The 110,343-nt window shown below is 42.9% G+C and overlaps 1 protein-coding gene across 1 annotated transcript; it reads left to right on the forward strand.

Annotated features, from left to right (window-relative positions):
* The first annotated feature begins 41,250 nt into the window (after window positions 1–41,250).
* Window positions 41,251–109,462, forward strand: PRMT8 (protein arginine methyltransferase 8). Its single transcript, XM_030214610.1, has 10 exons — window positions 41,251–41,319; window positions 75,297–75,491; window positions 76,213–76,368; window positions 81,282–81,345; window positions 84,397–84,539; window positions 85,366–85,453; window positions 93,944–94,059; window positions 98,752–98,902; window positions 106,291–106,412; window positions 108,197–109,462. Exons 1-10 carry the CDS (start codon window positions 41,251–41,253, stop codon window positions 108,278–108,280), a joined length of 1,188 nt encoding a protein of 395 aa, XP_030070470.1. The 3' UTR covers window positions 108,281–109,462.
* Window positions 109,463–110,343: the final 881 nt, after the last annotated feature.

Genomic DNA, 110,343 nt, shown 5'->3' on the forward strand with positions numbered 1-110,343 from the left:
CAAATGGAATCTTGGCAAGGAAACTGAAGCGTCTGTTCAGTGTTGGTTCTAAAAATAGGTTCTGTCTCTGGACAGATAATAGCCTCATCTTCGATACAGAAGCAACCCAAATGTATCAGAAAGACGTCGGTAGCTCCTTCTATGACAAGAAAAATGTACTGCGATGCTTTTTCACAGAACTTGTCCAGGGCAGCAGAGCTGGTGGTGCTTTGCTTGCAGTGATTGGGAGTAGAGCAGCTGCATGATCTGCACAATTCAGAATGACTCTGCGAGGCCAGAGAGCTGACACTGCATGCACCAACACATCAAAATCTCAGCAGCGCATCAGAAACTCAGCAACACACCAGAATCTCACCAGCACGTCAGAATCTCACCAGGAGAGATTGACACACGTCCCTGAAATATGCCTAGCTGCAAACTCTGCCCCAACACATCTCACAGGAACCTACAATCACTCACGTGGGAAAACATTCGGCATAAGGGATCCTTTATGTGTTCATCCTCAAATGTGGTATATATCATTCAGTGCAAAAAGTGTGAAGAAGGCTGCTGTATTGGAGAAAGAAGCCAGATGCTAAAGACGAGGCTCAATTTACATAGAAACAATATTAAACATTCTAATGGCAAACAGGTTGCCACCTCGGTGGGACAGCACTTCACAAAACCAGAGCACTGCATCAGTGATCTTATGGTAAGAATACTAAAAGGAAATTTTAAGACAATCCAGGAACATCAGACCTTTGAAGTCAAAAGATGAAATATTGTAACACCCACCAGACAGGACTCAACAATGATCTGGGCTTTCTATTCCATTATAAACCATCAAATTCTACTGGTTTGTCACCCTTGTACCACCCACCCAGCTCTCCCTGTTTCTCACCTAACCTACCCCTCCCTCCCTCTTCCTGTGAGACTGTCATTGCAATGCTTTTGTGTTTCACTTATATATACTGATATTTCCCAACATTTGCTTTATTTTGATCTGAAGAAGAAGAGTTACCTTGGAAAGCTAATCAAAAGATGTATTAAGTTAGCTGAATAAAAAATATATCATCTTATTTTCTTTTCTCTGTTTTGATTTATTTCTATTTTTATTACCTTTAAAAGTGGACTAACACGGTGACCACACTACTTTAACCAACACATCAGAATTTCACCAACACACCAAAAACTCACCAGCACCTCAGAACTCAAATATGGAACTGCAGATCTGCTGTTAAAATCATCCATTGTACCTGAAGATTGGAGGGTGGCCAATGTAACGCTGACTTTTGATCCAAGGGTGATCTGGGAAATAACAGACCAGTAAGCCTGACTTCAGTGCCATGGAAAATAGTGGAAACTGTTATAAAGAATAAAATTACAGAACCCTACTACTTATCATTTCTATAGCGCTACTAGACGTACGCAGTGCTGTACTCTTGAACATGAAGAGACAGTCCCTGCTCGACAGAGCTTACAATCTAATTAGGACAGACAAACAGGACAAATAAGGGATAAGGACAAAGAGTAGCAAGATTCCGGAATCCCAAAGAGTAGCAAGATTCTAGAATCCCAAAGAGTAGCAAAGATTCCGGAATCCCAAAGAGTAGCAAGATTCCGGAATCCCAAAGAGTAGCAAGATTCTAGAATCCCAAAGAGTAGCAAAGATTCCGGAATCCCAAAGAGTAGCAAAGATTCCAGAATCCCAAAGACTACTACTACTACTTATCATTTCTATAGCGCTACTAGACGTACGCGGCGCTGTACACTTGAACATGAAGAGACAGTCCCTGCTCGACAGAGCTTACAATCTAATTAGGACAGACAAACAGGACAAATAAGGGATAAGGACAAAGAGTAGCAAGATTCCGGAATCCCAAAGAGTAGCAAGATTCTAGAATCCCAAAGAGTAGCAAAGATTCCGGAATCCCAAAGAGTAGCAAGATTCCGGAATCCCAAAGAGTAGCAAGATTCTAGAATCCCAAAGAGTAGCAAAGATTCCAGAATCCCAAAGACTACTACTACTACTTATCATTTCTATAGCGCTACTAGACGTACGCGGCGCTGTACACTTGAACATGAAGAGACAGTCCCTGCTCGACAGAGCTTACAATCTAATTAGGATAGACAAACAGGACAAATAAGGGATAAGGACAAAGAGTAGCAAGATTCGGGAATCCCAAAGAGTAGCAAGATTCTAGAATCCCAAAGAGTAGCAAAGATTCCGGAATCCCAAAGAGTAGCAAAGATTCCGGAATCCCAAAGACTACTACTACTACTTATCATTTCTATAGCGCTACTAGACGTACGTGGCGCTGTACACTTGAACATGAAGAGACAGTCCCTGCTCGACAGAGCTTACAATCTAATTAGGACAGACAAACAGGACAAACAAGAGATAAGGGAATATTAAAGTGAGGATGATAAAATAAGGGTTCTGAACAAGTGAATAAGGGTTAGGAGTTAAAAGCAGCATCAAAAAGGTGGGCTTTTAGCTTAGATTTGAAGACGGCCAGAGATGGAGCTTGACGTACCGGCTCAGGAAGTCTATTCCAGGCATATGGTGCAGCAAGATAAAAGCACATAGACAAACATGGTTTAATGGGACAGAGTGAGCATAGGTTCAGCCAAGGGAAGTTTTGCCTCACCCATTTGCTTCATTTCTTTGAAGGCGTGAATAAACATGTGGATAAAGGTGAGCCGCTTGATGTAATGTATCTAGATTTTCAGAAAGCTTTTGACAAAGTTCCTCATGAGAGACTCTTGAGAAAATTAAAGAGTCATGGGATAGGAGGCCGTTATAGAATACAAGTGTAAGTCTGCACTTATGTGCCGAACTGTAGACACAAGCGTCTACACTAGCTGAAAGGTAGATGTTAATGATCGTGCCTGAGTGCTGTCAGGTATTCTATAAGATGTGCTCATAAGTGCTAGGAATACCCCTGACCCACCCACGCCCCTCCCAGATCCACACCCCTTACCCACACTTGCCCATCCTAGATCCATGTCCCTGACCTGCTCCTACCCCTCCCAGGTCAACACCCCTGACCCACCCCTGCCACCCCTAATTCCATGCCCCTGACCTGCCCCTACCCCTCCCAGATCCACGCCCCTGACCTGCCCCTACCACTCCTAGATCCATGCCCCTGACCTGCTCCTACCCCTCCCAGATCCATGCCCCTGACCTGCTCCTATCCCTCCCAGGTCAACACCCCTGACCCACTCATGTCCCTCTGAGATCCACACCCCTGACCCTCCCATGCCACTCCCAGATCCACACTCCCGACCTGCCCCTACCCCTCCCAGATCTACACCCCTGACCTGCCCCTGCCACTCCATGTTCCTGACCTGCCCCTCCCCCTCCCAGATCCAGACTCCTGACCTGCCCCTCCCCCTGCCAGATCCACACCCCTGACCTGCTCCTCCCCCTCCCAGATCCACGACACCTTACAGTTGTGCACTACGGATTTTGTGTGTTCAATTTGTAGAATAGGACTAAAGACAGTTACACGTACAATTAGTATCAATTAATACCAATTGTAGCCAATTACTGTTAATGCCAATCAGCAGCTAATTTAACAATTAAAAGCTATATGTTTCACTGACAGTATTTTATAACCTTGCACGGTAAGCGTTAAATTGTGCAATGGAAGTTTGAAGAATTAGGGGCCATGTGTCAAATGGGATTTCATAGGTACATTTCCTGAACTCAGTTCATGATATCGCTGTCTCGCTCTGGACACCCCTCGGATAGTCCTACCAATATGACAAGAATGAGGCAGCCCTTCCGATCCATTGTCCAGCTCTTCCGGTGTCCTCATATTTTGTATTACTGGTGCCGCAAGGGGAGCTGAAGATTTTATAGGTCTGCCTGACTAGGAGACACCACATTACATGACTCTACGCTTGCATAATTATGGGGGAAGAACCCTGTGGCAACCACTTTCTGGGATTCTCACACTATCCCTGCTTCTGTCCCAGGCCCTAGTAATATCTCTTCTACTGAAAATTCATCCTCAGAGCGTTCCTTCAAGGCCACAGAAAGTTTATACCCACTTGATGTCTAGGAGCTGAGATTTGCTTTCATCAGTTAGGCAGCTGCCAGAATTGCAGCTCATCGAAATGTGAAACACCAGGGAGAGCTCAAGCGAGGTCTCTGATCACTCTGTAGTGCCGCCTCATTATCATAATGAAAATAAACTGTGGAGGTGTTTCTGAAAACTTCCGCAGAGGAAAGCGATGGCTCAGATTTGCTACATGCCAGAAATGTCTGTGCAACAAGCAGTGAAGAGCCACAGCGATCATTCAATCCCAGAAGCCTTCCTCCTGTCTAAGGGGAGGAATGGGAAGGGGTCCCTCACTCTACTGCTGGAATTATGGGATAGCTTGTCAAAGGAGACGGTCACTTGTGCAACAGGACACAATTTCAACACCATCGACCATCATCCAGTTCTTAGGCCGCTGACAAACGTGGGCAGAATTAAGTTCATAAGTACATAAGTAATGCCACACTGGGAAAAGACCAAGGGTCCATCGAGCCCAGCTTCCTGTCCACGACAGCGGCCAATCCAGGCCAAGGGCACCTGGCGAGCTTCCCAAACGCAGAAACATTCTATACATGTTATTCCTGGAATTGTGGATTTTTCCCAAGTCCATTTAGTAGCGGTCTATGGACTTGTCCTTTAGGAAACCATCTAACCCCTTTTTAAACTCTGCCAAGCTAACCGCCTTCACCACGTTCTCCAGCAACGAATTCCAGAGTTTAATAACGCGATGGGTGAAGAAACATTTTCTCCGATTTGTTTTAAATTTACTACACTGTAGTTTCTTCGCATGCCCCCTAGTCCTAGTATTTTTGGAAAGCGTGAACAGACGCTTCACATCCACCCGATCCACTCCACTCATTATTTTATATACCTCTATCATGTCTCCCCTCAGCCGTCTCTTCTCCAAGCTGAATAGCCCTAGCCTCCTTAGTCTTTCTTCATAGGGAAGTCGTCCCATCCCAGCTATCATTTTAGTCGCCCTTCGCTGCACCTTTTCCAATTCCATTATATCTTTCTTGAGATGCGGCGACCAGAATTGAACACAATACTCAAGGTGCGGTGGCACCATGGAGATACATGTCCAGGCTCCAGCACTGAAATTCCAGGTCAGATATTGATCTGGAAGTTATGCGGCTACCGGCCCACATTCAGTGCTGGCATCCACATAGTTAAGTGGTTAAAGATAGGCCTGCCTGTGGTGTGTTCTTATCGGCCCGCTTAGCTAAGCGAGCACCAGTACTGAAATACAGCATAACTGCTCCAAACAGTGCCTTGGTGGTCAGAGCGAAATTCAGCAATAATGCCCAGTTAAATGACAGCGGTCAGCTCACTGATCATGGTTTAAGCAGGTAGGAACCTTTTCTGCCTGCTTAAACTATGTTCCTGAGCTCCTAAGTTATGTTCTAAATTTTCAGCAAAACTTGAAAGCCTAAGTTTTCAGTCTAAAATTCATCGTAATTGAGGAGCTCAAAAGTTCTGTCATTCATTTGTATAGATTTATCAGCCCTAGTGCTTAACTTTTTTCCCCACCCTAAATCCACCCCTGTTGAGACCTACTTTTTATGCTCCTAAATTTAAGAAGTTTAATGACATTTGGAGTATAAACACTCTCAGCTTAATACATTTTCAAAGAGGCCAATTTATGAGCCTAACTCTCAAAGTTAGGAGCATAAATTGCTTTGGTAGTTGAAGGTCTTTTCTTTCTCTGCTCAATGCACAGAATAATCTCAGGAGGGAGCAGCGATGGCTAAGAAAGCAAATAGAATGTTAGGAATTATTAGGAAAGGAATGGAAAACAAAAATGAGGATGTTATAATGCCTTGGTATCGCTCCATGGTGTGACCGCACCTCGAATACGGTGTGCAATTCTGGTCATCGCCTTTCCAAAAAGATAAAGTGGAATTAGGAAAGGTACAGAAAAGGGCAGAAAAAATGATAAAGGGAATGGGACAACTTCCTCATGAGGAAAGGCTAAATTGACTAGGGCTCTTCGGCTTGGAGATATGATAGAGGTCTATAAACTGCTGAGTAGAGTGGAATGGGTAGATGTGAATCACTTGTTTATTCTTTCCAAAAATATTAGGACTAGGGGGCATGCAATGACGCTACTAACTGGTAAATTTAAATCAAACCGGAGAAAGTATTTCTTCACTCAATGTGTAATTAAGCTCTGGAATTCGTTGCCAGAGAATGTGGTAAAAGCAGTTAGCTTAGCGGGGTTTTAAAACGGTTTGATAATTTCCTAAAAGAAAAGTCCATAAGCCATTATTATTATTTATTTATTTATAATCCGCATTATCTACAAATTCTATGTGGAGAACCATTCACATACACAGTAAAATAAACAAATCTTTCAAGACAGACTCAGGACAATCCACTGCTTATTTCTAGGATAAGCAACGTAAAATCTGTTTTACTGTTCTGGGATCTTGACAGATACTTATAACCTGGATTGGCCACTGTTGGAAACAGGATGCTGGACTTGATGGACATTTGGTCTGTCCCAGTATGGCGACTGGAGAAGCCTTATGGTCTTTATCTGCACCATTTGGCATGTTTCTCTGATAGGTGGCGGGTTTCAAGCCAACTCCTTTGAATATGTCAAACTGGTTGTATGCATTCTCTTAATTCATTGGTAAACCAAAGAGAAGATTTCCCTCCAATTTCTGAAGCTGTCATAGACAAGTGATCCGGATAGCAGGATATCAACGTCTACTGAATGAAAGGGGATGAGGTCAAGGTCACTCGGGAATGAAGGGCAGTGAGTGAAGTCCGCAGTTTGTCAGTGCTTAAAAGTGTGTACCTACAGCTGTATACAGAAAGCTAGTGGTGGTGTCAGTCATCCTAAAAAGGCTTCAGCATTAGCACTGCATTAATTCATTTAATTTAAGAATGAATGACAGGCTACCCCCTAGGAGGTCTTTAGTTTAAAGGAAAGTTTAATCCCCCAAGGGAGATAATGAGTTTGCTGAATGCTTCAGCCTGTCAGAACGCCAAACTTCATTTTACTTGTCTGTAGCAGATGAAACTACATTTCTCTGGCTGAAGTTTCTTGTATTATGGGTTCTTTTATTGCAACCAGTTTTCCTGGGAGGAGATGCAGTGAGCCATTGAGATGTGTGATTTTGATTTGCAAATTATTGCTACAGCATGCTAGCAATGAGCTGTTGGACACAGGTGCAAAAATACTAGTGACTTTATTTATTTATTTATTTATTTATTTGTTTATTTATTATTACATTTGTACCCCGCGCTTTCCCACTTAAAGCAAGTTCAATGCAGCTTGCATAGTAATTGGGATTACATAGTATTGATAGGAAAAAAAGGTTAGGTATTGCAGAATAATAAGAGGGATATGTAAGAGAGAAAGGTAGGTAGAGAAGGGTAGGGGAGTAGGAGAGGTATAAGCAAGGGTAGGTGTGCATAGGAGGAGGGGTAGTGGAGGCGGGAGGGGAAGGGACACAAGATAGGCATAGGGAAATTAGGTGGGAGATGTAGTCTGAATCATTGTCGTCGTTTCCCGGATATGTGTTGGGTAGATGGGTTCAAAAGATTAATTTGGGTCATTTGAGTAGGCGTGCTTGAACAGATAGGTTTTTAGAGATTTCCGGAAGGGTAGATATTCACTGACTGAACGGATAGGTCTGGGGAGAGCATTCCAGAGTTGGCTGCCTAAGAATGAGAAGTTGGATCCATAATAGGTTTTGTAGTTGACACCTTTGCAATTGGGGTAACGCAGGTTCAGGTAAGTTCGAGAAGTTTCAGACATATTTCTGGCTGGAAGGTCAATCAGGTTGAGCATATAGCCCGGAGATTTGCCGTGACTTTAGTCAATCTGTGTCTCTTTTGGGGTCCTAACGCTTTGCACTCCCCAGTTAAGGCATTGATGTTTATTACCAAGTCAAAGGGCAAACAGATGCATTGGGGGGGTTGATGAGACATGTGGCAAATTTATTTTTATTTTTATTGCATTTGTATCCCACATTCCCCCACCTATTTGCAGGCTCAATGTGGCTTACATAGAAATGCAAGGTTTCCATGGGTTCCCTTAACATTGTTCACCCTGGGCCCAGCTTTCTGTCTTGGCAACCCTGCACCAAGCTGATCTGATTTTTAAGATATCAGAAAACAACAAGGCAGGCAATCCGCCAAATCCAAATCTTGTAAAAATCATAGTTCAGTAAAAAAAATCCTCCCTGGTTAAAGCATAAAAAAGGATAAATTAATAACAGTTGTTTTTAAGTTGCTTTAATACAGGAGCAAAGCTTTGTACAGTTGGTTTAAGATTTAGGAGGGTCTTTTACAAAAGCATCGGTAAACCCAACGCAAGCTCACCGAACGCTAAATTGGGACTACCGCCGGGCCCAACGCAGCCACCAGCGGTATTTCTGCCACAAGCATGCGCCATTTCTGGGGGAAAAAAGAAAACCCCTAGAAATGGCTTGCGTGGCGGTAACCCAGTGGTAATCGAGCATTGCCGTGTGCTGCCCGGTTACCGCAGGAGCCCTTATCGCTGCCTCAATGGGTGGCGGTATGGGCTCCCACCGCATGGCCAAGCAGTAAGAATTCTCTTATCGCACGGCCATGTTTGTCTGGGGGCTTTTTACTTGGGACAGTAAAAGTGCCCTGTCGCTTTCATAGGGCTCTTTTTTCCCCACAGCTTGATAAAAGGACCCCTGAGCCTCCTCCACATTTTATCTACCTTTTTATTTACATAGTAGGATTTTTTAAATGTTTGTTTACTTCTTCTGCCCCTGACACAGCCAATATTCCTGGCTAAACATGGCCATGTTGGGCACAGATGATTGATAACCTGGGAGCTTTTTACCGAATAAATGACTGTTTTGTTTTACAAGATCTGCCTCCTTGATTTTTAAGATATACAACAAGGACTATGCGTGAGCTACATTTGCATGCACTCTCTACTTTGTATGCAAATTTATCTCATGCATATTCATTATGGGTATCCTGAAAACCTGACTTGATGTGTCCTGGGGACTGGGGTTGCCAGATGGAAAAATTATTCCCTGCCCAAAACCAGCTCCAAACCAGCCCCCAAACCGCAGAAAGTCATTTGCATACAAATGACCTCATTATTGAGTACTGATTACAGTTACCTGCTTAGAGTAACAAATTGCTTTCCCATTTGCAATACCACATCCAAGAATACTTCTGGTAAAAGTCCTACAGTACATGAAGAGGTGAAATATCCGTCTATTGAATAACTTCATCTCTTGATGCCTATTTCAAGGAGGTTTGACCAACTCATGTCAACCACATCCTCTGTCATGCATTGTCATTTTGTGCTAGGTACTCTTTAAAAGTAATTCATTACAGTTATTGGGATAGTTGATTGCTGCAAGGAAGTAATTAACTGCAGTAACTAATTAGTAGTAACTCAATATCAGACAACACTGAGTACCTTCAAAGCAAACCATAAATGACTTTCACACTTCTAAAAAGGCTTGGGGGGGGGGGGTAACCTGAATAGACGAGCAGGTAGTAGGTACAACCCTAAAAACAAGAGAGGGAGAGAGTATCGTGCATGGAGTGGCAGGTACAATCCTAAAACCAAAGGGGGAGGGGAAACCTGCAAAGAAACAGTGAACCGCAGTCATATCCAGTTTTTGTCCTCAAATTCAGTGTCTTTACGCACCTGTCTTGATTTTGGCTTTCAGCCTGTTTGTTTTATAAATGTGCGTCTTGTGGGCTATTCATGCTCTGGTACTTGCTTTCCAAGTCGCAGCTGTTGGGAGGTCTCTGGTGAAATGAGTCTGCCAGCTTCTTCTTTTTCTGTCTTGTCCATCCCAACTGCCTTTCAATCAATTTACAGTTTCATGCGTTCTGCTCCTCCTCTCTCCCCCCCCCCCCCCCAGCAATGCCTGCAAGTGTCTGTACACTGGTAAAAGTAATGGGTTGAAAATGAAGTTCATTTATTACTTCTTTTATTTAAAATGTAATCGTCTGCTAGACCTAAAGGGGGAAATTCTATAACTGACAGTGTCGAAAAGTGTTCTAACGGATGCAAGGCGCCAATACGGGGCAGAAACAGCAGATTCATGTGAAAACACACTTACACACCCATTTACAGAATACCGCCTAAGTGTTTCCGTGTGCATCTGCAAAGGGGGCGTGGCCATGGCAGGGGCAGGTCAGGGGCGGTCCCTTAAAATGTGTGCAGTGTTATATAATTCGGGGGATCTGTGCCCAGCTTGTGTGTTGGGATTTACACCTGGACTAAGTTGCTGAGATTGAGTGGGATTCATTAGTTTAATTGGTTTCATCTGACTGTTCCCTTTAAATATAGTATATGCTGTAGCCTATCAACACGCATGCGTTAGCGTTTCTGGTACTTGCTCGATATGAACTGGCACTTGGAGATCCTATAGCTTATGTCTTGCTATAAGGGTTTGGATTTTTCATTTATTGGTGAGTTAAGATGTGATTATTTTGAAAAACTTTATGACTTATTGGATTTAATTGAACCATGTTGGGCAGGACTGGACGGACGGTGCAGGTCTTTATCTGCCGTCAGCTACTAAGTTACGATCACGATTACTGATTGTGTGAACACAGTGTTAATGAAAAGTCCAAAAACTCTCTCAAGCAATGAACTTCCTTTAATATGGGAACTGCACATTGATCAAGCCGTTTTGTTTTAGAAGCTCTGACGAGAAACCCAACATTTCCCCCCATACATGTGGGTTTTAGTCCTGCCCAAGCTGTGCTTAACCCACATTACTACTACTACTACTACTATTTAGCATTTCTATAGCGCTACAAGGCTTACGCAGCGCTGCACAAACATAGAAGAAAGACAGTCCCTGCTCAAAGAGCTATGTAATAAAAGTGAGCCAAGTATAGGACAATCAAGCCATTGTGACATCACTGATGAGATTGGCTCTTATTGGTGGCCTGAGGCATTATGACATCACAATATTAGCTCTGGTTACAAGAGACTACTACTACTATTATTTAGCATTTCTATAGTGCTACAAGGCATATGCAACGCTGCACAAACATAGAAGAAAGACAGTCCCTGCTCAAAGAGCTATGTAATAAAAGTGAGCCAAGTATAGGACAATCAAGCCATTGTGACATCACTGATGAGGTTGGCTCTTATTGGTGGACTGAGGCATTATGACATCACACTATTAGCTCTGGTTACAAGAGAATACTACTACTACTACTATTTAGCATTTCTATAGCGCTACAAGGCGTACGCAGCGCTGCACAAACATAGAAGAAAGACAGTCCCTGCTTAAAGAGCTATGTAATAAAAGTGAGCCAAGTATAGGACAATCAAGCCATTGTGACATCACTGATGAGGTTGGCTCTTATTGGTGGACTGAGGCATTATGACATCACAATATTAGCTCTGGTTACAAGAGACTACTACTACTACAATTTAGCATTTCTATAGCGCTACAAGGCGTACGCAGCGCTGCACAAACATAGAAGAAAGACAGTCCCTGCTCAAAGAGCTTACAATCTAATAGACAAAAAATAAATAAAGTAAGCAAATCAAATCGATTAATGTGAACGGGAAGGAAGAGAGGAGGGTAGGTGGAGGCGAGTGGTTACAAGTGGTTACGAGTCAAAAGCAATGTTAAAGATGTGGGCTTTCAGTCTAGATTTAAAGGTGGCCAAGGATGGGGCAAGACGTAGGGCCTCAGGAAGTCCCACCCCGTTGAAATCCCTGCATGGTGGTTTTGGACCTCAGTATTTACAAGTGTATGTGATATATTTCCACCTGGATGTGAGGGTGCTGGGTAAACCATACTGGGTAATGCGTGTATTCTTCTGATGCCAGTGTTCAAGCTGATGTGTTGGCATTTCATATGATATGGACATTACCCTTGATGGGGAAAAGCTGCTTAATTAAAATTCATTGCCTTCATCAGATATAGGGAACAGCTGAAGCACACAATGATAGCGATTCACAAGGGACCTTCTGCCTTTCATATTTACTTCCCAAAAGTGCTGTTCTTTCAGTTACTGTGGAGATAATATTCAGAAAAATGGCTTTAATGTTCCTTTAACATCTGACAATCCTTGCACACTTCTCCACCTCAACTTTAAAGGGCCATTTTCTATAGATAAAATAATGCATAAATATATAGTTGTGGGAATGGACCAGCGCCTTGGTGCCCAGAGGCTTTGCGTGACTCTGCTTCTCAGGCCTGGCGACACTGTGATACTGTGAATATGGCCTTCAGAGCCTGCAAGGAGAAATAAGCTATAGACACAGCAAAATGGTATCACCTAGAAGGTGCCCCAGCTGAGCAGTGGGAGAGGGTAAAAACCCTAAAACTACTACTACTACTTAACATTTATAAAGCGCTACCAGGGTTACGCACCGCTGTACAATTTAACAATTTAAGCTTAGCCGAAATTGGGTGGCGGAGCAGGTGGGGGAAGAGAGGTTGGTGGTTGGGAGGCGAGGATAGTGGAGGGCAGACTTATACGGTCCGTGCCAGAGCCGGTGATGGGAGGCGGGACTGGTGGTTGGGAGGCAGGAAATACTGCTGGACAGACTCATACGATCTGTGCCCTGAAAAAGGCAGGTACAAATCAAGGTAAGGTATATACATATGAGTTTATCTTGTTGGGCAGACTGGATGGACCATGCAGGTCTTTTTCTGCCGTCATCTACGTCATCTACTATGTAACACAGAGGACAGTCCCTGCTCAAAGGAGCTTACAATCTAAAGGACAAAAAGTGCAGACAATCAAATTGGGGCAGTCTAGATTTCCTGAATAGATGAATAATGGTCAGGTGCCGAAAGCGACATTGAAGAGGTGGGCTTTGAGCAAGGATTTGAAGATGGGCAGGGAGGGGGCTTGGCGTATGGGCTTAGGGAGTTTATTCCAAGCATAGGGTGAGGCGAGGCAGATTTGAAGATGGGCGGGGAGGGGGCTTGGTGTATGGGCTCAGGGAGTTTATTCCAAGCATAGGGTGAGGCGAGGCAGATTTGAAGATGAGCAGGGAGGGGGCTTGGCGTATGGGCTCAGGGAGGGAGTTTATTCCAAGCATAGGGTGAGGCGAGGCAGATTTGAAGATGGGCGGGGAGGGGGCTTGGCATATGGGCTCAGGGAGTTTATTCCAAGCATAGGGTGAGGTGAGGCAGATTTGAAGATGGGCGGGGAGGGGGCTTGGCGTATGGGCTCAGGGAGTTTATTCCAAGCATAGGGTGAGGCGAGGCAGATTTGAAGATGGGCGGGGAGGGGGCTTGGCATATGGGCTCAGGGAGTTTATTCCAAGCATAGGGTGAGGCGAGGCAGAAAGGGCGGAGCCTGGAGTTGGCGGTGGTGGAGAAGGGTACTGAGTGGAGGGATTTGTCCTGTGAGCGGAGGTAGGAGCGTAAGGGGAGATGAGGGTAGAGAGGTAATGAGGGGCTGCAGATTGAGTGCATTTGTAGGTTAATAAGAGAAGCTTGAAGGAAGACTTCTGACACCGTAGTCCAATGGACGCTGGTTTCCGTTGAGTTGAGATTCAGTCTGATATTTTATCATTTCATTGTTAATACTAGAATTTATCAGTTTACTCCATTGATTGTACTTAATGCTTACCGCAGAGAGACGGCAGATAGTGGATGGAAGGCAGAGAGTGAAGAGAAGATGAGGAAAGCAGAAACCAGTGACAACAAAGTGGAGGAGGAGTGGCCTAGTGGTTAGGGTGGTGGACTTTGGTCCTGTGGAACTCAGGAACTGAGTTCGATTCCCAGCACAGGCAGCTCCTTGTGACTCTGGGCAAGTCACTTAACCCTCCATTGCCCCATGTAAGCCGCATTGAGCCTGCCATGAGTGGGAAAGCGCAGGGTACAAATGTAACAAAAATAAAATAGATACTATTGGAGATTCTACATGGAATGTTGCTATTCCACTAGCAACATTCCATGTAGAAGCCTGCGTGGCCACATTGGTGATCTGCAAGGGCCGACTTCTACATGGAATGTTGCTAGTGGAATAGCAACATTCCATGTAGAATCCCAAATAGTAGGAAAAGTGGAGGAGTGGCCTAGTGGTTAGGGTGGTGGACTTTGGTCCTGGGGAACTGAGTTGGATTCCCACTTCAGGCACAGGCAGCTCCTTGTGACTCTGGGCAAGTCACTTAACCCTCCATTGCCCCACATAAGCCGCATTGAGCCTGCCATGAGTGGGAAAGCACGGGGTACAAATGTAATTTAAAATATATATATATATATAGTGGATTAGGGAGTATCGGTGTCTGTGAAAAAGACATGGTTTTCTGTTGGCATTGACTGTGCAGAATCGACAATCTGTACAATTCTGGCTGGTTTAGTTTTGCAATAGATGCTTGACGTTCTACTGCTCACTGCAATGTTTAAGATGCTGCCTTGTCCTAGGTACATCCTTGTGTGACTCGTAGAAGTTATTGCTTAAGATATGGTAGAATTGCTCTGTAGGTCCTGAATGATATTTGTTGTGTTTTGTATTCTCAGTATATATAAGACTGGATTTGGAGGGGGGGGGGGGGGGGTTAAAAAATGATCAGCCCCAGGTGACAAATACCCTAGGTACACCACTGCTTACATTTGGTTGTTTTATTATTGTTACAGTTAACACAATTATATGTTGTGTTTGTCAAGATTTACCTGTTGTACACTACCTTGCGTGAATTTTCATAAAGGCGGTTAATAAATCCCAATAACTAACTAAATAAAGTTTCAAAGGTAATTCACAGCTCCACTGTCCATTTATTTCTCTGCCCTAAGTAGAGGAGTGTGGTAGCCGTGTTAGTCCACTCTTAAGGTTATCAATAGAAATCAAACAAAATAAAACATGGAAAAGAAAATAAGATGATACCTTTTTTATTGGACATAACTTAATACATTTCTTGATTAGCTTTCGAAGGTTGCCCTTCTTCCTCAGATCGGAAATAAGCAAATGTGCTAGCTGACAGTGTATATAAGTGAAAACAGTCTGACAGGGTGGGAGGATGGGGGTGGGTCGGAGGTATGCATGGGGACATCAAAGCATGTCATTGTTATTCTAACAGGGTGGGTGTGGATAGGTGAGGGGTGGGGTGGGGTGATCAACAGAGACATACAGCTTTATGGTTTATAATGGGCTAGGAACCCCAGATCCTTGTTAAGTCCTTTCTGTTGGGTGTTAAAATATTCAATCATTCTGACTTCAAAGGTCTTACGTTCTTGTATGGTTTTAAAGTTACCTTTCAGGATTCTCACTGTGAAGTCACTGGTACAGTGTCCTGGTCCTGTAAAATGTTGACCAACAGGCGTGGGAACCCTGCTGGCACCAGTATTGTTCATATGATGTCTATGTAAATTGAATCTTGTCTTAAGCATCTGGCCTGTTTCTCCAATATAGCATCCTTTGTTACAGTTTTTACACTGAATGATATATACCACATTGGAAGATGAGCAAGTGAAAGATCCCTTTATGTTGAATATCTTTCCTTTGTGGATGACTGTGGGGTCCTGTGAAATATTTTGGCATAGTTGCAACTGGATAAATTACAGGGAAGTGTGCCCTTCTGTTCCTTTTCAGTCTGTGATGGAAGTTTACTTCTGATTAGCTTCTGTTTTAAGTTGGGTGGCTGTCGGAAGGCCAGTACTGGTAGGGATGGGAATATCTCTTTCTCTGCCCTGAAACTGTACACATACGTAGAAGCAGCCAAGTAAAGGAGGTGGGCTGCCCCATGGCATTAGGACTGGGGTTAAAGGACAGTTGCCCTGGGACCTCTGCTACAGGCCCCCCCCCCCCCCAAGCCTGCCTGTCTGAAGGAGATATAAGCCTGTTGGTGGGTTGTGAGGCCATCTTTCAAATTTGTTTTCTGGGACCCAGCCCACTGGTCCTGGGCTGACAGCTGACATGAAGCCATCGTGTATTTTAGCCCCAGCTATTGTCAAGGGACAGTAGTGGTTAATTTGTGTCAGTTTTGGAAAGTATCTGTCAGGTGTTTCACTGCTTTTGCTGTTCTGTGACAAGTGACCGTCCACATCTCCATTTCTGCAGCGTAACGAAATTCTGTGGGAACTGAAAGAGGAACTTTGTCAGTTTTCTGAATCGAACCCCGTGGCCTCCATTTACAGTTGGACATGTTCACCTGTTGTGTGGGTACATTTTTATTGAATGTTCTGGAATGCTCTTTTATTCCGTCTCTGCATGATTTCGGCTTTCGCTCCGTTGCTTTTCATCTCTTTCACTCTATTCCCTGCAGCTTTTCCATTTCTAATTTAACATTGGGTTCTCATTGTTCACACCTTTCAACACTCTTATGTACTTGATCCTTTTTGGCGGGGGGAAAGATGAGCTGGGTTTTAGTGTTTGATCAATTTAGCAGAAAAGGAAACCTCGCAGGTCATTATCCAGGTTCAGGCCGGCTGTGCTGAGTGGTTTCTCTCACAAATGTGTCAGAGGCAAAATCTTTTCATGAGTTTCTCCTTCATGCTCTGTGTACATAGCGACATTATTTCTACATTTCCAGGGGGTTCGCGATCATCATTTTGTCAGCAAAATAAATTGCTTTTGAGCAATTATCGTCTCTGATGATAACCGGTCAATTCTGTTCTCCATCCAGTCTTTCCTCAGTGAAATTATAACAAAGACCTTTTGGCCTCTTCTTAATGTGGGAATTACTTTATGCTGTTAACACAACCGCAGTAAGGGGGTCCTTGTGCTAAAGCTTAATTCACAATCAATGCTGTACGTCCCATGCTGACGTCCATTAGTGCGTGCTAAGCTTTAGTCAAAGGGCCACGAACCGTTAACATAGTAGATTATGACGGCAGATAAAGACCTGTACAGTCCATCCAGTCTAGCCAAAAAGATAAACTGGTATGTGCTACTTTAAATGTATGACCTTGATTTGTCCTTGCCATTTTCAGGGCACAGATTGTAGAAGTCTGCCCAGCATTAGCTTTGCTTCTCAATTATCGGTGTTGCCACCCAATCTCCGCTACGTTTCTGAGGGTCCGTTCCTTCTGAACAGGATTCCTTTGTGTTTATCCCACACATTTTTGAATTCCGTTACCGTTTGCATCTCCACCACTTACCGAGGGAGGCCATTCCAAGTATCCACCACTCTCTCCGTGAAAAAATACTTCCTGACATTCTTCTTGAGTCTGTCCCCCTTCAACCTCAATTCATGATCTCTAGTTTTACCACCTTCCCGGCACTGGAAAAGGTTTTGCGGATTAATACCTTTAAAATATTTGAACGTCTGTATCACATCATCCCTGTTTCTCCTTTCCTCCAGGGTATGTATAGGTGTTCAACATAGTGGCTTGAGACATTGCAAAACACAGTTACAGATGTCAATAAAGCCTGGGATAAGCACAAAGAATCTCAAAATGTTCAACTGTGAGGGCTAATGCTTGAGACTAGACAGAAATCCATCCTGTCAGATTGAAAAAGGTGGGAAAGAGGAGGCTGGCTGAATCACAGGGGATTGAGCAATAATGACAGAAACAGTTGCAGTGAAAGGTTCAAACACAAAGACCACAATTCCCCAAATCCTAAGGGCCTCCAGGGGGTAAGATCTCTGAAGGCAGGTGGAGATCCAGATCCTTCAAAGCAAGAGTCTGACAAGAAGGGAACATAGCTGGTGAAGCACAGGATGTGTATGGACAATGAAAGTAGGCTGCACCTCAAATATTGTGTTCAATTCTGGTCGCAGCATCTCAAAAAAGGTATAGTGGAATTAGAAAAGGTGCAGAGAAGGGCGACAAAAATGATAAAGGGGATGGGACGACTTCCCTATGAGGAAAGGCTAAAGCGGCTAGGGCTCTTCAGCTTGGAGAAAAGGCGGCTGAGGGGAGATATGATTGAGGTCTATAAAATAATGAGTGGAGTTGAACGGGTAGACGCTTTCCAAAAATACTAGGACTAAGGGGCATGTGATGAAGCTACAATGTAGTAAATTTAAAACGAATCGGAGAAAATTTTTCTTCACTCAACGTGTAATTAAACTCTGGAATTCGTTGCCAGAGAATGTGGTAAAGGCGGTTAGCTTAGCAGAGTTTAAAAAAAGGTTTGGACAGCTTCCTAAAGGAAAAGTCCATAGACCGTTATTAAATGGACTTGGGGAAAATCCACTATTTCTGAGATAAGCAGTATAAAATGTTTTGTACATTTTAGGATCTTGCCGGGTATCTGTGACCTGGATTGGCCACTGTTCATCGCATGCCCCCTAGTCCTAGTACTTTTGGAAAGCGTGAACAGACGCTTCACATCTACCCGTCCAACTCCACTCATTATTTTATAGACCTAGTTCACTACAGTCTGTTAAATCTGTTTTCTCTGGCAATAGGGACCACTGTACAGGCTGAAAAACATGGCCTTGGTGTGAGAAGAATGAGTTTTGCATCCAAGATGGTCGCAAGCTGTTAGGTTGCTGCAACTCTCGCTCCTAAAAAAAAAAAGAAATGCCTAAACGAAGAGGGAGGCTGGCGGGTAGGGCTTCCCCGCTAACTCCCTCATTACCTGGTCCGATGGATCGATATTTGAGATCGCAGGGAGTTCACCGTGACGGTGGTTCGCTTCCAGAGGTGCGCGCCGGCGAAACGGAGACTTCGGCGCTCTCTGGCTTTGAAGTAACTCTCAGCCCCGCCGAACGCACTCCCCCTCCCCAGCCGATTGGCGCCAGCTCTTTCCTCCTGGATTCGACGGGGTCCACTCCCGCAGAGGTTAGGGGCCCAGAAGATCGCCGAATCGAAGCCTCACTTACTACTGAGGTGGGACTGGAGAGCAGTTTGCCCATGGAAACGTCGCAAACCGAGGGGAGAGGAGCAGAGGGGCAGAGTGAGGACCGAGACCAGCCTGTAAGGTTTGAACTTCCTAAAGAATTTATGACTAGGCCAAAAGATGTGACATTAGAAGCTTTGTGGGACCTGGTTTCCAACCTAGGACAAGTTTTCCTCAAGCAGATAAATGATGTCCAGCCTAAAGTTAAATCTCTTGAAAGTAACCTGGTGGTACAAGAGGAACAGATTAAAGATTTGAATGGGAAATTTGTTAACTTGGATCAGAGAATTATGAAGCTTGAAACGGCACAACCTATTATGATGAAAGATTTGACGAATCTTAGAGACAAAATGGAAATCTTTGATAATTACACTAAAAATCATAACCTAAGATTTGTCAACTTTCCTAGACTTCAAAATGTTGCTCCTATGGATATGTTGAAACGCTACATGCGTGAAAATTTACTAATTCCTGAACAGAACTTACCGCCAATGACTATGGTTTACTATATCCCTGGGAAAGGAACCTTTCAACCCGAAGCTCCGATAAATGTCTCTCTCTTGCTTGAGACTTCAGATACAGAATTAGCAACTGCAGCTACATTGGTGGCTACAGTTGCACTATTACCAGACAAGAATTGGATCTTTCGTCTGTTTTTCCGAAATAAAGATAAACCCTTTTTGGGTTTAAAAGTTGTACTTTTTCCTGATGTCTCCAAAGAGACACGACGACGAAGGAAACAATTCCTGCTCCTTGGGCCTGAAGTTTTACACTTGGGGGGTACCTTCTTTCTAAGATACCCCTGCAAGTGTATAATAAAGTTTAAGGAAAAAAAAATATGTATTTACAGAGCCGTCTCATGTATCTTCACTCATAACCTCAGTGAAAATGGATAAGCGTTAATTATAAGTGTTTGCTCTACTTAACAGTATTTGTATAATTTCTTTTTCTGATTAACCTTTAGATAATTTGTCTCCAGTATTTTCCTGAAATCTTGGATCACATGAATGGACTTGAGTATAATTTTCCTGTTAATGTGAAGCTTAAGCTTCACTTTTTTTCCTGTTTGTTTTATTATTTTTACATAATTTGTAGATTATTAGATACTTTTCCTGAACAAGAGGATTGTCTTGTAAAATATTGGATAATATTAATAAATATATAAATAAAATAAAATAAAATAAAGAATTAGTTTTGCAACTTCTGGTTGTGTGTGGCGCGGCCAGGTGTGGAAGGAAGAGGCGGAGGATTTCATGACAATACCTATTACACTGAACTTAATTGCTGGCAGTAATGATTTGGAAAAGAGGGCAGAAGTTGCATCTGGAGACGGCAGAACTAACACTAATTAGGGAGATTTAATCTGTTCATAAAAACAAATCCCTTCTTCACACTTATATTTAGCTGCAGCTTCTCTAGAAGTTCATTTTCTATTCTCAGCCCAGCCACAGGACTAATATCGTTCGCCTTTTTATCATGGATCAGAATTCTAAGATTGTGTTGTGGCATGAGTGAAGCTTCAATACGAAATGAAAACTGGTAACCGCATACACACAGGCTCTTTTCTCCCCTGCCCCAGTAGTACTTTTCCTGTTTCACTGCTATGAATTGTCATGGTACTCACTTTTTTTTTTGAGCGAGTAGAATTTTTACTGAAATATAAGTGCAAATATTTGAAAATGCCGTCTACACGTGTACTTTTCCTCCCCTATCCTAAACGCTTCTCCAGGAAATCCTCCTTTCAGTGTGACTAAAGCTCCGTGTCTTGAGGATGGATAAGATTGACGACCAATAGCTAAAACATACCGTAGAAATGGCGTGAAAACCTGAATACTTACTACAGATGTGAGGAGTAGCCTAGTGGTTAGAGCAGCAGGCTGGGACCTGGAGATGGGGGAGCTCCTGTACAACATCCGAAGCACCCTCACTCCCCAGTACAGACTAAGATGCAGAATGTTTATTAACATTTGCTATATCACCTTTCACATCATGTACAACAAAGCTAATCTCAGAAACGAAAGGAAGGCCAAATCATTCTTGACAGAACAGATGGGGCAGAGGATCAGAAGACCTTAGAGATGGGGCTCAGAAAAGAGTCACAGAGGATGATACACAATTAATTGCATTCCCTATGCTCAGTGATTACCCCAAAACACTTGGCCGAATAGGTGTATCTTGAGGATAGCCTCAATTTTTTAAAATGAGGCTTTACATGAAGGAAAAGTGGCAATATATTCCAGAGAATCGGTGCCAGGGGGAAAAGGCACTAGAATCCGGCTTTCGCCCTCTACATTCAACTGAAACATCCCTTGCTAAAGTCTCCAGTGGCCTGTTTCTGGCCAGATCCAAAGGTCTCTATTCTATCCTCATCCTTCTCGATCTATCTGCTGCTATTGACACTGTTGATCACCGCCTACTCCTCGATACGCCTACTCACTTGGATTTCAGAGCTCTGTTCTTTCCTGGATTTCTTTTTATCTCTCCCATTGCACTTTTAGTGTATACTCTGGCGGAACCTCCTCCACTTCTATCCCATTATCGGTTGGTGTATCTCAGGGCTCTGTCTTGGGACTCCAGAGAACTGAAAAACAGCCAAACACAATCCAAGCCTTGGTTTCTGAGGGTATTTCCCACTTTCCTCATTTCTTTACATTCATTCCACACAACCCTTTGGATTGTGTTTGGCTGTTTTTCAGTTCTCTGGAGTATTAGATTAGATTACCTGTTTAGGATTAACAGCCCATACTGTTTTTTTCATCACTCTGTCTTGGGACCTCTTCTTTTCTCCATCTTTACTTATTCTCTTGGTGCTCTGATCTCATCCCATGGTTTTCAGTATCACCTTTATGCTGACGACTCCCAGATCTACCTCTCCACACAAGAAATGTCAGCAGGAATCCAGGGCAAAAGTACAAGCCTGCCTGTCTCAAATTGCTGCCTGAATGTCTCACTGCCATCTGAAACTAATCATGGCTAAAACTGAGCTTCTTATCTTTCCCCCTAAACCCAACTCTCTTCTTTCCCCATTCTCTAAATCTGTGGATAACATTCTCATCCTCCCTGTCTCAGCTCATAACCTTGGGGTCATCTTTGACTCCTCTCTCTCTTTCTCTGCATACTCAACAGACTGCTAAAACCTGTTGTTTCTTTCTCTATAATATCAGCAAAATTCGCCCTTTCCTTTCTGAGCAAACTACCAGAACCCTCATCCACACTCTTATCACCTCTCGCTTAGACTATTGCAACTTGCTTCTCACAGGTCTCCTACTTAGCCATCTCTCTCCCCTTCAATGTGTTCAAAATTCTGCTGCACAACTAATATTCCGCCAGGGTCGTTATGCTCATATTAGCCCTCTCCTCAAGTCACTTCACTGGCTTCCTATCCATTTCCGCATACAGTTCAAACTCTTCTTATTGACCTATAAGTGCATTCACTCTGCAGCTCCTCAGTATCTCTCCACTCATATCTCTCCCTACACTTCTCCCTGGGAACTCCATTCATCAGGTAAATCTCTCTTATCTGTACCCTTCTCTTCCACTGCCAGCTCCAGACTCCATTCCTTTTATCTTGCTGCACCTTATGCCCGGAATAGATTTCCTGAGTCAGTACGTCAAGCTCCAGCTCTGGCCTTCTTCAAAGCTCAAATAGTAAAATAATGAACAAGCAGAGTGGCCTGTGAAACGGTGGCCAGAGCTGGGGCAATTAGTATGTTGCATTAAAGCTAAGTAGTTATATTTTTGAATTGAATATGAAGTGGAATTTGCTTTTTAAAAAAAAATCTAGATATAAAATTTGAATAAAAATTATGCCAACTCTTGATTGGGAATGATGATTGATGCAGCAGGTTCATTTAACAAAACGTTGATGTAGAATGTACCGCATTTTCTGAGGCTTTTTCCTCTCCCTTTTTTTGAGTTGATTGAATGCAGTTCTGTAAATAATTGTAGTTGAACATGATACTAATGAAATGGGGTTTTTTTGCGATTTTGGAATAATGTTAATTGTGCAGCTGTGTCCAGGTAAAGAAACTATGTTGCATGACTGTGGAAATCTGGGACTCAAACGAGAGCTGGTGGTCAGTCATAATTCTCAAGTATTTGAAGAAGCCACCAAGGTAACTTGGGAGCCAAATAGCTGGGGCACAGCCAATGGGTGAAAATGCCAACTGGTGATCCAGGACACAAGTGCCTTGGTGGGGTTCAGAATAAACCGATGATCACACAGTCCATTAATGACAGTGGTGAAGCAGTGGTTGGATAAGATCAAGGGATTTATCGCCAATGTAGGAGACCAGTAAGAACCGAACTCCATTAGAAAATGCCCCTTCACCTGAATCCTGAACTGGCAGATGTTAAATAGCGGTGGGGCCAGCATTGATCCTTCTAGAACATCACAGGCAGATAACGGGTGGAAGAGGTAGAGGAAGGTAACAAAACTGTGATGGAGTGTCCTTGCAGATAGGAGATGAACCATGGCCTCCACGTCATTTTACATCTGCACCATTGAATGTGTAATCCAGTTCCCTGACTGGTTTTTATGCTCTCCCAGCTTTGAAACTCCAAACTCTGAAGGTCTGTTTCTCTGTACCGCTTGTTCCTTGCAATGTCTATCACCTGGATGGTCACCAAAGTCATCTGACTGCTAGGTAAAAGCTTTTCTCCACTGGTTGTCCCCTAACACTCACTGTCAGTACAGACAATTCAATTCTGCAGGACACTCAAGATTTACATTGATTTTCCTGTCCAGTCTACTTAGGGCTCAATTGAAAAAACAGATAATGACAGAAGTTTGTCCTGTTCCAGTGAATGTTAATAACTGGTGGAATGAAAGTGTGACTTCCAGCTAGCAGCTTTGTTGGGTTTTTCTGGGGACTGGGAAGCTTTTTCTCTGTTCTCTTGGGGGGTTTCTGGAACTGGGACAGAGATCTGGTACTGGGAACCTTCAAGCATAGCCCATCTATTTTGGAAATCCGAATAACTTACCTGCCCCAGTCAACACAGTGGCAGTCACAGGTGGGGTTTGCCCTACGTGATCAATTAATGAGGACAAAAGGACCTCATAAATTTAGCCTTCTGAACACAATAGTAGGTTAATTCTGTTTCATTCATTGGTCCACAAAACTCCTCTTATTTACACACGCTATCAAAACTTCTCAAATACATAGGCAGCCAAAAAACCTGTACTTTGTTTTATTCTTTACTCTTTTGTCAGAAACCTTCACTAATTCTTTAGAGCATTGTGAGAAAGTAGTCAGATGTTGTTGAAGATATTTTCTGTTGGACATTTATGTTGCTGCAAAACTTACAATTGGAAATAATAATTTATATCGCTTTTCCTGCCTCTTATTGGGTTATACAAATAATCATGGGCAGTGACCATCCACCAGAGCACCTTCCTCGGCCTTGTTCTGGTACAAGAAGCAAGCGAGCAGTGGAAAGATCCAGGCTGCTTCGATCTGTAATTCTCTATCTTTGTGTATTAGACAATTTTTCATAGACAGCTTAAGGCTTCCTTATTCCACAAATGTCTTAGTCAAGACTCATGATTTTTTTGTTTTATTTTAAGGATTCTAAATATTCAAAACTCTGCTGCATGGCTCATTTTCTGCCAAAGTCGATATGCTCACATTAGCCCCCTCCTTAAGTCACCTTCACTGGCTCCCTATCCGTTTCCGTATTCAGTTCAAACTTCTCTTATGGACCTATAAGTGTATTCACTCTGCCGCTCCGCAGTACCTCTCCACTCTCGTCTCTCCCTACGCCCCCCCCCCCCTTGGGTACTCCGTTCTGTAGAAAAATCTCTCTTATCCGTCCCCTTCTCTCATACTGCTAATTCTAGACTCCGTTCCTTTTTATCTTGTTGCATCTCACGCCTGGAATAGACTTCCCGAGCCTGTACGTCTAGCCCTGTCTTTGGCCGTTTTCAAGTCCAGACTTAAAGCCCACCTCTTTACCACTGCTTTTGACTCCTAACCATTACTCACTTGCCCTGTCCTTTTATCCTCACCTCTTTATTCCCTTACCCTTAATTGTTCTGTCTGTTTTCTTGTCTTATCTAGATTGTAAGCTTTTTGAGCAGGGACTGTCTCTTTTTGTGTATGGTGTACAGCGCTGCGTATGCCTTGTAGCGCTATAGAAATGATAAATAGTAGTAGTAGTAGTAATGTTTTTAAATAATTGATACATTTTTTTTCCTAGTGACAGGTTTTATTCTTTTGTGATCCATTTTGATAACTGTTGGCTTAAATTCCCAGCCACTATACTTTACTGCAATTGCTGGCAACCCTTCCCCCCCCCCTTTAGCTGTGAGTGCCACGGCTCCCTCCTTCCAGGCGCTGTGAACGCCATGATTCCGTCCACCAGGGGCTGTGAACGCCATGACTCCCTCCCTCCAGGCGCTGTGAACGCCATGACTCCATCCACCAGGGGCTCTGAGTGCCATGACTCCCTCCCTCCAGGGGCTGTGAACGCCATAATTCCATCCCTCCAGGTGCTGTGAACGCCATGACTCCCTCCCTCCAGGCGCTGTGAACGCCATGATTCCGTCCACCAGGGGCTGTGAGTGCCATGACTCCCTCCCTCCAGGCGCTGTGAACGCCATGATTCCGTCCACCAGGGGCTGTGAGTGCCATGACTCCCTCCCTCCAGGCGCTGTGAACGCCATGATTCCGTCCACCAGGGGCTGTGAACGCCATGACTCCCTCCCTCCAGGCGCTGTGAACGCCATGACTCCATCCACCAGGGGCTGTGAGTGCCATGACTCCCTCCCTCCAGGGGCTGTGAACGCCATAATTCCATCCCTCCAGGTGCTGTGAACGCCATGACTCCCTCCCTCCAGGCGCTGTGAACGCCATGATTCCGTCCACCAGGGGCTGTGAGTGCCATGACTCCCTCCCTCCAGGCGCTGTGAACGCCATGATTCCGTCCACCAGGGGCTCTGAGTGCTGCCTCTAAAGTAATCCCCATCCAGAGAAGCAAAAGAATGGCGATGGCAGTGTGCAGCAGGTGCCCCTGAACCAGCGAGCCAGACATGCTGATGTTTTAATCTAATTCTGCCATACCTTGGAAAAATAATTTCCCACTGCATTCACCCTGCTTCCTAACCTTTCTGTGTTCCAAACCAGTGGCAAAGCCAATGTGATCCCCTTCTGTTTGGGGCTTCTCACGTCAGTCCCGATGTCTCCTGGATTACCAATGGCAAAACGTCCCCCTTCCCTTAACCTCTGTGTCCCTGAACATCAGAGAAACTGCAACCATGTTATCTGATCTAAAGAATAGGCTCATTTTAGTGACATAATTGGTTCTGCCTTTGTTCAGTCCCTGTCCCCCATCCTGGGATTTGCAAGGGTAGCAACTCCGTCACTCTGGAGAGCATCCGATGAAATGACTGACTTAGAGACCTTGAAAATGCCTCAGGATTGCTAATTCAAATTTAATTAGTACTCACTCTAGCAATTAAGTACACTTAAGCAGTGGATAATAACAAATGTTTAGTAGAATAAAAAGAAAAAAAAAAAGGATTAGGTTGCTAAAGGCATTTGTATTCCATTATTTAATATTTATTTTTGAAAGAATATTTCCTAGAAATGTTTTGTATAACAGAGAGAGGGAGCAAAGCACAAAAAAACCCCCAGAAACAATACAAAAAGCACCCTGGGCCTTAAAAAAAGGGGGAATGAAGTCTTTAATCATATACGTTGATGATACAATGCTTGAATGGACCCGACACAGTCCGTGTTTCGGCGCCTGCGTCAGGGGTCGCAAGTAATAGCTGACAGCATGCGGCAGTATTGTGAGAACAATTCCATTTTGAGAAATAATATACTGCAACGCCGTGTGATCCCCTTCACTCAAAATAAAAAGATATTTTGATTGAACAAACGCAATCCTTCAGTCGCAAACTCAATCAAGTAAACGGACCGTGTCGGGTCCATTCAAGCATTGTATCATCAACGTATATGATTAAAGATCGGGAGGCAGGGCTGGTGGTTGGGAGGCGGGGATAGTGCTGGGCAGACTTATACGGTCTGTGCCAGAGCCGGTGGTGGACAGCGGGACTGGTGGTTGGGAGGTGAGGATAGTGCTGGGCAGACTTATACGGTCTGTGCCAGAGCCGGTGGTTGGGAGGCGGGGATAGTGCTGGGCAGACTTATACGGTCTGTGCCAGAGCCGGTGGTGGGCAGCGGGACTGGTGGTTGGGAGGCAGGGATAGTGCTGGACAGACTTGTACAGTCTGTGCCAGAGCCGGTGGTTGGGAGGCAGGGCTGGTGGTTAGGAGGTGAGGATAGTGCTGGGCAGACTTATACGGTCTGTGCCAGAACCGGTGGTGGGAGGCGGGGATAGTGCTGGGCAGACTTATACAGTCTGTGCCAGAGCCGGTGGTTGGGAGGCTGGGCTGATGGTTGGGAGGTGAGGATAGTGCTGGGCAGACTTATACGGTCTGTGCCCTGAAGAGCACAGGTACAAATCAAAGTAGGGTATACACAAAAAGCAGCAAATATGAGTTATCTTGTTGGGCAGACTGGATGGACCGTGCAGGTCTTTTTCTGCCGTCATCTACTATGTTACTCTGTTACTTCATCCCCCCTTTTTTTGAAGGCCCTCGGTGCTAGAAATGTTTTGACCATAATGATTATAATTTTGATCGATTCTTCTTCTATAGATTTGACACAATTTTCTTTATGACTTATTAGTGTGGCCTAAACAACGTCCTCAGAATTGCCTACATGCAGTGTGCATACAAGCGTACAAAATCTTTTCTGGGCACCCCAGATGCCCTTACAGAATAGACGCTTCCTGTGCAGCATTGGGGCACCTAAAAGGAGGTTCCCACTTACAGAACCACCACTTCAATGGGTGTTTAACAAATAAACTCTGACTGTAGCTACCTTCCCAGGACTGGGCTGTAGAGACAGGAGAGCAAAGCTCAAAAAAAGGGAAAAAGCCTGACAAGCTAGGGTTGGATATTCAAAACTGCTTAAATGTTTAGCAGGGGCAGCTGAATGTTTAAGTGCCCTATCCATGAATTTTCAGTGGCTCTGTACAAATAGTGCAGCTGAATATTCTCACAGACTCTTCCGGCATTATCCGGACAGCGCCAGGGCAGAGTGCAACCGTTCCATCCAACTATACAGAGAGCTAGTGATTTTCAGCCACTATAGATCTCAACAGTTTCATTTAGGACAACGAAAAGATAATGAATTTCACTGACTCTTCATACAGAGGGGCTGAAGTCTGCTGTAACATCTATTCAATGCTCCTTCATCTATGGCTATATGTGAAAGAAGTAAATGCTGCGACTGGCATTTTCAAAAATGCTGACCATGGGGCATAAATATTATTACTGAAGAGCTGGAGTAGTGTGGTCAACAGGACACTTCCAGAAGAAAAAGTGTGGACGATAGAGATATATCAAGGCAAGTTTATTGCATAAAAGGACTCAACACGGCACTGTGTTTCGGCAACAATGACCTGCCTCAGGAATCTAAAATGTATATAACATAAATGTTAAAAAAGTAAAATAACAGGACCATATCTTTACAATGGATATGACATGAAACATTAATATACAATGTAAATATGGTACAAATAAATTATCATACAAAAAGCATATATAATATAAAATATAATTCACTCATGGCGGTGTACAGTAAGAATAGATCAAACACGAGCAACAGTCAATTAAAGCAGTAAAAATATTAACAATACAAAGTATGGCATAGTTACTACTTACAATGTCAACACAATACGTGATAGAACATTTTAATTGACAGCATAGGGTATAAGGAAAGATGAAAAATATACAGCCCTGTTTACTAACCACCTTATAATTGAAAGAGAAAAACGCCTAGATTTCGACCCAAATCAGGAGACAGACGTTTATCTCACAAAAACGAATAAATCGGTATAATGGAAAGCCGATTTTGGACGTTTTCAACTGCACTCCATCGCGGAAGTGTACAAAGTTGACGGGGGCGTGTCGGAGGCGTGGCGAAGGTGGAACTGGGGCATGGTTATTGGCCGAGGAGAGATGGGCGCCTTTCGCCGATAATGGAAAAAAAGTATGCGTTTGTAGCTAGAATTTAGGGCACTTTTTCTGGACCCTAAATGACCAGATTACCACCAGAGGGAATCGGGGATGACCTCCCCTGACTCCCCCAGTGGTCACTAACCCCCTCCCACTACAAAAAATGATGTTTCACAACTTTTTATTTTCACCCTCAAATGTCATACCCACCTCCCTGGCAGCAGTATGCAGGTCCCTGGAGCAGTTGTTAGGGGGTGCAGTGGACTTCAGGCAGGTGGACACAGGCCCATCCCCCCCTACCTGTTACAATTGTGCTGCTTAATGCTTAGTCGTCCAACCCCCCCAAACCCACTGTACCCACATGTAGGTGCCCCCCTTCACCCCTTAGGGCTATAGTAATGGTGTAGACTTGTGGGCAGTGGGTTTTGAGGGGGATTTGGGGGGCTCAACACAGAAGGGAAGGGTGCTATGCACCTGGGAGCTCTTTTACCTTTTTTTTTGTTTTTGTAAAAGTGCCCCCTAGGGTGCCCGGTTGGTGTTCTGGCATGTGAGGGGGACCAGTGCACTACGAATCCTGGCCCCTCCCACAAACAAATGCCTTGGATTTATTCGTTTTTGAGCTGGGCGCTTTCATTTTCCATTATCACTGAAAAACAAAAACGCCCAGCTCACAAACTGTCGAATAAAACATGGATGTCTATTTTTTTCGAAAATACGGTTCGGTCCGCCCCTTCACGGACCCGTTCTCGGAGATAAACGCCCATGGAGATAGACGTTTTCGTTCAATTATGCCCCTCTGCCTAGCACATAATTGACACCTATTCTATAACTTTTATGCACAACTTTGGACACTAAACATAAAATGTTAGCTCATTAATAGAATTAGGAGGGAAATGTTTGCACCTGCTTAATAAACCCTTTGTGGCCTGATCGGTCAGTAGTTATGCGGTAGGGCCTCCAGCGCTCACGGCCCAGGGGAGAATGATCGAGAAAACAGGTGTTGTATAAGAAACAATGACCTTTTGGTTGATGAAAGCTAAACTTGTGGAATGCAAATGTCCCTTTGGAATTCTGCATATTTTAGTTTCTATTTGAATTTAGAACTTCCATCAATAATAATTTGAATTAACCAGAGGTTACAAGGAGGAAGATGATACATCTATCGAAGGATTGATTACATGATCAAGCAAGGGGAGCCGAGTTACGGCTTACAAATTCCTAGGATCCATTACTCATAGCAGACAGACTGGCTCACTTCTTTCCCACCACCATTTGAGAAAGAAACTTCAGCACCATGAAATAATCTCAACTTCTGGAGCTCCATAAAGATTGATCTATTTTGGGAATACTTAATTAAACAGTGACAAGAAGAATGTACAGAAGATTTTGTACCAAGAGACGAGACCTCCTGGTGCATATCCAAAAGCCTTTTTTTCTCTTATCTTGCATCGCTTTTGATAAATCAAGAAACACCAAAATCTTAGGAATGAAAAAACTGCACATGCTTACATCAAAAATAAAGTTTCTGTCTGGTTCTACAGCACCGTAATGAGCACCAGGAGCTCCTTCTTCAGTGGACGTCCCTTGAATCAACGTGAGACTGAAGCTTTCCAAACACAGCTGACCATCCCCAGAGAATTCTAGGGGAAATGGGGTGTATTTGTTAAGAAGCGATACGCTGTATCGATGTACCATAGTGATAAAAAGAAAAGACTAGGTGCTCAGAAATAAATAAAACAAGAATGAAACGAGCAATTTGAAGTAATAATAAGACACAAAACTGAACAGTCACTGTTTCACTTATATATTCTGGTTTTGGTCAATATTTGATCTGAAGAAAAGGGGTTACCTTTGAAAGCTAATCAAAAAATATATTAAGTTAATCCAATAAAACAGGTATCATCTTATTTTCTTTTCTCATAAGTGCATAAGTATTGCCATACTGGGAAAGACCAAAGGTCCATCGAGCCCAGCATCCTGTTTCCAACAGTGGCCAATCCAGGTCACAAATACCTGGCAGAAAAACAAAGAATAGCAACATTCCATGTAGAACCCCAAAGAGCATCAAGATTCTGGAATCCTAAAGAGTAACAAGGTTCCACGTAGAACCCCAATGAGTAGCAACATTCCATGCAGAATCCCAGCTACATAAGTATTGCCGTACTGGGAAAGACCAAAGATCCATCAAGCCCAGCATCCTGTTTCCAACAGTGGCCAATCCAGGTCACAAATACCCGGCAGAACCCCAAAGAGTAGCAAGATTCCATGTAGAACCCCAAAGAGTAGCAAGATTCTAGAATTCTAAAAAATAACAAGATCCCATGCAGAATTTCAAAGTGTAGCAACATTCCATGTAGAACCCCAAAGTGTAGTAAGATTCCATTCAGAATCCCAAGTACATAAGTGTTGCCATACTGGGACAGACCAAAGGTCCATCAAGCCCAGCATCCTGTTTCCAACAGTGGCCAATCCAGGTCACAAATACCCGGCAAGATCCCAAAAATGTACAAAACATTTTATACTGCTTATCCCAGAAATAGCGGATTTTCCCCAAATCCATTTAATAACGGTCTATGGACTTTTCCTTTAGGAAGCCGTCCAAACCTTTTTAAAACTCCGCTAAGCCAACCGCCTTTACCACATTCTCTGGCAACGAATTCCAGAGTTTAATTACACGTTGAGTGAAGAAAATGTTTCTCTGATTGGTTTTAAATTTACTACATTGTAGCTTCATCGCATGCCCCCTAGTCATAGTATTTTTGGAACGCGTGAACAGACGCTTCACATGTACCCGTTCAACTCCACTCATTATTTTATAGGCCTCTATCATATCTCCCCTCAGCCGCCTTGTCTCCAAGCTGAAGAGCCCTAGATGCTTTAGCCTTTCCTCTCTGTTTTGTCTTATTTATTACTTTTCAAAGTGGATTAAGGTGGCCACCACAACACTTTAATTAGAACTGAAAACATCTGATGCTTTGGTCCATCTTAATTTTATAGGGGTCCTTTTACTAAGTGGAGGTGAGCCCAAGGTGGGCTTACTGCTCGCTAAACAGGAAGTACTGCCAGGCTACTTCAGCAGCCCAGCAGTACTTCCCACCCCTAGCGCCGTCATATCCAGCGCTACAAAAATATATTAGAATAACAGCAGTGTTGTGTAGTACAGGAAAAAGATAGATCTGAGGTAATTGATCTGGTATTCCTCAAGGTTCTTCCCTTTCAGCGATTCTGTCTAATATCTTTCTTCTTGCACTGTGTATTCTTTTAAAATGGTTGGAAATGTATTATTGTATATATGAAGATGACATCCAATTTTGCTTCAAAATTGATAATTCTATGAAAGAGAGCATTCAGTAGTTATGTTTATAGTTGAAGACGATTAAGCAATGGATGAGAGCAAATCATCTTGTTTGAACGAGCCTAAGACGCAGGTTATTGTTGCATCTAGCACCCCGTTGGTTGATGATCACGAATCCTTTTCAATAGATGGCATTGAGATAGTTTTTAGTAAGAAAATTTGATCTCTGGGTGTCCTGTTTGATCCACCTCTTAACATGAAATCTCAGGTATCGAAAGTACTTAGTACTGTATTTTTCAAATTAAAACTTGTTAGAAGATTGACGGATTATTTATCCTTTGGAAACTTTCATCTAGTGGGTCAAAGCATACTAATACCTATTTTGATTATTGTAAGGCTTTATTCTTAGGTCTACCGAAATATACCTTATGGTCATTACAGATAGCACAGAACGCTGCAGCCCGTGTTCTTTGGGGAATGAGGCGTTTTGAACATGTTTCGCCTGCCCTTGTTTATTCACATTGGCTGCCAATTGAGTACAGAGTGCAATATAATATTCTGCTGTTAGTATTTAAAGTGATAACTACAAAATTCTCCAGTGATTGCAGCATTTACATGTACATCAGCCTCCTCGATCTTTGAGGTCTGCATCTTCTAATGTGCTTGATATTCCATCTTTCAAGACTGTTTTATTTGGAGGAATATAGGAACCTGATTTTCTATATTGCACGACCAAGGCTCTGGAACTCTTTGCCTAATGAGATTAGCGCCTTAAGAAGCATTAACGAATTTAAAAAAGCTTTGAAGACCATTATGTTTCAGCAAGCATTTAATATCTCTTCCTAATGGCATTTTTCTCTTGGACTGATTGTTATCGGTAACCGCTAGTTTTGTGATATATTAGAAGATAGTTTGTCTGTGTTGTGAGTTTTGTGATATGTGAATTTATGATTATGAGTGTAAATTGTCCCCCACTCAGAATGGTAGATATGCAGGTTACAATTTTTTTAAATAACTGCAGAAATGTCTTTGAAGGTTGCATTCTCATTGTCAAAGGTCTTCCTTCGATTACAACATTCTGTTGTGGTCTATTTATATGAATTTTATAACATTCCACATATGTATTACTCTTCACCAGTGTCTGTTGAATGCAGCACCTCAGCTTCAGCGACTCAAAAGTTCATTTGATGAAATTTGGCTGTGCTGAAACTCTCTCCCGTTGGTGTCTAGCTTGTTACTATGTCAACCAGCAAATTCGGCTCTGGATATTTTAAGCAATAAAGTGTTTGTTATTGTTATTATTATTACTATGATTGGAGTTTTACCAAATGCTTTTATCCAAAGCACTTTACAGTCAAGAAAATGGCTACAAAGTTAGCTATCTTGAATAACAAATACAATTAATTTCACAGGGGTAGTGCCTCCGATTGAGTTGCTATTGTGCTATGGGAATGAACCTCCACTCCTGTTCTGGAGAATGCGGGGTATGATGATCTCAGTCCCTCGAGTTCTCTGTTACCTGTTTGTCTTAATTCTTGCATCGTGCCAAAGAGAGCTTCCTTCTGGAGTTCATTCATGTCTAGGCAGTGTAGCAAGTTGTGTCTGAAAATTGCTTTTAATCAAACCTGTGTCACCCAATAGAATGGGAGATATTTATTTATCTTTCTACATGAGGCATTTGAAGATCTCCCTTTTCTCCACTTAATGCACAGAATAAACATTTGACACTGACACTGCCGTTCCTGCATTTTTCTCTTTTACCATGTCTGCTTTTCTTGCGTCGTGCTCTTTATTGGTTGGAATTGGAATGTCTCAAGCAATCATAATCTCTACATTTTCAATAATTCTCATTGAGTCGTGATCCCAATGCTGTTCCGGTACTGCAAAGTTGTAATGTTTACAAAATATTTAGTGGATGAGATGTTCCGCCTTATTGTTTTTCGCTATACAAACCCTCTCCCATCAGAACTTTGCAGCCAGGTGTAAGGGGTGTAACAATTTCCAGCCCTACCTTACAGACAGGGCCTCCGAGAGAGGGTATGTTATGTGTGTATGGGGGGGGGGGGGAATGATTCCCCAGGCCCAGCCTTCAAGGGGGCCCTGGCACCGGGGTTCTGTCTCTCTCCTGCTCCTGTGTGTTCGAACCCAAGTGATTGTGTTAATGCGATAACCTGGGTCCTGGCACACAGGAGCAAGAGAGTGACAGACCAAGGGAGGAGGTAAGGGTACAGGGGAGTGACTGCATCCCAAAGCCCTGTCTCTTGGTGGCCCTGTTTACAGAATCTAGATATGTCCCTTCGCCCAATTTTTTCTGTTTGCTGTAAACCATCTCATCTATAAACCACTATCCTGGGCTGCCACTATCAATCTCCCATCCTTTCAGCTCATCTTTCCATAACTATTCACGCATCCAGTTTTAATATGCACACGATTCCTGGAGTAACACTTTGTGTTTTCCACTGTATTAGTGCATTTGCCACTTGCTTTCGCACACTTGCTAATCTAACTCTTTAAAGAGTTTTTTTGTCTTGTGAGCAAATTCTGTTTCCTTCCCTGTGTGCGCTGGTGGATTCTCACTCATTCGTTCTACTCATCAAAATGCTTGCGTAAGAAATCTCTCACATCTCTACACGTTTTGTGCTTCTGTTGTTAATTTGAATTTGTTATTGGAGCTTATGAATTTAAGACCTTCCTGCATTAATGCAGCATGTTTGAGCGACCTTTGGTGATCTTGATTTTTTTTAGATACCCGTCTATCAAGGATACCTCATGATTTTAGTTTTCCTTCCATGTTTTCTTTGAAGCAGGTATTATATTTCTCTTTTTCCTCCGGGCCAGGGTCCTTGTTGGTACAATTTTCTTGATAATCATTTTTGCTGCACAATGTTGTATTTGATTAATTTCTGTAAGTTATCAGTAGAGGTCACTTTATATAGGTTACATCCTTATCATACTCTCTCGCATAGGAAATAAATTCCGCTTCCTTAATCTTTCCTTTTCCTGGAACCCAACATATTCATCTCTTTCCAAATAGCTTAGTAGCTCGACTGTTAATTCCCCCAGCTCTGGATCTTTCCTTTGTGCTTCTTCTTCCTCTTCAGTTGACTTTTTATTCTTCCTTCACTCATCTTGCATTTCTAGATCTCCCCTTCCACATCTATATCTCAGCCTTCTTTCTAGTACTCTATTCCAAACCTCCTCTTTTCCTCTCATTAGCCTTTATTCTGATGTTTCTAACTTAACAATATGAATTTGGTGTGCAGGACAGTTGGTATCATATGGAGAGTCTGATAGGCACGGACGGGGAGAGGGATCTTGGGTTGATAGTATCTGAGGACCTGAAGGCGACGAAACAGAGCGACAAGGCGGTGGCCATAGCTAGAAGATTGCTAGGCTGTATAGAGAGAGGTGTGACCAGCAGAAAAAAGGAGGTTTTAATTCCCCTGTATAAGACATTGGTGAGGCCCCACCTGGAGTATTGTGTTCAGTTTTGGAGGCCGTACCTTGCGAAGGATGTTTAAAAAATGGAAGCGGTGCAAAGAAAAGCTACGAGAATGGTATGGGATTTGCATTCCAAGATGTATGAAGAGAGACTTGCTGACCTGAACATGTATACCCTGGAGGAAAGGAGGAACAGGGGTGATATGATACAGACGTTCAAATATTTGAAAGGTATTAATCCGCAAACAAATCTTTTCTGGAGATGGGAAGGCGGTAGAACGAGAGGACATGAAATGAGATTGAAGGGGGGCAGACTCAGGAAAGATGTCAGGAAGTATTTTTTCACAGAGAGAGTGGTGGATACTTGGAATGCCCTCCCGCGGGAGGTGGTGGAGATGAAAACGGTAATGGAATTCAAACATGCGTGGGATATGCATAAAGGAATCCTGTGCAGAAGGAATGGATCCTCAGAACCTTAGCTAAAATTGGGTGGCGGAGCAGGTGGGGGGAAGAGGGGTTGGTGGTTGGGTGGTGTGGATAGTGGAGGACAGACCTATACGGTCTGTGCCAGAGCCGGTGATGGGAGACGGGACTGGTGGTTGGGAGGCGGGAAATACTGCTGGGCAGACTTATACGGTCTGTGCCCTGAAAAAGACAGGTACAAATCAAGGTGAGGTATACACATATGAGTTTATCTTGTTGGGCAGACTGGATGGACCATGCAGGTCTTTTTCTGCCGTCATCTACTATGTTACTATGTTACTATCAAGGCGGCTGGTTAGCCTTTGGGGCACTAAGAATAGCATCCTGCTTCCCAACAATCCCTTTAGCCAATCCTGGGAAGTTAGGGGTGTGGCGGAGGGGGGCATCTTGCTTTCAGTTTGTAGCTGATCTAATGGTTGGGGCTCCCAGCCTAAAGTCTTGGCCTAACTCCTTGAATCTTCCCATGTCATTTACACACTAAAACCATCTCCTTCTACTTTTGTAAGCTCATAAGATGTTACAACTTCACCCAACTCTGGCAAATTTTGCCTGAATTTTTGAAGTCCTTAGACGGTTTCCTATGTTGACACTTACTAAACACTGAATAATTCCTCCCTCCCTACCAGTGATCCCCATGGAAGTACTGCAGCAAATAATCAGCTCGGGGGGTGGGGGGGTTGGTGGAATCTATCCCCAAGTCTTTCAATCCCCTTAAACAGCAAATATTTAAGAACCTTCCAGTAAACCTCTACACCACCCTCAGACTGTAAGGCAATCATCTACTGCTATTAAGAGGAAAAATTACATAGGCACCAATTCTATAACTGGGCACATGGAAGAAGCCTTGTCTATAATGGAACCTGGCACCCAATTTCTAATACAGAATTTTAGCATAACCTGGTATTGACATTCCTAACATTTAGGGTATCACCACATGTGCCAATTCTAGAGTTAGCTAAGCGAAAGGACCTAAGTGTGACAAGTTCCCATGTACCCTACAGTGCTCTGTAAGTGGGAGCCCATATGGCCCCCTTGCAAATATGTGCTGTACAAGTTAAGCAGGTATAAAACTTCGGCAGAATTTTTCATTTACTTGCGAATGTGGACACATCCATGCATACCTCTCAGAATTATAAACATTTATGCTCATAATCTGCTGGATTCTATAATTGGAACCCAAAATTGCAGGCCCAAGATGTGTGCACAAATTAATTGAGTAATGAGCCAATTAACATTCATAACTGGGTGCTATCAACCAATTATTGATGTTAATCATACATCTGGCTGTGCACAATTTTATAAGGCATGGCATCTTCGTCTTCTAGTGCATAACTCAAAAGGGCATGGCCACGGGCGTGGTATAGAATACAGCCTCGGTGCATCTAATTGGCGACAGCATTTACGCCAGTTTTCAGCAGGTGTAAGTCTGATGCCTACCGTTTGGCGTAGGCATCGCACTTAGTGTTGATCTTATTCAGCACCAAATTTTGAACACCTTATACTGAATCCAGCCGAACGTGTGTAAATGTGGCTGCCTTTTTTTGTTTTTAATTTTATTTGCATTTCAATTTTCACACATCTCAACATGTGACAAGAGAAAAGAAAATCAATAATACCATAAGAAAGATGACAAGAGGAAAATAGATGCAACTTTCATCTACAATTTAAAGGAACGATGGAGAGACTAAACTAGGGACCTCTTTTACTAGTAACATAGTAGATGATGGCAGAGAAAGACCTGTACGGTCCATCCAGTCTGCCCAACAAGATAAGCTCATATGTGCTACTATACGTGTATACCTGACTTTGATTTGTATCTGCCATTTTCAGGGCACAGATCGTAGAAGTCTGCCCAGCACTATCCCTGCCTCCCAACCACCAGCCCCGCCTCCCACCACCGATTCTGCCACCCAATCTCCGCTAAGCTTCTGAGGATCCTTTCCTTCTGAACAGGATTCCTTTATGTTTATCCCCCACATTTTTAAATTCCGTTACCGTTTTCATCTCCACCACCTCCCGCGGGAGGGCATTCCAAGCATCCACCACTCTCTCCGTGAAAAAATACTTCCTGACATATTCCTGAGTCTGTCCCCCTTCAATCTCATTTCATGTCCTCTCGTTCTACCGCCTTCCCATCTACAGAAAAGTTCCATTTGCAGATTAATACTGCACTGCACCAGCGATTCCTGGTGTACCAAATGCAGCACAACCCATTCATTTTAAATGGGCTGCATTGCATTTGCCATGCAGGAATCACTAGCACAGTTTCGTAAAAAGGCCCTAGGTAAATAAAAAAAAAAAAGCAAAATCTAATTACTGAGATGATATCCGGAAAAGGCCTGTAGCCAGTAATACAGCTCAATTCAGTTCTGAGTCACTAAAGCCTAAATCTCTCAATACCTCCTTTACAACAAAAAAAAGTCCACAAATTGTTTAGGATCAAAGTAAATATATGTTAAACCTTCAAATACGATCATACAATTACAAGGAACTCTAAGTGAATAAGTTGCTCCCAAAACCAAGACTCTACATAAACTCTTGATAGTGCGTGATAAATCAGGGAATGTATGTATTATATATCTAAGCAGATATTTTTGCTGAGTTAAGATATGCGCATACTTGGATAATTCTGACGTGTTCCTGTGGTTTCAAAGGCCAGCCCATCGTCATGGCCAGGAAGAACTTAACTACCTTGGTGAACTGTACATGTGCAACGGCACATCACGCTTGGTTACCAGCATAAAGGGCAGTTAACTCTACAAAAGTCTATTTTACTCATGGAAATGGCTTTAAAAATTACCCCCCTCCCCATGATCTTCAGTCTACCTTATCTACAAAACATTAATTTTATCTAGGATGACATACACTAAATAATATTTATCATTGTGTTACTCGCTCAAACAGCGGTATACATCTGCAGCTAGAGATCAACTGAAACCAGGATTCTCGGTTTTGACCAAAACCAAATCCACAGCGCCATTTTTATGGATGGAACTGGAGGAGACAGGAATGACTGGGAGGAATTGCTCCTGTCCTGAAAAGGCCTCTAGACCACCAGGGCAGTTAAAGGTAGGCTCAGAGAGGGCCTTTAGGTGGTTGGGGGTAGGGCAGGGCTGGGCTGGCCTGTCAGGACCTGGTCTCTGCAGTGGCAGTGGGGAACTGGTGTGACCCGCTGTCTCCGGGGAGGGCCCCAGGGCTGGGAGGACTTGGTCTGGCAGGGAGGGGGTGGGTGGGGAGGAAGTTTTGGTGCTGAAATTCAGTTGACCTCTAACTGCAGCCACTTAGACATATATTTCAGCACATCCCTTTAGACGTCACTGCGCTGCATTCCATTGCAGAATGGGGACAAATCACATTTAAAATGTAGCTCTCATGGGTCAGCTATGGTTGTAGATGCTGTTGTGGCCGTGTTCAAAGTACCTGGGGTGGCAGATGTAAAAGTAGGGAAAATCACAAGATAGTTGTAAATGAAGGTTAGTGATTATTTGTATATATATATATATATTTCTGATCCCTGTTTGTTTACTAGAAAATTCCACATCTATTCCTTACTTGTAGGAATCCAGATGTTGATAATCTCATAATGGGGATCCTAGTTTCTGCCTGTTGATTGTCTACCGGGGAAAAAAAGCCTATAATACGGTTGTAAATAGTCTTTACGAGAACTTTTAAAAGCCTTTACTAGAGATGTAAATACCCTTTACTACAGCTATAAATACCCTTTACTATAGCTGTAAATAGTCTGTACTGGAGCTGTAAGTGGCCTTTACTGGAGGAGTAAAGCTTCTTCTGTCCTTCTTAAAGTGATGCCTGTGAGATCAGTGAGGGGTTTATTTAGATTTAGCCTTTTCCTGCAGCAGCTCAAGGTTAGTTACACTGTCCTCAGAGGGCTTACAATCTAATTTAAAAGATAGACTGTGGTTTGTAATAGGCAAAGAGCTGAATTAGGGAACAGGGATACGAAGGATATCGGAAGAAATGTAAATCTGACCTTCAGAGTTAAGCATTTTCTTTTTCATAATTCACAACATGTAGGTTTCTGTCCTTATATCATTTCCCCTTTTAAACAGTTATCAAAGATGAGCATCACCTAGCCCCACCCAAACCCACTCAGGGCTCCTTAATCCTCACCTGCCATGTGTTACCTGTCTTCCAGTCCCTGATTTAAAGTGGCCGACACCAACACTATGAAAAGAAGGAAAAGAGGATTCCATTGTATTTTAAAGCCACATTCAACACCGGGAAACTCATCCCATTTGCCCGGAGAACTGGCCATTCCCTTCTGTTTCCAATGTTCTACATCTCTCAGTGCTCCAAGGACAACCAGAACTCATGGTTCTGAATAGACCCAACTAGAAGCATGACAACAAAATCTATTCGCTGTGTTTAAGCATTAGAGTATTGTTTAAGATCCTAAGTCTAAAGAGTTAATATTTAGGGTTGTCTGTTGGAGAAATACAAGATCAGTGAGGTGGAGTGAAACAATACGAGAGATATGCACCTTCCTCCCCCATTATTTCCTGTGCAAAAGCAAGCCAGAGAGTTGGTATTACATCAAATCGAGGATAAGATCTGCTGGATGAAGTGGAAGAATTACAGAGCTGCCCAGGGCTGAGAAAAACAGCGGCTGCTGCTTAGTACCTGTGTGATTGGACTAATCTTTGCATTTGTGTGCTATGAAAAGACAATCTCTTTTGAGCCAGAGACCCCCAACTGCTTTCACCAATCAAAAAAGGGGCCGGACTGAAGGAGTTAATGGGCTGTCCCAGAAAATCAGTCTTGGAGCCTGGAATACTTGCCACTCAGGAGCCAGGGGAGTGCAGCTCAGCGCACAGAGAGGAAAAGTTGGGTCTCTTTTTCACTTTGCGACCAGGCAGGACACAGCCACACCAAGAAGCAACATTTCCTTTGGGCCACCCTCTGATACTGGAGGGCAAGTAGCCGTAAGAGGGTTAAAGACAAAACGAGCAACTTAATTTGCTTTAATTGCTCTGTTACCCGGAGCACCGGCAGAAACCTTAGTGAAGTTGAAGACAATCCCGCTGCTCAACAACCCCCCACCACACCCCCACCCAATTCACCAGGAAAAAGAAATAACTTTTTCAAACGTGCAAGTCCATTGAAGCAGTAGAATGCGAGAGGAAAGGACCTCTTCCGAGCTGTAAGGGGACGAGACGACAGATTCCCTCTTTTTTTTGGGGAGGGGTCACTTTTGGCAATCACCCACTTCCCGGCTGCCTCTTATGGGAATAAAACACTCCTCCCGCTGCCTGCTCCTTCGGAGGAAAATGGCGGAGACCGAGCCCAGCGAGGTAAGAGAAAACTCCCCTTGGCTTTTTAAACTCCTAAATAAGGATCCGACTGGGCTGCTTTTCAGAGCTGGAGCGGCTGTGGATTTTCAGAGGGAGGGATGGCTCTTCAAATACCCCCACGTTCAATGGAGGTGTTCGGATCCGCAGGAGCTCATATTGCTAGGGAAGTCTGGTAAAATGTATGTTTCGAAGGATGAGCAATTGCAAATCATAGTGCATGTTTGAAAAAAAAATAAAAATTATGCCCCTCTTATCCTGCTGAGCCCCAGGGATACATGTGAGTTATTTATTGCAGAATACTTCTCGGCAGTGAATTTGTCAATGCTTCACGCTAATTTTCTCGCCTGGCTTGCTCAGGGCTCTGAATAAAGCTGCCTCAGATTTCATTGCAGTGTAAATCCAATGCATAGGATAGGATATTATGTAACTCTTTGCTTGGAAAGATGATGAACAGCCTGTAGGTTAGACAAAAACCTCAAGGTGGGCTCTAGCACCTCCCTAGGGTCTTCTAGACCCATGCACCAAACTCATGGATTCCTGTAGTGGGTGGACGTCTCTGTGCGCGGGCGAGCGAGGAGCTGTCCGGCTGTCGGGTGCTGAAAGAAGCCAAGGCACGTGGTGCAAGAGGTGGCTAGATCTAACGCAGGACTGTAGGAATGCTGGAGGTGAGAAAGAGGAGGGATAAGAGCAGGAACCAGAGAGGGCTTTATGAACAGGGTAAAAAAAAAAAAAAAGCCAGAAAATCTCTGCCAAGGAAAAAAAAAAAGCGTTTTGTTGAAACACAGACCGGCGAGGCCCTCTTGCAATGTTTATTACTGATTTTGGTGTACAGCAATTTCACAATTATCACGAATCAACGACTGTAAACAAGTGATTAAAGGTGATTCCACCTTCATTCACTGTAAACATGTTACAGAAGTGACCTGGATAGTTTTACAACGTGTGACAGAGAAAGTTAGAAACGCTCTGGAGGATTTTAAAAACTGGAGCACCCACCATTCCAGTGGTAAAGCTCTGATTGTATATCAAATTCGAAAAACAATGTTCAGAAAGACAGATCATTTCTCCTCCCTGAGTGAATAATAATCCTTGTCAGCAAATAAACCAGCCCGTCTGTACTGAGCAAATTAAGTAAATGCATGAAGAGCTAATTCTTTTGCTGATTTAGAAATCCTTTAGCTGCTGTATATTAAAGCACAGCAGAGCTCATGGATCAGCACTTGTAACCCAGGACGGGTCGTTATCTCATAAACTGGGGGGCTCTAATGATCCCAGAGTTTCTGCTGCTCTCAATTTGCTTCCGTTTCACTTTTCTTGTGTCTTCATTGGTTTAAGAGAAGCAGAGGGAAATACGAGGGATGCGCATTTGTTGGAAATCACAGGAGGAATGTTAAGGACATTTCTCACACTGTATAATGTCCCCGTTCCCCCGAAACGACTGGAACAAAAGCTTGAAATTATTGCTTTTTTTTTTTTTTTTCTTCATCTGCCCTTTATAGTGTGCATTCTTTTCAATTTGTGCATTTTTAATCATGTCGCTCCAGTAGCGAAAAAAAATACGACCCTCCCCCAAAATGACAATTTCTGTAAATGGCACAAGAAACGAGATGAAAATGTTGAAGTTGCACATCTCTGTAAACATTTCGCTTTTCCCCCAGAACATCTAGACCCGGTATTTATTTAGCAGCGGATGAGATACAACAGCAGCAAAGTAGATGATGTGATATAAGGAGCAACTGCCTTGCTCAGTTTGCCTAGAATCATGCTCTAACTGTGGAGATTAACCAGCTGACAGCCCCACAGGCTCCACCACCTCAGGATTTCATTTATTTATTTGCTACATTTGTACCCCACATTTTCCCACCTATTTGCAGGCTCAATGTGGCTTACATTATATTGCAAAAGATATAGTTATGAACAGAGTAAGAGGTTTGTTCTAAATTAACATATTACCATGTAAGAATTAAGGAAGATATGTCTGTGGAATAATTTACATAACACATCCAAGCCCATGTTATCGGGTTACCTCTTTGATCCCTCTTCCATTGTGCCTGGAAGAATGTTAAGAACTGAAATTTCTCACAGGTCTTTCTCCAGACTGAAGACTGGTCTGAACAGTCTGCCAAAGTAAGATTTCTGGCTTGCAAAGTATATTGAATGTCAGGGGCTTTTTGTATCTATTGAATTAGGTCAGTGCCAGTGTGCCTAATACATCTTAATTCCCAGTTTTGATATGCTCATTAGACCCATTCCCACACCCCACATACACCTGTTGGTGATTTTAAAATCTGTGCAAGATCACAACTGTAAGTTCAGAGCTAATCTGTTTGCATAAGTAACACAAACATCGAATTGTAAAGGAATCACATAGCTTTCAAATGCTGTGGGTAGCATGGACTTACCCCCCCTCCCCTCCTTTTAAAATAAAACATAGTTTAGATTTTTGTGGGTTTTTTTTTTTTCTTAAAGTTAGCTGTACTAATGAACGCATTAAAAAAAAACCCAGAAATGCTGTTCCCGAAAGCTTCAATTAGAACAAAATACATTTTTCTTTTTAACCCAGCAGTTTCCTGCCACTTGTGCTGTGTAACTCAGTTACAGCAGAAAAAGCACAATGGGCTTCCAAGGTTTAATAAGAGACCCAACACAGGCTGTGATTCTGCAGAATGCCTTTATTTATTTATTGGGATTTATTAACCGCCTTTATGAAGATACAAATGATTTATAGTAGTAGTAGTAGATTCACCTTTGTCAGCGGTCATCAGTATCAATAATACGACAGTGGTGAATTCCTCTGTCCTTTGAATATAAATAAACAACGCCAACAAATCGAGCGGTAAAAGCAGAGAGTAGATTCATTTGGCGTCATTCTAAGAGGGTTTCCATTTGCTCTACTGCTAGATTAGAGTGGCTTAGAAGTACTGCTTTTAGCACTCTATGGGAGCCTTTTACAAAGCAGCAGTGGGTGTACTGCGTGGGTAGCCCATGCCAAATTGACACTGAGGGGCATAATCGAACAGCGCCGGCCATCTATATGGGTGGCCATCTCTAAGGCTGGTGCCGTAAAGAGGTCTCACGAACCGTATTATCGAAACAAGATGGCCGGCCATCTTTCATTTCGATAATACGGTTGGGACCAGCCAAATGTCAGAGGTAGCCGGGTTTGAGATGGCTGGCATCGGTTTTCGCCGATAATGGAAACCGATGCCGGCCATCTCAAACCCGGCCAAATCCAAGGCATTTGGTCGTGGGAGGAGCCAGCATTTGTAGTGCACTGGCCCCCCTCACATGCCAGGACACCAACCAGGCATCCTAGGGGGCACTGCAGTGGACTTCAAAAATTGCTCCCAGGTGCATACCTCCCTTACCTTGTGTGCTGAGCCCCCCAAAAACCCACTCAACACAACTGTGCGCCATTACCATAGCCCTTATGGGTGAAGGGGGGCACCTACATGTGGGTACAGTGGGGTTTGGAGGGCTCACATTTACCACCACAAGTGTAACAGGTAGGGGGGATGGGCCTGGGTCCACCTGCCTGAAGTGCACTGCACCCACTAAAAACTGCTCCAGGGACCTGCATACTGCTGTGATGGAGCTGGGTATGACATTTCAGGCTGGTATAGAGGCTGGAAAAAATAATTTTTAATTTTTGTTTTTGGGTGGGAGGGGTTGGTGACCACTGGGGGAGTAAGGGGAGGTGATCCCCGATTCCCTCCGGTGGTCATCTGGTCATTTGGGGCACTTTTTGGAGGCTTGGTCCTAAAAATACAGTAAATGGACCAAATGAAGCCGGCCAAGTGTTTGTCAGAGCCGGCCTTCTTTTTTCCATTATCGGCCGAAGCTGGCCATCTCTTAACCATGCCACCATCCCGCCTTCGGTACCCTGCCGACATGCCACCTTGAACTTTGACTGGCCCTGCGACGGAAAGCAGTTGAAGCCGGCCAAAATCGGCTTTCGATTATACCGATTTGGCCAGGTTTAGGAGAAGGCCGGCCATCTCCCGATTTGTGTCGGAAGATGACCGGCCTTCTCGTTCGAAAATAAGCAGGACTACCACCCAGGTGGTAATGTCAAAGTTGGGCGCAAGCAATTTCCCGCAGTAGAAATTATTTCCTACCATGGGGCATTCCAGGGTGGTAATGGTCAGCATGGCCAAATTGGTGTGCACTGCATGAGTACCACACATGTAACACATGAGCCCTTACCGCTAGGTGAATGGGTGACGGTAAGGGCTCAAGCATTAAATAGCCACACGCTACCTTTAATTCAAGCGCATGGCCACTATACCTCTATTCAGGAAATCTAGACTGCCCCAACTTGACATTTCGTCCTTTAGATTGTAAGCTCCTTTGAGCAGGGACTATCCTTTTTTTGTTAAACTGTACAGCGCTGCGTAACCCTAGTAGCGCTTTAGAAATGTTAAGTAGTAGTAGTAATTACAGCCCCCATTGAAAAAAAAAGCCTTTTCCCCAGCCACGGTGAAAAATGGCCCAGCGTGCGCCCAAAACACGCAGGCCACTTTTTTTTTTTTTTTTTTTACCATGGATTAGTAAAAGCACCACTATTTGTTGGCATTGTGTCGGGTATCTTATTAAAGTTTGGAATCCACAACCAATCTTGGAGACCTATTTTGCTTTTTCTGCTTTGCTGGGTTCCTCATTTTTTTTTTTTTGGATTCCCTCTCTCTTGCCTCCTGTAACTCACTTCCACCAGGACTGAGATCTGGAACCATGAAATTCTTCCCTGGCTGACCTTTCCACCATTCCTGGTAAAAGCCGGCTTGGTGCACCCTTATGTAGGTCTTTCCTACGCCCTAAGGTGATTTTCTAGTCGTGTGCTAATGTTGCCATTAGTGTGCAACCATTTTTAAACATTATCACAAGAGCACTTACCCCCTCCTCTTTGTAAGGGCTTCTGAATTATCTGTGTGCTAACCAGTTAGTATGAGGTAATGTAGATGTGTTAAGTAGTTCGCACAAACGTGCCCACTCTCTGCCCTTGTATAGGAGAAAGTGGGATGTTTGACCACGGAACACCAAAAACTGGATAGACTGATCTTAAAAACACTTGTTTATTGATGAAAAAAAGACTCGACACAAATGTTGTGTTTCGGCCGTTAGGCCTGCATCAGGAGTCTACAAAACTACTACTACTACTACTATTTAGCATTTCTATAGCGCTACAAGGCGTACGCAGCGCTGCACAAACATAGAAGAAAGACAGTCCCTGCTCAAAGAGCTTACAATCTAATAGACAAAAAAAAAAAGTAAGCAAATCAAATCAATTAATGTGAACGGGAAGGAAGAGAGGAGGGTAGGTGGAGGCGTATACATTAGTAAAAAAAATGTTTGTGTTGAGTCTTTTTTCATCAATAAACAAGTGTTTTTAAGATCAATCTATCCAGTTTTTGGTGTTCCATGGTCAAACATCCCACTTTCTCCTATACCTGTTTTCTCCCGTGGGGCGTTCGAGTTCTTCGCTTGGTTGCGGATTTGTTTGAACACTCTCTGCCCTTGACCTGCTCTCTGATGTGTACATTCAAAAGCTATTATGTCATCTGCAACATGACCTGTGGTAGTCCACTTTTTTCTGCATTACACATATGTTAGTGCCTAACGCAGCTTAGTACAAGGGCCCCATAGTTATTCTTATGGGACTACACCTCTGACAAATAGGAGCAAATATTTTTTTACTCAATGAATAGTTAACCTCTGGAACTCGCTGCCAGGGGATGCGGTAATAGCGGTTAGCGTATCTGGGTTTTAAAAAAACGGTTTGGACAAGTTCCTGGAGGAAAAGTCCATAGTCTGCTATTGAGGCGGACATGGGGAAGCCACTGCTCACCTTGGGACTGGTAGCATGAAAATGTGACTAGGTTGTGGCCCTCGAGGACCAAAGTTGCCTGTCCCTGATTTATACCATAAAATCTCTATTGCAAAATCATAGGACAGATTTGCAATCAGATAAGATTAGTCAACTGAGCCTTTAGCATACCTTTGAATCATTTTTTGTCGGACAAATGCAGTTTTGTTCCGTGTGCTCCTCGATCACCATAATCATAATTTTGGACTAAGGCAGGGGTTCTCAACTCATTCCTCAGTTGTTCTTGAGATGTTGTCCAAGATTAATAATTGCATGGGCCTTTTCTTTGAATACGGATAAGACAAAAGTTCTCTGGTTTAGTTACATACAGATAATATTCCTGTGTGTATTCCTTGTTTTGATGGCACTCAATTGACAATAAATAAATCCTCAAGAGTTGGGGTTATTTTGGATTCCACCTTAACGATGAATGCTCAGATTAAACATTTATCTTAGAAAGTGTTTTTTCAAGTTGAAACAACCTTGATTAGTCTGTTCTTATTTTATTTCCAGACAAAGAAAAGGTGGAAGACAGGGCCAGTCAAACACAGTAAGCGGGGTAAGCACCGCAGGGGGGCGCCTGCCTTCAAGGGCGCCGCCCTTGGGTATTTAAATCTTTAATTTACCTCCGTCCCAGCGGCCGCGTCATTTCAAAGCCCGTCTCTAGCCTTCCCTCCCTTCGTGAGTTCGTTCCCACAGAGTCCTGCCTTCTGATGTCATTTCCTCGAGGGCGGGACTCTGAGGGAATGAACTCATGAAGGGAGGGAAGGCTAGAGACGGGCAGGGCTTTGCAATAACGCGGCCGCTGGGACGGAGGTAAATTTAAAAAGATTTAAACCACGCAGGGTGGCAAGAAGAGAAAGGGAAATGTTGGGGGAGAAGAGGGCGGGCAGGTGGACATAAATGGGGGGTGGAATGGGGGCAAAGGAGAATCGCTGGACAGGGGCTGGGGGGGTGGGGCGCCAACTCATAGTCTGCAGGGGGGCACCAGAGACCCTAGGACCGGCCCTGGTGGAATATCTAAAAAAAAAAAAAAGAGTTGCAAAATGACCAAAGGTGCTTTATAGTTTTATTCTCCAATATTAAAATCAGGATGCATTGATACATATGGGCCAACGCTGCTTGTGTTTCAGCTGTAGAGCCTTCCTCAGGGGTCCTCACAAATGAACAAACAATTTAAAAAAAGACCCTACATGCTAAATTAGAGGGTATAACACTGGCCGAGCAGGAGAGAAAGCCACTATAATATGGGGTAAAGGGATTAGGTGAAAAATGGTGTTGAAGAAAATGGGGGGGGGGGTTTCAAGGAACATTATTTAATAATTTAATGCAACTTCATTAATTAATGTTTGAACGTTAAGACATTATGAAAGGGGGATGGCAATTGGTGGAAAAGAAAATGCTTTGGAAGCAGGGATTGGATAAAAGGTACATCAAGGGTGGGGTTTGTGTTAGCAGGAGAAGGACGCTGGGCGGGAAGTAAAAACATTGTGTGAGGAGAGGGAGGGTTTTTGTGGAGGTGAAATTCGCCACCTGGCCCTCCCTGGTGAGAATGCATGTTGGGCTTTTTGGAATCGGGGAGGGGGTGTGGGGGTCGCAGCTTGGTTGGGGGTATTAAGTTTATTTCTGTAAATCTGGGCAGAATTTCACATCATAGGGCCTAAGTTAGGCCTAGCAATGTTGGTCTTGTACGCATCACCGCCACGGGACGGGGCACACACGACCCTGTGATACTGTGGGTCGTGGGGTGGGTATTGGAAGAGGTTAAATGGTGAAGCTAGTATGTTACCGCCTAGATATATGGGAGGTGAAAAAGGTTTTGAAAACGTTTGTTTGTAAAGTTGTTGTTTAGCAAATAAAGCTGCGGCCAATGTCTTGCCAATTTGAGAAATATAATTGCCTCATGTGTGTCATTGGATTTTGCATTTGGCTATACAGTGGAGAATAAGTAGAGGAGTGTGGTAGCCGTGTTAGTCCACTCTTAAGGTTATCAATAGAAATCAAACAAAATAAAACATGGAAAAGAAAATAAGATGATACCTTTTTTATTGGACATAACTTAATACATTTCTTGATTAGCTTTCGAAGGTTGCCCTTCTTCGTCAGATCGGAAATAAGCAAATGTGCTAGCTGACAGTGTATATAAGTGCAAACATTCAAGCATTACTATGACAGTAAAATAGATACTATTGGAGATTCTACATAGAATGTTGCTACTATTGGACATTCTACATGGAATGTTGCTATTCCACTAGCAACATTCCTGCGCAGGCTTCTGTTTCTGTGAGTCTGACGTCCTGCACGTACGTGCAGGACGTCAGACTCACAGAAGCAGAAGCCTGCGCGGCCACATTGGTGATCTACAAGGGCCGACTTCTACATGGAATGTTGCTAGTGGAATAGCAACATTCCATGTAGAATCTATAGAAATCAAACAAAATAAAACGTGGAAAAGAAAATAAGATGATACCTTTTTAATTGGACATAACTTAATACATTTCTTGATTAGCTTTCGAAGGTTGCCCTTCTTCGTCAGATCGGAAATAAGCAAATGTGCTAGCTGACAGTGTATATAAGTGAAAACATTCAAGCATTACTATGACAGTCTGACAGGGTGGGAGGATGGGGTGGGTCTGAGGTATGCATGGGGACATCAAAGCATATCATTGATATTCTAACAGGGTGGGTGTGGATAGGTGAGGGGTGGGGTGATCAACAGAGAAATACAGCTTTATGGTTTATAATGTCCCCATGCATACCTCCAACCCACCCCCATCCTCCCACCCTGTCAGACTGTCATAGTAATGCTTGAATGTTTTCACTTATATACACTGTCAGCTAGCACATTTGCTTATTTCCGATCTGACGAAGAAGGGCAACCTTCAAAAGCTAATCAAGAAATGTATTAAGTTATGTCCAATAAAAAAGGTATCATCTTATTTTCTTTTCCATGTTTTATTTTGTTTGATTTCTATTGATAACAGTGGAGAATGAAACTTGTGAATGCCAATGTGATCAAATGTTATACATAACAAAATTTTAAATTCTAATGTGGAATAAATATACATGTGTGAGAAAGCACATCAGCCCAGTGGTGAAGGTGAGTGAAATGTGAAAAACTGTGAATAATAAGAAAGTGTTTGATAAAATACCTTATCTACAGTGTGTATCGTGAAATGATGAATACAATAATAATTGTATATTCGTAGAAAGATATGGAACCAAACTCGTGTGGCTTATCGTGATATAAAAGTGTCTAGTAAATATAGTGACAGAGTCAGTTTTGAAAAAAGTGACAAAAAAAAGCTAGAAGAAGTGAAAACAGTGACAAGAGAAACTGAAAGTATAGTGGGGAGAACAAGTGAAGCTAAGAGTATGGAAACAAAAGTATGCCGTCTTTAAGGTACCCGTGAGAACGCTAACGACACAGGGAGAGTTGCCTCACATTTCAAAACAAAGTATTAAAGAATAATAATAATCATAAATTAAAAAGCAAACCAAAGCTAAAGCTGAGACGCAACTACATTAGTGCTTTACACTGTGAGATCATTGAATACCAGAAAATGAACAGCTAACCTCGAAGATGAAAACAGAGATAGCCAAACAGTGGCTGAAAAAAAACAAAACTGGTCTAATGTTACTGACGAATGAGTTAAAGACTAAAGACAGCACAATGTCCCTGCAATTGAATGGATAGGAACAAACTGAGTGAACAAAACACAAGAACCTATATTAAAAAAACATAAGGGCACGGGAGAAATGCTCACCGTAATTATGAAAAGGCAGCGTGTATTGCTTCAGGTGAACAGAGAGATCACATTGTCATGAAAACCCAGAATGCCCTCGGAGTTCCATAAGCTCCCCGGAGTTCGGGGATCTACATTCTAATTTGTCATTGGTTAGCTCCACAGAAATTAAAAATTCCATCTGTGCCATGGTGCCCCAGAAAGCATCCATTAATGCCCGTCTTCAGAGGTTGCTTTCACAGCTCGGCATCTCTACTCTACAAAGACTGTTGTTATTAACCTTCTGATGACTTTCTATCTACAATTTTAATTAAAGCATTGTAATTTAAAAAAAAACCAGTAGGACATACTTGCATAGTGTACTAGCAGGGATGTGGAATTGCAGTTCCTGAAGCTGATGGCATTCTAATGTGAGCCGGATGCCACTGAATTCAAGGTTGACTGCCAGAACCACGCGTCTTTTCCCCTATGTCATAAGTACATAAGCACCGCCATACTGGGAAAAGACCAAGGGTCCCTGCAATTGAATGGATAATGTCAGTTGGGAAGGTTCACTTTAGAAGAGCTCAAACTAGTCACTTTCCTGTTTGTGCCTGGAGTTAATTCAGTCACAACCCCCTTACTCTCTTCCTGGGGGTTCCACAAACTTAGTACTGATTTTTAGAGAATTCAGAGTTGATAGTTCCGAAACGATGCAAGCTCTATAACAGTACATGTAAATTTTGGAACACCCATGAAATGCCCATTTCCCCACCCATAACCACTCCCCTTTTTGGCTGTGTGTGTTAGAATTTATGCACTCTGCATTACAGAATAAACTTAGCGAGGTGTGCATGTAAATTCTAATTATTGCTGATTATTGCTTGTTAACTGCTGTTAAAATGCTGATTAGCTTGTTAAGCCAATTAAGTTGCACATGTTGTTATAGAATACACTAGGCGTGATATATAGATTCCAGGGGATAGGGGAAAATTCTATAGATGGCGCTGATAAAAATCTGTGCTCATTATTATTCTATAAAGGGCAATCTGGGATTGATTCTTTGTACAGAGTACCATTGACTGCAAAATTTTGCACTCAACTTTGGGCATGAGGGACTTATTCCAGATGGAACCTGGTATAAATACTGGTATGCAAGTTGGGCCCAGATCCCCATGATTCTGTAACACTGCGTGCATCTTTTGTGAATGCTCCTGACCCACCAATGCCCCTCCAGTGGTCACGCCCCCTGTTGAGTTGCATGTGATCCAACTTAGACGCACATTGTTACAGAACAGTGTGTGTCAAAATCATAATTATTACCAATTAAGTGTTTGTTAATTCCAATAATTAAATTATTGGAGCCCCTTATCTAATTATTTTGGGTGCCAATCTGGAATTCCCCCCCATTAAAGAACCAGGGGAGAATATAAAAAATGCTTAAAAGGAACCATAAGACATAACATAATGTTCCGTGTGGGATCATGTATGATTAAGAAGGAACATCAAAGGTGATGTCATAAGTGGTTCTTATAACAATACGGTTAAATCTGATTCATTATTTAAGTCATTAGGTGTAACAGTGTTATATTTTAAAATAAACTGTTGTTCCTCTTGTAAAAGAATTTTGTCCACTCTGCCTCCTCTCCAAGGGTTCTGAACTATTTTGAAAACCAAAAATCTGAAATCTTCAAATCTGTGTTGGTTAGAAACTTGTGTGTTGTACCAATGTTTTTTTCAATAATCTTTCTTTTGAGAGCACTTGTTAAAAAGCTCTTTCAGTTTTGCAAATATACAGTAAATTACATGAACAGATTACAGCATCTATTACCTGTTGGGTTTTATAATTTGAAAAGTATTGTATTTCATAACAGTCTCCAATGACTGGGTGTGTTTAAATTATATGGCGCACAGAACAAGTGTTGGAGGAGAAGGAACCAACGATACCGTCTTTAGGTTGATGTTTCTGGGTGGCAGGGATGGTGCTAAGATGTTCTTGAGATTCATATAACTATTATATTTTTATCTGAACAGTGTGGTAATCCTTGCATCACGAGCCAGGGTTTTCTAAGTATTTAATTATGTCATAGGACAGTACATACCACTTTATTATTGTATGCTGTGGTCCTAGATTGAAGAAGAGCCTTTCTGTCTTGAGTTAGTGGTCTTCTCAAGCCATCTTTGACATCCTCTCTCTCTGAACTTTGTTTCCATGATTTTAGCCCGTTCAATGAGGTCATCTTGAGCAAAGCACATGGGTCTAACCCTTAGAAATTGGCTATAAGGTAGATTTTTCTTTAATGCCTTGCAGTGACAGCTAGTATAATGTAACATCTTATTTATATCTGTGGGTTTGCAATACAGAGCAGTGGTAAAGGCATTATTTGCATATCTAATTTTGATATCTAGAAATGTCACCTCTTTTTTATCAGATGTAAATTGAAATCTCAAATTTTTATCTCTTGAGTAAAACCAATTGAAAAAGATTAATAATTCTTCATCTTCTCCCTGCCAAATCATAAATAAATCATCAATGTACCCCTGCCAGAGTATAATCTTGTCGTTATGTGCATATTCTATGAAAAATTTATTTTCAAAGTCTGCAACATACAGATTAGTCATTGAAGGTGCTATTGTGGCCCCCATGGCTGTGCCTTTGATTTGTTTGTAAAATTGTCCCTTGAAGTAGAAGTAACATAGTAACAGAGTAGATGATGACAGATAAAGACCTTACGGTCCATCCAGTGTGCCCAACAAGATTAACTCATTGTATGAGCTATTTTATATGTATACCTGACCTTGATTTGTCCTTGCCATTTTCAGGGCACCGACTGTAGAAGTCTGCCCAGCACTAGCTTTGCTTCCCAATTACCGGTGTTGCCACCCAATCTCTGGTAAGCTTCTGTCGATCCATTCCTTCTGAACAGGATTCCTTTGTGTTTATCCCACGCATTTTTGAATTCCATTACCGTTTTCATCTCCACCACCTCCCACAAGAGGGCATTTCAAGTATCCACTACCCTCTCCATGAAAAAAATTCTTCCTGGCATTTTTCCTGAGTCAGCCCCCCTTTCAACCTCAATTCATGTCCTCTAGTTCTATCGCCTTCCTGGCTCCGGAAAAGTAATTTTCTTTTAAGGCCAGAGTGGCTAATTCAACTATGACCTCTGTTGGTATCCTGGTGTGAAAACGCCTGTCTTGTAATGATTCTCTAATTATCCCAGGTGCCTCTGGAGAATATTTGTATAGAGAGATTCAAGAGTGATATTTCCTGAGATTATTAACTCATCAAGGATGTTGATAATATGTGAAGATTCACATGTATGAGAAGGAATGGAAGGGATCAATGGTCTTAGAAATATATCAAGCAAAATTGATAGTGGGGCTAAAATAGATTCAATACCTGAGACTGGCAGTGAAACGAAGGGCTTATGAATCTTTGACAAAACATATATTACTGGAGTCCTAGGGGAAGGGTTGTTTAGGAATTCATATTCCTTGTCAGTAAGGAATCCAGCTGCCTTTCCAATGTCTAGCAAACGCATTAATGTACTTTCTTAAGGATGGTGCAGGTTCATTTACATTCTATGTAAAAAGTTTTCATCATGAACCTGTTTGTGAATTTCATTAATATAATCTGGTTTATTCATTACACGCATGATCTGACAGTCTTCCGGAGATCACTGAAAACTAAATTATTTAACGAGACTTACAACAAGAATCCTTCATAAAAGACTCACTATCACATCTGTATTAGAACTAATCAACATTGAGCTCTTAATTTGGTTACTTTAATCACACTGTTATTATTTAACACTATACTCTACTTACATTTTGCATAACCGATATAATTAATGTATTTTAGATATCAAGAAAATGAGAAATAATGGAAATAATTAATACATAACAATACTTCGTTCTTCTCATACCGTTTATGACGATTGTCATTGCGGCATAATGTAAGCCACATTGAGCCTGCAAAGAGGTGGGAAAATGTGGGATTAAAATGCAGCAGATAAATAAATAAATAAATTACGGCCTCTGCACCACCTTTATCTGCTTGTTTGATGACTATTGATGAGTCATTGTCGATAGTCTCTTTCTCATCTCTAGTCAAGTTAGAGAAAGGTCTTTTTTGATTTTGTTTTCTAATGATTCAGTGTCCTTGAGAATGAGTCCATAAATACATTTTATTAATAGCATAACAATTGTAACGTTACCAAATGTCAGCGTAATTTGAAGTTAGAACATAGAGGTGAAGTAATAGCTATATATTTTATTTTGTTACATTTGTACCCCGCGCTTTCCCACTCATGGCAGGCTCAATGCGGCAGGCAATGGAGGGTTAAGTGACTTGCCCAGAGTCACAAGGAGTGCCTGTGCCTGAAGTGGGAATCGAACTCAGTTCCTCAGTTCCCCAGGACCAAAGTCCACCACCCTAACCACTAGGCCACTCCTCCACTGTTGCTACTATTTGAGATTCTACATGGAATGTTGCTATTCCACTAGCAACATTCCATGTAGAAGTCGGCCCTTGCAGATCACCAATGTGGCCGCGCAGGCTTCTGCTTCTGTGAGTCTGACATCCTGCACGTACGTGCAGGACGTCAGACTCACAGAAACAGAAGCCTGCGCAGCCTTCTACATGGAATGTTGCTAGTGGAATAGCAACATTCCATGTAGAATCTCCAATAGTAGCAACATTCCATGTAGAATCTCCAATAGTATCTATTTTATTTTTGTTACATTTGTACCCTGCGCTTTCCCACTCGTGGCAGGCTCAATGCGGCTTACATGGGGCAATGGAGGGTTAAGTGACTTGCCCAGAGTCACAAGGAGCTGCCTGTGCCGGGAATCGAACTCAGTTCCTCAGTTCCCCAGGACCAAAGTCCACCACCCTAACCACTAGGCCACTCCTCCCAAAATAAATATGATACACTGTCAGAAACGTGCACATTAAAACAGCGTAGTCGAACATTTACACAACAGAAACGTGATGCAATGTTAGCACAATGCAATGAAACAGGCAGCAGAGGAGACAAGCGTAGCTGGGAAAAATAGACAGACAAGGTGAATAAAAGGAAACGTACTGGGATAAAATAGCTCCCTTCGGGCCTCCTTCCCTCCCTGTGTCCCGCCCTCGTCTGATGTAACTTTCGCGAGGGTGGGATATAGGGAGGCAAGGAGGCCCGAAGGGAGGTGATCTGCTTCCCTGCTGCCTGCAGTGCTTTGACACAGAGGTCAGAGGTGCTATGATTTCAATGCAGGGGGCCCAGCCCGGTGGCAGATGGTCAACGACAGAGGGCGGGTGGGACTGCGGCGCCGGGCCCCCCCTCTCAGCGGCTATGGTCGCATCACATGATTTCCTTTGAGGAAGCTTAGTTAGGAAAGCTCCTTAGTAGAACCTTTAGAAACTTTGAAGGTATGTAGAGAGTCGACACTTTAGTCCATTTCCTCTGAGGGCTGTAAAGATCAGACAGAGGGGTCCTTTTACTAAACCGCAGTAAGATTTGAGGTTACCCCGCCTTAACCCTCACAGTACCTGCAAATTTAATAGGGCACCAGGATTTTCTATTACAGGTCATGTGTTAACATTCATATTAGTGCATGGCACCAGCTCCTAGTTAACATGGAAGCAGTTCTCGCCTCCTATTTTGGAGGTGGTAAGTGATCACACGTTAACTCTGTGTTAGTCAGTTAGCACTTGCAGGCAGATGATCAAAAGCCCCGCGCTGTTCCAAACAGCACTCTAAAATAGCGCTGGAACAGCGCGGGGCGCTATTAGACCTATGATCAGAGATAATGCATGCAAATTTAAGCAGCGCAATTATCTCTGATGATGGGGTAGAACTGCGGGAGAATTGTGCCGGAGCATGCGCTCAGCACAATCCTCCCGCACTTGTTTGACAGGTCTAGACTGGAGAGCAATGAAAAGAGAAGGACGCCCATCTTTAAATCGGAAGATGGACGGCCTCAACTGCCCTGTTGCAGGGACAGCCACATTTCAAGGGGGTGTAGGAGGTATAGCGACGGGGAAGTTGAGGACGTCCAAAATTTGGATGGTTCTGTGACGGGGCAGTTGAGGACATCCAAATTTTGGACGTTTCTGCAATGGGCAGTTAAGGACATCCAAAATTGGATGTTTCTATGAGAAAGACGTCTTTCTCATAGAAACATCCAATTTTGGACGTTATAAAATACTCGGCACAGAAATGTTTGGCGTACCCCGCTCCGCCCACTCTCCATCCCATCCCCACTTCTTTTTTTGGCGTAGAAAAATAGCCACGATGAACAAGTTCCACATCCAATTTGGACCTCTATGGAATGGCACTTAGTGCATTTTCCTCTTTTTGGCGCCGAAATTGCCGATCGGTGCCTATGTTGGGCTATGATTTTTAATAGCTTTAGGGAGTAGATACGTATCCCCCACTCTACACATCAAACCCCTCACATACACACTGTTATCCCAGATACCCACTCACATACCATCTGTGCCTTCAATATGCACTCACACCCTCTCAGTTTCCATAGGTACTCCCACATCAGTTCCTACTTCTGATTGGAACTCTGATGGGGAGCCTCTCTGGCCCCTTCACTACCTTGGGCAACATGGGTTGTTTATAAGGGCTTATCTTAATTTCTTCACCGGGGCCCATTCAATGCTTACTATATACCACTGCCTTTTGACCTGGAGCCTTAATTGTCACCTCATCCCAGGTCTTGATGAAAATGTTCGTACTGTCATCTATCTACTGAAGTCTATTCTGTTTGACATAAGTGGAATTGAGCTCCCGGCCTGCCTTAGTCAAAACCAAGAAATTTGTTACACTGGATTTATTTTTTAATCTTGGCAAAGTGAAAGTATTGATTTAAGCACCGAAGCAGTCTTGTGATCCGAGGGCCAGTGCTATTACTCATTGTAGATAAATTGTGAAGATGGCTTTGTGCCAAAGAAAATGGTATTCAAAAGTGTAATAGCCATCACGGAAAGGGTGATGGAAGGAAGAATTTTCCATCTGTATATTAAATATTGTTTTACAGTTGTGTTCTTGGATTTGGACCACCATGAAGCTTCTTACAGGGAAGGGAATGTGATGGTTCAGAAGAAGCGTTTGAACCTAGTACTGTCTGACACATTTCTGCCAGGACGCATCAGTCATTGACAATAGAAGCCTACGGGAATGTGTAGATGAAAGGTAACAGAAGGAGGTTGTAGGAAGCTTCATTAGAAGAAAATGATTGATCAGAGAATCTGTCAAACACGCTATTCCAGACAGCATCTTGGGTAACCCAGCTGTGATGTTTATCTTCCTGGTGAGGATTCTTTGATAGCTGTGCAGTTCACTGTGTATTTCTGTCATGGATTTCTCTTCTTTGGCTCTCTTTTAAGACTTCTTTATTTATTGTCTCATAATGGCAGTATTTTAATGATTCTTTTTCTGGAATAGGAATCCAGAGAGCAGTTTTCAAAGTAATTTCCAAGGGTAAAGAGTGTTTTACCTCTGTACATCAGCTCTCTGGAAACTGTCCACCCTCTATGTGGGGAATGCTTGTGCAGTGCTGAACAATGACCATACATTTAACCCCCCCCCCCCCCCTTAGGTGCCTACAGTTGGGTGCAGTTTGGCCATATTCTATATCAGTGCGCTTAAAATGTGGGAACACCCCCAAATATGTATACCTGTCAGGATTTATGCTCACATTGTTATAGAATATGCATGCAAATCTTAATTATTATTGGTTGTTAGCTCCTGATGGGCTTGCTATTTAATTAAATTATGCACATGTGCGTAACTCTTAGGGAATGGGACTTGATATACCGCCTTTCTGTGGTTTTTGCAACTACATTCAAAGCGGTTTACATATAGTAACATAATAACATAGTAACATAGTGGATGACGGCAGAAAAAGACCTGCACGGTCCATCCAGTCTGCCCAACAAGATAAACTCACATGTGCCATTTTTTGTGTATACCTTACCTTCATTTGTACCCGTCTTTTTCAGGGCACAGACCGTATAAGTCTGCCCAGCGCTATCCCCACCTCCCAACCACCAGCCCTGCCTCCCACCACCGGCTAAGCTTATATATTCAGGTACTTATTTTGTACCTTGGGCAATGAAGGGTTAAGTGACTTGCCCAGAGTCACAAGGAGCTGGAGTGGGAATTGAACCCAGTTCCCCAGGATCAAAGTCCACTGCACTAACCACTAGGCTACTCCTCCACTCATTCCACCAATAAGAGCCAACCTCATCAGTGATGTCACAATGGCTTGATTGCCCGATACGTGGCTCACTTCTGATATTGTGATGTCATAAGGGAAAGGGGGAAAGGGAAATGGGACTTGATATTCCGCCTTTCTGAGGTTAATGCAACTACATTCAAAGCAGTTTACATAGTATATTCAGGTACTTATTTTGTACTAGGGGCAATGGAGGGTTAAGTGACTTGCCCAGAGTCACAAGGAGCTGCAGTGGGAATTGAACCCAGTTCCCCATGATCAGAGTCCGCTGCACTAACCACTAGGCTACTCCTCCACTAGCAACATTCCATTTTTATAATCTTAGCAGCTGTTTTCTGGATCAACCACAATCCAGCACAATCTTTCTTTGAATGATCCCTACATGCCAGATTGCTGTAGAACAGCTGCAAAACCATCACGGCTTCTACCAACTGCAGCAAAGTTTCCTCTGCTAAATATGGTCTAATGCAGAAGCTTCCCACAAAAGAAATATGTGAACATGATGTAATTAAAATAAGCTCCTCTTAATATGGTATCACTGCATTAACAAAGTTATAAAATCCGTCCAAGATACTATAATCCTGTTAATCACTGGAGTACATATCAACCTTAATCACATGTGAATAGTGAAAAATATATTTATATAAAAAAAAACCTGAATTCAAATGTAATTCTATAATCGTGAGGTTTTGGTGTTTCTAATCATTGTCATTATAGCAAGAGAGAGACAGAAAGACGAATTACTTAGGGATTAGACCAGTGTGTGACTAGCAATTTATTGTGTGTAAGGAAGTTAGAAATTGTACAGTCTTGGGTCAAATAAGGACAAGCACAGATCCGCAAATCAGCCTGAGAAGAGAAACGCTTGTGAAAGGCAGTGGAATGATGGGTGACGGACAAACAGTAGAAGCACTATACACAAGAGAAACTGCTTCTCTTCTAGATTCTTCTGAAGCATAACTCTCACAGCTCCAGAATTTTCAGGGCCTGCATTCTCTGTTTTCTGAAGTGATAAGAACATAAGAATAGCCATACTGGGTCAGACCAATGGTCCATGTAGGCCCAGTATCCTGCTTCCAACAGTGTCCAATCCAGGTCACAAGTATCTGGCAGAAGCCCAATTAGTAGCAACATTCCACGTAGAGCCGCAAATAATAGCAAGATTCTGGAATCATAAAGAGTAACAAGATTCCATGTAGAACCCCAAAATGTAGCAACATTCCATGTAGAACCCCAAAGAATAGCAAGATTCTGGAATCCTAAAGAATAACAAGATTCCATGTAGAACCCTAAAGAGTAGCAACATTCCATGTAGAACCGCAAAGAATAGCAGATTCTGGAATCCTAAAGAGTAACAAGGTTCCATGTAGAACCCCAAAGAGTAGCAACATTCCATGTAGAGCCACAAAGAATAGCAAGATTCTGGAATCCTAAAGAGTAACAAGATTCCATGTAGAACCCCAAAGAGTAGCAACATTCCATGTAGAACCGCAAACAATAGCAAGATTCTGGAATCCTAAAGAGTAACAAGGTTCCATGTAGAACCCCAAAGAGTAGCAACATTCCATGTAGAACCACAAAGAATAGCAAGATTCTGGAATCCTAAAGAGTAACAAGGTTCCATGTAGAACCCCAAAGAGTAGCAACATTCCATGTAGAACCGCAAGGAGTAGCAAGATTCTGGAATCCTAACGAGTAATAAGATTCCATGTAGAACCCTAAAGAGTAGCAACATTCCATGTAGAACCACAAAGAATAGCAAGATTCTGGAATCCTAAAGAGTAACAAGGTTCCATGTAGAACCCCAAAGAGTAGCAACATTCCATGTAGAACCGCAAAGAATAGCAAGATTCTGGAATCCTAAAGAGTAACAAGGTTCCATGTAGAACCCCAAAGAGTAGCAACATTCCATGTAGAGCCACAAAGAATAGCAAGATTCTGGAATCCTAAAGAGTAACAAGATTCCATGTAGAACCCCAAAGAGTAGCAACATTCCATGTAGAACCACAAAGAATAGCAAGATTCTGGAATCCTAAAGAGTAACAAGATTCCATGTAGAACCCCAAAGAGTAGCAACATTCCATGTAGAACCGCAAGGAGTAGCAAGATTCTGGAATCCTAACGAGTAATAATATTCCATGTAGAATCAGTGGCGTAGCCAACTTGTGGGTGTGGGGGGAATGGAGAGCAGAGTGCTGACAATGCCAGCGTGTATTTTAAACATGACAGATTGCGTGAAAAATAAGCACCATTGCCGTTGAAAGTCCGTTTGGAAGAGCAGCTGCTCCCCTGGCGACCCACCCAGGTACGCCTCTGTGTAGAACCCCATAGAGTAGCAACATTCCATGCTACTAATCCCAGGGCAAGCAGTGGCTTCCCCATGTCCATCTCAATAACAGACTAATGACTTTTCCTCCAGAAACTTGTCAAAACTTTTTTTTAAACCCAGATATGCTAACTGCTATTACCACATCCTCCAGCAGCGAGTTGCAGAGTTCACTATTCTTTGAGTGAAAAAAAATATTTCCTTTTATTTGTTTTAAAAGTATTTTCATGTAATTTCATTGAGTGTTCCTTGGTCTTTGTACTTCTTGAAAGACTGAAAAATTGATTCACTTTTAAACGTTCTACACCACTCAGGACATCTTCTGTATCTGCAGTTTGCTGGAGTTCCTGCCATTGAAATAGCCGTATTTTTGGGGTGTTTTCAGCATCTCCATTCTTGTGCAGGCACCACAAAACTCCCTGGAGCTTCTGCATCTTTTTTTGCATTAGAGTCTTGAATGTGTTCCACTCAGAATGTGAAAGACCATGTAAGTGTCCTGAAGAACATCTGTAAATCTCATGTATGGCTCTGAAAGTGCTGGTTCTTATGGGTAGTGGCATTCCTTGGTCGGCTGCCACCCGGGGCAGATCGGCGCTGTGTACCCCCCCCCCCCCCCCCCAGGGTGCAGCATCGTCCCCCCCCCCCCCCAGATGCAACAAGACACCCTCCCCCCCGGCGCAGCTTCCCCCCGGTGCATCACCTCCAAGCCCCCCCCCCCCATGCATTTTTCCTACCTGCTGGGAGCAGCCGCATGTCTGTTGGCTCCGCTGGTTCCCTGCTCCCTCTGCCACAGAACAGGAAGTAATAGCAGAGGGAGCAGGGAACCAGCGGAGCCGACAGCTGTGCGGCTACTCCCTGCTCCCCTCCTGCCGCGTGCACCCGGGGCGGACCACACCCACCGCCCCGCCCTCAGTACGCCACTGCTTATGGGTGTCAATGCAATGCTTAGGGGTCATTTTACTAAGCGGTGGTAAGCACTAATGCATGCTTACCACACGTCAAAATGTACTACTGTGGGAAGCGCTTGGGTACCCAGTGGTAGTTCAGGCATCTGCACATGATTTAAAACGAATAGGAGAAAAGTTTTCTTCACTCAACATGTAATTAAACTCTGGAATTTGTTGCCAGAGAATGTGGTAAAGGCGGTTAGCTTAGCGGAGTTTTAAAAAGTTTGGACGGCTTCCTAAAGGAAAAGTCCATAGACTGTTATTAAATGGACTTGGGGAAAATCCACTATTTCTGGAGTAAGCAGTATAAAATGCTGCCCCCGACACAGATGATTTTCCTGTAATTTTTCTCTGTGGTAATGCTGACTTGTAGATCTCACAAAAGAATGGATCATGCTGAGCATTCCCAAATCAAACGATGGTGCAGGCCTATAACCTGTGCTACAGCGTTTCCATTTTTGCTTCTTTTTAGAACATAAGAACATAAATGTTGCCATAGAGGGACAGACCGAAGGTCCATCAAGGCCAGTATCCTGTTTCCAACAGTGGCCAATCCAGGTCACAAGTACCTGGCAAGATCCCAGAACAGTAAAACAGATTTTATGCTGTTCATTCTAGAAATAAGCAGTGGATTTTCCCAAGTCCATTTTAATAATGGCTTATGAACTGAACTTTTAGGAAATTAACCAAATCTTTTTTTAAGCCCTCCTAAGCTGCTTTTACCACATTCTCTGAATTTCAGAATTTAATTACACATTGAGTGAAGGAATATTTTGTCTGGTTTGTTTTAAATTTACTACTTTGTAGCTTCATTATATGCCCCTTAGTCCTTGCATTTTTGGAAAGAGTAAACAAGCGATTCACATCTACCTGTTACATTCCACTCATTATTTTATAGACCTCTATCATATCTCTCCTCCGCCGTTTTGTCTCCACGCTGAAGAGCCCTAACCACTTTAGCCTTTCCTCATAGAGAAGTCATCCCACTCCCTTTATCATTTTTGTCACCCTTCTCTGTACCTTTTCTAATGCCACCATACCTTTTTTTGAGATGCGATGAGCAGAACTGCACATGGTGTTTGAGGTACGGTCGCACCATGGTGCGATACAAAGGCATTATAACATTCTCATTTTTGAATAACTTTGTTTTTCTGAAATACTTCCAACACTTTGTTCTAGCTCCCTGAATCGACGCACTGATCTGTCCTCTGCTAATACTTCATAAACAATATGAGTCTGTCTCATAATAAGAGGGCTGCAAACTTACATCATCTCCAAAAAGCTGAGGGCTTGTGGCATGGAGATATTGATGTACGATTATGTTATTTCATACTGTGAGTATTTAATTGTAAGCCACCTAGAACATTGCAATTGAGTGGGTTATAAGTTTTAAAAGAATGAAACAAAGAAATGAGTCAATCCAGATGTCCTTGAAAGGACAATAGATGACAGTGGGAACAGATTCACTTTTATCCTTTAGAGACTGGGTCCATATGAAATCAAAAATCATGCTTGCTCTTCTCAGCTTCCAGTAAGGTCGCTTTTAGCTTCCAACTAATGGACAAAAGCCTTGGACTCTAGAGCCTCATATGAACAGATAAATATGTGTCTTTGCAAGGATCCTGCCAAATTAGGGACACAGAGGATACTTTTTCCCCTTTGCAATAGTGCAGTAATTTCGGTTCCCATTAAATACAGCTTGAGTTCCTCTTTGGATTTCCTGGTGGTTGTCTTAGTTGTGTTGTCTTTTAAAATCAGCGAACCCTTTAATCAGTCTTAGCTTCCTTCAGCCTTCTCTGGCTCTTTCTTTAAATTTAGCAAGCACAATAAGTGGATCCGGTCAGGCTAGGCTTTTTTCCTATTGCCTAAGCCTAAATTCTTCCACCCAACTGGTCTTCAGATCCAGCTTCCTATAGCTTGGCTCTCTGTTAGCCAGTGCATTTTTTCTAGCAAGAAAGGTGCCGGTACTCAAATGCTTGTCCGCCCTTCAGGAGTGGGGTGATCACTGAGGGATCCGCCCCCCACAACCAGTCACAGAATCTTTGACAAGGCAGAATTGATGTGTAGAGCCTGAGCTCTTTCATTAAATCTTGGGTTCCATGGGTCAATTTTAGCAGACAATGGAAAAGATGCCAGTACTCAGTACATAAGCACATAAGCACCGCCATACTGGGAAAAGACCAAAGGTCCATCAAGCCCAGCATCCTGTCTCCGACAGTGGCCAATCCAGGTTTCAAGAACCCGGCAACCCCCCCCCCCCCCCCCCCCAAAAAAATAAAAATAAAAAATCAATCAATCAGTCAATTTTTAATAATGTTCAATGGACTTTTCCTTCAGGAATCTGTTCAAACCCCCCTTAAACTCCGTAAGGCCAGCTGCTGTCACTACATTTTCCAGCAACGAGTTCGTCCAACTACACGCTAAGTAAATAAAAACTTTCTCCTGTTTGTTTTAAATCTACCATATTCTAGCTTCATCTTGTGTCCCCTGGTTCTATTGTTGTTTGAAAGTGTAAACAAACGCTTTACATCTGTCCGCTCTACTCCGCTCATTATCTTGTAGACTTCTATCACATCACCCCTCAGCCGCCTTTTCTCCAAGCTGAAGAGCCCTAACCGCCTTAGCCTTTCCTCATAGGGAAGTCGTTCCATCCCTTTTATCATTTTTGTCGCCCTTCTCTGCACCTTCTCCAATTCCTTTATATCTTTTTTGAGATGCGGTGACTCCCAAGTACCCCCTCAAAAAAAGCCCTGCTGTTAGCAAGCCTGGCTACAACCTCCTACTCACAGTTTTCTTACTTTCTATCACCTTCTAGCTTGCCTAGTGCTGGGCAGTGCTTTTTAGCACAGTGTGGGGCTGTGCCCCCTTCCACTGGGACGGAAGCTTCTGTTCTATTCCTCCGAGTTCCTCCCTTCATGTATTACGTGGCATCCTCTGATTTTGCAAACCGGGGTGATCGGGTATCATTTTCTGCTTGAGAAAGTCTACCCTCACCTATGGCTTCAGGAACTTCTAGGCCTCTCCTATCCTGGACTCCTTGCTAGTGTGAAACCTTGATTTCTGAGCGTCTTGCTAAAATCTGTTTCCTGGCACCCTCTCCCTTTCTTCCTTCTAATGGTAGGTGGATAATACCACGATATACAGCGGAGGTTAATTTTCAGAAAGCACTTATGTGTCCTGCATTACATAACACTGAACATCCACGTGGCTTTTAATAAACAAAAGGCAAAAGAAAATCAATGCAAGGCTATGTTAACATTACAAAATCCAATTGCAGCAAGGTGGGACTATTAACAGCAGCTACAGTGAATGGAGGGGCAAGAACTGAACAATTCAGATAAATGCAGACGTGTCAAATGTGATACTGAGACTTGGCAGGTCATAGTGGGAAAATAGAAGATGGAATTCTGGGCCATAAAACTATCATCAGACAGAAACCTCAGGCTTCATAATCACACTACTTCTGACTTCAAGGGGTCTAGATTCTCATCTGGAAGCCCTGGTACTCATCCCAGCAAGCCGAGAGAGACGTTAATGGTTCTACTAACCAACATCGGCATCTCACATTTTAGTATACGCAGTTCCCAGTGTGCTGTAATATGACAGGATTAACTTAAATAACTATTCACAACATGTTCTGTATCCAAGCACGTAAAAAGAATGAGGCCGTAACCTTCCCTCTCATTTCAAGAGGGTTTTTGTTTGATAAACCTACACCAATTCCAGTTGCTAGATTTCCACACGGCGCATGTGACAGAGGGTCTGACTCACACTTTCTGCTGTAGCGAAGGGTTCAAACGTTAGCACGGTGAATGCTGACTTTATTCTGAACAGCGGGTTCAACAGAGTACAGCACACAGGCCTGCAGAGTCTGGATGTTAAGCTGAAGGCCCTGTGGCACAAGAAAGCACACTCAGGGCGGTGGCAGGTCGCAGCGAGCTGACTGTGGAAGTCAGATTTCTAGAGGTGCCTGCAGATTGGTTTTTTTTTTGATCTTAGGGAATAAAAGAGGATGATTCACCGGAAATAGCTGAGATCCATTCGCTGTAAATGAAGCTTTCTAGCAAAGGTAGAAAGATGAGCGTGTATATGTTAACTGCAGCTGCCCCTTTCACAAGCCTTCCCGTGGGCTGTTCCAAATCCTAATGCACTCTTTATGGAAACCTCTTTATGGAAACCTCTGCCTGTCTGTGTGCTTTTGCTTTCTGCTAGCTTGAGGTAACGATACCAGCTGCGGGATGTGGCAGAGATGCCAAGTTACCCGGTTCCAGGCTGGAGATTTTAGGACAGTCCTGGTTTTGCACTGACATCCCAAAGTAGTGTGGGATTTGTAGTGCCTGATCCTGCACGTTGAAATCAGTGTTGCAAGTCTCATCATGCACCAGGATGGTGTGGTCAGAAATCCAGGACTATCCTAAAATCTCCAGCCTGCAACCAGGTAACTCGGCATCTCTGCTGGGTATCTCCCGTTTGCTGACCTGCACCGGAAGAATAGAAACCTCTGTTAAGGAGAAGATTGAATGTGGCATGCCGAATACAATTGAAAATGCTTGTAAATTTTACAAGACCTGCAGCTTTCGTCTCGTGTTACAAAACCTAAAGACTTCAGTTGAATGGGAGAATGATTAAAGCTTATGTTTGAAGTGCTCTGATTAAGTACAATTAGCTTTTTTTATGGTAGCACAGAAGGTTTCCAGTAGGAAAAAATCCTGACTACTTGTGTTTGTTTTATTTATGGTCTAATATTAGCTGAAGACACACGGCGCGTTGTCAAATGATTGCAAAGTTTCTAGAACAGCATAATAGGGGACATTTTCCCCCAAGGCACAAAGCTCTACTGATGGTTTAAAAAGGATTTGTGAGTCTAATTCTCTGTACACTAAGCTAAGCATGTATTGGGATATACGAGAAACAAGCATCAGAAATTTTGAGAACAGCAGAGACGACCACGTTACCAGATTTTGGGACAGTCCTGGATTTCTGACCACCCCATCCCGGTGCATTATGGGTCTCGAAAGACTGATTCCAATGGGCAGGCATTCCATTCTGTTTTCGGCTGTAAGGTCAACACCAAGACTGGCCCAAAAATCTCCAGCCTGGAACTGGGTAATTTGGCATCTCTGGACCAGTGTTTTTGGCTGCATTCAGTAACCATGCTTGCCATTTAGTAGCAGATATATTAGGGTGGGATAATTTTGCTAGTTACTTCAGGTGACCTATCAAAATTATGGAGTGAAGAAAATGGCTGGCAAGCAAGGTAGAAAGCTACAAGTTTCAAAAAAAAAAAAAATTACACATATCATGTTTGTACTGCAGCATAAATGCCTAAAAGCTAAAAATAAAACTATGCAGTATTTTCACCAAGCAAATTCTCATAGAAAGCTCCCCCCCACCCCCTAGAAGAATATTTCTATAACAGGCATTTAATTTACGAATCACTTGCACGTGACAATGTGCAGAATACAGCATTTTTGTGGATAACTGTACAGTTATTACTACTACTACTACTATTTAGCATTTTTATAGCGCTACAAGGCATACGCAGCGCTGCACAAACATAGAAGAAAGACAGTCCCTGCTCAAAGAGCTTACAATCTAATAGACAAAAAATAAAGTAATCAAATCAATTAATGTGAACGGGAAGGAAGAGAGGAGGGTAGGTGGAGGCGAGTGGTTACAAGTGGTTACGAGTCTACTACTACTATTTAGCATTTCTATGGCGCTACAAGGCGTACGCAGCGCTGCACAAACATAGAAGAAAGACAATCCCTGCTCAAAGAGCTTACAATCTAGTAGACAAAAAATAAAGTAAGCAAATCAAATCAATTAATGTGTACAGGAAGGAGGAGAGGAGGGTAGGTGGAGGCGAGTGGTTACAAGTAGTTACGAGTCAAAAGCAATGTTAAAGCAATGTTTGAAAAAATATCCATAATCAGCCATCATAATGACCTAACATCATAACTCTACCACAACCACATAAAAGTGAATTCTATACACCTAACTGCGTCAATCAATTTTCACCAATGAACATTAACGCATCACCCCTTTACCTCTCATGCTTGAATTGATCTTTCTACCCAATGTAGTCAACAAGTTACTTCATCATTTATGAACTTTAATGTTAAACTGTTTTGTATTTCTCATGCCGGAAATGGTGATTATCATTACGGCATAATGCAGGCCACATTGTGCCTGCAAAAAGGTGGGAAAATGTGGGATACAAATGTAACAAATAAATAAATAAATATGCGCCTTGTTGCCCAAAGTTCGGTGCTGGAAAAAGTCAATGCTAAGCGATATTGAATAAAGGGGCACACACCCTTAATTGAATAACGTTTAGCGTTGATTCCCGCACCCAAAGTTGGGAGCCAGACAGACACAAGCTCAAACCTGTAACTCTGGTTCCCAAATCAGCTGTGGAAGTAAGTGGCAGTGGTCTGCCACAGTGCCCCCAACTGTTGGGAACACCCCCAACCCACCAATGGCCACTAATTTGAGGTTGTGCATGAGAAGATGTAGGTGCAGTTCTTTCTAGAGTTGCATAAAACAGATGCACAACTTCAAATTAGTGTCAATGAATAATTGATGGTTCGCACTCAATCATTGGTTGTTAATGGCTCATTAACTAATATAGTTGAACGTACAACTGCCAACCATGTGCAAATTAAGGCACTCAAATATACATCACACATTAAAAAGGTCAGTGCTAAAACAAATACGCCTGGGTATATTCTATGAAGTAAACCTAAACTTAGGCATACTTTTTAGAACACGTCGAAATCTCCACTTGGTTTATACAATGCACCAAGCACCCATCTACACAACTAAATGTAGTCATGAGCAGTCATGCTAAGTAAAACTTGGTGTAAATAACCAACACCTAAATTCGGCGCAGACTGAATGTTTTCTTTTTTGTTACATTTGTACCCTGCGCTTTCCCACTCATGGCAGGCTCAATGCGGCTTACATGGGGCAATGGAGGGTTAAGTGACTTGCCCAGAGTCACAAGGAGCTGCCTGTGCCTGAAGTGGGAATCGAACTCAGTTCCTCAGTTCCCCAGGACCAAAGTCCACCACCCTAACCACTAGGCCACTCCTCCACTGTTGCCACTATTTGAGATTCTACATGGAATGTTGCTATTCCACTAGCAACATTCCATGTAGAAGTCGGCCCTTGCAGATCACCAATGTGGCCGCGCAGGCTTCTGCTTCTGTGAGTCTGACGTCCTGACGTCAGACTCACAGAAACAGAAGCCTGCGCAGCCTTCTACATGGAATGTTGCTAGTGGAATAGCAACATTCCATGTAGAATCTCCAATAGTAGCAACATTCCATGTAGAATCTCCAATAGTATCTATTTTATTTTTGTTACATTTGTACCCTGCGCTTTCCCACTCATGGCAGGCTCAATGTGGCTTACATGGGGCAATGGAGGGTTAAGTGACTTGCCCAGAGTCACAAAGCTGCCTGTGCCTAAAGTGGGAATTGAACTCAGTTCCTCAGTTCCCCAGGACCAAAATTCACCACCCTAACCACTTGGCCACTCCTCCACTCCAAGCGCATATATATTTTTTTAATTTTTAAAAACCTTTATTATCAAAAAGCAGAAATACAAGAGTTCTCAACAATAGCCCAAGGAACCTGCTCCCACCCACCCCGCTCATAGATTTAAGAAATTGCCATGACCCGCCCATTCCAGGCCCCCTTTTCAACTATGCTACTTAGAATTTACGCCCATCACATTACAGAATACGCTTAAACAGTTGTGCATGCAAATTCTAATTAAAGCCAATTAGTGTCAATAATTGCTTGTTAACATCCATGTATTGGTGCTGGCTTGTTAGCTAATTAAGTTGCACACACAAATTCAGAATATGACTAGATTTGAGAACACAACTTAAGTCATGCTATATAGTAAAAATAGTGAGCAACAGGAATGACGACTTATTTATGTGCTGCCCTTATATCCGTCCGAAAACAATTGGTGAAATCCGAAACCGACGAAAACCGAGGCAATTATTTCCATATGAATAAAAAAAGCACAAAAACACTGGAAAGCAATGGAATTGTTTGGCTAGACGCACAGGGTGATGCTCACACAACGAGAAACACCACACTGAGCAGGAGAACGCGTTTTCGCAAAATTAGCAGTGAGATCACATGGCCATGCCGATGAAATCCGAGACAAATTTCTTGCGGAAAAAATCAACCAAAATCAAAACCGACGATAACCGAATTCAACGAAAACCGAGGTATTACTGTATTATCGGTACATCCAATGTTTCAACAAATTCCCAGATTTGCATTTACTAGAAGCAAGAATTTGGGGGATCTGGTTCGGAAAGGGGACTTTCGGTGAGTTAATGAGGCCATTGGTGGTCACTTTGCCTGTGGCCATTGTGTGTACTGTCAGTATGCAATAATCACCGATAGAGTGACCATACCTAATAATGGAAAAGTTTTCCCATTGAGGCATAGCACTGATTGTACCTCTAAGCAAGTTGTCTATGGGATCCAATGCCCATGTGGCAAATGGTATTTGGGTCAAACAAGGAGACCCATTAAACATACGATTGCACAGATCTTAGCAATTTAAGAGTCAGTAGAGATGAAGTGCCCCTTGTAGATCACTGGCGGTCTGCCAGTCATAGGATTCAAGATCTGTGGTTTGTGATTTTACGTAAATTGAATTATCAAGAGGTGGAGAGGTTTCCACATTACTGTTGAGAGTTGAGCAGTGTATGATCTTTAATTGGAGAATGGTAGTACCTTTGGGCTCAATAAGGAAATTGAGTGGGCACAGATGTGAAGGTGGCATTTGAGGGCTATAGTATCCGTCACTTCCATCGCTGACATCAGACGCCAGCGGGATTCAGTTTTTGTGAGTCCCGCTGCGGTAATTCTTGATCTGGAGGGAGATATTGAAATTTCTGGGTGAAGTTACAGGAGCGAACTATCAGATGAAAATGGACTACTTCTTACTCCATTTTAGACCTGCAGGAATTCCTAATGCCATACACCGCTTTGCCGTACAACTATTTGTGGCCGCCAAATTGGTGCTGGCTGCGGCATGGAAACAACCTACACTTCCGGAACTGCGGTCAGTGTTGCGGAAACTGGACTATATTCATCTGATGTCGAAGTTGACAGCCTTACGCACTGGCCGTATTCCGCAGTACCATAAAACGTGGAATCCCTATGAACAATGGTTATCCTCTCGGACACCTCAGATCAATGTGTCACTTGGACAAGTCTAAAGAGAATTGGTCACAAAACTTCCTAAGAGAAGGGAATATAATAGGGGAGGGAGGGTATTAGTTGGAAACATGTTAGTTGAAAGAGAAATTCTAATCTCTGTATAAAGTGTGGATACTGTTATGTTTCTAGTGGAAAATAATAAAACAAATTTGAAAAAAAAAAAAAAAATTCTTGATCTGGAGGTATCCATGAGTGTTTAATGTACTTTTTTGATATGGTATGTAATTTTTGAAGATGATAAGAGCTTCTACTATTTTTATACTGTTCAGGGGAGGGTGTGGTTTATTATATGTGTTTGTGATTTTATGGTCTAGTCTCCTAAAGACGCCGATCTAGCGAAACATGTAAGCATGTCGAGACAAGACTCTCAAATGTGATTAGAACCACAAATCCGGACAAATGGACAGATTGGAAAAGCCCGCCCGGTTGCCCGGACATGTCCTCAAAAAGAGGACATGTCCGGGTAAATCCGGACATGTGGTAACCCTAGTGTTAGAGCCCTGTAAGTTGTTTTATGGCCTTAACTCACATTTTTTTGTCCCTTAATGCAGCTCGATAACTCCCCACCCCCCAAGTCTCCCTGTATGGAATGAGTAATGCATAACATTTCTTTTCAAATTTCTTCAGCAAATGTAAGGAGGCGTTTTGTGTCTAATGAGCTGCTGTACATATGGTTGAGTTTATACTGGTACAAATTTATATTTAGCTCGTGTCTTTTTACTAGTAGCTCAGGCATAATGGGTAGATCCCTTCCCCGGAAGACTTAGGGACTCTTTCACCAACTGACGGTAGTTCTGGTTCCGCCATACGCCATTTCCGGCGCTAGAAAAATAGCTTTTATTTTCAAGCGCCAGTGGGCGGGGAGTAGATGTGTCTGGCCTCAATCGGGCAGCACTGTGCAATGCCCGATTATTGCCAGGTTACAGCCGGAGCCCTCGGTAAGGGCACTTCAAATTTTTAAGTAGTGCACAGCCATTTTACTGCTTCAATTGGGAAAATGTTCTTTTACCTACTGCGGTAAGAGGTGACCTTGGCATGCGGCAATCTCGCCATGGGGCACCTTTTACTTGGTTAAAAGGGACCCTTAAGAGTGTAGGTTTGTATCAGATGCAGTGGTGGATTAAGTGACTTGCTGAAGGCTAGGGATTTGAACCCTGGCTTTCCCTGGTTAGTTCACTTCTCTAACCTTAGGCTACCTCCTCTCCGTGCCACATGTCCAGGTCAGCCCTGCAAAAAAAAAAAAAAAAAAAAAATCACCCCAAGAGGTGTCGGTGGAATGCTTGCTCGGTGGCAGACTTAAAATTGGTGCTGTGAGTTTAACATTCGCAGTGCACTCCGTGGAAGGTGACTGCAGTGAATGCTTAAGAATAAAACCAATGGCGTTTATTTTTAGCATGGCTGGAAACGTGACTCACATTTTAAAACCACCACTGACTTCCCTGTTGCAATTTAATCAGGCAGGGCCAGTGCGCTGCCTTCTCCTCCTGTATCAGCTCCTGAAATACATATCAAAGAAAAAGATTCTAAACCTAGCAGCAAGATGTGTTTGAAACCTTTCCCAGGGGTCTTAGAATGATTTCAGAGGAAAAAAAAGCTTTATGGATTCTTTGTAACAAATGTTTCTTTGGCCTTCATTTTCTTTTCTGCTATCATTTCCCCTTTTCTTCCTGCCTTTTAGCATCTCATTCCTGTCTCTTTCCACCTTTTATCCCTTCTTGCTTTTTTCTTTCCTCTCAGCATTTCTTACAATCTTTCATTTGTGTCCATCCTTTAAACGTGCAACATCTAATGACAAGGGCTATAGAATAAAACACAGAATTCCTTCAAATGCAGCTACTCTGGCATTTTTATAGAAAACATTAGGATTGAAAAGTGGTGAAAGCACAGAGGATCCTTACGTGTGGGGGAGTGAGGGGTAAAGCCCCCTCCCCATACAGCACTAGAGTTCAGGCAAAACAGGGCTGGTTCAGTCCCTCCTCCGCTGTCTCTGCTGACACCTTTACCTTTGCCCAGCTGCTCTGAAGCCCAGGAAAGTGGCATGCACAGCATCTCCCCTAGCCTTCCCTGTACCCCCATTTCCCAGTATCTCCAGTTCCCTATCCCCTCCACCATGCCCAGCATCTTCCCTTATCTTTTCTACCTGCCACCCCAACCCCATAATTCAGCTTGAGAAATGGTGTAGAAAACCAAAGGAGCACTAGGGGGGTGAGAGACCTTGGGGTGACAGTGTCTGAGGATCTCAAGGCGATGTGACAGTGCGGTGGCTGTAGCCAGAAGAATTCTAGACTCCACAGAGAGAGGTATAACCAGCAGAAGAAAGGACGTCTTGATGCCCCTGTACAAGTTGCTGGTGAGACCTCACTTGCTCAGTATTGGCAGCCGTCTCTTTCCAAAGATATAAAAAGACTTGAGACAGTTTAGAGGAAGGCAATAAAAGTGTACAGGGTTTGCACCAAACGACTTCTGGAAAGAAACTGGAAGACCTGAATATATATATACACTAGATATGGAAGATATGATACAGACATTTAAGTACTTGAAAGATAGTAATATACAAGCAAATCTCTTCCAGAGATGTGGAAGCAGAAGAAGTAGAGGATATGAATTCAGGTCGCAGGGCAATAGATTTAGGAAATACTTTTTCACAGAATGTCTGGAATACCCTAACACTAGAGGCGCTGGAGTCAAAAATGGTGAGGACGATAAACACAGAAGAGGCCTAAATAGAAAGAAGGTGGAAGCAAAACATGACTGTTGAATTGTTATGTTGCGTAAGAGCAGTTGGGAACTAAGGCCAGTTCCGGACAGAACTCTACTATCTGTGTTCCGCAATGGCAAAAGAAAGAGGAAGATCAAGTCATGGGGGGAGGGGAAGACATCTTAATGCTGAAATTAACATATTAAGTACTGTTAGCAATACTTTTGGTTTTAGCATACATTGTTCCTACTACTAGTACTTAACATTTCTAAAGCGCTACTAGGGTTACGCAGCGCTGTACAATTTAACATGGAAGGACAGTCCCTGCTCAAGGAGCTTACAATCTAAAAGACAGGTGTACAATCTAAAGACAATCTAAACAATCTAAAGACAAGTGTACAGTCAAAAGACAAGTGTAGAGTCAGTCTGATAGGGCATGCCTTGTAGCGCTATAGAAATGCTAAATAGTAGTAGTAGTACTATATTTCACGAAAGGTTAGGTGCCGAAAGCAGCATTGAAGAGGTGAGTTTTAAGCAGAGATTTGAAGATGGGTAGGGAGGGGGCTTGGCGTAGGGGTTGAGGAAGATTGTTCCAGGCATAGGGTGAGGCAAGGCAGAATGAGCGGAGCCTGGGGTTGGCAGTGGTGGAGAAGGGAACTGAAAGGAGGGATTTGTCCTGTGAGCGGAGGTTACGGGTGGGAACATAGGGGGAGATGAGGGTAGAGAGGTTCCAAGACTGCATCGTATTTAACGGCCTATTTGTGGTTGGCATGAGGCCAAATTGCCAAGCAGTGTTTAATCATGAATGACTATAACTTGCACAGAGGGGCAGGTTTGGCTCTGGTCACCTTGTTAGGCAAACTGGATGGACGGTGCAGGGCTTTATCTGCTGTCATTTACTGTGTGTTACTGTGTTACAGGTTTGCAGCGTTCCTTCCCAACCTCTTCGACCTGAGGTCATTCCCAAGCCCGTTCAATCTCTTCAGCATGTTCTGCCGGCCCCTTTGCAGCCCAGCTGCCCTGGCCGAGGCAAGATGGCCAAATTTCTAAATCCAGAAGAAATGACATCGCGGGATTATTACTTTGATTCCTATGCCCACTTTGGAATCCATGAGGTAGGTACCCTTCAGCTGTTCCCAGACTGTCATGTCGACCTCGCCTAGAATTTTCACGAAAGAACAGAAATTCAGACTTTGAGGCTTGTTTGAAAACATTTAAGTGATGATCTTTAGGGCTTAAATTAATTAGGCCCAATCTGGAGACCAGCTTTTCCTCCATCATTTCACAAGTTCAACAGATACATCAGTGGATAGAGATATATTACGGAGACAGTAACGTTTTAAATGAATTTCTAGCTTCTTCTGAGTGTGGTGTTGTGATCCATTCAAAGAAGGGTTTCTGAGGCAGGTAATTGGATGCGAGTATTTATCTAGCCATCTGTCAGGGGAAAAGACAAAACTTCTCTTGGAAAGTTAATGATCTGGGGACACAAGCTTGAGAAGCTTTTGTCTAGTTGATTTATAGAATGGAAAAATGAGAATAATGCATGAGTACCTTCAACGCTGGTAGTGCTTTTCCTCTCTGCAGCAAGTTTTAAGGTGCAAAATACCTTTTCCAGCCATGAACTCTAGTTTTAATTCAGTAAATTAAAGCAAGGTGAAAATCGGAAGTCTGGAGAGTCATAATTTAGCATGTGTCGGTGGTTTGTCTATAAAAAGGCTCTTTAATGTGGCTTCAGTTCTAAATGTACACCACGGAGCTCTCTCTGATTAGTTGACTTCTTCCATAAAATGATGTTCCTTAAATGCCAGTTCGATGATTTTGTTTTAAATGCAGGAAATGTTGAAGGATGAAGTTCGTACATTAACCTATAGAAACTCCATGTACCACAATAAGCATGTTTTTAAGGACAAAATTGTCCTCGATGTTGGCAGTGGCACGGGAATCTTGTCGATGTTTGCCGCCAGAGCCGGAGCACGGAAGGTATACGGGGTAAGACCACACCTTATCTTTCTGAGTTCCGCAAACACAAGCCTGGAGGTTCTCCCCTCTTTTTTTAATTCATTTTTTTCTGTCACGGAGGTCTTATTGACATGCCTGCTGTACTGCGATTGATGAAGTTTAGTTGATAGGGTTCAGATGGGGACATTCTCCTTTCCCTTCTAATGTATTATTATCAGTCTTATGACACCTGTTAAAGTGAATAATCACAGTGAACAGAAACAATCTTCTGAAAGTACAGTACAGTTCCCACCTCTATGCATGCTTATTTGCAAATGCAGAGAGAATTTAATTCATAATTTTACCATGAAGCGAAGCAGCAAGCCAGACCTGCGATAAATATTTGCTGAGATACTGGGATATTATTACACAGCATCTGCTGTGCTAATGTTTCCAACACTGTTAGGGAAAAACCTGGTCTACGCTGACATAGTGAATTCTCACAATGTTGCAATTTTGCTTTGTGGGAACCAGGAGTGCATTAAATACAAATTTCACTGTAATTAATTTCCCATACTAGGTGATGGCTTACCTTGCATTTTAAACCTTATTCTCTTGGAATACCCCAGCCCCCCAAGCTCATCACCTTCCAGTCCCAATTAAAAATGCACATCTTCAGGACAGAATTCCTCTTGTCCACTAGTCCAAAACTCATCAACTCCTCTGTAATTTACCACAAAACTTTTTAAGCTCCACTGGGATGGAGTTCCGTAATCTCGGACCGATTACCTTGCAAATTATTCATTCAGTTAATTTTAGGTAGGTTAACATCATTTCACTACTCTAAAAGTCATTTCTAAGATGAGTGGAAATTCCGGGAAGATTCATATTTAACTTAATAGTTCCCTCAACTATCCTGGGACTGAAAACATTAAACACTGAACATAATATTGTAAAAGAATCCAGACTTCTATAGGCAACCAAAGCAATCCTCGGCGCACTTCTGATATTGTGATGTCATAATGCCTCATTCCACCAGTGCCTAAGAGCCAACCTCATCAATGATGTCATAAGTACACCAGACACAAATTACATTGGAACTCTTTTAATTCGCCTATTTTATTCACACCCTAATTACTGATAATTACGCCATGTCCTGATATCATTATGTTACGTTGTTACCCATTCTTCCACTTCTTACTCAACATAATTCTCGTATGCATTTTAATAACAATATTACTAAAATTCTTCCCCGTTAATATGATTGCCACAATATTCCTATACACCTTATCTGTTATATATACTCTGATTTTCTATTCCATCAATATGTTTGTCGTTGTATTATATTGTAAGCCACATTGAGCCTGCAAATAGGTGGGAAAATGTGGGATATAAATGCAGCAAATAAATAAATAAATAAATCCTGCTAGAACGGATGTAACGTGATCAGAAGCCTTTTTTTTTAAAGCAAAAGTCTAGCAGCAATATTTTGCACTGAATGTAGAGGATGATTTTCAGACCGGGGAGTTAGACCAGCACTGATCCTGGATATTCAATGCCGGGCCGTTTCTGAATATCTGGTTTAAATTTTTGGCCGCTTTCAAGGTAACCAGTTAAGCCAATAGACAACGTTAGCTGGTTATCTTTAAACTGGCCAAAGATATCCCACGTTATCACGCAGCCAAATATGGCCGCTAATCCAGGGCTTTAAAGAGATTGGTGGATAGCTGGTTATATCGTGCGCTCTTCTCTATAGGCAGAGGGAAAAATTCACGCTCAGGGCTGAGCGCTTTTTTATATAGGGGGTCTTTTATGAAGTGGTGGTAAGCCCAATATGGGCTTACCGCTCGCTAATCCAGAAGTAACGCTGGGCTACCAGAGCAGCTCGGCGGTAATTCCCACCTCTAGCTCTGCCACGAAGTGCCAGTGTTTACCCAGTGGTAATCATGCAGTGTCGCATGCTGTCTGGTTACCACCGGGTTAGTTGAGGAGCTCTTACCATTACATCAATGGTTGGCGGTAAGTGCTTCTCCCCGAAATGGCCGCATGGCAAGTGGTTCACTTGCCACACTGCCATTTTATTAAAAAAGAAGACAGCCTTTGACCCGCTGCGGTAAAAAGGGGGACTCAGGGTGCATCAAAAACACACGCTGATGCTATCGCAGCCCCCTATTTACTGCAAAAAGGACCCATTTTGCTTAGCACTTATTCCAGCTCCCGTCTTTAGGTGCAGGGAGTTTCACTAGCTGAAACCTGGCGTAAATCCTGATGCGTGACTTGAGTACGCAGCTCCCAAATTCTATAACACTGTGCGTAATTCTTTGGAATACCCTCTCCCATAGCCACTCCCCATTGTGGGTTGCACAGAAGAGGATTTTGGATGCTGATCTTTATAGAGTCATGCACGACCAGACATAAGTACATAAGTGCATAAGCATCGCCATGCTGGGATAGACCAAGCGTTTATCGAGCCCAGTACCCTGTCACCGACAGCGGCCAAAAGAACAAGCAATATGTCCCACCCATCCTAGAAATACTGTATTATTTTTTCATCCATTCAATAACATTCTATGGCTTTTTCCTCCAGGAAGCCATCCAACCCTTTTTTGAAATCTGCTAAGTTAACCGCTTTAAGCACCTTTTCCAGCAGCGAATTCCCATACCCTATGCATTGAGTGAAGAAACATTTCCTCAGATTTGTTTTAAATTTACCACACTGCAGCTCCATCAAATGCCCCTTGTCCTAGTATTTTTGGAAAGCGTAAACAGACGCTCCACATCGACCCGTTCCATTCCAGACCCACCTGCAAATCGAAATTAGAGCCAATTAACGTCAAGAATCGATTGTTTAATGGGCAATTACTGATTGTTATCAGCTCATTAGCTAATTTCTTTACGCACGAATCCCAGGATTATGCGCAATTTTAGGCGCCCAAATGTAGGCACCATTTAGAGAATCCAGGGGTACGTGTTCCCCCCATTTCCTCTCTAATTGACATGCTAGTCTTTTTAAAAGAGTAACCCAGGATGAAACCAGGCAGGGCAATGTTTATCCCACCAATAATTTTATTGACCGTTTAAGAGCTAATTTTTCAGCAATCACACGCAAATAACCATTCCAAACACTGTGTGTTTCTAAAGTCACATTTAAACGTGTAAATGTCACTATTGACCTACGGAGATACTTTTATGTTTAAACAATTTTTATTAAACATCAATAAAATAATACAACCATAATCTTGTACAAATTGTTAATTTTGTTTCCCAATACAATACCCCCCCTACCCAACAAACTTATGTTTCATCAGTTTTATGAAAAACGGTATACACTTTTATCAATAGTATATAATGTAATCAATACAGCCAATCCTTAAGTCCCATCATATTCAAACAACAACCAGTTTGAACCTTCTACTTTCAACTTACTTTGTTAGATCCTTTATCCAACCCCCCCTCCCAAATCCCTCCACACCCAACCACCCCCCTCCCCATACCCTCCTAATCTCGCCCTCCCTCTCCCTTCTCATGGAAAACTCACAATCATCCTAAAGGAAGTATCTTAACCCTTAGCTCCAGTATAATGGTTACAGCACATTCAGTACAAAGCTCCTTCCCTTCGCTGATAAGGTATCTATATATTTCCCCCAGATCTTCAAAAACTGAGTTTTTTGTTTCGGGGATCCTCTGGCTTCTCTTGCCTCCCACATCAGCAGCTGGTGCACCAGATTCCGCCAATGCCAAAATTCTGGCACTGCTTCTGAGGTCCAGTATTTAAGTATACATTTCTTTGCTAACAAACATCCCTTACGAAAGAGCAATGTCTCCTCTGGGGTATTTCCTCTGAACGACCCATAGATATCTAATAGCATCTGTGAGGGGGTTCCTGATATATCACAAGACAGCAGCTGTGACAGGTATTCAGCTACCTTGGACCAAAAGCCCTGAATAGTTTGACAACTCCAAAATGCATGATAATATGTGTTTTCAGCTCTTTTACATCGCGAGCATAGTGAATTTTGTGCCCCCCCCCCCCCAAATTTTGCTAATTGTACTTGTGTGAAGTAGGCCCTGTGAAGTACTCGAAAAGCACATTTCCGATATTGAGCCCCACTAACTAAATTGGCAATTCCCTTCACCTGCCTTTTTATATCCCAAGTAGAGAGATCGATTTCCAAATCTTTCTCCCACCTCTCTCTAACTGTTTTCCAGTCTTTAACTATTCCAACTATCTGGGCCAATTCACCTGCTGCCATTTACTATGGGGAAAATAGTCCGTGGCAGTGTCTGGTATCAGTTACTCTGCCCAGTAAGATGTTAGGATTGTTACCACCATAAAGCTGGCATGTGGTACACCACCCCCTACCTCAGACCTGAGCTGCTGCCAGCTACTGTGGTCACCTCACCCAGGGGGTCTTTTACTAAGCCCCAGTAGTTTCCTTAGCTCACAGTAGAAATCATTTGGTGGTAAACATCGAGACGAGACGCCAGCTGAGGAGTTAAAAATGCTACTTCAACTTAGTAAAAGATCCCCCAAGCTTGTTATCTTGATAGCTCCTTTCCCACTATTTTCTGATTCAGGTGACTGTACCCAGCTTGATAATTTTTATTTACTGGGATTTATTAACCGCTTTTATCAAGAGATTCGCCCAAGGCATACCTTCTTCACACATCCTCTTCCATTGTTTTTTTTGGAATAACTCTACAAGGTCAAGTGTTACAATATCTAAGTTTCAAGTATCTTCTAAAGAGTCATGAGTCAATTTTGTTTGATTATATGCTAGGCTGATATATAAAATATATTTTGCCGGTTTCTGTATTATTTAGCATCGTTCCTCTGTAGTGGAAAATCTTTGAAGCTGTTATTAAATCCTGCTGCTTGTTCACAGCGCAAGGTCTCTTGTGTTTCAGAGATTTTGTGAAGTGACATTTGATAAATCCTTTTTCTCTTACCTTCTCTCCTCTAGATCGAATGCTCCAGTATTTCAGACTATTCAGAGAAAATTATCAAGGCTAACCATTTGAATAACAGTAAGGCACATCTAATATAATTTCCAGAAGGAAAATATAAAGTGACTGGTCTTAATCTTTCTAAAGGACTCTTTTGCGGTGTAATTTTCCTCGTGAATGATATGTCTAAAGCTTCTTTCCCCTCAGGGGTTTTGCTGTGTGCTACAGGGATATTGCAATGCAGTACCTGCGATCAGTGGTGCATGCAGTGTGCAGGGAAAGTTAAGCATTGGTGAGCAGAAGCGCATCAAAGAGAGGGATCTTAAGGAAGTAAAGTGACCACATGTAGACAAGCTCACATTTTTTTCAGTGTTCTATTATTACGCCATCCTTTACAAATTGTCCTTGTTTCCTCTTTCCAGTGTGGATGCTATTCTGGAGGCATTGGACAGTCTTCCAGCATTGTCCTGGTTTTCCTCAGGAGTTCCTTTCCACTGGAAGACAGGATGGTTGGATAGATTGGGATTCTGACTCTCACCTGTTTTCATTTCAAATTCAATTTCATTTGATAGTGTAATGTTGTCCCCCTAGAGCAGGGCTACAATCTACATTTGGGGGTGAATTCTATATATGACAATAAAAAAAATCAGCGCCAATAAAAGGCTTATTCCATAAACCGCACTTAAGGTGGGGTTTATGGAATAGTGCTTATGCCCGGGAATTGCCGCTAACTTGCACGCCTAAATTAGACGCCTCATTCTATAGCAATGCATATAAATGTTAGGAATGCCCCCAATCCATCCATCACCCTCCCATTTCCACACCCCCTTTTTCAACTCACATGTAAAATGTAGGCATGGATTCTACACCTAAATTTACGCACATTAATTCCAATTAAATCTATTTAGCATCAATAATTGCTTGTTAACAAGCCAGTTATTGGCATTAATTACCTCTATTCAATTAAATTATACATGCAAACTGGGGGGGGGCACCCAAATTTTCACATGCAAATTTTAGCATCTTTTATAGAATTAGGAGGTTGGTGTTGTGGCCTTGGAAAGCCTTCTATAGAGATGTCAGTGGCCCTTGCCTCTGATGGGGGGAGGTCACATGCTTTCTGTGGTTATGCGAATGGAGTCATGGCCACAGAAAGACTGGTAAGTGCTGCCCTAGAGCTATCAGTGGGAAATAATAATTATATAATAAAGAGTTGGTGGTCTTTGTTCAGCTCCCAGCATATACTGGTCAGTGTCACTCACCGATACCCTTGTTGGCAGGTTGAGTAGAAAGACCAAGGGCTGAATGATCTAGGAGGATAAATTACCTTGAATGTGGCCTGTTTGAGAATAACGAGCTGGATAATCCAGGGAATCCAAACAGGAACGATACCCTTCACAATCCAAACAATTTGTGATCTGCAATGTAATTTGGTGCTACAATGCTGGGATTCAATCAATTAATATTATTTATCTGCAGTTTGTGCTGAAACTGAATCAGTTTTAATTCTCTTTTAATTTGGATTGCTTATATTATTGTATGTTCATGCTTATTTAAGGGTTTTCAGGGCAATTCTATAAATGGGCAACTTAGTTTAGGTGCCCTAATGCCATATACCTAGCACCAATTCAAGAATGGCATCTCTGTTATAGAATTCTAGCATATATCCATGTCCAGATGAGCCCTCTTACTCCACGCCAAAGTGCACCAAATGAAGTGCATAATTTATTTAGATTTTGCTCACACCTCTTTCAGTAGTGGCTCAAGGTGAGTTACATTCAGGTACTCTGGATATTTCTCTGTCCCAGGAGGGCTCACAATCTAAGTTTGTACCTGAGGCAATGGAGGGTTAAGTGACTTGCCCAAGATCACAAGGAGGAGCAGTGGGATTTGAACTGGTCACCTCAGGATTGTAAGACCGGTGTTCTAACCACTAGGCCACTCCTCCACTATAGCAACATTCCATATAGAATCTCAAATAGTAGCAACATTCCATGTAAAATCTCAGATAGTAGCAACAGAATCTCTAATAATTTATTTAGATTTTGCTCACACCTTTTTCAGTAGTAGCTCAAGGTGAGTTACATTCAGGTACACTGGATATTTCTCTGTCCCAGGAGGGCTCACAATCAAAGGTTGTACCTGAGACAATTGGGGGTTAAGCTTTCTCCTACATGTTTGCCACCCTTGCAGTTAGCACTATGGCACCTAAGTACATAGGTACATAAGTAATGCCACACTGGGGAAAGACCAAGGGTCCATCGAGCCCAGCAGCCTGTCCATGACAGCGGTCAGTCCAGGCCAAGGGCACCTGGCAAGCTTCCCAAACGTACAAACATTCTATACATGTTATTCCTGGAATTGTGGATTTTTCCCAAGTCCATTTAGTAGTGGTTTATGGACTTGTCCTTTAGGAAACCGTCTAACCCCTTTTTAAACTCTGCCAAGTTAACCGCCTTCACCACGTTCTCCAGCAACGAATTCCAGAGTTTAATTATGCGTTGGGTGAAGAAATATTTTCTCCAATTTGTTTTAAATTTACTCCACTGTAGTTTCATTGCATGCCCCCTAGTCCCAGTATTTTTGGAACAGACGCTTCAAATCCACCTGTTCCACTCCACTCATTATTTTATATGCCTCTATCATGTTTCCCCTCAGCCGTCTCTTCTCCAAACTGAAAAGCCCTAGCCTCCTTAGTCTTTCTTCATAAGGAAGTCGTCCCATCCCCATAAGTACCTAGGTCCTATCTTATAGAATAATGCCTAGTGCACATAGACACCTGTCAATCAATGGCGCCTTTGACACATCTAAGTGGCTTGTACCTCTAGGTACCAGCTTATAGAATTGCCCCATTTGTCTATTTAACACTATTTACTGGTTCTTCCTTATTATCCCACTGGCCTTTCTCACCTGATCCCCTTTCCTTCATGCTTGTGTGTTGCTAAACATTCACTGCAGCCCAGATTTTACCTTGACTGATGTGGTCCGGAAGGATCATGTATAATATAATCTTTGGATATATTTTGTCTTGCTAAATAAAGCAAAATCCAGTTCTTGCAATAAGAAATGTTATGATGTGAAATGACATTCGTTTATCTCACATGCATTTCATCTGGATTTTCTTTGTTTTAGTCATCACAATATTTAAGGGCAAAGTGGAGGAGGTAGAGCTGCCTGTGGATAAAGTGGACATAATTATCAGTGAATGGATGGGTTACTGTCTCTTCTACGAATCCATGCTTAACACGGTTATCTTCGCTCGAGACAAATGGCTGGTAGGTACTTTCTAGATCTTTCCACGTGTCAGAGAGTCAACTATCTGCCGTCTATTCTAGAACAGAATTTTGCCGTTAGCCACTCAAATTTGGCCCATTGTTTTTGAAGCTCTTGATGCAGCACAATGGAATAGTGATGACTATGACCAAGGATGTGTTCAACAAGGACATTTGTTTAAAGAAAAGCCTATCTCAAAAATAGATTACAGTCCCTATCTCAGCAGTAATGTAGGGAAGATACACTAAAATATTCTTCTTTCAAGTAAATTCCATGCTATCCCTTTGAAAGTCTGGCATAGTTTTCCTTGTTGAAGCCTGAACGTATGCCTTGATGAGAGGAAGGGGAATGAGACATGCCACAGTGTAAGGGGGGAAAATGAGGTAGGCCATGGTGACTCAGTGAATCTGATTCCGGTTCCAGAGCCTCCCCCAGTTCTGGTTCTGCAAAAAGTTGGGCTAGAAATGTAGCCTCCAAGAAATCCAAGTTATTTTCTCCAACACTGGTAAAAATGGGGCTTATTGTGAAGTTAAACTGCTGAAAAGCACCATAAGAGGGACGGGAGATTGAGAAGGGAGGAAGGGAGCCGCTGGCACAGAACAATGGCTGTGAGTGACAGCTTCAGGAACTGAGGAAGACATTTTTATCTCACTATGTGCCCTGGGTCCCAGGAGGTGAAGGGATATTGAAGCCAATGTGACAGTGGGACATAAAGCAGTGGAAGCTTGCAGGGAGTGCTTGTCTGTTCTTCATATGTGCCGTTCAAAATGTGATGTCTTTGTCAGGTGAATAGATTACAAGATCCATTTCCCCACAATTCATCAACAGAAACCCGGAGGGCTGATGTTCCCGGACCGTGCAGCTCTCTACGTGGTGGCGATTGAAGACAGACAGTACAAGGACTTCAAAATTCATTGTAAGTAGCTTTTCAATTCTGCCTTTCTATAGTGTTTCGGTCTACTGTGCTGTACTGCCAGGTGCAAGACTGCTCCATATTGTGATAGATTTATTATAAATCATAAACTGGGTGTATCAAAATGAAAAAGAATTCCCTCAGTATGGCATAAAATGTCTTTTTTTTTTTTTTTTTTTTTTTGCAATTTTCATGAAGAAATCAGATGAAGGAAGACAGTGTAATTTTGAAAAGTATCTTTACTAACATGACTTGACTCCAGAGTCTCTTAACGGCCCTGGGGGCTTTGAGTAGAAATAGAAATATTCCTCCATGTTCCCTAAGCACATCTGATTTTAGTCTCAACAATTTTCACAAACGCAATTTTCTTACTTGTGTGACTGAGGGATCCTTTTACTAAGCTGTGGTAGAAAAGTGGCCTTCGTACACCCTTACCTGGGTTTTTCCCGCACACTAAAGGCCATTTAACTAATTTTTCAATTAATGGCCATGCGCTAATGTCGCCGCTAAAAACAATTAACATGTGGGTAGCGCATGCCAGTTTGCAGCTTACTGCAGGACGCCTGAATGCATCCCGTGGTAAACTCTTTTAATCTACGGTAAGTGTGCGCTAGGCAGGGGCGTAGCCAGACCTCGGCGGAAGGGGGGTCCAAAGCCCGAGGTGAGGGGGCATTGTTTAGCCACCTCCCCCCGCTGCTTTGGACCCCCCCACCACAACCGCAAACCCCCCCCACCCTGCCACCACATCAGGTACCTTGTTTGCTGGCGGGGGTCTCCAATCCCCGCCAGCCGAAGAGTCTTCTTCAGCGTCGTTCGACTCCAGCGCCTTCGTTGTGGGATCATCTGTTTCTGATGCCTTACGTCCTGCACGGGGCTACATGCATGGTGCAGGACGTAAGGCGTCAGAAACAGATGATCCCACAACGAAGACGCCGGTGGGGTGGGCAGCGATGGCGGGGTCAAATGTAGAGGGGGCCAGGGCATAATCTGTGGGGGCCCATGCCCCCGTGGCCCCATGTAGCTACGCCCCTGGCACTAGGGTTTACCAAAGTTCATTAAAAGACCCCTAAATTATAACCCAAATCTGCCTTGAATTGTCTCGCCCCAGACTCAAAAAGACCACCAGGAGTCAATGTGTTCTGTTTGACCTTTGTCATTCTTATACCAAATTTCAGACATTATTGGAAATTCTCTATAAATAAAAGAGAATTAGAGACAGGCTCAATTATAGGATTTATTACTCACCAAAGGCAGGTTACATATGAAACGTTGATTATAAGAATATGGGCAAATATTCTTACAGGGAGATCTTTGACAGGGTGATGCGGGTCAACCTCTTGTCTCAGACTGTCCCCCTATAGGGAGGCTGTCAGCCATATTTATACTGTTGATTTACATGAGGTTCTATGGAGTTCTAAAAAATCTACTTTTGCACAGATGGCCGGATGGCAGTTTTTTTTAACACTAACCGCAGAATATTTTTACCCTTGGAAAAATAATCCCCCACCTTTTTCCAGCAGATGGACAACTGCCTTTGACCGCTTTCTTCATGCACCTGGTACACTAGGTTCTGAGCTATTTCTGTTTCAACTCGACAAATTATGCCAGCCAGAAACCTTTTATTAAAAGCTCTTTTGATTTCAATTAATTCTTGGCCTGTATTTCCCAGCAACCCTTAGGCTGGGCAAAGCTCTTCCAGCAGGTCCCAAGCCGGGTAGTAGGCCTCAGGCCTGCACTATATTTATACAGCCTGTAGGTTAATGGGCTTGAATTCAAACCTTTTCTCCTCCCATCCACGCTGGGTCCTTAATCCAGGTTTCTGCCTTGCAATTAAGCATTTCCATATGAAATCTGATGTCACGGGGGGGGGGGGGGGGGGAAGATCTCATTCACTGATAGTTCAGGATACCGTCTGGTCTCTAACATGAAACTGAGGTGGAAAGGCAGCGTCTACCCCCAGCATTTGCAATGTTCTTTCTGTGATGATTTAAGGAATTATTTCACTAAATGCCAAAGATGCAAACAGGAAGTTAATTGACCCTGAATGATGCCTTCCGCTGCAGCTGGTCTCGTTTTTAACATGTTCACAGCTATGAGACTACATCGGCACTACACTGACGCTGATAAGGGATGGTGTAAAGTGTGGAGAACACCAGCAGCACTTATTAAGATAGAACAAAGTAATTAGGTAAAGATAATATAAAATGCATAACGCTAATGATTGTTTGAAGACATGTGCTTTTGGGATTATTATAGGCTCTTTATTAAGAGAATATCAGTGCTGAGCAGCAAATAAAAGCCGCTGGAAACTGCAGCTACTGGGGAAAAGGCCTTAGTCGTCCCGAGAGCCTGTGCCTGTAAATATTAATTACCCAATTCCAGTATCTTCTGTACCCAAATAGTTCCTGGTTTTCTTTAACAAATATTGGGGTCCTTTTACTAAGGCGCACTAGCATTTTTAGGGCATGCTAACAGTGGAATTAGAAAAGGTACAGAGAAGGGTGACGAAAATGATAAAGGGGACGGGACGACTTCCCTATGAGGAAAGGCTAAAGCGGCTAAGGCTCTTCAGCTTGGAGAAAAGATGGCTGAGGGGAGATATGATAGAGGTCTATAAAATAATGAGTGGAGTTGAACGGGTAGATGTGAAGCGTCTGTTCATGCTTTCCAAAAATACTAGGACTAGGGGGCATGCGATGAAGCTACAATGTAGAAAATTTAAAACGAATCGGAGAAAATGTTTCTTCACTCAACGTGTAATTAAACTCTAGAATTCGTTGCCTGAGAATGTGGTAAAGGTGGTTACCTTAGCGGAGTTTAAAAAAGGTTTGGAGGAAAAGTCCATAGACCATTATTAAATGGACTTGGGGAAAACCCACTATTTCTGGGATAAGCAGTATAAAATGTTTTGTACATTTTTGGGATCTTGCCGGGTATTTGTGACCTGGATTGGCCACTGTTGGAAACAGGATGCTGGGCTCGATGGACCTTTGGTCTTTCCCAGTATGGCAATACTTATGCACTTATGTATGTACTAAATGCTAGAGACACCCATAGGAATATACGGGTGACTCAAATGTTTAGCATGCCCTTGGTAGAAGTTCCCCATTGATTTTTGGGAGGCTTCCTTTTTACGTATCCTCATTCCAGCAGCACCCAGAGGGCCACAGGTTCATCACCACAGTGCATCCTGGTGGATTACACTGGGGAGGGAAATCTCAGTGATGAGGAAGAGGTTAAAAAAAAAAAAGAGAGGTCTCTATTTATCCACGTGACTAATTTGTGGCTACAATAAACCTTTCATTAAAAATATGTAGAATGCACAGAGCACAATGATTTTTCCATAAGCTAAACTGAGCATTTGCCTTGATGAGTCTGGCTTGCTTTTGGTTCTAAGGCTGAGCATCAACCAAAAGAAAAAATCCTACCTTCCCCACCACAGAATAAAAGGACTTCAAAATCCTACAGAAAATGCAATTGCTTTCAACAATTTAAAAGGCCTAATTTTCAAAGATAGTAGCAGCGACTGGCCTAGTCTGGAATTTTCAGTCATATCATCTGGGTAATTCCTCTGAAAATCATGTCTCACTGTCTCGGCACTCTCCGGGCAGTGGATCCGGGGTGTTCCAGGGGCAAAGCTGGAAGTTTTCCACTACCACTACCTGGACAACTATCTGAAAAGTTAGGACTGCAGTCACGGTCCTGCTTTCTCCAGGGCCGGTGGTACCTGGATAACTTCTGGCATCTGCCTCCTACACGGATCTTCACAGTAGAAATTTGTCGTGTCCCCCATTATACTAACCAATCAAGAAAGCCTATTCCATTATAAATATTCCATCAGGGCTTCAGTGGCGCATTGCTTAATAGTCAGTGATAGTTCATGGAAACCAATAAATCTCAGTATATTAAAATAAACATACATCTGTGACAAAATAAAATTCAAACATACGTGAGATTATACATATTCCCCTTCTATGCCTCATTAAGAAATCATAGGCAGTTAGAAACATTGCTTTCTAATTACTTGTCAATATGTCCCAGATCTGAGCAGTTACTTTTCCATGTGCTCTGATGGGAGCTGCGTTTTCACTCAAAATCTTAAGGTTATCAATAGAAATCAAACAAAATAAAACATGGAAAAGAAAATAAGATGATACCTTTTTTATTGGACATAACTTAATACATTTCTTGATTAGCTTTCGAAGGTTGCCCTTCTTCGTCAGATCGGGTTCTACATGGAACGTTGCTACTCTTTGAGATTCTGCTGTGGAATCTTGTCACTCTTTAGCATTCCGGAATCTTGCTATTCTTTGGGGTTCTACATGTAGAGAGGTGTGGTAGCCGTGTTAGTCCACTCTTAAGGTTATCAATAGAAATCAAACAAAATAAAACATGGAAAAGAAAATAAGATGATACCTTTTTTATTGGACATAACTTAATACATTTCTTGATTAGCTTTCGAAGGTTGCCCTTCTTCCTCAGATCGGAAATAAGCAAATGTGCTAGCTGACAGTGTATATAAGTGAAAACATTCAAGCATTACTATGACAGTCTGACAGGGTGGGAGGATGGGGGTGGGTCGGAGGTATGCATGGGGACATCAAAGCATATCATTGATATTCTAACAGGTTGGGTGTGGATAGGTGAGGGGAGGGTGATCAACAGAGACATACAGCTTTATGGTTTATAATGGGCTAGGAACCCCAGATCCTTGTTAAGTCCTTTCTGTTGGGTGTTAAAATATTCAATCATTCTGACTTCAAAGGTCTTACGTTCTTGTATGGTTTTAAAGTTACCTTTGAGGATTCTCACTGTGAAATCACTGGTACAGTGTCCTGGTCCTGTAAAATGTTGACCAACATTTATACACTGTCAGCTAGCACATTTCCTTATTTCCGATCTGAGGAAGAAGGGCAACCTTCGAAAGCTAATCAAGAAATGTATTAAGTTATGTCCAATAAAAAAGGTATCATCTTATTTTCTTTTCCATGTTTTATTTTGTTTGATTTCTATTGATAACCTTAAGAGTGGACTAACACGGCTACCACACTCCTCCACTCAAAATCTGAAATTCAAGGAAATTCATACGGCAGTCACAGAGAGCACCAAAAGATGAAAGTAATGGGATACCAGGCCATCTGTGGGGTGGAACAGTTGATTGTGTTTTTTTTAATCTAACTGGATTATAAATGTAAACATCTGTTTGATCATACTTACTTCTAACGGTTGCTAAGATGAAAATTGTCATGTGCGCAGCCAGTAGAAATCCAGGACATTTTTGTCCTCGCAGCACAGAAAGGAGAAATCCTGCTGTGAAATGCATATCATTAAAGCCCAAATCTTTCCAGAGGAGATGAGATGATAACTCAGCACAAATTTGCCTGTTCTACATCCCTTAAAACCTGAGATTTTATCTGGGGGGGGTTTCTGTTGCTGTTTTCTGAAACACTTGTGCACGTCAGAAATGCATCTTTGTAAGCAACACCCCCAAATACTGTAATTGTAATACTATTTCAGATTTTTATCTGGACTGGGGTTTTTTTTTGCATTCTATCGGATGAAAGGATGACTGCTAACTCTCGAAATTAAATGAAATCCTGCAGTACTATAATTGGTTAGCATAGAGACTCAGCAGTAAATTAAACACGCATGTTTCCCTAGAATTTCACTGGAAATGAGGATCTTATGAAGACTGGCTGTGCTTCAGTTAGTGGAGACTGAAATTTGTGGCCCTTTTTACTAAGCCGTGTAAGCGCCTCCGTGCGTCCAACTTGCGTCAGTTTGGAGTTACCGCCGGGCTACTGCGTGGAACTTGCGGTAATTTCATTTTTTACGCACGTCCGCTACGCGTGCCGGAAAATAATTTTTATTTTCTGGAGCACAGCAGGGCGGTAATCGTCATTCTACAATGCACAGATGATTACCGCGGTCACGGTTAACGTGTGAGACCTTACCGCTAAGTCAACGGCTGGCGGTAAGGTCTCAGACCCAAAATGGACGCCCGCCAATTTTTATGTTGCCGCGCGTCCATTTTCAGCAAAGATTTTGAAAAAAAAGGTCTTACAGGCGCGCTGAAAAATGGATCTGCGCATGGCCAAAACATGCGCCTACACTCTAGCGCAGCCCATTCTTCAGCGCACCTTACTAAAAGAGCGCCTTGGTGAAACTTGGCTTCCAAATAGCCACCAAATTATCAGAACTCTAGAAGAATTATCTCTTTTTACACAGTTTGTTAGGGGTGGAGACGTAAATCTTTTTTCTCATCTACATTTGTGCTTGAATATTTATTTAGTTATTTATTTATTGGGATTTATTAACCGCCTTTATCAACATATTTACCCAAGGCGGTGTACAGCTGGTCCAGTTTAACATAAAACTTACAATTTTAGTAAAACATAACAATAGTAAAAATGACCAAATATAAACATAAATACCATAGATATCAGTAAAATACAGATGATACTATAGATATAATACGATATCAGCATAATACCAATGAAACACCTAAGGGTCGTTTTATTAAGGTACACCGAAAAATGGGCTAGGGTCGTGTATGTGCATGTTTTGGGCGCACGCAGATCCATTGTTCAGCGCACCTGTAAAAAATGCCTTTTTAAAAATTTTTAGACGAAAATGGACGTGCGGCAAAATAAAAATTGACACGCGTCCATTTTGGGTCTGAGAGCTTACCGCCAGCCATTGACTTAGAGGTAAGGTCTCTTGTGTTAACCATGCATAATCGCCTGATTTTCATCACGCGCCACCCGGTAGCCGGATGGTAACTCCAAATTCACGCACGTTGGACGCGCGTAGGTGCCCACGCAGCTTAGTAAAAGGGCCCCTTAATAAGCAAACAATAGAACATTCAAATGACACAGATACGGTGCTAATACTTTTCTGTCTAGCCGAGGGGCCAAGTGCAGTTATATAAATGGCGACATGATGGGTAGTACAGAGTCAGTTGGGATAGATGGGTGGCTAAATTCAAGGCAAAATCTTTATACAGTTAAAACAAGATATGAGGAATGGGTCTAAGTTACAGGGTGTGCAACAAGTTATCCAGGTACAGAGTGAGTGTATAGTCAGTCATCCTATGTATTAAAAGCTTGGGAGAAGAGCCAGGCTTTCACCTACTTTCCTGAAGTAGAGGTAGTCTTGAGTTAGATGTATCCCCTCTGGGAGTAAATTCCTGAGCGTGGGGGCTATTCCTGAGAAGGTTCGCTGACAGGTATCACATCGTACAATTTCTTTTGATGAGGGGACAGATAGTGATGTTCCTTGAGAGGAACTTAGAGGGCTAAATTTAAAACTCTGTGCTTGATTTTCAAAGTCCTCAGACAAAATGAGCCAGAGTACTTAAAGAGTGTTAGCCCTTTACTCACCTTTGAGACCTCTACGTTACTGGTAGCCAGTGTAGTTCTGGAGGAAGGGTATGATGTGGTCACACCACTTGCAACCTTCTATCAGTTGGGCTGCAGCATTGTTCCACAAATCAGCTGGTGAAAGTGCTCTTACTCAGGCCATCAATTGACGAAATCTACTGGCTGGGTATTCCCAGAGGAGCATCTTTCTGATGCCACATGAGCATGGACACATGAGATTTGCTGACATCCTCTCTCCATAGCTCAGTAAGGAGAGACAACCAGTGTTCATGATGCAAGATCTCTGTTCATGTTTGAGAGTTAACATCCTCTAAGGGAAACTTCAGCAAAACACATGCAAACCAGCAAAGGCGCCATGAGTCTCTGCTCTCGAGTGTTATCTGTGGTGTTGCTGAAACAGGACTGAGGTTCTTCTGAATTTGAGTTCTGCTAGGCCACACCACTTCCCCCTGTCTCATACAAGTTAGCTCAGCAAACCTTGACTATGCCATAGCATTCAAGAGACTTTCCATGATCTTATAGCACTAACAGAGATTGGCTCCCACATGACCATAAAGATGTGGAAGTTGAGTTCTAAGAAATGTCAGGGATAAGAAAAGAGTTTTTGATCCTGCTTTGCAGTTCTTCAGTGAGGATACCAAGGTACAAAGGACCTCACTGAATGATATTAATGAAAACTGTTTAAGTAATTTAGTACTCCCTACAGTAAACACTTTTTGTTCAAAGAATGGTATGGCATAAAGATTGGCTCTCCCCTTCCCAAATCCTGGAACACCTTGCTACTGTTATAATACTATTTCAACAGTTTGGTTGTGTTTTGACAGACTTCCTCACATTTCAGGATAATTAGTTGAGGCCATTGGAGCTGCAGGTCATATGAACTATTGGCAAGTAGGTTAACCCATGTTCTACTGGCTACTTAAGAAAGCATGGGATAAGTACAGAGGATCTCTGAGGGAAAGGAAGAAATGCAAAGCTTAGTAGCTGGGGTAGATGGGCAGACTGGTAGGCCGTATGGTCTTTATCTATGTTTCAAAAAAAAATGCCTTTCCTTGAATACATTCTTCAAATTGCAGATACCTAGACTTTAACCCTGCGTTTGCATTGACAGGGTGGGAGAATGTATACGGCTTTGACATGACCTGTATTAGGGATGTTGCCATGAAGGAGCCCCTGGTGGACATTGTAGACCCAAAGCAAGTGGTGACCAATGCGTGTTTAATAAAGGTCTGGTAATATTCCCTAATATTGAACTTTACGTTTGCTTGACAACTCACTATAAGACCATTAAGTGTGATGTGGTATTTCATCCCTATGGTTATTGTTTCGCAGTGAAGGCCAGATCAGAACTTGTAGCTGTTAAATATTTAGTAACATACTGTCTTCACCTGCTTCTCATGCAATGGCTCCCATCACCTCTCGGGGTCTTTCATTCTCATGCCTGCTTCATGTGCCTCAGTAAACTGTGGTATCACCACGAGAGCTTCCAATACTGAAGGAGCAGATTGAAAGAATATAGAATTCCAGAATAACAGCCTCTTCATTTATAAATGTTTGGTCATGTAATGTGGCCGTTGCTTTTAACTGAGATCAGAAAACTGTTTTCAGCTCTGTTTCAAGGGCACAGGAAGTCCCACCAGAGAGGAGGATTCTTCCCGAATCATGGTCCAGTGCTCTGAACATGTAAACCTCTCCTCCTCCAGATAACTGGCCTTTTTTGATGGATTCTTGAACAAAATCTATTTTTAAGCTATTATACTGGTGTTATGTTTGTGCAATTAAGCTGGAAACAGGAAGACTGATACCCTAATTGATGGGGGTTTTTTTTTTTTAACTTCATGTAACTGTTTTCCCTGGCATAGTTCTGCAGTACAAGCACTTAATGCCAGAGAAAGATAAAGGGTTCTCTCAGTGCTAGGTAGTAATGTTTTGTGAATTCATTATTTTCCGATTAAAATTATCTGCAGAGAGAAGAAACATTTGTCAACTGATTTGCAGCTCATGCCTTGAATTCACACACTGTTTGCATGCACCAAGCATCACTCATATCTCATGTTCATGTATGCATACATCTCACACCAGCATTTAATTCCTGCAGAGTAAAATATTTCACAGAGAATAGAGAAAAGAAAGAGACAGATGCACTCCAAAAAAAAAAAAAAAAAATCAAGGCAAAAGAGAATGCACTTCAACCCCACCCCCACCCCACCCCCAAAAACCAACAAAGGCATAAGCAGGGCTCTGTGTTTTAAACGTTTATTGACATAAGCGAATCACGTGAAAACCTGACATGTTTCGCCATATGACTGCATCAGGGGCTGATATTGAACAATTATAGCAAATGCTTGTAAACATGGGACACAAAATCTGTATTTGACAGCTTCTTATTGTCTTGAAATCAGACTTTTTCTCCTCCCATCTATGCTGGGCTCTTAATCCAGGTTTCTGCCATGCAATTAAGCATCTCCATATGAAATCTGATACATAGTAACATAGTAACATAGTAGATGATGGCAGAAAAAGACCTGCACGGTCCATCTAGTCTGATGCCACTGATAGTTCAGGATACCATCTGGTCTCTAACATGAACTGAGGTGGAAAGACAGCATCTACCCCCAGCCAGGGGCGTAGCCAGAAAACAGATTTTGGGTGGACCTAGGCAAGAACTAGGTGGGCACCAAGTGTTCTTCCCCACCCCCACCACCACCACCAAAAATAAAAATCTCAGCTGGTGGGAAAATGCTTCTTTCCACCATGTGCAGGTACCGGTATTGTGGAGAGTAGCGTTTTCGTTACCATCAGGGGGAAGCCCTCAGCTGGCAGAGCTTGGGATCCCCACCAGCTGCCACTAAATATGTGCTACTGTTGGGTGGACCTGAGCCCTAAGTGGGTGGGCCCTGGCCCACCCAGGCCCACCTGTGGCTATGCCACTGCCCCCAGCATTCGCAGTGTCTCTTGCGAGGTTCTTCCAGTGATGATTAAGGAATTATTTCACTAAATGGCAAAGTTAATTGACCCTGAATGATATCTTACTGGTTACTGCAGCTGACCATGTAGTATTTATCTGCCATCATTTTCTATTTCCTACTCTTGCATCCCTCACCTGACTCATTCACAGCTCATATTTCCCCACTTACTAGTCCCACATTTCCATCTCTTTCCCAGCCTCATCTACCTTCTTCTGCCACATCCCCTCAACAGCCCCAGCTCCTTCCTCTCCAACTCCAGTCCCTTTCTTACGTCCTACACCCTATCCAGTTTTTCACTCCTCATCTTATGCCCCATATATCACCTTTTTTAGAGGTCTACCCCTTCCTTTGTCTCTCACCCTCGCCATAACCCTCTGCCTCTATCCGTTGCTTTCCAACCCCTCCAAGTCTTTCAAACTATCTTTCCTGTCCATCTTTCTGCATTCTCAGTGTCCTCTCGTGTCCCTCACCTTATCACCTAGTTTCTGTTGTTTTTCTTATCCCTGCTTAATTTCTTAGTTCTCACTACATCCTCCCCACCTAATCCCTGTCCCCACTCTACCCTGTCCCCAAGTCTTCACTTACAATCCCATCTAAGCCCTGAGTCCCTAAAACCCAGACAATCCTAGAATCTGTCTTTTTCTCTTGGCCTTCCACCCAGGTCCAGAATTCCTGCAAATACTTGACTTCCTGCTCTCCCCTATCCCCATGTCCCTCCTGCTTCTTTTTCCTTTTCTCCAGCACCCACCTGTCCACGTCTTCCTCCAATATCCATTGATCCTGCATTTCTTCTTCCGTTCCACAGTCCTCATCCCTTTGCCTCCTCATCAGTGGTCCTTGTAGATGTTTCTGCTTCTTTTTCCCTCAACGGTATCTTTCCTGATCTCCGTTATCATTCCCAACATCTGGCAGCATCAGCCCCTTCCAGTTTGAATGGACCTCAGAAACACTGCTGGAATAAAAGGCAGGCACCTCTCTCCTGTTGGCTAGCTGGCTTCTCCCAACTCCAGCCAGAAATGAGGGCACTGACATGACACTAACATGACCCTAAGGGAACAGCAGTGTGAAATTCAGGCAGATTTAATCTGCTGACCCTCTCATGATGTTACAAGTACATCGAATGGATGTGGGAGGCCTTCCTTGCAAGAGGATTTCATGTAAATTGTAAGGTTATCAATAGAAATCAAACAAAATAAAACATGGAAAAGAAAATAAGATGATACCTTTTTTATTGGACATAAGTTAATACATTTCTGGATTAGCTTTCGAAGGTTGCAACCTAATCAAGAAATGTATTAAGTTATGTCCAATAAAAAAGGTATCATCTTATTTTCTTTTCCATGTTTTATTTTGTTTGATTTCTATAGATTCTACATGGAATGTTGCTATTCCACTAGCAACATTCCATGTAGAAGTCGGCCCTTGTAGATCACCAATGTGGCCGCGCAGGCTTCTGCTTCTGTGAGTCTGAGCATGGGTAGTGTAGTGGTCCCCAATCCAGTCCTCAGTCAAGACTCGCCCAGCCAGAGTGCTTTTTAGGAAATCCATGATGCACATGCATGAGAAGCATTTGAATGCACTGTCTCATTTGTATTCATATATATCTCATGCATATTCATTGTGGATATCCTGTGAGTTTTGACGGCTTGGTTGAGAACTGCTACACTAAGAGGAGTGTGATGTTTGTGAAGCCGGAACAATCATCCCAGGGTCACCCAGGACCCATGCTCTATCTTCATAGAAATCTAGGACGGCTCAAGCTGCAGGGATCACTCCTCTGTGTTCAGTTCACTTATGCAACTCGTACTGAGTCAACTTGTCAGAAAGATTGAGGGCGCTAAATCCATCATGGATTTCTCTCCATGGACAAAGTAAAGGCATTTGTTCAATACTGGGGAAGCTCAAGCAACCCACAGCACCCACGGACCTGGCACCTATCGACTGAGAAGGCAGCAGATAGTCTGTAATTCTGGATTTAGTAAATTTAGGGGGATTGATTAAAATATTTCTATCCCAACTAATTTTTTAAAAAGCTTTTTAACATGCATATGTAGATAGACACACTTAAAATCTCCCTTCCTTGTGCAAAAGTACACATAATGACAAGAATGCGAGTGGAGCGTGTTTGGGATGGAGTTTGGCTGATGCTTGGCGGTCTCGTGTTTTATAGCATACATGCAGTCACACCTGCTCCTGAGCACATGGACATGTCTATAGCTCCATTTAATTTTATTTTATTACATTTGTACCCCGCGCTTTCCCACTCATGGCAGGCTCAATGCGGCTTACATGGGGCAATGGAGGGTTAAGTGACTTGCCCAGAGTCACAAGGAGCTGCCTGTGCCTGCAGTGGGAATTGAACCCAGTTCCCCAGGACCAATGTCCACCACTCTAACCACTAGGCCACTCCTTCAGCTGCCTTTGTAGGATAATTTTATAAATATGCTTAGGCACCTGAAATTAGACATTTATTTGACCCCCCTCCCCCCCAATCCCAGCCTAGGTAACCTGCTATAAATGACCCTCCATGCCTGGTTTTGGGCATTATTAAAAGACATCGCCTTTAAAACAATTTCACAGTCTCCAGGGTCAGTACTGAGGATGGTTTAAAATCACTCCCGTTTCTCTTTCTGCACCTGAGCAAATCACCAACCTTCCCCTCCTCTCCCTCACCTTTCCCATGTTTGTGCTGTGCAGCAGGACAATTCATTTAAATTGTTAATTTATTGCACTGGCAACCCTTGTCTGTTTTGCATTCCTCATTATTATTCATGTGTTTGTTTCATCTCTGGTTTATTAGTTGTCATGTTAACCACGTAATGAGGATGACGGGATTAATGGGGAAATGGCATGTTGCAGCCCTTCTGCTCTCTATTTGTGAAACATCATCTGTAGGGCGCCAAGGTTTTGTGGAGTAATTCTGCCTAAACTCTCTTGGTTTTTTAAATAGGATGTGGATATTTACACCGTGAAGACCGAAGAGCTGTCATTTATATCTGCGTTCTGTCTCCAAGTTCAGCGCAATGATTACATTCATGCCCTGGTCACTTATTTTAACATTGAGTTTACAAAATGTCACAAGAAAACTGGGTTTTCCACAGGTAAGTCCCTCAGTCTGGTTTCTTCAAGGGCTCTTAAAAAAAAAAAGAAACCCTGCTCCTTTTTTCAGCAGATTCCCCTTGAAACAATGCTGTCAAAAATGGCAGAGTCCTGGCGTTTGAGTAGAGGATGAAACCAATGACGATCAGCCATGGGGACGTAGACTTCATTTTCAGGGCTTTCACTCCTGATCCACTGTGCACTGAGTTCTATTTCTGATCCCTGAGGCAAGTGGCTGTTTCACTGGTGCTTGCGATAAAGATTTGAAGACTACATCCCCATGGCCGATCGTCATTTCTTTCATCCTCTACTCTTTCTTGCACTTAGTTGGCCATACGTAGAGGTCTTGCTCCTGATTTCTTTTGCTTTGATCTTACAGCCCTGGCATTTACCATTATATTCCAAAAAGTGAATAATTTGACACATTTACCCCCTGATGCTATAAAAGTGGCCAAAAATTGTGCGCACAAATGTAGGCAAGCCCTGATTTGCGCACGCAATTTAATAGAATGAGCAAATCTTTTCAACAAGCAATTATTGGCACTAATTAGATTTAATTTGGACTTACACATGTAAATTTATGCATAGGATCTGTGCCAGAAATTTACGCATGGCCTGAAAAAGGGGGGCGAGGAAATGTGTTTCGCGGTGGATTGGAGGCGTGGTTTTGAGTTATGCATACTAGGCGTTTGCAGCATGTTTTTGTTGGTGTAAGTTGGCAGTGCCCAAATTTACGCATGACCTCTCTGCTTAAGTGTTATTCTATAAACTGCGCCAAACTTTAGGCACAGCTTATATTGTACCGCTTCAGTGGGTTTTTTGGTGCTGATCTGTTAGGTGCCATTTATAGAAATCATCAGGGCCACCGAGAGACTGGGCCAGGCCCGGGACAAGGCCGCCCCACGGGTCCCCTCTCTCCACCCCCGGGCCCTCTGCACTGACCTTAAGCGCCTCACCTTCGAAAGCGCAGCAAGCAGCAGCAGATCACTCCTTCCTTCAGTGTCCCACCCTCGCGGAAGTTACATCAGGCGAGGGCGGGACACGGAAGGAAGGAGTGGTCTGCCGCTGCTTGTTGCGCTTTAGAAGGTGAGGTGCTTAAATTCAATGCCAGAGAGCGACGGAGGGCGGGCGGGCCGGACTGCAGCGGCGGCACCGCCCCCCCCCCCCCCCCGGAGGCCCGGGCCCGGGGAATTTTGTCCCCCCTGTCCCCTCCCCCCTCTCAGCGGCCCTGGAAATCATCCCTTAGAGGCTCATTTTCAAAGCATCATAGATTTACAGAGTTACAAAGGTTACTATGCTTTGAAAATGAGCAGATTATTGCAGTCGTGTTTGAACATTATTGTTCCATGATGTGCCTCAGCAAACAAGTCACAGTCGTGCACAAGTTGAGGGAAATTCTACAAATAACACCCAAAGTTAGATTCCAGGAAGATCTGCGCCAAGCTCAAATTCCTTTTTACCAATGCATTTTCATAGTATGAGTTTTTTCCCCTCCTCCCTCACGTTGCCGGTGTGGGCCTGGAACACACAGCAGATACTACTACTACTTATCATTTCTATAGCGCTACTAGACGTACGCAGCGCCGTACACTTGAACATGAAGAGACAGTCCCTGCTCGACAGAGCTTTCAATGTAATTAGGACAGACAAACAGGACAAATAAGGGATAAGGACAAAGAGTAGCAAGATTCCGGAATCCTAAAGAGTAGCAAGATTCCGGAATCCCAAAGACTACTACTACTACTACTTATCATTTCTATAGCACTACTAGATGTACACAGCGCTGTACACAGAACATATAAGAGACAGTCCCTGCTTCACCGAGCTTACAATCTAATCAGGACAGACAAACAGGACAAATAAGGAATAAGGGAATTACTTATGGTGGGAATGATAAAACAGACAAGTGAATAGGGGTTAGGAGTTAAAAGCAGTGTCAAAAAGGTGGGCTTTTAGCCTGGATTTGAAGATGGCCAAAGCTGGAGCTTGACGTACTGACTCAGGAAGTCTATTCCGGGTGTATGGTGCAGCAAGATAAAAGGAACGGAGAAAAAAGACTTCCCCTGGACCAGCGCTTTTCATAGAAGTGTAACGCTACTCACTTATTGTTAAAAGCACTTAAGCTTTCAGCATGGTGCCACATAGGCATGATGTGACGTCTACTAGACAATCGAGGTGCTGTTTGTGGTCTGAGTTATTTTCGCTTTGAAAGGGCTTAAAGGCTGGACATTTATTTCCTGAAGTGAACAAGGCTCAAACCACTTCTGCAGTTCTGACCTGTTTAAAGCACCAATTCATATTTCAGGACTCCTGATGCTGGAGGATGTGGTATCATGATCTTTTCTGGATCTTTTTCTTACCTTGGACCATTAAATTTATCAGTGCCCATAACGATTCCAGGCTGCACGTCTTAATCACCCTGTGTAAACTATGAATCCAGTACCGGAGGAAACTGACCTTCCTTTCTTTGCCGAGAAAACGAGTGGTCAACCCCCCGCAGCACCAGTCACAAGCGCAGAGAAATTTTACTTGCAGACATTAAAATTGCAAAGCAAGTAGGTGAAGCGTGATAAATATAGCAGATCCCTCTTTCTGATTCGTCCTCTGGAGCCTGGAGCCTGTGAAAAAAAGGCCTAATAACCCATCTTTCTAGTCTTGTCACGAGTGAGTCTTTTCGGGTTCTTTCAATTGTTTGTTCCACATTATTGGGAGCAGAGCAGGTTTTTAAGCAGCTGATCTGTGATTTGCAGTAATAAGTGGAGTGCGATTAATGTCCGACCATGTGCTGCCTGAGGGCAATGGCAGCTGTTCCTGTGTATGATATGAATGGAAGAACCTAGACCACTCTCTAGAGAGCTGTCGACACTGAAAACACAAATTACTGTACTGCAGCTTGACACTGGACAGTGTGAAATTAAAGTGAATGCTGCAGAAAAAGTTTTTTTGGGTTTTTTTCAGGTTTTTAATAGAAAAATCATTTTATAGATAGATTTAAAGTGGAAAACTGAATAAAACCGCACCATTTGAAACTTAATGGTGAAACAACAAAATTCTTATGGGCCACCAAGGCTCGATATCCCTTGTCAGTTTTCACAGATTGATAGCTTAACGTTTCTAGTGGAACAATCACTGATACCGTTAGGTATTATATCAGATCCTACACTTCCTTTTGATATTCATGTGAATGGCCTAACAAAGACATTTTTTGACTTTAAGAATGCTTTGAAAAATCAGACACTTGTCTCTGTTTGAGTATTTTCGATTATTGGTTCAGCCATTACTCTTAACTCAATTGGATTATTGTAACATCATTTTATAATGGCTGCTCGAGTTCACTGACCAGGAAACTGCAAACATTACAAAATCCAGCAGCCCGTTTATTACACTTTGCTAAAACAAAAAAATGATAGAGTTTCTCCCCTAAATTTAGAATTACATTGGCTTCCAATGTATTCTGATGTTCAGGCTTTTCCATGCTCGGGTACCGATCTACATTTTTCAATTTCTTCCTCCATTGTAGAGCTTCTCCTAATCTCTATAAACCTCACTTCCCTGGTATTAAGGAAATCAGGTATAAAAGATTATTTGAACAATCTCTTCATTTCCAGATGGCTAAACTCTGGAATTCTTTGCCGCTTGGCCGTAGATTGTGTAGGAACTATTCCCGGGATTCTATACAGCAGTCATATTCTGGATTTGCGCACACAACTTAATTAGTTAACAAGCCAATCAGGCCATGACGGAGCAATGTAAGCCACATTGAGCCTGCAAATAGGTGGGAAAATGTGGGATATAAATGCAGTGAATAAATAAATAAATAAATAATCCGAGTTCCAGTTGAACATTTAGTATATCCAATATAAAATAATAAATATGGACACTGAATGAAATAAATCACCTGCGTAGAAGAAAAGGATGAAGTGCGATGTAACATATTTCAAATGAAGGTTAGTTCACTTCCACGGCATAGATGCAAACTGAACAGCAATTGAAGTCAATGACCCACCTACTGCTGAGAAGGTGAAGAGACACTATGTTTATTCAGTTACTTGCTATACTGCCTTTTAGCCAGAGAACATCAAAGCGTTGTGGTACAATACGAAATATTTGAAAAGGAAAAGAACTCGCATTGTACATTGGAAAGAGGAAAACAGGAAAAGGGGAAACAGCAGGGAGGAAACAGAGAAAGAGAGAGGAAAGGGGAAGAAATGTTAACTGTCAACCAAGCCTCCTCCCCCAGTTGAAAAGCTAATTAGGAGGATCATTAAATGCCAGGGAGAACAAGGGGGCTTTTAAGACATAGCAGAAACGAGATAAGAAAGCTCAGAAAGGTCTGAAGGGAGAGAATTCCAGAGAGATAGTGCCAGGTGAAAAAAAGCTGAATGACAGGGGGACTCTAGCCTAGACATATGTATCAGAGGAATAGCGAGATGAGAAACAAGTGCCAAGTGCAGGACACATGGAGGGAAGTAGGGTGTGATCAGAGCAGTAAGGTAAGGAGGGGAAGATGAACGAAGATTTAGATTTCAGCAAAGCCTTTGACACATTTGACAGGCTGAAGTTAGGACCTAAAGTGATGAAATGGATTAGGAACTGGTTGACAGACAGATGCCAGAGGGTGGTGGTTAATGGAATTGACTCAGAGGAAGGAAAGGTGAGCAGTGGGGGTGCCTCAAGGATCGGTGCTGGGGCCGTTTCTGTTCAATACGTTTGTGAGTGACATTGCCGAAGGTCTAGAAGGTAAGGTCTGCATTTTTGTGGATAACACCAAGATTTGTAACAGAGTGGACACTCCGGAGGGAGTGGAAAACATGAAAAAGGATCTGTAGAAGTTACAAGAATGGTCTAATGTTTGGCAATTAAAATTCAATGCTAAGAAGTGCAAAGTGATGCACTTTGGGAATAGACATCCAAGGAAGACATATGTGCTAGGTGGTGAGAGGCTGATATGCACCGAAAAGGAGAGGAACCTTGGGGTGATAGCATCTGAGGATTTGAAGGCAACGAAACAGTCTGACAAGGCGGTGGCCATAGCCAGAAGAATGGTAGGCTATATAGAGAGAGGTGTAACCAGCAGAAGAAAGGAGGTGTGGTGGTAATGTCAGAAAATTCTTTTTCACAGAGAGGGTGATGGATGCCTGGAATAACCTCCAGAGGGAGGTGGTAGAAAAAACACTGTGGCGGAATTCAAAAAGGCATGGGATGAACATAGAGGGTCTCTAATTAGAAAATGAATGATATAAATAACAAAACGTAGGTTGCACATGTGTTTGTATGTCAAGTGGTGCTTAGATGGCAACTGACTGCTACGGTCTATGTTCCAGAAACACCAATAAAGACCATAATCAAGTATCTAGTATCACATTAATTGTTGATTTAAATCTTGAATTGATAATGAGTGTGACCATTGGGCAGACTGAATGGACCATTCAGGTCTTTATCTGCCATCACTTACTATGTTACTAAATTCATGCCCCTTGAACAAGGACCCCTCTAATCATGCCCTCCCTAATTATGCCACTCCAATCAAGGATCCCCAATCATGCCCTATGATCATGGAATGCCCACCAAAAGAAACTTCCCAAAGACCCCCATTCCTGCAGAGACCCCCCCCAATTCTCTCCCTTGAGCTTCTGGCCCCTCTGGATCTACCGTCACATGTTTTTGGTGGTCCAGTAGCAATTTGACCCTTAGCAACAGAACAACAAGACTACAACTAGCAATCATCACAGAACCATTTTAAACCCGGTGCAAGTCAAGGACAGAAACAACCGAGGATCATTTCTGCCTAGGACCTACTGGACCACCAGGGATGTGTGATGATAGGCCCATGGGAGCCAGGGAGGCGAGGGAGAAAGCTCTAGGGAGGGCCTGATTGGGAGGGGGGGGGGTCACTGTGGGAATGGGGGTCTTTGGGAAGTTCTGTGGGGGGAGGAGGCCTTAATCAGGGAAGGGTAATGACTGGGGGACTGACAGCACAGATGGCACTTTTAAGATTAGGCCCAGGAGCGTCAGGTCCTGGCTGATTATTTTTCCAGATATAACACCGCTTGCAGCTGTTTTATAAGAAAAGGAGTGTGGTAGCCGTGTTAGTCCACTCTTAAGGTTATCAATAGAAATCAAACAAAATAAAACTTGGAAAAGAAAATAAGATGATACCTTTTTTATTGGACATAACTTAATACATTTCTTGATTAGCTTTCGAAGGTTGCCCTTCTTCCCGATCTGAGGAAGAAGGGCAACCTTCGAAAGCTAATCAAGAAATGTATTCAGTTATGTCCAATAAAAAAGGTATCATCTTATTTTCTTTTCCAAGTTTTATTTTGTTTGATTTCTATTGATAGCTGTTTTATAGAATTTACATAGTAATGGGATGTTTTGCACGCTTTTCATCTCATTGCTACGTACCCTGCAGTAACACAAGTAACCCAGCATTAGGGCACTGACAGTTTTATAGAGCCTTTTACAATGTGAAAAAAGGCAAATAATGTGCGTTAAGACCAGAACACAGTTTGATAACTACCCCCTTCAGTATTATGCCTGCCCAGTTGTACATCAAAATAATTTTTTATAGAAGTAAATCAACATGTATAAAAACAAAACAAAATAACATGAAAAAAATCCTCTGACCGCAAAGCAGTGGCGTAGCCACAGGTGGGCCTGAGTGGGCCGGGGCCCACCCACTTAGAGCTCAGGCCAACCCAACTGTAGTACATGTTTAACGGTAGCTGGTGGGGATCTCAAGCTCTGCCAGCTGAAGACTTCCTCCTAATGGTAACGAAAACGCTAATCTCCATGATACCGGCACCTGTGCATGCTCAGTTTTCAGCGCATGCCTACTTCAGACTGCCAAGGTGGAAAGAAGCATTTTCCTGCCAGTTGAGATATATTTTTGGTGGTTGGGGGGGGGGGGGGAGAGAACATTTGGTGCCCACCCACTTCTTGCCTAGGCCCACCCGAAACCTGTTGTCTGGCTACGCCCCTGCCACAAAGGAAACTAAACAAAACAAATATTTTTGCCTGCACATTCCTAATTATTCCCAGTGGAAATGCATCAAATGTTAGTAGCTGAGCAGATCGAGAGCATTTTTGCCTGCCACCCTCCTGATAAACTTGCCTATAGCTTAAAACCTCTGTTCTACACTTGTCCTCTTCTGGTTTCATCCAATTCCAGCTTCACATTTAAACTGACAGTCTGAGAAATTTGTTTTCAGTCAGACTAATTTTAAATCAGACAGTTCTTTTCTTTGCTCTGCTTGTTGTCCTAAGGAGTACACAGCTCAGTGGTTGGTTTGCAAAGGTGCCACCAGCCTGTGTCATTGTTGATTTTCATTGCTGAGGATTTGTTTATTCTCACACACACGTCTTTCCTTTCTCACATAAATCTCAGCTCCGGATGCCCCATATACACATTGGAAGCAGACGGTTTTCTACCTGGAGGATTACTTGACTGTAAGACGAGGAGAAGAACTCTTTGGGACTATATCCATGAAGCCCAATGCAAGCAATGCTGTGAGTACCCTTGAGTCTTTCCTGTAGCTCAGGGTGAGTTTCATATCCAATCCCAGCCTATCATTTATCTGGGGCTCTACAGTCTCCCGCATTCTAGCCCTGCAGGTGCCTGTATTGCACAGGTCTTGTGAGACTGAGATTAGTGCGAGAATACAAACACCTCTGCAGAAAATACAAGCGCCTTGCAGAGAATGCAGGAACCAGCAAAGATAATACAAGCACCTATGCAGAGAACAGAAGCTGTGTCAGAATGAAATCAGCAGCTGCAGGGATGGTGCAAGAGACTGAAGAACAGCAAGATTTGCAGGCATTGTTAAGGGAATGGGCAGAGGCTAAAAGCAGGCTGGAATGCATTGAGGGAGACTTGGGGTGGGTGGGGGAGGTTGGAAGTATTTAGATAGGCTAGCAGGCTGGCTGGGGGGGGGGTTAAGGTAAGTTTGCTGGTTGGTGGTGGTGGTGATGGTGGGAGGGGGGGGAATGGAAGCAGACTAGCTGGGTTGATTGGGATAGAGGATGAAAGTAAGAAGGCTGGCTACGGGCATTGAGGCAAGTTTGCCGGGGTAGGAGTGCAGGTGGGGGCAGGCTGACTGGTGAGGATGTCAAGTTAGGCTGGGAAGCTGGTTAGTTTGGGTTGCTAACTTGTAGGCTATTGGGCAGGTTGGCTGATGGGAAAGGAATGCTTGACTGAGAATAGGCTATTGTGGGGAGGGGGTAAGGCTAGTAGGTTGGGCAGGCTTGTAAGCAGACGTGAATAGGGAAATGGGCTGGCTATGTGTGCGAAAAGGCAAGTGGGATTGGGAATGAGAAAGTAAGGCTAGAAAGGCAGCAGCAATATGAGGGAAAAAGATCAAAGAAGGAGCAGAAACTCCTCCCTCCTTTCGTCCCAAGATCCAGATTTTACCTTGGTCTTTCCGGTATGGGTGCTGTTCTCATGGTATGAGCCCCGACATCTGCACTGCTCTTACAGTAAGACTGACCCCACAGCGTAGGGTTGCTACACTTAGGGTACTCTGTTCTTAGGGTGCTCTAGGCTTGGACCATCAGGGGCCCTAGCAAAACTTTTCTTTGCCATCATCACCTCTTCTACAGCCCCCAAAAAACAGCTGATGAGGAGAAGGTCCTGTTATGTGAGCAACAGCTCTCAAAAGGGAAATAAACACCAATTTCTCCTTTGAAATTTGCTTAAGGACCAAGTTCCTGATTGTTTTTCCCCCTGAAACAATGAAAACTCAGATGCATTTTTGAACTACAGCATTGCATCCCCCAACCTAATCCCATTCCTGAGCCCACCTTGTTGATCCTTATACCAGCTTTACATAAGAACACAAGAGTAGCCATACTGGGTCAGACCGATAGTCCATCAAGCCCAGTATCCTGTTTTCCAAACAGTGGCCAAGCCAGGTCACAAGTACCTGGCAGAAACCCAAATTGTAGCAACATTCCATGTAGAACCCCAAAGAATAGCAAGATTCTGGAATCCTAAAGAGTGACAAGATTCCATGTAGAACCTCAAAGAATAGCAACATTCCATGTAGAACCCCCAAAGAATAGCAAGATTCTGGAACCCTAGAGAGTGACAAGATTCCATGCAGAATCTCAAAGAATAGTGACATTCCATACTACAAATCCCAGGGCAAGCAGTTGCTTCCCATGTCTGTCTCAATAGCAGTCTATTTCCACAGTTAAATGGCTTTTGAAAATCACCATCTGCATGTCATTGTCTCTCAGTAGCAAGCACCAGAAGTGTTTGTCCTTACCTATACACCTATTCCTCTTTCTTGCAGCGAGATCTAGATTTCACAGTAGAACTGGATTTCAAGGGGCAGCTCAGTAATGTTTCACTGTCTCATGACTACAAAATGCGCTAATGAAGGATGCGGAGGTGGGGAAATCTCATGGGATCCTCCCTTGTACTTGAAACAATGGGAATTGGTGACATCACTTGGACGGAGTCATCCAGAGAAAGTTGGCCCATCTTATGCCAGCAACATGAGGAAAAGCATTCGACGATATGGAAATGAATGGACATTATCTTTGCTGGCCACCATTCGAATAAAGAGAAGAGGCTAGCATCTTGCATTCTCCGGCTAAAAGTTGGACTACAACAGAGTTTAAAAGATATGTAACACTAGTGGCTATTGTGACATTTCTGGTTCTTTCAAGCTTTGCATGGTTCAGTCGGGCAGACTTCCAGAATTTCTTACAAAACCCATAAAAGGCTTAATTATCACGATACGGTTCCCAAGGTTTTATAGTAAAATGATCTCTTGGAGAGATTATATTGCTTCATAAGCAGAGTTTTCAGCTTAGCATTTGAGTAATTGAAGGTGATTAAATCCACTGTGCAAAGCAATCTTAATCCTAATAAAGAAAGAAATAGCTGACGCTGGTGGATCTGGCTCTGAGCAGGTTTCTGCATTCACTCACTGCCCTCCTCTGTAGTTTTAGTGAAGTGTTTCATAAAACCTGCTGCTGATGCTGAAAACACTGGCAGAAGAGGGAATTATTGTATTGCACCACCCAGTGATGAATTCAAGTCTTATAATTTGCCTTCAACAAGGTCGTCCTGTAAAGAAAGCCCTTAAAGTCCTGTCTACACATGCAAGAGAGGTTTTCTAAAACTCCACCAGGGCTTATTGTGTACTTTTATGAGACCCGTGTGTAAGTGGTAATTCAGGGGCAGAGTAACAATTTACACATGTGTGTTGAGGGAACTATTTCCTCATCCAAGCTCTGTCCTTGAGCTAAGCCAGTGGCGTAGCCAAAGGTGGGCCTATGTGGGCCAGGGCCCATCCACTTAGGACGCAGGCCCACCCAACAGCACCACACGTTTAATGCTAGCTGGTGGGGCTCCCAAGCTCTGCCAGCTGAAGACGTCCCCCTGATGATGCCGAAAACAGTGCTCTCCAGCAGTCTAAGTTTCCAAAGCTGCTGATATCGGCCTCAGCGCACGCCTGCTGCACACTGCCAAGGTGGACAGCAGCATTTTCCCCGCAAGCTGAGATATGTTTTTTTAAGTTGGTGGGAGAACTCTTGATGCCCATCCACTTCTTGACTAGGCCCACCCAAAATTTGCTGTCTGGCTACGCCCCTGAGCTAAGCAGCTTTTCCTGGGTTTGCTTCTGCTTGGCATGGCTTTATCTGTAGCTGGAATGCGTTTGTAGTGCTGGTGAACAGAAGGTTGCTTTTATCACTGTTCACGTTGAACCACACTGTTAGAATAAAGACTGCCGTGCCTGCACCGGAATCTGCTCCTCCTTAGGTAAATGACATTTAAATCATTTTGGTAAAATCATTGACTTTCTTTAATATATAGTTCACTGCGGCTTTTCCATGTCATGCCTCATGCTCAGTTTGTAGCTGTAAAATGGACTTTTTTTCCAGGTGCATTTTTATTTTGTGTCTCTGTAATGACAGCACATGGACAATCAGCATTTAGTGATGAGGTCAGCAACCCTGGGTACACCAGGTACAACTGGAAGTGCAGTGAGGGAGCCACAAACGTACAGGGAGTTTGTTGATTGCATATTCCAAATGAAAAATGAGAGAAAATGTTTAAAAATAACTCATGAAAGGTTACCAGATCCACTGGAGGTCTTTTCACACACGTGGAATGATTGTCTTCACCTCACTGTACAGGTCTCTTCCTGGTCCCGCTCTGACACCATGGAGAGGGTGGTATTTCTGTGCAATATCCCAGTAAAATATGATTTGATCAGTATATATTGGTTTTTGTGGACATGTTTTTTTCACACACGTCTTCTGTTTTCCTTGCTGTGTGACAAAAGCCATAGGTAGGGCTCTCTGTCAGCTCAGGCAGGTCTGCACTGATGAATGCCTGATTTCAGACCAACACACCTTAAAGGACACAGCAGAAATCTCTCCTTCCTTCCATGGATTTCTCAAGGCAACTGCAGTAGAAGCTGCTTAG

Source organism: Microcaecilia unicolor, chromosome 9 (genome assembly GCF_901765095.1).
Source record: "Microcaecilia unicolor chromosome 9, aMicUni1.1, whole genome shotgun sequence".
In the NCBI taxonomy this organism is placed as follows: Eukaryota; Metazoa; Chordata; class Amphibia; order Gymnophiona; family Siphonopidae; genus Microcaecilia; species Microcaecilia unicolor.

Excerpts from the sequence above, each read along its gene's own strand:
- PRMT8 (XM_030214610.1), top strand. The coding sequence starts at position 41,251 with ATGGGAATAAAACACTCCTCCCGCTGCCTGCTCCTTCGGAGGAAAATG. Across the intron at positions 75,492-76,212 it reads CCCACTTTGGAATCCATGAG|GAAATGTTGAAGGATGAAGT; the intron begins GTAGGTACCCTT and ends TTTTAAATGCAG. Across the intron at positions 85,454-93,943 it reads CAAGGACTTCAAAATTCATT|GGTGGGAGAATGTATACGGC; the intron begins GTAAGTAGCTTT and ends TTGCATTGACAG.